The sequence below is a fragment of the Pagrus major genome, chromosome 22, assembly GCF_040436345.1.
Source record: "Pagrus major chromosome 22, Pma_NU_1.0".
Taxonomy (NCBI): Eukaryota; Metazoa; Chordata; class Actinopteri; order Spariformes; family Sparidae; genus Pagrus; species Pagrus major.
The window spans coordinates 10,928,335-11,072,513 of NC_133236.1; the positions used below are offsets into that span (position 1 = coordinate 10,928,335).

Consider the following 144,179-nt stretch of genomic DNA (forward strand, 5'->3'; position numbering starts at 1 on the left):
TCCGACTTCTGCGGGAGAGAGGCCTGGGGAACAGCCCTACGCGGGTTTTGAAACAACTCAGGGAGAACCACACGGAGGAATGGCTTCACCGTGTGGCACGGTACACCACAGAGTGCGTGGACTTCCTCCAGCGGCCCGGACTGTTGCCCATGGCGTTCCCTGAGCCTCCAGAGCCTGCTGTGGTGCCGAGCTGTAAATGGCTCCTCTCCGTTTACAGCCAGGACATTCTGACGAGGCTGGAGGACATCAAGGCCAGAATCACTTCCATCTATGGTGACATACTAAAGATGGATTCCACTAAAAAGGTTAAACAATCTTCTTTGCTTCAAAAAATAGGCTACATATTTATATATATAACATACATGCCTGTTTTTCAGTATTTCTGAATCATGTTGACAGAGACCCTATACATTTTGTGTGCTTCAGATCACCAAGAAGCTTGCCGGAACTGCCAAGGGCACAGCACTCTGGCTCACTTCAGTGGGAAATGAGTATGGTCAGATACTAATAAGTGTGCTGACTGCTCAGGAAGGAGCTGGCCTGGACATGATGGCAGCGGATCTGGTCAAGCGATACCAGCAGGCAGGTGTGGATCCCCCTGTCATCCTGTATGTGGACTGTGGCTGCTGTGCTGAGGCGACGGAGACCAAGTTGAAGGTCAGATTCAGGGGGTGGCCAGACCTGACAGTAAGGCTGGATATCTGGCACTTCATGCGCCGACTTGCCCTGGGATGCACAACAGATGCTCATCAGCTGTACCCAGTTTTCATGTCGCGCCTATCAGCGTGCCTGTTTGAGTGGGATGCAGCTGATTTAGCTCTGTTGTGTGAAGCAAAGAAACAGCAGCTTCAGTCACAGGGCCTGCCTTGTCTCACCGATGGTGACATCAGTAGACACCTGTCTAGGGAGGAGCTGGCTCTCCACTGCCGGAGGAGGACCCGTGGTGAGGAGACCACCACTAAGCTGCTGGAGGAGCTGCTGCAGGGGCTGATGGGTAGCAGTGGGAACGACTCCCTTGGAGTTCCGCTGTTTGACAGGGAGAGGATGCAGCACATCTGGCATGTCCAGAAAAAGCACATCAAGTGCATCCAGGACCTGCCAGGTGTTGCTCTATACACCAAAACAGGGGAGCTCACAAAGGGAGGTTTGTGTCTACCAACATACAGATGTGCCAGAGGCTCGACATCTTTGGAGTCCTTTCATCTCCACCTGAACCGCTTCATACCAGGTTTGTGTCTTTCAGACATGTTGGTTCATGTCCTGTATAATCCAAGAATATTTCATAATTTAATATTTGATAATGTCCTTCTAGGGACCAGTGCCAACAGCCTGAATTTTCAGGCATACCTGCTGGAGGGACTCCATAGGTGGAACCAGGACCGTGGTAGTGCTGCCCTGTCTACTGCACCATCAACTTTACGCAGCTACTCGGGTGACCTGCTTCACTGCGTGAACAAGCACTACATGAAGCTGTTTGGCAAGAAGGTGGCACCAGAGTTCTGTCCACCCTCACGTTACACTGGTAAGCATTTTTGAACACAGTGGTATTCAACTTGGTTTTAAAATTCTTTATTAACACTGTAAATTATCCACTTTACTTCAATTATTTCAGGAGAGCTCATAGGGCTGCAGTATCTGTTCCGGCAGACTGGTCAGGCACTGCAGGATATGCACCCTGACTCAGAGGATACTGCTGAGTTAATTGAACAGCATGAGGATGACGTGGAAACAGATGAGGGCTTCGCTGACGTCCCAGACGACCCCACAGTGGCTGACCTGGAGGTCCCTCAGGTTGCAGCGTTGCTCACTCCTGGTCCCTCATCCAGTCTGGTGTCCACCGTCTCCACCCTGGCGATCACCACATCTGGCATGGCTCCTGGCACATCCACCCTGAGTGTGGGCACATCCTCAGCGGTTTTCAGCACATCCACCATAGCTACTGGTATGGTTGAACTATTCAAAATACTAGTGAAATTGCAATATGACCAAGTGCATTGACAAAACAGCATTAAAATGATGTAGCGTAGTGCTGCAAAGATGCCTGGCCTACAAATCATGTTCCCCAGATGTAAGAGAACATGTTCATTTGGTACAGACCCCAACAAATGTCACATCATCATTATTATAATAGTTTTTTGCAGTGAAAATTAAAACTGTGATGCTGTAATATCTATACAAAATAATCTTGTTGTGATTTTTCTTACCATTTCCTGCAGCCCTACCTCCTGGAACATCAGTCCTGGCTCCTGGAACATCAGCCCTACCTCCTGGCACGTCTTCCATGGCCTCTGGTGCATCCATCATGCCCTCTACTTTGTCCGCTGAGGCTGGAGGGGATATGCAGGCTGAAGATGAAGATATGGTAAGTGTGTGTGTGTGTTTGATTTCGAATATGTAGGTGTATAGATATGAGCCCAACTCTTACATATACACACTTACACACAGTACATATGCTCTGGATGATGTGTACTTTAAATAAACTGTGAAGGTTGTAAGGTTTGCTATTTTCTTATTTGCACAGGCTGTTGATGACCAAAATGTTCCTGGATACCAGCACGTGGACAGACTGGCTGAGTATCTGGTGAAGCTTCGGGAGCAGACCTCTCTCTGTCTCACCAAACAGCAGACCAGTGCAATCATAGCACTATGGGAGAAGCTGGACAAAGGTGACAAGCAGCGGGTGATTTATGCAGCACGACACCAGGTGAGACTTTTGAGTGGACGGTTCAGGACACCGAAGAAGCCCTCACAAACTCCTGGTGTGGAGAGCACCACCCGTTGCATGTTAGGTGCAAGTAGTGCACCTGCTCAGTGGCCTAACTGCTGTCGATTGGTGGAGAACATTTTTATTAGACTCTGCAATCTCCACCAAGGCCCAGTGAGGAAAGGCAAGGGGGCCGACTCAAGGTGGTCCTTAATTCTGAGGGACTACCACAAAATCAGGCAGCTTGTTGTTGGCAACTCCCTGGTGATGCAGGGATCAGAGATTCAGCTGGTAGAGGTGAACCAGAACACCCTCATCCAGTGGCACAACAGCAGGCAGAAGAGGCAGGAGCTCTCTGTGCTGCTTCAGGGTACTGCGTTGCCTTCAGCCCTCCCTGAGTCTGAGGAGCCAAGAGCACTCCCTGCTGAGCCCAGGTCAGCTCGACAGGAAACTGTGAACTGTTGCTCTGTCCGTTTCATGTACGGTCATGAAAAGGTTACTGTCAGAAGTGGGATTCGAACCCACGCCTCCAGGGGAGACTGCGACCTGAACGCAGCGCCTTAGACCGCTCGGCCATCCTGACGTTGTAAATAATTATCACAATTTATAATTTTAACGATCAAAGCTTGATCAAACAATTTCTGTTGTATCTAAACAGGTTTGACCTAGATTCTTGTTTTATAGCGGTCGATCGACTGAAATGGCCAAACGTCAGACGGCTTTGAGGGTGACGTAACAGTCCAATCGCTCCAACGTGGCAGAAGTCTGAGGAGGACGTTGAAGCGTGAGACAGTATTCATTTTAATACGGTGTCGCACATGTCACAACATTAACGCTACGCTTCTGCCGCCAGGTCCATTATTTTACAGATACAGATAGATGTCGGTGGCTGCATTAAAAACGAACATTAGAACTATTAGGTTTAACTGATGTTGGACATATTTTAATGTATTAAAAACGTGAGCGCAACATGCGGTTGTTCACTTCCGGGTCAATGGTAAAAACGCTCATTCTTAGAGACGCTTTTAAAAAAATGATACATCCAACGATAAGTCAGACAAATTCTCTTATAAGAGAAGGAATTCGCTTAAAAACGCTGATGGTAGATACTCCCGCCTTCGAAATGTTATCTTTAGTGATGTTTGTTTGTTACTAAATGTGTCAAATGTCCCGTTTTACCGCAGTGGCGCGGGTTCGAGTCCAGCCCAGGGCAAGTCTTCTCCAGCTGTCATTCACGAATAAGACATAAAATGAAGCGAAGAGAATGCCCCCATCGAGTTGTTATATTGATGCTTTACATATATATATCTTCAGCATGAGTATGGATATTGACAAGTCACTTGGATATAGGAAGTACCGGATACTTGTTTCAGCAGAGTACTTGCTCAACCCTAGTTTTGATCAACCTAAAGCGCCACAGCTTGATTTGGAAAATTGCAGGCAGGTATGTACAGTACAGTTGTTTGACTTTGTTTTCTTCTCTTCTGTCACAGGTTTTCTGATGTGAAGACAGTCTGGTTGAATCTCTAAAATGAGCAGCGCAGCACTGCTGTAAGTTTGCATCGAAGTCAGCAGTACAATGTCATTTTTTAGTTAGAGCACAGAAATGTGCATTCATGAACAGTTAAATACTTTCAGTCTTCGCTTCTGATTTAAATGAGGTGTTCAGCTCAGACAGGGTCCTAACAATAAGTTACATGTGTTGATGGATGTTCAATTCATTTTGTGTATCTGTTTTAAACAGTTCAGAGTGCTTTATGTTAAAGTTAAGTCGGACACTAAGACCTGCATTTTTTGTTATGACCAAGTGAACTAAATATAAAGTTGCCAAGCGGACATTTTAATTAATCTTAAAATATTACGCTTTTAAAGGACATTTGTAAATAGGTCTTTGTTAATTTTAAGTTTTTGTGAAAGATATTCTTTTCTAGATGAATAACAAAAACAAGTTAATACCTGTTTAGTGCTTCTGACAGTTTAGTTTGAACCTTTTACATTAAGTACCTTAATTGTGTTGAATACATTTTAAGTGAAATGAAGCCTTTCCAGGTGCAAATTTAAATATTTTTTGATACTTGTTTTTCTCTCATATGATTTGTTCTCTTAACTGCTAGGTTCATCATGGGTGCTATAAAACTGAAATACATTATAGTATTATTCCTTGTGGGTGCATAAAAAGTGACATTAGCGCAGGTTAATGCAAAATCTACATCAAGTCCTGATGTGACCCCTACAGATTTGTGTTTCACCTCTGGAGGGCGCTGTTGAGCCAGGTTCGTTTCATAGGAAGTGTTGCGCCTGGCTCTGCCATTGGACGCTTATCATCAGAAATTTAATGTAACCTAACTAATGTCGAGAAGTGTAACAACATCTCTCTTGATGTGTTGTTTCTGTGAATGGAGGGATCACATACCAAACTCCTAAAGATAATCTTAACAACAGAAACTCTTCATTTTATTTCAGCTTTCCAGAGAACAAAGTTGTACATTTTTGCATAAATTACTAAAATGTTGCCAGAAAATAAATGTTCGATCCAAGTTATCAGTTGTGCAAAAGAGCAAAGAGAAACGACATGTGCCAAATCTATTCAGGGGATTAGTTCAGCCTGAAGTGTGTAGTTGAGTCTCAGTAAGTCAAAGTGAACTGCTGCTCTGTCCGTTTCATGTATGGTCATGAAAAGGTTACTGTCAGAAGTGGGATTCGAACCCACGCCTCCAGGGGAGACTGCGACCTGAACGCAGCGCCTTAGACCGCTCGGCCATCCTGACATTGTAAATCGCTATCACAATTTATAATTTTAACGATCAAAGCTTGATCAAACAATTTCTGTTGTATCTAAACAGGTTTGACCTAGATTCTTGTTTTATAGCGGTCGATCGACTGAAATGGCCAAACGTCAGACGACTTTGAGGGTGACGTAACAGTCCATCGCTCTAACGTGGCAGAAGTCTGAGGAGGACGTTGAAGCGTGAGACAGTATTCATTTTAATACGGTGTCGCACATGTCACAACATTAACGCTACGCGACTCCAACATTTTGCGACCAATTGTCTTGATGAATTCTCCCCAGCTCCCAACATTTGATCAATCACGGAGGAGATATGTTGGAGCTTCCAATATGGGTGTACATGTGGTTGTTCACTTCCGGGTCAATGGTAAACACGCTCATTCTTAGAGACGCGTTTAAAAAATGAAACATCCGACGATGTTTGTTTGTTACTAAATGTGTCAAATGTCCCGTTTTACCGCAGTTGCGCGGGTTCGAGTCCAGCCCAGGGCAAGTCTTCTCCAGCTGTCACTTACGCGAATAAGACATAAAATGAGGCAAGGAAAATGCCCCCATTGGATTGTTATTATTGATGCTTTACATATGTAAAGTGAAATTACTTCTGTAGTAGAGCTAAATTGTAGCTTCATACACTGCAGGGTAGTTTAATTTTAAAGTGTTTTGTAGATTAAAATCAAAAACAGAGAAGTAAACTGACTAAAATGCAACTGTCAGAAAATAAATGCAGCGGTGTAAGAGGTAAATGTGGAAGTACAAACTAAATGGAAATACTCAAGTACAAGAAAATCACAGTTAAAGATCAGAGCGTCTGCATGAAATCACCAATGCACAGATCAAATCAACATACATTTTTATTGCAGTGACAAAAGACCACACTTCCAGCCTGCACTGTTGAAAAATCTGTATTTATTAATGATTTACAAAAGGCTAAACATGAAACCATTTAAATGATTCAGTTCATTTTGAAACCTAGAAAGGAGTAGTAGTAGTAGTTGTCGTTGTGGGGGGAGAGGAGACACGTCTGTAGTGTTTTTACAGGTCAGTTATTATAACAGCATCTTATCTTGTAGATTCAGTTTTAGTGGAGGCTCCTGGAGAGAAAAATAAAATAAATCCACACACAGGATGGAGTCACTCAAACAAACTGCAGAAGAGAGATACATTTGAAACGTCACTAGTTTTAAATCGTTTTTTTTCACACCGGGGGTTTGAAGTGCGTTCCTTTTTCTACATCAGCACAGCAGCAGTGGTGGTGAATGTGATTATGTGTGTATATATATTTGTACAATCACAATTCTGTCACCCTGAATCCAGTCCTAAAAAACATCTGGATCGCCCCGAACCACAGCTGGTGTTAAAACAGAACACTTTTCTGTCTCTAATGCAGAAAAACACAGATTATCACCACAGTATGAGTGGTCCCAAATGTAATCCACTCCTCAGAACAGTTTGCAGATACATATTTTAATATTAAAAACAAGTTTTTGTGCAAGTATGTTTTTTCCACAAGGTTTGAAATAAATATCTGAGAAGCAAACAAGGACTCAAGGAGTAGTTTTAATTTATTTTTTCTATTGTGAAAACCAACATTGATCACATTGTGAGTGAAAGAAATCCTTTTTCCGGCTTGAATTTAGCAAACAATCAATCAAATTAATCTCACACAACCTCTTCAAAAAATGACTATTAGATTTAAAACAAAGTAAAATTAAAGATACCTCAGATTGGGGCGAAACATTTAAAAACTTGACTCCACTGACAGTGAGGGGCAGCGGGGACACAGTCCAGTTTTAGCAGAACTTCCTGTTGGATTATCTGTTAAATCACATTAGTTTTGCAGTTTTTAGTAGCCTGGCAGGTTTCTACAGTAGTAAAAGAGTGAGACAGTTGTGGACCCGAATATTTACAGTAATGTTGTGCACTTAAAGATCCTTCTCTGGACTGTTCGGTCCTCCTCTGGAGAACCTTTCAGAGTTTATCTAAAACATCACAAAAAAAAGAAAGAAAAATCCCATGCTTTCTTGCTACGGAATGAAATAACAGTGTTTCCACTCACTGAGAATTGAATTTTAAAAAAACAAGAAAATAAAAATTGGTCTGGAGCTCAAACGTGGGCATTTCTGCTGGCGAGAAAGAATTAAAAGTGTGAAAACAACAGGATGCACAAAAAAGCATAAAATAACACCATAAAATTGTTCATATTTCAGTGAGCTATTTAAAAAAAAAAAAAAAAATTAAAATGACAACAAACTTCTCTCCATCCCTCGCCCCAAGAACCATTTTATAAACAAAAATATATCCCCCTTTGTCCTGTGATTCTCAATTTCTCACTAGATACAATTAAAACTTTTTTACAGTGCTTTATCATTATATATCTTTGACAGACCTTAACGAGGGGAAGAAAGTTTTAAGCCATAAATGTCTCTCCTATTGCAACGATATAGCTACGTCAAAAAGTGAATGGTCCAGTTATTCAATGATTAAAATAAAAAAAGGGGAAAAAACACAAACAGGAGGAGACGGTCAGTGGTAGGGAAGCGAGCGCCGGCTATCTCCGCCCGATTTTTCCCCCAGGAGCACCTTAACTTTACTGCGGTGATGTCGTCGGGAGGCAACATCACCGCAAAAAGGTGGCACTGGGAGGCGAACGGCTCGGGTCTACTTGGTGTTGAGCTCGTTCTCCAGCTCCATGAGTTTGCGTGAAGCTTTGACCTTGTTGGAAACCTCCTTCCCCTGAGAGAAGAGACGCTGGCGCTCCTTGAAGGTCAGACTCTCCGGAGCGCCGCTGGGGATCGAGTTCTCCTGCTCCTGACTGCAACACACACACACACACACACACACAATGTAGGTTACACACATATACAGAGTGTACAGTGACATTAATTTACAGGGCGTCTACAGGTAGCACACACTTTAACAAGAACTTCACAAATTATTTTTAACCAAATTTTTGATTGATTTTTTGTCAAATCATATTTTCTCTTATTCAAGCATTGTAGGTAAGTGCTAAGGTATTCAGTATATATATTTGGTCATGTGCAGAGGAAGGTTTTATGTAGGAATGTAATTATTACAGTGAGTTAATCTACATTTTGCCAACAGGTAAGATCAATTTTTGAGGTAGGTTTAAAGATGTGTAACATCAGAAATGTGAACTCTAACACAGATAAGCTTGACTCATTTTGACCAAAAGAAATTAAAAGGTGGATAAATTAAATTACATAAAATGTTTGTGGCAATTAAGACCTCAAGTATTCAATATTACAACACTTAAATGACTTAAAGGCTTTAAAAAAAAAAAAGAATTAAGTGCATTTTAAGATTTTTGAAGGACCTGCAAAAAACATGTACTTATATTTCTATTTTAATACTATGTTTACTATACAAGAAATGAATTTGTTCTATTATTTTGTACCCAGTGTTCAATTCAATAAAACTTTCAAGTGCCAGCTCGTCACCTGGGTCTATAAATACCCTCACAATGGAAAGAGAAACATATGTGGAATTAATAGTAAATACATAAATAAATCAATATAAATATCCTGAGCAGGTGACTTTGAAAGTATTTTTGGTGAAATGGAAGTTATCACTACATTGACATATATGATTCCACAGAGAGCTTCGTCACATGGAAACACGACAGTCAACTGAAGATCAATATCAGCATATCAATCAATTAACTTGTGTTTGACTGCTACTGTATGTCTGTTCATGTGTAAGTTAGTTAAGTGTTCACGTTTTGCAAACAATTCTGATCGAACATGGATATGCTACAAATTCAAAAACGTGAATGCTTCACACACATGTGGCAGCAAAGAAGATCCCAAGATTAGTGTTGCAAATTCAGTGTCCGACCAAATGTGAAATATGTTCACAATCTCCCCTTCTGTCCCTGAGTTATGTTGTATAATGACCAGAATGTTGTTTTTGCAGATCATTACATAGACATTTGTCATCATTAGCGGATGAATTCTTGGGTTAGGGCTGAAAACACATTTTTGAGGTCACAGTGACCTTTGACCACTAAAATCTAATCAGTTCATCCTTGAGTCCAAGGGGACGATATTGCCAGATTTGAAGTAATTCCCTCAACGCGTTCCTGAGATATCACGTTGGTAATTGGGATTCACCTTTCTCTATAAAGCCAGGTGAGGGACACCTTACATCAGGAGCTCCTGGCTACACAGGCTTAGTCTTCTATCACAGAAACTGGCATTTTGTGGGAATTTTTTGAAACCAGAGAACAGAAATATAAAGAGCGCTCACCTCTTCGTCCATTTGTCTCGCGGGTCCTTGTAGACCTCTCCTGATCCTACAACTCCTGCTGAGTTTCCAGTGTACGAGTTAAATCCTGTCCGACGTTTAGAAGCCACACAGCAGACAGACAGAGCAGTGAGATATGAGTCAGCATCGTTCATGTACAGCTTTTGTTATCTGAAAATATCTGAGATAGAAGCTGCTGGGTGACGGCTGTAGTGATCTCTGGTCCGTCTCCCTTTACTCCCATAACTTAGAGGGAATTACAGGCATTTTAAATCACAGAGAAACCTTTAAAAACTCTATCATCTCCCGTAACAGTATCGATTATTGACCAGAGACCTCGGTCGCCTTTAACCAGCAGCTTCTCCACTCGACATCACTTCATTTCCCACAGACCAGCCTGAGCAGAAGGAGGGAAGAGAGGAAACGAGTTCTGGAGAAGCGTTAGGCAGAAAATATCAGATCTCATTAAAGTAGAGCAGCGAGCCGAGAAAAGAGAGGGAGGAAGCGTTAAAAAGCTGTTAAAGGGCCATTCCAAAGCAGCATAATGGTCTGTGGAAGTGTGGGTGGGGTCTGAGGCCGAGGTCACCATCAAACATGTCTGACGTTTCTTAACACCTATCACTATTTTACTTCTGACAGATTTACTTTTTGCCCTTTAAATAGAATATTGAAGGCAGGTTGTGAAGATAAAAGTATAAAGTATAAATAAAAAAAAAAACTCTTATCCTGTGTGATACAGAGCTCGGTTAAAGCCCGTGGAACTAACATCAGGAGGGTGACCCCGACCTTTGACTCCCAAAGTGGACGTTAAACAGTTGGCACGTGTCCCTGTGTCTTTCCAAACTCCAGCAACGTCCAGGTTTAAGTGAGACTCTTCACTAATATGTGACTCTGAAGTCTGCAGGTTTTTATTGCAGCAGGAAAGAACCATTATTATTTCTACCTGCTGATTCAAGACTGGAGATAATCTTTGTCTCTCAACAAATCCAATGAACAGACCAAAACCTACAACAGCTGCTTCTATCTAATTGTCGGGTCAATTTGAAGTGAACTGTTGAAATGTCACAAAAAAGAAAATGTAAGTTTGGTGCGTTTCCATCATCTGGTTTGGAGCAAATAAACTTGGCAGTATATGCTACAGTGTGCGTGGATGTAATAAACAGAGTAGAAGAAGAAGAAGAGATTGCCAACCGCCAATAAACCTCAAGAAAGAAGAAGGCATTACACTTGCTAATACACCTTCAACCAGTGTGGAGGCACTAATCAGAATTGTGTGTTTAGATTTAGAGAATAAAACCCTGCAGACTCTCTTTGTGGCGCTACAGTAAAGTAGAGTTCCTCTCTCTAATTGAAAACGGGTTGAATCCTACCAGACGGCAGGTATTGACCCAGAAACAACCCTGGACTGAGACGTTAAACATCCAGTCGTAACTCTACTTTGCATTCCAAATGCATGTTGGTCTTTTGTTTCAGATGAAATGGCAAGGTGGTGGTGGTGGTGGTGGTGGGGGGGGGGTTGGTACAGTTCAGATGCAGACACAGTGACAGGGTGTGAACCCAGTTGGATCCATCCAGCTGGCAGCTCCGAGGCCCCTCTCTTTGGGATTTACAGCACTAAAGCAGAGAGACGAGATCTGAAGTGTAGTTTGGGCCGGGATCAAGCCGGGTCCCCACTTCAGCCTCAAACCACATGAACACAAACTGGCAGAGAACAAAGTAACCACAGGGAAACAACCCTTGTTGAAGGCCAGTAACATTCCTCTGTGGAGCCAAAAGAGATGAAAATTATACTTCTGGCGCTGCGATAGAAAATTCTCCAGATTTACTAAGAAGTCATCCACTGGCTTTTCAAGGATTCTCAAAGATTGTGAATGTTTTTCTTCCACTCTGGTTCAGTTATCTTGGAGGCCAGTGGAGGCTAAAAAACTCACTGTTTTTGTTTTTCTGTACCAATACACAGTTTTGTTAGAACATCCGTCTCTGGGGATGATTGAATTTGTAGCTTTCTCTGGCGTCAGTCGTGTTTTTCTTGTAGTTTCTTTCTGATAAAAAAGATATCTGAGGACACATTTTTCATCGAAAGCCTGACTCGGGGCTTTTGGAGCTGCCAGCTGATCAGATCATCCAATACATTTGTAGACTCGTATGTCAGGGACGCCAGAGACTCAGGTGCTGCTTGGGGTCACCTGAACCTGCCGCAATGCCCTGTGGGAGTTGTAGTCAGGTTTAGTAAAGCAGCAGCGTTAGACAGCAGAGACACAGACTGACAGGCGAGATGAAGGATCAGCTGAGAGAGCCGAAACAAGGCAGACGACACAGCACGTACAGGGAGGCAAATTAAGCACTTTGGGAAATTAACAGACAGACGAACAGAGACAGGCAGAGTGAGGAGGAGGAAGCAAAGAATAAGAGACCAATAAAGAGCACGGAGCAGCCTGGTGGAAGCTACGCACAGGCAGTAAAAAGCAATAGACATCAAGCCGGTTACTGGGTGAGCTGCTGGCAGCCAGAGTGCAGTGTGTGTGTGTGTCTGTGTGTGTGTTTATGATGCATGTGTGTGTGTGAGAACATGCAGATTTTATTTATTTCATGAGGGAGGTGGGGGAGGTGGGTGGAGGGGGAGGTGGGTGGGGTAGGTAGATAGGTAGTGGGACGTTAGTGGGATGTTTTTATCTGATTGGAGTAAAAAATGCAACACAAAGTTCTCCGTGAGGTCCTGGATGAGTTTTCAATAAGCAGCAGAGGTGGTGGAGGTTTATTTTGAAGGTGCAGGCAGCTGTTTCCTGGACCTCAGGTAGTGATGACGTTCAGACTGTGCTGCACTCGTAGCTCTGTTTGTCTGTGGCTGTTCAAACTGTTCACATTAAGAGCTTCATGATGGACAGTGAAGGTGCTGCGGACACCTCGACATTAAGTCTGGTGGCAGCACTGAAATTTTGTTCTTGGGTTTTTATTAATAGTTTTTCATACTTTTGGACATATTTCAGTCGATATAAAAAGAGTGTAGAGGTTCAATACTTGGCCCTAATTAACACAGACTGCATATTTATCTATTGTAAGCTGGATATTTAAATAGTGATCGTTTCATTTGAGTAATTTTTTTAGAGGCCTGAAGGAGTAAAGCAGTAATATATTTCACAAGAAAAAATAAAACATGAGAGAAATTCTGTGCAGTATAATGTATTTTTTAAAATTGTTTTCTAGCTTGTTGTTTTCTAGATCTTACTCTTGTTTTTATCTTTGTATTTGATGTTATTTCCTTTATTGTTTTTAAATTTCACTTGATCTTGTCCTTTACTCTAGTTCTTTCATTTTAACTTAAATGTCTGGTTTTATTTTCTTTGTAAAGCACTTTGTTAAATGCTATATAAATAAAGTTTATTATTATTATTATTAGTAGTAGTATTATTAAATTAATCTTGGGAACTGTGTTGATAACCAATAAGTTAGACATAAAACATTAATCTTCTTCATAATTGACAGTCCAGTGTTTTTTGGCTTATACCTCAAAAAACAGCCGAACAAAGTCATACAGGATGAATTTCATCACTTTTATCTCCGAGAGTAGTTTTGAACAAAGGCAGTGTGTCAGGGTTATAAATCATGGAGGGATATTTTGGGAGCAAAAATTTCTTGCCAGCTGCCAAATGACTGCAGTTTGACCCGTCTACTGTTGGATATCTTTCCAACAATGAGGCCTTTTAGAGAAAAGCTGTGATGCTTATCTTGACATAATATTTGAGATGGATAAACCAAGAAAAGCGGCTGTTTAATATCTGATCCAAGTTAAGAAAGACTTCTTTTAACTTTGTGATAAATACATTTCTTTAAGAAGGAACTATGGCCTGAACGTGACCTTTAATATCCTGAACATAAGCAGCTGTAATGGATGACTTCTACCAGGAGCAGACTGAGTAACAGAAGCTTGAAACGTTTGATCCATGAGAAGCTTTTGAAACATCCACAGACAGACGAGGCCTCTCACTCAACACACTGTTTCTGTGTGCATTTTTGCATGTTGATGAAATGAGAGCTGATTGGTTTTTAATCGAGTGATTGATGAGGTGTGTAAAGCCAATGGTGTGTCTCCTTCCCTTTAAAGCCAACACCGCTAAGCAGAGCCACGGCGCAGGAAGGGGGCGGGCGGGCAGACTGACGGCTGGCCACGCCCCCCGATCCCAAGCAGCAACAAACCAGACACAAAGGAGGCGGCGAGCGACAACACCAACAGTACTATGATTGGCTCTGATGGGTCTCAATCTGCAGCAAAAAGTGGTGGCGTGATTATCGATTGCTTTTTCTGTTCGTTTGTGCTGATCGAAGGTGTGTGTGTGGGGGGGGGGAGTTGTGATTGGAGGAAGACGAGGAGGAGAAAAATTACCGGGGACAGGAGGAGGTGTTTTAACAAACCAACATAAATAAAAATACAAAACAAGTACAGTCTGATTCGTTTTGAGGAGAGGGAGGAAAATTTCCACATGTAAAAACATAAAGTGATGAACGGAGGGACTGATTGACGACAAAAAAATTGGGACAAACATGTAAAAGAAGGAAAAAGTAGACGGTGGAAAATGAAAAGGCAGAACACCTCTCTACTGAAAAACAAGTCAAAATAAAGACAAACTAAACTATGAAGGTCAAAATGAAGAATGAGTGAGTGAGAGGGAGGTACGGGAGCTGTGGAGGGCGCTGTGGCGAGCCTGACTCCTCTCTCCTCTCTCTCTCTGGGTCTACCTTTATAGCCTCCGGGGGGGATGGAGCTGGGTTTGGCAGGAAGGGGGGGGCCTGTACTGTTGGAGTTGTTGAATGGCGGCTGGAACGAGCCAGACAGGAAGATGCCGTCAGAAACGGGGCGGGGCTTGCGCGCAGTGGGCGGCGGCTGAGGCCTGTGATTAGACGAGGCGGAGGCCGGGAGGTCGCCATACGACTTCCGGGTCGCCGACAGCTTCACCTGACCTGATTGGCTGCCGCCGCCGCCACTCCCTGCGTCCTCGTCTTCGTCCTCGTCGCCCGCATAGGAGACAAACTTGGCGGTGTAGAGCGTGTCGGGGGAGGTGACCTGGGTTTTGAGGTAGGAGGTGTTTCTCTGTGGGGGGGGCGGGGGGGTGTTAGTAGGGTTGTGGGGGGCAGGGGGTTGGTAATCCCGGGGCAGCGGGGGCCGATACAGACCGGCCGGGTCATCAGGCGTCAGCAGCTTTCTCTCGGCCTCCTCGTGCTGCCGGCGCCGCTCGGCTTCCAGGCGAGTGTAGTACTCCTCCTCCTGTCTCCTCTAGGGGAGGGACAACCTGTTAGTAAGCTCCACTCTCATTGGCTCGCACCTCAGTAATGGACATTAACTGGCTAATCAGCTACAGATACAACTGGGGACCTATTCACCTACAACAACTCTTCTTCTACTACAAGTAAAACCACATCATTCTCCTGGGACGAACCACACCTGCTCTAACTGGGCTGCCTAAATATACAGCACCAAGTCCACCATGTCTACCAAGTGACAGACCTGCAGCACATCACTAATGATTCATACTGGTCCTAGATCAGGGGCTTCATTTATAAAAAGGGTCTAGGAGTCAAATTCCATCTTAAAGCTGCAACTTTCAACTTATTGATTCTGGCGCCCCCTGTGGGCAAAAGTGGTATGAACACCAGCACCTCCTCTGCATTTGTTATTTTAGAGTGAAAGATGCAACTTTTCTTAAGAAATACTTTTCTTTTTTAAACACAGCTGTTTGCAGGATGAGCTAATGTATCTCTTTGTGGCTATGTAAGCTTAATAACTGTAAAATGGGGATTTTTACATTCAGGTTAGCCTACATGTGTAATATTCCAAAGTAATGTTTTGTGTTCATAATAATAAGCTTGGTACCAAGGCTAACGTAAGCAGTTGTTCCGCTGCCGTACCACCAGATAACAGAGCCGTTTCTTTCCTCAATTTTTGAGCCTCCTAAATTCATCCTCAGCACCCAGCCATGACAAAAACTTTTAATTTCCGGTATCAGAACTGGTGGCAGGCATTAAGAATAACTATAATAAATACATACAAGTAGCCAATCTTCTCTCAGATGGTCTTGTTTTCTTATGCAGGTCATAATAGGCCATCAGTAAGACAATTAGACTGTCTCATACCCAGTTAAATAGCCCTTGAAGTGTGTTTAAGTAATGACTTAAATGACTTTCCCCCTTTGGGAAAAGATTTCTGTATTTGTGTTTTGTCTTCGCTTTTCTTAATGGTCTGAATGGAGGTGATTCGATGTGCAATACAATGTGTGCACAGCTACTTTTGCAATATTACAAGATTATTTTCAGGGCTGCATTATTTTATTTAAAGATAAATCTGTTGATTTTTCACTTAAATTAACTCAAACCATCAAAGAAAAACAGCAAATCCTCACATTTGACCTACTTGACAAATTATTATTATAATTTTTTGTAGTTCTACTCTTTGATTAATCAGTAAACTATTTCAAATATTATCAAATACAATGAATCAAGTCACTTTCATCTTTTTATCTTCATGATTGATTCAACTTGTGTTCTCTGATTTGGAAGAGGAGGCTGCTCTGAAAATCGCACCAGAACCACATCTGCTTTTGCCTCTTAAAACAACTCTTTACTGCCAAGTGTAAGGTTGTGAAACTATTTAAACATGCCATTTGAAATCTTATGATTATGCTTCAGAATAAATCCAATAACAAGTTATAAGTTTTAGAAATGTTGCCCCTGAGCTGGACTAAACCCTACTGGTTTGCCGCATCCACCAGTTGTCTGGTTCTCCTAAACTGGCTCTGACCCTGTATAAACAGCAGAAATAAGTCCAGGACTTTGTTGTTCTATCGCTGCCAAAGTCAAAACTGTTGTTTTTCTAAAATAATCTACTCTGACTGGTCCAAAAATCTGGAAGAAGAACCTGCTCCAACTGATCCACACCACCTAAAAACTTGGCTGCAAATGGTAAACCAGTGCTGCTTCCTGGACCACCCTGTCTACCACCATCTCCCCTCCCCCTCACCGTGGATTTGTGTGCATGTGTGCACTAACTGTGTGTCCATATGTGCCTCGGTTCTCTCTGTGTACACTAGATGGTTTTGTGGGCAGTTTTTTGTCTCCAGTGGCTGAGCTCCAGTATCTACACTTTCAGGGAGGGCCTGTGATGTTACACATGAATCTACACTGGAGGAATGTGTTTAGATTTCTGGGTTTGGAGCTCGACCAGCCGCTCCGGGTCACATGTGCTCAATCTGGATGCTTCTGATGTCAGATTATCTTCGCGTTTTTTTGGGTCCATTTCATGTGTCGGAGGCTGAGTGTAGTCGAGATCGAGTGGTCTGTAGTGCTGTGGATGTATCCGAGCTGCTTTTGATGGTTGAATCTGAAGAAACTGGGAGGGATTAGTGGGTGTGTGGGTTCTGAATGAGTGGGTTTCTGAATATGTGCGGTATGGATGGCTGAGGGTGGAAATGAGGCAGGTGGGTGGGTATAGATTTCTGAGTGTGTCTGCGTGTGTGTGTGCATGAACTGATCGTAAAGCATGTGATTTGTTGGGAAAAGTGGGAGGGTGGGCGGCATTCCCTAAACACAGTGTTCTAGAGCGATGCTGGATGGAAATGGTAACAAAGAAATAAAATAAATAAAATAAAATAGAAATAAAAAACCTCACAAAATCATAACCGCTTCCCCAAAAAACTGAAATAACTTCCTGACACAACAACAACAACGACAACACGATGGGAGTCCCATGCTTGAGGTGGGTGGGAGCAGATAACATGACAACAGCAACACATCACATAGGGTGGGGGTGCACAGGATGAGGACATGCAGTTGGACATCTTTATAATAAACAAACAGCATCCGATTAACAGTCAGAACATCTTAAAAACAAAATGTATATCACTACCAACTGTCTTAACGACTAAACTAATTAAACAAAGTTTGACTTTCTCTGTGACATACTTTACTCTGAGTTTTAAACAACCAGTGGTGTGATCGGTGCTCGACACTTCACAGGACAAATGCACCAGAATAATGTAACCATGGTGATGTCAGTGGACACAACACAATGATAAAAACACTGAGTATGTTTGATTTAACACACAAGACAGAGATGGACGGGTGGACACCGGATTAGACTACTGGTCGTTTAAAACCTCCAAAGAACAAGATTATGTCAAATTTGAATATTTTAACACAACATGCAGCCGCTCCAAATTAGCGGAGTTCTTTATAAGAATTAAGTATCCTGGACAAAAGAAAAAAGAAACACAAATCAAGTCGGATCAAAGAATCGGATATACAGTGGCTTCAGAGTGTATTAAGATCCGTTCACTTGTTGGACACTTTACTGTATTACCACATTTTTGGGGGGCATTTAATTCTTCTAATTTGGGGCTAATTTTCAGTATTTTATTGTTATTAATTCCATATGAGCCAGAAAATGTAGTCTGTCACTGACATAATGTAGGTGTTTTATACTGCGTTAATTACAACCTTGTTATAAAAGTGAGGATGAAAGCCTAACATAGTAATTTATACATTTTATCATACTATTTAAACTGATAAAACCGCTGTCATTTTAAAGTAATTTGAATCTTTTGGAAATACACTTACTCACTTTCTCGCAAAGAATCGGATGAGAAGATCAATGCCACTCTCATCTCTACTGTAAATATGAAGTTACAGCCAGCTAGCGTAACTTAGCACAAAAACAGGGGAAATGCTTGGCTCTGTCCAATGGCTACAAAATCCACCTACCAACACCTTTAAGGATTAATCATTAACGCATTAATGTTATACCAGAGGTGCTCAGTCTTTTTTCTCTCGGAGGAACAAAACAGAAACTTTGGTTGCTCAGTTGGAGCCATCATTGTTTATTGTTTACTCTCTTTCTCAGGTCGTCAAATACAAGCAACCTTGGAAGGAGACTCAATGAACGGGCTTCAAGCAAACACCTATTGTATGTTTAGTGAAGAAGTAAAATAGTGCTAGTTTAGAAAAATAATCATTAATTGGGGATATTACATATTTTAAAAAACAATTTTACCTACAAAAATTGGCATAAACAGCAATTTATCTTATAATTTCTTAAAATGGCGGGCCGCCTTTGGCCCGTTAGCCCCACTTTGGACAGCCTGCTCACAAGTTGTGGTTTTAAGTGGCTGTTTCTTCTAAGTGAGTAAGTGTATTTCGTACAATTCTGAACTATTCCGTGTAACTCAATTTTCTAGTTATTTTAACTTCATACAAACTCTGTGGGAGTTAATCTACTTTGTTTGTGGCACATAATTTGATATTCAGTTTGTGCCACCAGTAAAAACAGATTTGGCTTTCAGATGATCACACTGTAGTGTTGAATGATGGTCGAAAAATACCATTTTAGGGGCTTTTCCAGCCTCAAATATAAAGGAAACAAATTAAGAGGATATTTTGAAAAACTGATGTCTTATCCTATGAACAGACTGGCTCAGATCTACATTATCATAACAGAACATCCTACAATACTTTCTCTTTATTAACTCATGAATTAGCCACACATAATTTCTCCTCTAACGTCACGGACAGACAAACCGACCTTCTCCTCGGCCTCTCGTTTGGCTCTCTCCTCCTCCCTCCACCTCCTGTCCTCCTCCTGCTTTTGCCGCTCCTCAGCCTCCCGCTTACGAATCTCCTCCAGCTGCTGCTTACGCCGTCGCTCCTCGTCCTGCAACTGATCACACACACGCAGACACACACACACGCACACAGAACAACATGCCAAACGGCACACATGCAAACAAGAAAACAGTTAGTACGACATGAATTAATTCATACACAAACTCTGACAACATCTCCACATCCAGTGATGCTGTTTAACTGCTTGGACACTAATGTTCACTAACATGTTGTGTAGTCGTTTGTTTTGTTTCACAGGACTGCTCCAGAGGGAAGGAGCAGTGTGCACTGCAAACACACAGCACAGGCAGGCACACACACTGCTGAACATGCAGACACCAACAACAACGACAGCAACCAGAACAAGGCAAAAGAAACAAAGACAGACCCTCCTGCAGCTACTTCAGGTGTGTTTGACTTTGTTTGTGTACAGAACAATGAAAAGTCCCGCTGAGCAGGAGAAGAAGAATAAATCAAGCACACCTTAAGTGGCTGTAAGCTCAGTGGGCTGCTGCAGAAATGGACTGATAACAAAGCATCCCAACATAAACCCAGTGGGATTTGGTGACGAACAAAACAAACAGACCCTTTCTCTGGGCTGGATGGTTGTTAAAGTGTCAGTTCAACCAAATTTCAAAACTACATATTTTGACACAGTTATGATTTCTCTGTCTCCACTCCAGTGGGTGGAAACAAAATGTTATGGTGCTTAAATAAGAAACATTTTTCACTCTTAACAGTTTTCATGGGGAGGAATGGAGACACGTGGACATCGAGACAGTCATTTGGAAAATATGTTGAGAGATGATTTTTATTTCGAATTTATAATAAAATATAATATCATAATGGTTTAGTGTATGTAATTTAAATGCTTTGTTTAAGTTTGTTTTATTTTTTATATTAATATAATTACTTGGATTTTGGGTAAAATATCAAAATCACTTAAGAATAATAGGATAAGATTAAGATTAATGTTACATTTTATTATTTAAATAATTTTAATTCATTTTGTAAACGTTCTTATTTAGTTATTCCGTGTACTTTTATATTGATTTTAATCATTTTATTTTGTTTGTATTTTTTCTTTTTTTATACATTTTTTAATTTCTAAATTTTGGTTTTGTTTTAATTCTATTGTTTTTATTTTCCATCATTTTTTGAAATTTTATTTCTTTTCTTTTCTTTATATATGTTATTTTATTCTATTTTGTTATTTATTTGATTTCATTTTAACTTTAACTAATTTTTTAAAATCTAATTTAATCTTTCAATATTAATTTTTGGGTTGTGGTTGTTGTATACAATGTTGAATAATTATAATCATTTTCTTACAAGAAAAATGAAATAAGGACATTTGTTTGTGTTCGCTTTGTGTGATTTTGCTCCTGGTTGGTAGCACGCAAATGTATGTCAACAGATTTAAAATCAAGACAACAAGTAGAGTCCGCTCGTTCTTTTGTTTAACTTCAGATACTTTTTTTGAATGGAAACATTTCTGCCTGTAACACAGTACATGTTACAGGCAGAAATGTCAGAGATTGATACCTAAAACCTGGACTAATAAAATGAAATCTGTCTAACAGACAGATAACAAGAGGAACTAAGTGAGAAAATAAGTATTTTGTTTTGGTTGAAAAGACCCTTTAAAAAGACAAAATAAAGAGGCTCAGCTGGTCACACACAGATGGATGGATGGATGGATGGATGGATGGATAGATGGATGGATGGATGGATGGATACCACAACATGATGGCGTGGCCCAGTGCAGGCAGCGCTGGGGGCTCACAGGACTGTCATGCATGGATGTTGACCTGGACGCCCCCTGTGATGCATTCAGCCATGCAGGCGCCACCTCGATATGCACTCAAAACATCACTGCTGACAAGAAGCACACCGACCTCAGCTCTGCTACTCTAGAAGCACGTAAACGTTTGGTTTTCTGTTGGCTTTATAATTTGGAAACACCAGGATTTCACCATATCTAAGCAGCAGCTTCACTCACCGCCCCCCCCAGCAGTTGTTTTGAGTGGACAAAGAGATGGACAGCTTCCCCAGCCAATCAACATCAAGCATCCCAGGACGCCCCCTCCATGACCGGCTGCTCTTAAGCTAATCATGGCCCGGCCCTGCCTCCAACCCCGACCCCTCCCCCAATGAAACGACGACAGTAGTCCAGATGGGTGGGGAGAGACAGATAGGAAACAGGTGGGCAGCCCAGACAGAAAACAGGAAGTGATGTAAGGGCAGGGAGAGGATACTCGTCATTAACAGGAAGAACATACCAAGTCTAGAACAGAGATAGCTGGGACAGCATTCTGCTGCTGAAGAAGAAGAAGAAGAGAATAGAGAGTGAGAGAGGGGAAGATAGGGAGGTAGGAAAAGGAAAATACCCATATACTGAACAGGAAGTCGTGGAGAAGATATCAATAAAACTAAGTTAGCAAAAAGAGGAGGGGAGGTGGGAGGAGGAGGGAGAAACTGAGGAGTCAAATAGAAATAAAAGAAGGGAAAGGACGACAAACAGTAAAGTAAAAACATTGCTAAAGTTTAGTTTTTTGGCCTTTTAAGAGCTCCGTTATCCACCACATCCAAATCCACACAACCACTACACCACCTAACCACATCTTTAAATATAGCTCACTATTTTGGCACTATTTGGTTTTCTAACAAAATTTGGAATAAATATACTTTGATTTTGAAGTTGAAATAGAAATCAATAGATTCAAAAATCCAACGTTTGCAGCCAATCGCTATAAAGAAAAACAAAAACAAAACAAAAACAAGTTTCTGGCAGCTCCTTTATTCCACATTTTTCTCTCCACTACTTCATAATTTACTTTTTTATTTAATTGTTTTGTTTTCCAAAATAAGTTCCATAATAAATGTTTTGACTTGAGTAACTGCTGGGTCGATTTTGGCCCCTTTTTACTCTCACTTTAATCACATTTATTCAGAAAAGAAAAGGGGCCACAAAAAAGACGAAAACTCTCAAGGTCTCGATTAAAGTTCCATTGTAAGGGATTTAAGGAGGTTTGGGAGGATTTATTAGCAAAAATATTCCTAATTTATAATCAAATATATATTATTATGTTTTCATTAGTGTATAATCGCCTGAAACTAAGATTCGTTGTGTTTTTGTTACCTTACAATGAGCCTTATATCTACCTCTTCCCACTTTTAGCAGCCACCGTAAGGGAGGACGAGACGAGGTGAGGGGTATTTAGTTGGTTGCAATCTGCAGCCTTACCACTAGATCCCAATAAATCCTACACACTGGATGTTTACGGTTCAAATTTGTATTAATCAAATCACATAAAATAACAATGATTTGGTCAAAGATTGGATCGTTTACAGATGGTACAGCTGTATGGGAAATGTTGTGATTTTGAACTACCTACTATAAGAGAAACTTGACCTTCTTGTCTGATCTGTCATTATAATCTTGCAGCCAGAAAGAGTTTCATAACAGGAGGACATAAATTTCAGAAGATCAGATTAAAAGTACACACTCAGTCACAGGCTGACAGATTCAACACCTTCCATCCATGTCTCCACTTCATCCAACCACATCCATCACACAGCAGCATCCATCATCCAGCACAACCACATGCTGCTTCATCCAGTCATACGGCAGAAATTCTGAAAATAATGCTGCATAAAAATTTGAAAGTATGTCTACTGATTTCAGGAAGCAACAGCTTCAGGAACCATTTTCGTGCCAATACATTGAATAAAGGCTGTGAAGTATCATCAGCCTGTGGAGAAGTTCTGTGGCTTGGTTGCTCTGCAACATTAGTTCTCAACTATGGAACAGTTTGTGCCACTGACTACATTTACATGCAAAAAATATTCCAGTTTTTTGCCCTATTCCGGAAAAGATATTATTTCCAAAGATTCCCAATATTCCCATTTACATGCTGCTGTGCATATTCTGTTTACAGAACGTAGCCTCCCTCTTTCATTCCCTCAACCAACCCCTTGAAATGGTTGCCGTTGTGATATTTGCACGTATCTAAAAACCTGATGTTATCCAAGTTGTTTGCAATGTTTCAATTAAACTGAATAATTTGGGGTTTGGACTGACAACAGAATATTTGAGAACCTCATCACTGAATTGAGAGATTGGGATAAACATTTCTTTCACTTCTTTCGTCTTCACCATGGATTAATCTCCCAATCATTTTCTAACTTAATCGATGAGTCCATTGGCCTAGAAAATGCCAGTTGGTGGCTTCAAACCCAGTGGTGATTGGAAAGCGTCTTAGTATCATTATTTCCAACGCTAACCTGTAATATATAGTCTGTATGTGCTGTATATTTACATGTCCAAAGAATGCTCCTAAAACTCGGATGATATCCCACATGTCTTAATTACAAAATGCTACAATCTGACTAAGGCCTAGTTTGGAATATGTCATTAAAGTGAGCCATTTAAAAAAATTCTAAGTATTGTCATATTCTGAATAATGGTGGAATATTAATGTGCATGTAAACATCATATCACGTCACTTTAAAAACAGTATAAATCAGGATGGGATGTTAAAATCATCCAGTTCTACTGTGCATTATCCAGAATTATTTAACTAAATGTATATCCACTCAGGTTGCAGAAGACACTGTGGTCATGGTTCATTCTTGTTAAGCAGCACAGCACATATGCTACATTTGCATTATATAGGAAAGACGCCAAATACAAAGAGGACCAGTTCTGACTTCATTTAACGAAGAGCAAGAACAGATGTTGTCATTTCACTTTAAACTAGTAGTGACACAAGTTGTTGTGTCTTAACAGCAGGACGCAGCTGCTTGCTGTAAATCATGAACTCCTCCATCTCAGTGGGCAGGAAACTGAAATCTGCAGGAAACGTAAATCACCACATGTACCATTTGCCTTAAAGTCACACAGTTCGATCCATACGATGTGAACGCAGCAGTAACAACATCGTCACCTGCTCTGTCCCAAAACCCACCCATCCACCCCTCCAGCCAATCAGATTTAAGCAGCTCAGCATGGCAAAGCGATGACAGAAGCATGTTGCAGATGCACATTGCAGGACATTCATAGTGGGAGCGCTGCCACACAGGAATTCATTTCCCCTTCTAGCATTTAAAAGCTGGTTCTGTTTTTCCCTCCTCATCAGCATGATTTCCTGTGACTCGCCCTTGCAGGTCAACTCAACCACTGATTTGTTTCTGACTGTGAGATGATGGGCATTCTTACTTGAAAAGTCAGATTCTCTTTTTTACATCTCCCCTTCTTCCTTCAGCACTTCCTGTAAATGTTTAATTTACTCTCTCCACTTTTCTCGTCTCGTCTTGGTCTCTAAGCCTCATCACCTCTCCTCGCCATCATTTTCTTTGATTTCTCTACTGTCTTCCAGTCTTTCTATCATCTTCCCGCCCCTGTCTTACCCTGGCTCTCTTCTCAGCCTCCAGCCTCTGCATGATCATCATGGTGTCCACATCCTCGTCCTCTTCGTCCTCCTCGTCTTCATCGCTCTGCTTTGACTCCTGCAGTCGTTTCTGGAACTGCCACTCCAGCATCAACTTCCTGAGGCGGTCGCTCTCCTCTGCTGTTCGCTCCGGCTTCGCCTGGAAAATAAAGTACGCTCAGAGTTGGAACTGGTTGTAAATCCTTTACTAAAATAAAAATAAAATACACATTTTTCCTCTTACCTGAGGAGCCATTAATCCATCTCTATTGTTTAAGCGTGAGTTGTTGAGTTTTAGAGATATCAGCCATAGAGATTTCTGCCTTCTCTTGAATATAAATGAATTGGATGGCACTCGATTTGTGATCCTCAAAGTGCCAAAAAAGTATATTTGGAAAACATTTGAAAAAGCAATGTCTCTACAGAAATCATGACCCGGTTCCTCAAGATATCAAGATCAACAGACCTTGTTGTGAACAGTTTCATGTACTGTAAGGGACTATTTTCTTTCAACCAAACTACACCCGCAAACTGTATCAACACTAGACCTGCAACAGTTAGTGGATCAAACGAAAAGGAGTTGCTAACTATTTTGTTGAAAAATTAATCGTTTCAATCATTTTTCAAGTAAATATGTGAAAAAAAGCTTTTTCCAGCTTCTTAAATGTGAGTATTCGCTTACTCTGCTTTTACAGTGCATCATTGGGAAAACTTAATGCTTTAAAGAGGAAGCAACTCTTAATTTCCTCCACCTTGAATACCAAGATAGAATTGACATGGTAAAGGCCATCTTGAAGCTGCGCTGCAAAAAGCTGACAAAAACACTGAAGTAAAGGGTAATTTTGCTATGATAGGAACGCTACACTACGTTTTATACATATTGCAGACTCCATTAATGTTTTCATCCAGCGTTCTCTCTCGTTCATTAGTAGATGCACGCATCATTCTGTTTTAGGAACTTTGAGCACCACAAGATGACTGCCATTTAGTCCATTATATTAAAACGAAGGCCGATATGTCTAAAACTCACACCAAAACAAACATGGATAAACAGCACTTTAGGTAAGAGGAAAAATATACACTTGATTTAAGGCTGAACTGACCCTTTAAGCTAAAAACAAATCCCTCTAAACGGAGCTTTAACTGTGCCTACCTGGAGCTCCTGGATCTCCTTGTCCAGAAGGTCAACGATGTGAAGCTGCTGCTGTTTCTCAGCCTTCTCACGGGCGTCTCGTTTCCAGGGGTCTGGAGACAGACTGTCACTGGACGTTAGCTCCTCCTTACTGATGGTGATGTACTGCAGGTCTCGCCTCTCGATGGTCCGTGGCTGCTGCTGTGGTAACAGCTCCCTGATCACCGTGTCCATACCTACAGGTACATCATATTGTATTTAATATTCAAATGTGGCAGTTTGTATATAAAGGAAACATTAAATATAAGAAATGTTTTCTTACCAGGGTTGGGGCCACTGGCAGGGGGAGGGACGGCTGACCGCGGCAGGCTAGCCAGCTTCTCTGGTCTGGATGGGGGAGGCTGGGGCTGAGGCTGTGGGGGGAGGTAGGGCTGGGGCGCAGCCACAGATGCCAGAGGGGGCTGGTGGTGAGGAGGAGGCATGGATCCTCCGTTGTTGTGAGGTTGGACGGGCATGACAGGGTTGGCCCGGATCTGACCCAGTTTCCTCTCCTGCTCTCTCCTCTTCCTCTCCCTGGGAAACCATCATCATCAACATCATTACTACAGTTTTTAAGCTTAGCTGGAACACAGAGGACATTTTGTAAAATAAAAAGATCTTACCTCTCTTCCTCCAGCCGAGCTTTCTCCTTCTCATACCAGCGTTGCTGCTCCTCACGCTTTTTGCGGTCGGCAGCCTGCTGGGCTGTGACAGGAGTGACAGCAGTGGGAGGCGGCGGGAGTGGTAAGTCTGGTTGGGGGTCGTAGGGGTCGTAGGCATCAGGGTAAGGGGCCGGCGGTGGAGGTGGAGGAGGGGGCAGGTCAGAGCGGGATGGCGTCTGGGCAGAATGTGGCGGCACAGTGTGAGGGGCGTTTGGTGTCTTCCATCGGCCCGGCCCCGTCTTCTGGTTCTGGGTCTTGTTGGAGGAGGAGGAAGAGGCGGAGAAATTGAGGTGCTCCTGGCTGGATGTGGATGACTCCAATGAGGAGGAGACCTGTGGCTGTGGGGCCCAGTGGTCAGGACCTACACCTACAGACACAGAGGCAGCCATTTTATCCTTTTCTTCAGATCTATTTATGAAGGTCTATTGATCTCAACATTCTCACATTTTTTGTTCTGAATAAAACATTGTAAATAGTGATTAGCTGATATTATGTAATCGAAAGTAATATCATCAAATTTGATTACGTTTAAGAGAACATCTGGAATCTGAAACCCACTAAGCTGTTACATAATCTGACAGTAAATAACACCATCAGGCCCTTTTTTTGTCCTCCTCTCTCTGGTTCTCTTTCTTTATACCTGGCGGACCTCTCTGGTAGTCCAGATCTCTGTGTTGGTAGTCCAGGTCCCTGTGCTGGTAGTCCTGCTGGTAGTGCGGCTGCATGTCTGGCCTCAGACTTCCTGGAGGAGGGTACAAGTCCTCCTGGGAGTGGTTCACCCGCTGGGAAAAGACAAAAACACTGATTAGAGATGAGAGAAAGGGGATAAACAATGAAAGTATGGCTGGGTAATATCATGTTGTTTTTTTACTGGTTTTAAAGGCTGTATTACAGTAAAGTGACGTGTTTATCTGAACTTAGGGCTGTTCTATTTGTTTTAATATTTGCATTTACCCACGATTCCCCAAATCTTTGATTCATTTTGACTTTTGATTTAAAAAATTTCAGCACTGACAGCTATGCTCAAATAATATTCATCAAAATATAAAGAGAAAAAATACCATCCTTAATTGATTTAACAATAAACAACAAAAGACAGAAATTCTATTTGTTACGACGTGGCATCTCAAACTTGTCCAGAGTAAACCATCTTCTCAAGTAAATCAATCAAGGATCTTTGGAAATGTTTAGTTTAGCTGAGTTGAGTTTTTCCTCTACGAGTGACCCTCTTCACATCACTAAGGATCTCTGAAACATGACTTGCTGCTCTACCTGCATGCTGTTGTGGATGTTGTCGACCACAGGGAGGCGTTCTCTGTCCTCCATGCCCTGCCAGTGCTGCGAGGGCGCCTGTCCAGGACCGACGACACGATCCTGGCTCTTCGAGGCCGGGATGGTGAAGTACTCCCTGGGGTAGGTCTGGGTGGGGATGGGGTAGGCCTCTGGACGGGGAGGGGAGGGCTCGTCCTGGTCGGTGAAAACAGAAATTGTGAGTGTGTCCTTCGAGTGTTGGTGTCACTTTAGTCTCATTTGGTCTGCGGGAGCATTCCACACAAAGACGCCACCTGCTTCAATCGTACTGCTACTTACGTCAGCACACAGGTTGCCGGTGGAGACGGAGGTGATCTTAGTGCCGGGTCCTCCGGGGTAAACCGCCTTGCCTGCAGGACTCTGGCCCTGATCTGATGATGAGGAGAGAAAGTTACAGTTCAAGAGCTTTGCTAAAAAATACAACTACATTGAGGAATAAGCAATGAATTAAAGAAACAAATGAGTCACAAATAAATCCCCAATTATAATAAATAGTTGCTGTAAGAGATTATTTTTTTAAGATTATTGCAGACAGTGTTATTGCCAAACATTACTGTGGAACTGTTTCCATATCAGGGTGGAGTACGTTAAGAATAACAGTGTAGTTTCAATGTGTGAATGTGTGATAACACATTATGTGTGTTGTTCATGACTCATGTAACAATCTTATCCTTGTGATTAATGGATCAGTATTGGCTTATTATGTGTGGTCAAATTCACTAAACAGGCATGATTAAAAAAGAGTAACTGGTTGCTACAATAAAAATTTAGCTGATTTAGCTGAAAATTTGGCATGTAGGTCAAGTGTCTCAATGCAGGTATGTGAGGGCCTTACTGGCAACGTTGGGGCTGGAGCGGTGGTCAGCTCGGTTCTTGAGGAGTCGATCTTCGCTGGTCATCTTCTTTGGTTCGGGGTAAGAGTCCCAGCCGGCCTGCGGACTCTCCGGGGAGCCGTTCTGCACTGAGCTGTTGTACAACTCGAAGCCTTCGCTCTTTGGTCGCAGTTTCCCGTTCTTGTCACGGCCTCGGTCGGATGCTGATGGAAGAGAGAGAATGAGTTTTTTAGACAAAAAAAGTACCACAAAATCATTTTAATACTTGTTTTGGTTATTGTGAAAATATGAAAGTGTGTCATCGTAGTTTGTCTTTAGTTTTGTTTTCATGATTTTCTAGATGACGCCTCCTCAAATGCAGTTTGGGCAGATGATTAGGTGACACTGCACTGAGACTGCAGACCAATTCCTTTTTGCTCACATGATGTATGTTAAGGATTTTGCCAGATGTTCATAACTTTATCAATGGCATGGATAAAAATGTAATATCTAGAGGGTGCTCCACTGAGTGGCAACAAGTAATCAATTAGTTGTAACTATTAAATTTAATGGCAACTATTTTGACAATCAAATAATTGGTTTGAGCATTTTTTTTTAAAGCAAAAATGTCAAACATGGTTCCAGTTTCTTAAATGTGAGGATTTGCTGCTTTGCTTTTTCATTTATGACAGTAAACTGAATATCTTTGGGTTGCAGACAAAACAAGACTTTTTTTTTTTACATTTTAATTACTGGCATTTTTATACGACTGTGTCATCTTTTTAAAAGGCTATCAAGTGTTGTGGAAAATGATGAAATTATTTTTAAGTTCTAATTCCTTTTAAGTCTTTTTTCATAAGGTTACATTAATCTTAAGCCATTTAAGACAATAATCTAAGTCAATTGCAAATGTAGGTTTATCTAGTCTCAAGTGTTTCTCTGTTGTTTTCCTTCTGTGTGTCTAGGTTTTCTTCAGTACAGTCACACCCTCAGTCTGTGAGAATCTACACTTGGACTTGTCCAGTTTCCAAACATTAGGTTCACTCAAGAATGACCAGCGTCCTTCACTGCCTGGCGGTTAAATTTCTCTGTCTGAACTGGAAAAAACACGCTGCGGTCGAGGGAATTTGGGAGAAACACCCCTTTATCGTCATCCTGGACCACAGACCGGCCCGGCCAGAAGACTTCCTTAATGAATCTCGGGTCACATTCCAGCAGACAAAGACCAGCACACAGCCAGACAACCCAGTAAACTCAATGCCATGTATGTGTGTGTGTGTGTGCGCAGCTCGTCTCACACACATATCTGGCTGTGGCCACAAACACTCATTATATCCTTCAGTCTGCAGGCTGGTTTTTTACTGCACTATAGAGAAGACAACAAGGACACACTGTCTGGACAAGTCTGCTTCTCTTCTTTCATCCACAACACAAAAATTACTGGCATTAACTAATGGTGGAACTCACAATAGTCCATTCATCACAGCTATTAAACAGCAAGAATCTGCAGGGTTTAGGAAGCCAAATATACGACTGTGTGTCATCTTTTTAAATGGCTCTTAATTTAAGACTTACACTGTAGTATTTAGTGGAAAAACAGCTGAAAGGCATACTGCAGTTCACTGTTCTTCATTAGAAGTAGACCTGCAGTTTCATTATGGATTATTCTGACTATGATTTTAATAATCAATTAGTTCATTGTTTGGCCTATTAAATATCTAAAAATACAGAAAAAGCACCTTGCAATATTTAGAGCACACGTTGACATATCTAAATGAATTCTGTTAGAGCAACAGTCCCAAACCTACAGTAAATATTACATTTATAATGATATCAAAAAGAGAAAATTAGCATTCTATATTCTATAGCATGCTATAGCCTGAGAATGATTTGAGATTTTTGCTTGAAAAATGCCAAAAACAATTGCTTGATTGCAGATTCTTGGGGAAATGACCCTTCACCTCAACAAAATACGGTACTTTCTGAAGAACAGAGGGTCACAATTTATTTCAGCAAGATCTGGATGTGCCCCTCATCTGTTACCAATAAACACAACGCATAATGGACGCTCTTCATGTAGCATTATGCTCGTGTACCACTGCAACCGTTGTTATTTCATAATACGCTCTGAGCAGATATGAGGGAGGGAGGGCGGGTGTCTTACGAGTGCTTTTTCTTGTATATGTTGGATACCAGTTTCCCTTTTGTATTTGCCTGCTGGGTTTCCTTATATGAAAATGTAGACTGCATTCTCATGTCCTACATCTTGAAACTTTTCCTGAATAAAACATACTCACTAAAAAATGCATTGCAGATTCTTTTTTCTGTCCATCATTCGATTAATCAACAAAAGGTGTGCAAATGATCATTTACCGCTATTTACAACAACACAAAGATCTTCAAAATCATGAGGAAAAACAGACAAATTAATAATAATTAAAAAAAATGGACATTTAAAACAATAACTTTGTCAGTCCATCTGTTGTATATTCAGTCTTAATAAGGACTCAAGGGAACCATGAACATATGAAACAATACGTCCGATATGAGTTTGGAGTCTGAAATAAATTGCAAAACTATAAACCTATCGCTCTGACATCGTTCGATACTAGTGGCATGTGAATAGGTTTCTTTGTGTGTCCAGACCTGTGAGTATGAGTGTGGCACAAAAAAGTAATTATAATCTTATTAAAATAAGAAGATACTAATGTAAACTCATTACAAGCTGCTCTGAGGGTATCTATCTGTTAAATGGGTGTATGCTCACCTCTGGGCATCATGGGGCTTGGCTGGTTGAGGAGTGTGGCCAGTCCGTGGTAAATGGCTCCCTGCTTGGCGACCTCCAGAGTTACAACTGAGCCCGTCCTCGTCATCAGCTCTGCTGCCCTGAAAACACAGAGAGAGAGAGAGAGCGGGGGAGAGAAAGAGAGAGAGAGGATGAATATAAAACTTTCAACACATCTTCAAAGGATCTGACACACTTATTCTATTCTCTGTGGTGTACGCATTAAACTGATATAATACACATTAATATTTGAACGTCCCATTTAGCTGCAATGAGCTGTTTAAAGATCAATGTTTTTAGTGATCAAAGCACAGCATGAATTCAGTTAAATGTTCAATGGTGACACCGTGCTGAAGATGTATCACAACACACACATAAAAATGTAATTAACAGGATGGCTGGTGGTTCAGTCTGATACAAAATCTCATCTTAAATACAAACCACTATCTAAAGATGGTGGGTGATATGAAAAACATATAACTGAAGTGGAATACTGTATGAAGAGATTACAGATCAGGCCCCGAATCTATTATACATACATGTTCACACTACACTGAACGACAAGACGGAGTCCATTTTGGTGGAATTCCAGACTGTGAAATCTATCTAGGATGTTGGTGTTATGTTCACTATGAGGTTTCTTCCTTTGTTTGCCCATTTAAGAGTTTGTTTGGGGGGAACTGAACCTCTAAGGAGGGTGTTGTAACACTGGTGCTGGAAACATTTTTAACATACTACAAAGAACTTTTAACTTGTTATGAAAAAGTCTCAGTTTATTCCAGATGTCTTTATTTGACCTGCATGAGCAAATAAGACCATCAGCGAGAAAATTGGCTCTTTCTGTACAGTTATTACAGTTATTCTTAATGCATATCCATCCAGGTTGGATAAGTCATCAAATTAAAACTATTTTTTATAATGGAGTGCTGAGGATGAATTGTAGAGTCCTACAGCCTGAGGAAAGAAGCTGCTCTTTAGTCTGGTGGTACGGCATCAAAACAAAGTTGACTTTTAAAGTACCCCGTAGTAACTATAAAATACTACATCTGATTCCAACTTGAAGCCTTGAAATCAACATTAAATCTAGAGGTTGATACTCTGAGTAATGGCTGGCTTATTGTCACAGCTGTAGAATGACATGAAAAAAAAACAGTTACATCAATGTGGGTAAGAATACTGTAGACTATTTTAAACATAAGACTCAAATATAATGAACATTTCACTCAATAGAACTTGATTCACTGACCAGAAGAAATTAAAAGAGGGATAATTGAAAAAGAAAACAGATCTCACAAATTCAAATGTATTTCTAGGTAATAACTTTTAAGGCTAATACTTATAAGATTGAATTTTAGACATTTTAATACTTTAAAAATAATTGTAGAGACCCTTTTGATTCTTTTCTGTTGATCATCTCCTCATTTCAGCCCTACTACAGATGGATTTCTAACCAAATTACAACTTTTAGTCATTATGAGAAAACACTAGTAAAGTTGCTGTCTACGTGCATCCAAACAGGCAGAAAAATAAACTGGAATACTTTTATTATGAACTAGAGGCGGCAGGGATTATATTTGTCACTGCCAGCGACTCACTTCACTTTAATTTGAGTACAATCCTGCTGGTTCAACCACATGCACACAGACACATGCACGCACATGCACAGACGCACGCACGCACACACGCACATGCACAGACGCACGCACGCACACACACACACACACACACACACACACACACACACACACACACACACACACACACACACACACACACACACACACACACACACACACACACACACACACACACACACACAGTACCCATGTTCTTTAACAGCCACATGTGCGCAGGGCTTTAACCAAATCCTATAAAAAGCTAGGGGGCAGATCACACAAGGTAATGAGCCATGTGTGTTGGATTGGATGGAACTCGGGGAATGCAACGTCAACTGCTTGATGCTGAGCAGAGAACGGGCTGTAAATCCACATTTGGAAATATCGCAGGATTTAGTAGCTTTTATGCAAACATACACCAGACCTAAAGGCTGCAAATCAAACTTTATCTTAAACCTGTCAGAGGAGGAGGAGATGACCACAGGATGATACCATGACCAAAAAAGGTTCAGAAAATCATAGGGTAATTATCTGATTAACTCTTAGTTGACATGCTCTGAAATGTCATGATGTAATGAGCCTCTCCCACCTGCTACCTACACACCAAAGCACTTAAACAATTGATTTGTAAATCCAGTTTGACAGCTGTCAACATCGAGCCTGTGCATGCAGAGGGAGAGGAATAACTGGATTAATCTGAGCGGGTGTTAGCCACCGAGTGCTGTTTCTAAAACATACACACCCTCGCTCTGCTTGTGCTGTGCGCTCCAAACAGACATGCAGGAAATTTTCTCTTTTTACGAGGATGCAACTGCCTCAATGTCTCAAGACTCTCAACCCTGAGGTTGTGGTCATCTGATGTCAAGTAAACATGATACTTCAGTTTTAGATGTTTTCAGTTCTCAAAAAAGAAATTCAAATTGAGTTTCATCATAGCTTAACCATAAATACATCAAAACTGTGCGGTAGGTGGTTGACTAAAGAAAAAAAATAATACCATGTGCATCCACATTTACACCCTGGTGTTTCTTAGAGATAGATCACTGAAGCTTTAATCATAATTTACACGTGTCAGCCGGGAATTTCCCAATTGGAAATCAGTGTAAGAGGACATTTAGCTGGCATCAAATCACATTATTTCTGGGAGCTGAGGTATTCAAATTTGTCTTCCAAAACCAAATCGAGGCTGCCAAAAAACATCTTTTTAAATATCAGTGCTAATTGTGCGAGAACTGTGTTTACCTTTCTTGTGATAGGCCGACCAGACTGCGCCCGTCAACGCTCAACAACTGGTCACCTGCCGCCAAACGACCGTCCTGTAAAAACAAAAACACACACACCGCAGAGTGAGTCACTGTGTGTGTTTACCCTCAAATTTTCTGTCATGGTTCCACTTTCTGTGTGTGCTTACCACATCAGCTGCTCCGCCTTTGACGACAGACTTGATGTAGATGCCCAGCTTCTCCTGACCAGCACCCTACAGAGACAGAGACAGATAAACAAACTGTATGTGAGCCAATGAACCAACAAAAAACATTTCAAAACACGTTTCACATTTTGTTTCAAGTCATTTCAGCAGGGTAAAGCAATTAAAACATACACAAACAACACACAAACACGCAGACCTCAATAAAACACTCAAGTTTCAATCTAATTATCATTAAACAACCAGGATTGTAAAATGAAATGATGAAGTCTCATAAAAAAAACATAATTATGTATATTAATGAATAAATGATTTAACATAAAACTATTTTAGGTGGGGTGCTGAGGATGAGTTAAAGAGTCTCAAAGCTTGTGGAAAGAAGCTGTTCTGTAGCGTAGTGAAACAGCAGTGGATAATTCTGTATCGCTTGGCAGATAGCAGCATTTAAGACAAAATAAAAACATACAAACAGCTAAAGTGTGGTTTGTGAGTGTAAACGAGTCAGGATGCTTTCTGTGTCAAGTTTGAATCTTAATGTGCTGCGGTTTGTGTGCAGCCAACACAATTTGAAAGAGGGAATGTCGACTAGTAATGAAAAGATCATAATCAAGTGGCGTTCTTGTATTGTTAGCAAGTAAACATCAAGAATATAAATAACATTTAAACTGAAACTATTCTTTTTTACGAATGGTGTACTGACGTCTTTGTGGCCTATAAAGTCGTCACACTGGTTTTACTTATACACATGTGGCTTAGGCTGCTCGTATTTTTTCTCCATTTTCACTTTAAATGTGCATTGTAAGGGGTATAAACGTGCTTTCAAACTGGAAAGTAACATGATGTGAAACCAGTGACATTCTCTCCAAGAGGCCAGTAAAGCTGGTCTGTAGAGAGTAAATCTCAATGATGGATCAGTGCTAAAATGGTGTTGGAGAAAGTTGTCTCCTTTACATGGAAGCCCATTCAACCACGCATTATCCTGACATGCTTTCGCAGAATCACACTAAGTTATAATAGATGATAGCTGCAAAGATGAATTGTTTAGTTGTTAACTATTAAATTCTTTGCCAACTATTCTGTTAATCAATTATTTTGTTTGAGTAATTTCTTTAATTAAATCCTTCTTCAGTGCATTATAAAAAGAAGCATCATCAGGTCATTCAGGGCAGAAATGGGCTTCCATACCTTCTTCAACAAGTGCTTTAGCAAGGCATTGTAACCATGGTAACACTGGATATAAAAACAACTTTTGCTGGGATCTGACTGCACTAATATCAACTAAAAGATGCCCAAACTAACAGATGTAGAACACCGGGAGCAGAAATGAGGATCATGCACTGTGCCATACTAAAAGACAATCATTTCTGCTTCTACGGATGTTTATAAAAGATCCTACAGAAAAATGTAAATGTCTACAAAGTCTAAAATGCGCTCCATAATGTTTCAGACCACACGGATATACTTGATGCTAAAACTCTGTCTCTGGCTGTTCCTGCTTGATCACAATATGCCATTCACAGTTATGGTTCAATAAGAACATGTCTCTAAGCCTGACAGTGAGAATTTCAAGACATATCTGGTTGAGACTGAAACACCAGTAACATCCAGCAGCACTGACTGGAAGTGGAGCACCAGGAATGTAAAAACACACATTTATACCCAGCTATTAAATAGTGTTGACACTGAACAGAGCAAGTTTGGATTGGAAACCTTTGTCATATCCTGAACACCAGGCCTCTTTTATCTGAGGTAACAAGTTCACCAACATGTCAAACTGAAAAAGACTTACAGAGGAGAGTGTTTTTATGTTGTGTTTCCCTGCTTATTTTCTACGTTTCTCTGCTGTGTTCTCATCATATTTGCTGCTCAAACAATCAAATACCCCCACAGGAATCTGTAAAGATTCATTTCATGTCATAACATTTACTTTACACCAATGCTTTTTTTACCGAGTAGGAACAGAGCAACAAAAAACAGAAGTACAGATAAAACTGGAGCAGACACACACACACACCAACCAGAGCTCCTGTGTGTGTGGGGAGGTGGTTTACAGAGCAGCAAAGTATTGGCATGCCATCAGACGTATCACACGATTCCTTTGTCATCTTGACATGTTTACCCTCAGAGTTTGCGCAACCTTAAAACCAGAAACCAGGGAAATATTTCTGTATAGAGACACTCACTGAGCTAAATATGAAACTACTAATGGACTTACTTGAATACAGAAGACATCTTTTGATTCAGACTTTCTAACTTTTAAACAGAGACAAAAGCTTACACAGAAAACATCTCAGGAAGGGTTCAGATGGCACAAACGCTACCTTGACATTAAGAATCGCAGCATGTCTATAAACTCACTCATAAAACTGTGGACTGGATTAAAAAGACTCCTAATTGCTGCCATCCGTCAGACCTGGCAACGTCGCAGAGAGAGAGAGAGAGAGAGAGAGAGAGAGAGAGAGAGAGAGAGAGAGAGAGTGTGTGTGTGTGTGTGTGTGTGTAAGAGTGTGTGTGTGTGTGTGTGTGGCTGCCTCTTGTAAAGCAGAGACAGGGGTTACACTCAGGTTAATAGCTCTCCCTGTTTGCAGGTCACATGTATTCACTGTTTCATCAGCTGTAGTGCAGAAGATAAAGACACAAGAGCAAACTGCAGGGTTTCTGCAGTGTTCACTAAATTACATTCAAGTTTTAAACTGTATTCTATGTGCTATTAAACAGGTCCTTAAAACCGATCAAAGAATGACAGGTAACTATAATTGGACTTACAACTGTTTGGCAATAGACACATTTTTTTCTTTAACGTATCATTATAAATTAAATGTTGATTGCTCAGTGTAATGGCAAAAGAATAAGGACACCATCAGCGTTCAGACTGGTTTTCTATAAACCTTTCTTTGACTATAATATTTTGTCTGCCACCAGGTATGAACTGTGATACAAAATGGAGGCTGGTGATCCAGACTAAATTAATGAATAAAAACTCACATTTTCTGTGATCCCATTCCCTGTGATCTCTCTAAGCTGTACCATTCAATAATGCCATAAAAGAGCAAAAAGGAATAAATACATTTTAAAAAAGTATTAAAAATACAATTTCTAGCTTTAACCAGTTGAACCGATTCTTGTTTTGTATTACATAATCACCCTGACCCAAAATTAGCTGATAATTTGTGTTTTCCAAACATTTTACCACACTGCTGATTTCTGGCTCGTTGCAGAAGGACTTTGTGTTCTGTAAATTGTGTTGATCAGTGACTTCCTGCAGCAGGAAACAACTTTTGAATATGGGGAGACATAAAAATCCAACTTCAAATCAATCAGTTTGTTATAAAAAACAATGAGCTTTGTGTTGCCTTTTCATCTGCATGAAATAAATACATTCCTGAGCTTTCACTTTGTGGCACTTTTTTTTTTTTTTTTTGCAAAATGTGTTTATGAAAGCCTGTTATTTAAAGTCGGATTCAGGAATCATTTCTCCAATTACTGCATTCTTATTGGTGGTGCATCCATAGAGGTAAACTCAAAAGATCCTTGAAAGTCTTATTTTCCAAATCCACTTTTCTTCTTCTATTTATTAGCTATGTGAATGAATACAGATACATTCTGTATTTGCCATGCCCTCCGTCTTCCACAGATCTGTGTCCCAGTTTCCCAGCACAAAGAGACAGCAGAGACAGCAGCCCTTCAAACTATTTCACCCACAATGTTTCAACTCTCTCCGTCTGTCTGTCTGTCTGTGTTTTTGTGTGCGTGTATATGCAATAATGAGGCTGGATTCATGCAGGCACGAATTTCCTGTGAGTGACATTAAGATGAGAGAAGAGCATTGAATCATTCTGACTGTTTTATGTCTGTTGTACATTACAGAAGACATTAAAGAGCCTCTTTTTCAGATGGAGCCACAGCTTCATGCACTTATCCAAAATGGGGATTGGGGCGCCAAATCAGGCTCCACAGACACTTGTGGGAATTCCCTGAATCCCCCAGAGGATGTTCGGAGGGACTTTTAGCTCCCAGAAGGGATTCAGAAGGGGCGACAAGTTCTAGCCTTTAAGATATCCTGTCTGCAAATGTGCATGTTGGCATGTCTGCTGCATCGATTTGATGGAGTTTGTAAAGCTGTGTTCAGTACAACACTTATCAGCTGCATCACAGAGCCTCGCCTCATGTCCTTTAATGCCTATTAAATGACTCACGTAGCACACGTTGGACAGAGACAGACAGAGGAAGAAGCTGCGGTAGAGTAGCCAAGATGTGCCTATCTGAGAGTGAATGAGAAAAGAAATCTGCTTTTCTGGGGAACTGGTGTGTGCATCAATACTGAGAAATAGGATAGTGATATCATGCCAAGATGTTTCACAATAACAAAACTTTCACAAGATTTTCTTTAAAGATTAAAGACTATTTTGTACTCATTTTTGATGATGTTGTGAAGTAGCGTGGGATCATGGGAGTTGCTGTCTTCACTGCAGAAAAACCACTGCTGCCAATGAAAATCTATCTCATGTGATTCAGACAGAAATCAGGTTGCTTCCACACTCTCTGACGTAGAATTTGTTGTTTTCCTGGAAGTTATAGTGACAGGCGACCAAATGATACGCACTGTTACTTTGAATAAAATTTCGGATGAACATCTGGAACAGTCGGGATAATACAAGAACCCAACTAAATCAAATATACAACAGTTGTTTTAGACATTTTAATGCGGAAATGTTACATATTATAACTTTAAAGTAGCTTTTAAAAAATATAAATAATCAGGTTGTATTGAAAACAAACACGGTGATATGTCAGAGTGAGAAGGTTGGTGAACTAGCTAGCTAGCCACCATTTACTTTTGTTAGTATTGCTTACTTGTGATGCAGCACTATTATTCCTTCCCATTTGCTGCTTGTTCTGTTTAACAATGAAGACAGCAACTCCCATGATCCCACGCTACTTCACAATCTCATCAAACTACGTACTTTGTTTTGATTAAAAGACACCACGCAGCAGAAATTGCATACTGTGTGTTTTAGCCCAGCGTGTTTCACTAGAAATGGATGTGGAGCTCTGAAAATGATGCAGTATCACACAATACATTCATGAATAGCAATCAAACCAATACGTCAAACTAAAACTATATGTTGAGCTATTTACCCTGATTAGCAGCTACAAGCTGCAAAGACACAGCTTCACATAATCATGAGGGACTGGCAACACACAAAATGTAATTCTCTATATGTAAAATCAGTTTTACTGCCATGTAAACACAGAAGAGAACATATAGGCATGCAAGATAAGATAACATGTAAGCATGTTGAAACGTGTGCACGCACACAGCAGGTTTGTTGGGCTAATGAAGCCATAAAACTGGTAGCTGATGTTTGAGTCTGGGTCAGAGTGAAACCAGATGTGTCGCTTGGCATAAACATCAACTGATCGACGTATAGACACACCTTTCTTCAGTAAATCATACCACCACTTTAAGACAATACAAAACATGTAGGACAAACTGTTTCCTGTGAGTGTGTATTATACTCTGTTTATTGAAATAAATCTATAAGAATTGATGGAAAACCTGAGAAGGCTTTAACGTTTGATTCACTGTGTTTTAATGGACAGCTCTTGTTCTTTAAGTGCCCTGACCCAACAAATCAAGCGCACTTTGCAGCTGCCAGGCCTCTATTAGAGGGGAACAGCCTGAAGGAGTCGGCTACTTTAAACATGCTCCCCACCAAAGCCTTGAAGGAAACTCAGAGTTTTAAAAACAGAAAGGCTCCATGACAGCGGTTACACTCAAGTTCTCTGTTAAATGCAAACTCTGTCATCCTGTCATCAGTATACACACACTGTCAGACCTTTGTGCTCTCTGATCAAATCTTGGTGACGCTTGAACTGTATTCGGATACAGGTTTGGTTTGGAAGGCAACGTGGCCATAATTCTGTCAATTTCCTGAGGTAAGCCTTACTGGCTGCACACTCAAAATCTCTCTCCAAGCACAAGCCTGAAAAAGAACCATTGAGTAAAACGGCTGCATAACTCTCTTGAAGCTCATCAGGAGCCATTTTGGGTTCAGTATCTTGCCCAAGGACTCCTCAGTGTGTAGCTTGGGGATCTGGGGATCAAACCACCAACCTTCCGAACGGTGGATGACCCGCTCTACATCCTGAGCCAAAGCCTGCTATTTTTTGGTTCCACCTAGGAACCAACATTTCAGGTTCCAAACCAATTTATTTTTGGTCAAAATGTTTTAAACGGTTCAAAATTAGGTGCACCAACTGGAACGAAACCCATTCCACGCTGGTTTCAACTGTGCATCAGTGTTATGTTTCTTGAAATTCTGTGATGTGTAGGGCTCCAATTTAAGATAATCTTCATTTCATTCAGAAAGTGAAGAAAAATGTCCATCAGTTTGACGTCTTCAAAAGCCTTGTTTTGTCAAATTGTCAATCAACAGTCCAAAATCCAAAGATATTTATTTTGAAATTCTATAAAATCCACATGTTCGAGATGCATTTTTGCTCCATAAATGAATCAAATGATTAACCGATAGTTCTAGAATAGTTGCAAATCAATCTCCTGTTGATAAACTCATCAATTAATCAACAATTTTGACATATTTTATAAATCAAATCATAATCGCAAATGAACTCTGAACAAGCGAGAAACGCTGTAGTCTTTCTGCAAAGTCCCTGGGACACATGTCATATAAATAAATGAACCAGAATTTTAAGTAAATGTAAATTATACAACGAGGCTTAGGGTGTTTCTCTCTGGACACCAGAGTCAGAGTGATGTGACATTTCTCTGCAGCTGACTCACACTGAGAAACATCTACAGCAGCACATAGAAATGAGAAGGAACGGCTGTCTGATACACCGCTGACAAAAACCACTGCTAATGCAGGCTGGAGACTCACCAAGATTACAGCTTACATTGTTAAAACAAGTCAACCTGCTTTCTGGAGCCTTTCTGAGGTTATAAACCACTTCTCCATGAGAGGCAGTTTGAAGCCGGTGATGTTCAAAGGCCACGCACACCCACACAGCTACCTTCAGTTATTTTAGCAGATTAGAGTTCTTCTCTCTGCATGTACAGACTGTGGTTAATTGACATCTTAATTCTTCTGTTTTAGTTTTGTTGCACCTGTTAGGACAGGACTCTTTTTGTGATTCTTTAGTTAATGCAATTTCATGACTTCAGCAAATTTTATGTGTAAAACTGCACCCAACTTAACCCTGAGAAGAGGTCTGATCAGCCAAAATAACTGACAACACCTCGTCTATCAAGTGATTAGTCGATCGTTATTTGCAGCCCTACTGCAGAAGATTTACTTTTACTCCTTTTCTTGCTGCGGCAAAACAAAAACAAATCCAAAATGGAGAAGGTTCATTGGTCCTTTAAAACATTACTGTTTTTACTTCTTACTTGTTCATTTCCTTTACTCTCATTTTATTGCCAATATCTGGTTTTCTTTTCTTTTGTAAAGCAATTTGTAACTTTTTTAACAAAGATGTGATATAAATAAAGTTTATTATTGTTATTATTATTTAAACAGACTGAGAATAGAAGATTGTTTTGTACACACAGATACAAGATGTTACATGTCAGTCAGTATGATAGTGGCTAGAATACTTTTACACCACTTCTTACTACTTGTTAATTTGTAAATGCTCATTTAAGCACAAATTAAAGTTATCCATCTCAACCGACTGCATGACATTGCAAGAAGCATTAATATCATGTTGCAAACAATATCATATGAACTGCCTTAGTAGAGAACATTTTTGGCTCCTTTTTCCATCAAATCTGAAAACAGTTAAACACAGTACTGCTTGTAAATGTGTGTATTCTTGCAAGGATTCTGCACAGCATGTTTACGCTCCATGCCAGTGAGTGTGCATGGAAATAGAAAGAGGGAACTATAATCTAGGAAAATACGATTTTTCCCACAGGTCAAAAATACACTTAGGGAGGTTTCCTCCATCTGTAAACCCATTTTCATCAGAAACCAACAAGTCTCTGAATCATAGAGAGACACAGAAGTTTAGATTCAGGGGATAAAGATAAATCCATTGTTAGCTAAGTGATTCCTTGACAAGCGGACCTCAAGGTCCCTCAACCGTTTCATCAGACATGAAGTATCAGTGTACTCTGATAACCTCAGACCACCAGAGATGATCTGTTTGCTTTTCATCATGACAAAGCAACTGGTGACATACTTTTGGACGATGTGGAAGCTGCTCCTAAAGACAGGAAATGGTTCAGCTACTAAGCACAGAAGAAGACAATGACATGCACCACTCTTTCCTGCAAGTATGTCTCAGTTTTTCTTTAAAAATCTTTGATTCCAACACAGGTATACAGTTATAATGAACCCCGAGATGTAGAAACTTGTAAACACCTCCTGCATAAAGCGTTACAGGAAAGTGAGTGCATGTGTGTGTGCGGTACATCCTCCCATTGTTTCAGCCCTCACAGGGGGTAACCCTCTCATACTATTGTTCCACTTGTAGTTCCATTCGCTCAGCTAACAAACAAACACACACACAATCAATACTTCAAACACGCTGTGGAAACAAACAGACCAAATGCAGCTTTTTGGGTTCGGACAGGATGAAAACTTCATTCATGTCTCTGTACTTCAAGCTCAAAACTCTGGCTCCTATTATGGCCATGATTGCATAAGCAACACAAAACTCCCTTTAAAATTTCAGGAATCTCACACAGCTGCACAAAACAAGTCAGAACAATTACTTTGGACCTTTACAAAACAATTAGGGTCTACTGGTAAATTCTCCACAACAATCTAACATCCACAAGGCAAAACTTTGTTTTAATAAAAGTTTATTTTCTTGTTTTAATTCACACAGTGCACTAATGTCCTCCTTTCCTCCTCCTGGTGCTATTGTGAAAGAACTGTTGTAATAATAATTTTAATCAATCAAGTACTATTTGGTGTTTTGAATATACTATAAATATCATATATACTCTAAGTGCTGCTCTATGAAGTGAGATAATTTCCCAGTAACCAAAGCAGACTAAGAAAAATAAAAGTTTTCTAAATGGAGTTTGGTATTAACTTAACTCTTGGATGAAACATTGTCATGTCACTCTGAAAGCTGGATTGCAACATACTGCAAATTTAACTTAGTTTTATTTAATCTGTACAGAGAATGTTCTGTTCTTTACGGTGACAGATAAATGAGTGAACACACCAACACAGGAGGAGGAGGAGGAGGAGGAGGAGGAGGAGGAGGAGAAGGAGGAGGAGGAGGATTGTTTCCCAGCTGTGCGGAGAGAAGTTGGGAGTTGAGGAACACATCGCCATGAACCACACACATGGGTTTGACTAATGGTATTTTTAAGGACCCAAATCTGGCAAAACACACATCAAACTCCTCCACAGAGAGATTCAAAGGACTTGGAACGATATGAGGTAATATATTAAGTCATGGGTGTTTGCATTGTTAATCTGATCTTATTATTATGAAAGGGGCAGGTGATAAAAGATTTTTTTCTTCTTTCTGCTTCTTTTTCATTCAAGCGAAAACTAAATATATGAGGAAATATTTAACATGATGTAACAGACCAATCACTCCAACAGTTGCTTGACGAACTGGTTTTACTCGTGTGGATTAAAATCGTCAAACACTATTTTCATTGAGTTTTTGTTCCTTAATTATGATCAACGTCATTCCAGATCAGATGTTAGCTAAAATGTTTATAACTAAGCCTCGAGTCTAAGAAAATAGAGTGAACACAAAAAAATACTATTTGTTCTAGGCATATTTTCAGTCTCACTAGATTTAATTCACATTAAAAAGGTGCAATATTTAAGAATTTTAGTTGAAAACATTAGAAAATTAACTAAAATTATCGACACAACAGGAAAAAAACAACAGTTTTGAAATCATGGTGTCTATGTTTTGTGTTGAAGAGATCTCTACTGTAGTGAGCATGCTAAAACATACAACACACAGTTTAAAATGGATCAATTCTACAGCAATGTGACAAAAAGCCTAGTTTACATCTGATTTTCCTTAAAAAGATGATTCCAGTAACATATAATGAAATGGCTTGACCTTACTGAGCACTTTGCCCAAAATGTACGTGTCTTTTTACCATCTGTATCTCATGTGTGTACCTTAGTTTAACCATTAGCAGAACAGCCCTGAAAGCAAATAAGTGGCCAACCAGGAGGCCATCACACTGCAGGGCACACGATAAATCCACACTGGTCAACTATCATTCACGACATGTGTTCAATATTCAACCTGCTGCTGATAACTTCACTGTGCACCCTCAAAGTGTGTGTTAGGAGTCACAGCGCTAAATAATCTGGTCTTTTGAGAAACGAGTGAACAGAACAAACAAACTTTTTATCTCGCTTGCCTGTGCACACACATTTCAAATCACTCTTCATATAAAGCTCATTCAAAAACAACACCAAAAAGAGCAGATGATCGACAAACTTGTGACAAGAAAATGCAAAATAATAAGACTTTCTTTGTCTTCAACACATTCAACTGTCCACACAATTATTAAAGCACTCTACCTGTTCTTTCCTGCCCACCACAGAGAACCACATGTTGCAGCCGCTTCCTCAGCGTTATCCAGACCAGTTCACACTGGGACGTCCAGACTGGAACACGCCAGGCTAAAATGCACACACCTCTTTTTATCCCAGAGAACGCTTCAACCTGCTAACATGCACTGACAAGTCCAAAACCTCCCAGTTACACCTGCAGGGAGTAATCCATCCAGCTGAACGTTTAAAATCACTATTTACGGCTGGAAATGTGGGACAAAAATGTAGTGTGAATTCTTATGTGTGTGGCAAAAAGGAACGCAGGTCATTTTAAAAAAGTTGTAATTAATAAAAACCTCCCATACAATTTTAAAAAGGCTGTTTAAATTCCAGTGTAAGTGATCAAAAAGAAGCTGTTCCCAAGTGCAGAAAAATTCCTCCACGAGTTCCTAATTGCAGCATGTTTGTTAAGAAACAGAGAATCCAGGCGGCCATCCAGAGGTGAAGTGTTGGCTGGGACGCCGGCTGGCCAGACTGAGGTGGAGCGCTGCTGCTGCTCCACCACCAGGCAAATAACACACATACAAACACACACACACTCACACCGAGTTATATAACAGGACAGAGCTCAGCCCAGTTTACCGAGAACTCAAGCAGCTGTTTGACAAAATTCTCTCTACCTGCCTTCCCATCCCACACATACACACACACTCCTCTCTACTCCTCATTCGTCCACATAGCTTTGAAAATAAACAGAGCGAGGAGGTTTCCTCACTTAGTTCTTCCTTCCCGCTCTTCCTCCACACACACACACACACACTCACACACACTCACACTCACACACACACACACACACACACACACACACACACACACACACACACACACACACACACACACACACACACACACAGGAAAGCTCTCGCCTTCGGCAGGAAACTCACTCTACTCTAAAGAAGGAGAGAAAGAGTCCTCATGTTTCACCAAGAGAGCAAATTCAAAGCTTACTTAATTCATCATCATCATTAAAAAAGTCACATTCAAAACGGGTTTAAAAACAATCATCTTTATCCAATAATAATAATACAATCAGTTGGACCCAAATCTATTCATTCATTGATGAAAAGCAGAAGTGTTGCACATCAAGGAAAAGAAGAGTGTTCATGATAAGCGAGGGTGAATTTGTTGATAGAGAGGCCTTATTCAAAATTACACAACCATCTGCCTTGTAAGTGCAGGGTTTCCCCCGAACAGGAAATTTGTGAGTCAAAGAGGATGTCCAACTGTGCTGCACTTTTCTTTACCATTTTAAAATCCAAGAAATACAAGACATCATGGTGTCTCTGAGGTGCATAACATAACATGTCCCTGCTCTGGGTTTGTTTTGAATAAAATATACCAGGTAGTCTGTATTAGCAGCTGGAGCTTTTGTGGTTGTTTTGGGAAGATACAGGGTAATTATGAATTATCTTTCATGATGTAATTAAACTGTTAAATGCTCAGGATGAGTAAGCTAATGATCAGCCTTTCATATAAAATTGGAGGGTGACGATGGAAATACTGTTTAAACAACTGGTGAATGTGTTGGACGATGACGGCTGAATTTATCAGGGTTTTATGTTTTTCTCTCACATGATGGACACTGTCTTTTTTTTAAATGTGAATGGATTTTGTTATGTTTTATGTATCTAATATAGAACTGTCGAGAAGGTTGAGAAATCAAGCAATTTGAAGTCACCTTGAGAATTTTTTCTGGATTTTATAGAAAAAAAATACTTGATTGAGAAAATAAATGACATATTAAAGGTGCATTAAGTAACTTTTCAGAAATAGTTTTGGTTATATAGTCCTATATACTTTAATTTCATTTCATAACCCTGTAAACAAGACGCAATGTGCACCTTTAATTGATGATGAAAGTAGTAATTGGTTGCCAAGGCCTATCTTGTATTAAATTTTATGACTTCTTAAATGTTTAGCTTGTTAGCCATTTCTGTACATCATAACAGACATCGATTTGGTTTTTAATGCCTTGAAAATTTAAATTTTTGCAGTTCTGTCTGTCTGTAGTCCATAAATCTGTGTCCAGCAATTCTGATTTTACCCAGCAGATGCCTCCACCGTTTACGTGTCAACTTCTTGGACACTAATAAGTACTAAGTCGTTTTCATCAATAAGTTGTGACTTCTGATTTAACAACACTTTTAGTGTCTTGGAATTTAAGAAGTAAAAGATGAAACAAAAAACAGCTTGCGCATCAGTCTGGTAAAGATATTGGATCCCAGTGTGCGAAATGTTCCTTTTTCGGTTCGTGTTTTGCTCACTTTCGACTCAGCACCTGCCCGTTTTGTAAACTCCTAATCTAATTGCATCTAAATCCTATTGATCTCTAATTCTTTGGGCCATTCAGTTAATCCACTACCATAAGCATAAAAAATTAGTTTGTTTTTTTTTGTTTTGTTTTTTACAGCAAAACCAGTTGGGTATGTTTGCCAAGTCTGCAGCCAACGTGGGCAGCTATGATATAATTTTTCCCTTTTGGCGACTCTGTGTACTTTTGTTTAACACTGTAACAAATTGGTGAGACGTATCATACATCAGAGGTGTGTGATCAAATAAACATGGACAGAGTGACCCACAGCCCCACCCTCCACACCCACTCCCCTCTAACAGCAAACTACAACGACCGCGTTTTTGTCCCGGAGTCATCCAGAGCTTTCTGTGCAGTGTCACTGTTTAGTCTCTGCGCTGCTGTCAGACTCAACAATGAAAGCAGTCTATTTAAAACAGCAGCCTTTACTGTCAGCACTGTGTCGCTCAGCCTCACACACACACGCACACACACACACACGCACGCACGCACGCACGCAGGCAGGCACGCACGCACATGCACACAAATCCAACAAACTCCGTCTCGACAGCTGAGATAAAAAACATGACAAGTTATTTTTGGATTTCCTGTCAAATTCGTGCCAATCCTTCCCTCGAAAATCTTTAAAAAATATATGACTTCTGCCTTGAAAGAGAAGTTTTCTTACTGAAAAAAACTTTCTTGAGAAGCTCAGAGAAATCTGAGATCTGCCACAGATTGGATTTAACTCCTCGCACACTCACACTTCCATCCAGGTGACATTTCCTACCTTGGCAGCCACGATGCTGAGGCCCATGCCATTGTGCTTCTTCAGGGTTACCGTGACAACCTCCGGCTCTTTCCTCATTGGCTGAAAAGAGAGATGGACAGGAAGAACAAACTGTGAGTGAGGATGAAACCTCTTCGATATGTCTTTGACAGCGAACGTCCTCTGGTGTGTTTCCCTCTGAGCGCCTCTGAGACTTTACGGAGGAAAACGAGACGCAGGAGTAAAAAGAGGGAGGGATGAGAAAAGGGAGGGAAGGAATGAAGGAGGAATAAAGGGGAAAGGGGAAGACCACAGAGGAACCTGTGGTCGCTGGAATCGAGTCAAGAATGAAAACCACATCATGGCTCCCACACACACACACACACACACACACATATATACATACAGAGAGCAGGCCTCATTTGAGCAGGGCTGGGTGACTGGGTGGGGAGACGGACAGAAACAAAGAAAGAGAGAGAGCTACCGAGGTTTCCCACAGCATGAAAAAATATTCTGACAAAAGGAAACTCCAAAATAAATAAGCTTGTGTCAGACTTAGACAAAAGTATGTCTGCACCGTAATGTGTATTTTTGTGCGTGTGCATCTGAGCTGAGTGTGTGTAGCTGTGTGTGGCTGGACTGGGCAGCAGTCTTTTGTAAATGCAGAGGGAGTGAGTTGATTATTCTGTAATGTGTAGGAACACCCAGAACCAAACAAAACGACCGCACAACAACTGCAATACAACTGTAATGACAACGCTACAGCTACATGACAAAGACATCTCAGCTCTAACTTTGACAACCAGAATACAAAAGTACAAATGTGCTAAACGTTGGCACCCAATGCTTGACCAGATTCTTCCAGTTTCTGTACGGTTGGTTTGATCAGATGCTCTCATTTTTAGATGTTTCTTCTGTATGCTATTTAGGCTGAATTCTTGTGTGGCTAGGCCCGCAACTAAGGATTAGTTGATCTATATTGGCCTATCACAGAAATATCGGTATATATGGTGTCCGATATTTGCCGATATGAAAACTTTGTTTTAGAGGTAATGCAGAAAAAGATGCTTGGGTTAACTAATAATTACTTCTCACACTTTTGACCTTTTTCTTTCTTTTCTTACTTTTAAACGAGTCTTCAAGTCTAAGTTTAAACTTCCATTTATACTTTAGGGAAATAAGTCAGTAGAAACATCTCTTGCTGAGATGTAGTTAAATGACATGTTCACATTTTTCAAGTCTATGTCAAAACAACATTAAAAGTGTCCATACTGGCCACAAAGAAATCTCTTCCTAAATCCATCTCTTTGTAAGTGATAGGGAGCAAAATTGAAGGTCCTACTGCAAACAATAACCGTCTTACTGTCCATATGGGAATTTCGGTACTGTTTTAGGAAACTTGAAAAAATGTGAACTTCTCCTTTAAGCTTTTGTTAAAGCTTTCTACAGGCCAACTTACGTAAGGCTATTACTGTATGGTAAAGCAGATTTATGCCTTCAGCGACATCTTATTTTTTGTTGCATTAAAGTAGATCTACTTACGGATTTGGACATTTTTAGACTTTTTTATGTCTGCAAGTCAGTTTTAACTCTGCAGGGGGGTGGTACAAGAAAAGACAACCACCATGAGCTGGTTAGATTAAAGAACTTAGTTCAAAGATCAAATCTTTGACATATCGTTTAGGTTAATATGACAACCTTTACGTTTATAGACATATGAAAATATAGTAAATGAGGGTTGTGTGTTTTGAAAAAAAATAACTAAAATAACACCAGCAAGTTGTCCAAATAGCAAATACATACATTTCCACCTCCCTCACTCAGTGTCAATAACCACCCAGCTTGAGGGGTTGTTTAAAAATGTATATAATTACAGGATTTAAACGGTAGTTAACCTAAATAGCTGTGAGAAAGCTGTCAGAGCCGTAACGACTGACAACTGTGTTTCTTCTCCAAAACTACATAGTGCCCCTTTAACATTATTATAGATGTGTTTGTATGTGCTCTTTTGTCTTGTGCCTTTTTAAAAAAAAGAAGAAAACATTACCCCATTTTGTGTGTCTGGAACTTTTTTCTTTGCTGTTGTATTAAAAGAGGTACTATACTTGTATTGTATTGACAGTTATAAATTCTGGCATTGTGCCAACTTTATTTTGATGATGATCTTGTGAAGTGTGTAAATTTAGATGCCAAGAAAAAAACAAATATGACCATGGTTGTTTCATTTCAAATATTAAAAGATTTTTGATTTACTAATGCACATAAACTAAACCATTGAAACCTGCAGAATGCTTCTATTTGAAGTATTTCATAAGTCAATAAGACTTCTCCAAAACTATCATATACCTCCTGCACAAACATGGCTGGGTGACGTTTAGCTAGAATGCCAACTTTCTTTTTGAAACAAAGAATGTGTTTAAGATAATTTCAGTAAATAATGCAAAAATTCTTAATGTTCTGTATGTGATATTAATCACGTGAAAAACATGTAAACCAACTCCATCACATCCACTGTGCTGAAGAGGAAACAGAGCAGAACTGTAGCTGCCAGACTTCAATCAGCTCCATGAGCCCCGCCCCCTCCAGCCTGCATGAACACACACCACTAATCAGAGTGTGTGTTTGTATATGTGTGTGTGAGTGTGTGAGTGTGTGTGGTCTCCCAGTATGAAGGCAGTGATTACAGTGACTTCAGAAGGGGCAATTTACTTTTCATAACAACAGTCACATACACACAGCAACACACACACACACACACACACACACAATTTAATCAACACCAATCACACTGCAGAAGTTAGTTAGTGAGCCTGGAGCAGTAAATGACAGACCTCTTTTCATTGCAATACACACACACACAAACACACACACACAGCCACTTCCTCTGTAATTGGTCTGTTTATCTCTGCTCTACTATTACATGACTGAAGCCTCGACATAATGCAGGCGTCTCTCTTACACACACACACACACACACACACACACACACACACACACACACACACACACACACACACACACACACACACACACACACACACACACACACACACACACACACACACACACACACACACAAATCAAAGCTTCTTCCAGGTTTAAACTTTTCTAAAAATAGTCAAACTATGTCAGCGGTGTCGTCACATCGTCACAGCTCAGCTTCTGTTCAGGAATTTTACCTTTTTTAGTTGTAAATTCACCTGAAAACTGATTCATGTTTTCTGGAGTTCCTGTACAATCTCCCTTAAACCCAGTAAATCCAGTATAATTTACACCTGAATTATCCAGTACACAGGGGAGACGAGCTCAGCCAGAAAAGGGTCAACAGGAGCAACTGAAAGGATCTTATATAATGTTGATGGAGACCATTAGTTTATGTAATCCATATTATACTGGCTACTTCAGGTAGTAACTTGGGCTATATTTTAAAACATTACCAGTACCTTTCTTCTTTAATATACTAGTAATGTGCTCGTCATTCTTATTGATATTTCTTGTTATATTGTTAATTTTTGTCTTAAATGCAACAATAAAAAAAAAAAAAAACGCTACCTCACTTCCAGGTTTCAGGCCTCATTTCTGTAGGATTTTATATAGAGGTATTCGTAGACCACCAGTTGTTTCCTTTCATCAATTCAAAGGTATTTTAATGCATTCATTAACAACATCAAACATCAATCCCAAACACAGTCGAATTAACTGTATTCAGATTTGGAATGTGAAGGTAAGTTTATCTTTATTCCTCAGCTGGGAACATTTTAGAGCAGTTTGAACATAACTTTGGCTAAAATGGTCGCAACAGACATCAATCAAAGATCTCATTGCAGCATGGAGGATAAAGCAAGGCGTGCCCTCAAGTTACTCTGCTGCGTTCAAAGACTCTGCGGCCTCTTTTGTGGCTCCAAGAATTTGTGTCCTTGTTCTCTGCTGTCTCATCTGTCAGATCTATTGTACACTTTAGTCTCCACAGCTTCTGTGAGTCAGCATTTCTTAACCTGCACACGCGCACACACACACACACACGGGTCTAGACAGTTAGAGTGTGTCTGTGTGTTAATGTCCTACCATCTCAGTATTGTCAGCAGCAGAGAAGTGGCTGTCACAGTCGGCTCCTTCAAAGTGGACGGTCCAGGTACCAGGCGAGCGGGGGTGGGGTACCAGCCTACAAAAACCTGGTGGAGCAAAAGCACACACAGTCACTTTACAGTACATTTTTACTGAGTCATAAATCTAAATTCTGTGCATAAAAACACAAACTTCTGAAGAAAGGGAGCTTCTCTTTCATTTCCCCTGAAATAATCATGTGGTAAACTAAACATTAAGTCTACAAACAACTCTTCACGTCCACTTTTTTGGAAATAAAAGTGGGAAATTTGTAAAGAACTAAATGCTGATGGAGCTCAGATGAGACAGAAGCTTCAGTCATGAAATCTTTATATATTTGCAACCATTTAGAAGTGCTAAGGAACCCCTCTGTTTTAAGACAAATACTGCTATCAATAATACTTTTACAACAAAAAGCTTAAAAATAATCACAATGAATCTGTTCCTTCCTTCCTTGCTAGTGTCAAACTCTGAATATAAACCATCCTGCACAGGAAAGATCAAACATCTAAGTTATGTGACAATTAGAAAACTATTTTTGAATGGAGGAACTCCAAACATTGTTAACTTGACCCCAAAAATAGTAAAAAACAAAAAACAGTCAATCATATTTTTATTAATATTAAGGATGAAAAGATACTGCACAGGCTCCAGGCTCACTAATTAAGCCACTAAATTGCATTTATAAAAATTAAAAAAAGCAAATTCCTTTTCAACATAATGTCTTGTAATTTCAAAATGTTGGTCTTGGTCCTGGTGTCTTTACCTCTCTGCAGCAGTGGCTCCAGGAAGTCCTGCAGGCCATTGGGGAGGCTGCGCACCACGTCGCAGGAGTAGCCGTCCTCAGGAAGGAGGAAGGGCAGCTGCAGGTCTGGATCCTCCTCCAGCTGGACCTCTCTGCCATCACTCCTCGCCAGCTCATCTGCTGTGTTCTCTGCCACTGCCACCACATGGTCTATCAGCTCCTGTACACACACAGCACGCGTCAGACGACATGGACAGGCTCACAGGCTATGTTAGAAATTAAGTTACAGATGTTAAATATTCTGTATTTTGTTTGTCTTTTTGTGCATTCGTCTTACAGGCGGGATGTAAGGCTCGTCCGGAGCACAATGGTAGTTGGTCATGAGTGCGTGGAGCTGCAGGGAGTTGAGCTTAAAGCAGGTGTTGTGAATGTTTTGCACATCCTGCATGGAGTATTTGTCCATGGTCAGCAGGGTGGTGGCCTGGAAGAGACACACAGAAAACGTGTCAATGAGCATCATATCTTGCATAGCTTATACATATTACATTTCTATCCTTGTATCCTGCCGTTATCCTGTATGCATTTAACTATATGTAGAGCTGCAACGATTCATTAGTTAATGGAAAGAAAATCAATTAATCATTTCAGTTATTTTTCAAGCAAAATTGTCAAACAATTGCTGGGTTCAGCTTTTTAGATGTAAAGATTTGCTGCTTTTGATGAAGAATCTTTAGGTTTTGGACAGTTGGTTCGACAAAAGAAGCAATTTGAAGACATCAATTTGACATTTTGCAGACCAAATGATGCATCATGAAAATAATAAGCAGATTCAGAAAGAAAACATCTAGGGCAGTGGTTACTCAAAGACTGGGCCACGGCCCACTAGTGCACTATGAAGGTACTGACTAAATAAATGAATAGATGTTTTTAAATTTCAGTTTTGTAATCAAGTTTAAAATGAACATGCAAAGGTGTTAAATCAGGCGTTATTCTTCACTTACTTTTAGAGAAATACCTCATCTGAGTCTCAAGCGTTTTGAGATTTTCTAATTTCAAATTGGGCTGCATGATTCTTAAGTTTGGGAATGGCTGATCGAGAGTGCTCAGGAAGGTCAAACTAAATGAGATGATGTGATGCTCTTTGGTCAGGAACAGTGAATTAAAAAAAATAGCAAAAAAAAATCCAAGGTACTCTTGTACTCACTGTTGTACTCACTGTTAATAAGGTTAAAAGCCTTTATTTAGATTACTTTTTCATACTGAAATTCTTGACGATGCATGTTAAAAACAAGCTGAGTAGCAACCCACACGTAGCGGCACAAACAGCCTTCTTCAGCAGATTACTCAATCAGTTGCAATCCTGCTTGTGTTACAGTACACACAAACCTTTGAACCCCTTTGATCCAACAAAGACTATTTGAAAACTGGTTTCTAAATGTTCTTTAACATGCGAGATATAGCTTGGTGAGAGCTCCTTATGTAATCAACAGGATCCCACATGATCACATTATTATCTGCCAAAGCAAGAACGAGACTTTTCTGCATTTCACACATAGACAGACTGTCTTCTTCTCACTGGTTTGAAAGGGCGAGGCTGTGTTATGTTTCCACGCATCATTTCCAATTTTACAATACACAAATCAGAATCTGATGACAGATGTTGGGCTGTTTGTTTATATTTCCAGGGAGACATCTGTATCAGTTAAATGTGATCAAACAACACTCACACAGTCCAGACGCAGAAGATGAGATGAGAATTTGAGTGTTAAATTAAGGATTTTTTCAGACTTTAACTGTGAATTGTGTAGTCACAAATATTGAATGCTACAAGGAAATAAAGTGAATACCACTTAGAGCACGTTTTCACGTGGTTTCTAAGGTTTCTGCTCAACAAACCCCACTGTATCTGCTTTTATATTGAGACAAAATCTAGATGTGACAACCTGTATACTGCTGGTGGGTTGTGTGGTCAATTTATTATTTCCCTCCATCCTCTTACCTGCACAATTCGACTGAGGTGGCAGTCGGCGGCGAGCTCAAGTCCCTGTTTCTCTGCCCAGGCCTCGATGTGGCTGAGCTGCTGTCGGAGGATGGCCCCCCAGTAGTGACAGCACAGGCCCGACTCCGTGTCCGTCACCAGCTTGTTGAAGAGCCACATGTTGATGAAGTGGAAGAGCTGCGAGAAGAGCTGGATAGTCAGAGCGGCATTGACCCGACACCGCCGCAGTAAGGACATCGCCCCAGTCAGAGTGTGCAGGACATCCTCTGCAAAGAGAAGGAGCAAGAGACACATGAGGTTCATGTGACATCCTCCTTCCTATGGCATTATTAATTTAAAGCAGCTAAAAGTGCACTTCTGGAAAAAAGACAGAAGCAACGATACTTTGGATCCAGGATTGGATATATGCTCATTGACAGGCTGAAAGAAAATCTGCCAACCATTAATTTCACTTTATGAGTGAACAAACAGACCTGCGAATAGAAAACTTAAGTGGCATTGTTATGTGTTACTGGCACAAGGTTTCTTCACATAATAAAATCATCTAAAACAGAGAGACCAATGCATGTGTCTTCACACCTGGGTTTTTGCCAGTTCACAAAGCAGGAAGCCAAATTTTAAACCATAAGTAACGCCGTTGACAAAGGTCTTAGTTTCACAGAGGTTTGGCCAGATAATACGCATTTAGCCTCAAATGAAGGTAATGGAAAGGACCGGTTTCACACCGTGAGGGCTGGGACCTCAAATTCAAAGGATCTTGAAATGATTACTTCAGTAGGATAGAACAAAAAGATCAGCCTTTTCTCAAATATTTTCTTATTTTATTCATTAGTCCACTAAAACATACCCAAATGCCAACATTTGAGGAGGAAAAATCACAGATACTGCATGTAGGACCTGACGAGGGTCGCAGGTGGACACAACATAATTTAAAGGGGTCAGAAACCAAAACGGGTGGGAACCACTGCTCTAGCTCGTCACTTGGACACTGCATGTGTTTGTGTTTATATCTTACCGATCTTGGGTCTCTGTGGATTATGCTCCTCGGGGTCGTCCAGGAAAGCAGGCATGTAGTTGTTCAGATCAGCCTGGAGACAGTGGACCAGGTACCTGCACCCAACCAATATAGCTTGTTACTGACAACAGACGTCACCATCAAACAACGGAGAAACTCTTGTATAAACTACTGTCTTTCAGGAAACTTAAAAGAATCTTTTTATCCTGTTTGATAACTTTTCAAAGTCTGTAAACTTTCTCCAGTAATCATCAGGACGCTTCAACCATGATAATGTTTCTGATATTCCCTTTCCATGTTGGAAAGGGGTTCCGTTCCAGTTCGGCAGCTGAGTTTTGTACCATTCTGAGCACTTTGACCAAAATAAATTGGTTTGGAGCCTGAAATTTTGGTTCCCAGCTGGAGCCACAAAAAAAAAATGTTTTCTTTGACTTGAAGTGTGAACCATAGTGTGTGTGTCATATTCTACAAGTTGGAAAGAGGACGGAGAAGTCAAATGAGAACTTGCTTGTTTTTTGGATAAAAACAGCTTGTGCTGACCGACCTTGAAGTTCAGCCCTTTGATCGATGTAACAGTATGAAAATTTCATATAGTGATGATTGCGACCAAAATTATCACGGTTGTCGATATTATTGTGATATTGTTTAAATGTGCTGGAAAATGTTCATAAAGTACAGATACACACACTGAAATCATTTCACCAAATTTTGTATTAAACACAAATAAAATAAGCAGCATCACTATGCACTTTTTGTAAACATTACATCCCTACTTGCTACTACTGTTTTTTTTTTCTGGTCTGCATTGTGCAACACCCTCCACTGATGACACAGCTGTGATTTTAATTTTTTCAACCCAAACTGGTGGAAACGTGGGCTGGTTTGCTGGATAGGTTAAAAGAATCCTGAATGGAACCAGTTCAAGAACCAGAGCCAACTAGTTTTAGTAAGATCAGAACAAATAAATTTGCAATTACAGCAAAGCATTGTTAGAATAAATGTACATATTTTTCTACGTCTGTCTGCAACTAGTCTAACTGTGTTAAAATGTATATGGTTGAAATGTTGGCGTGTTGAATAAAAGAGGAAGAAAAAAGATAAAAATGTGCAGGTTCTTTTTTTTGGTAAAACTACAGATGGGCTGGAAAACCCTTTTTGGTTCCAGTGTGTTTAATTACACGTATTTCCTCCCTTCCAAAGAGGTTGGGACAAATTCCCAGACTTTTCCTGTATGGATCTCTAAAACTTCCATGATATTCCAGATTCTAACACCAGCCCCACATCTCCTCACACAACCACACACAGACTGACTTGAAAGCCATCTGAACCAGATGAGCGAGGATGTCCTGGGCGTCCAGCGTGATTCGATTCAGGTCTCGGTCCTGCTTGATGAAGTTGAGTAGCTCTGAGGCGTTGGCCATCCAGAAAGCCAGCGCTCCTGCGATGTTCTTCTGCTTCTGTAACGTACCAACCACAACCACACACACAAAGAAGAGAAGACATAAGGAGGAACATGTTAGAGCAATGGGTTGAATGAGAGACTAGAGAGTTAAAAAGAAGGTAGGAGGAGGGGTTTCTGTTTGAGTGGCAGCCAGAAGGAGCAGTTGTTACTTCAGGGATAGACTCATGCCCCGCCCACCCCTCCCTCTGAGCCAGTGCCGAGAGAAGGAGTGGTCACTACTGTCTCATTCAAAGTGTCTTCATTTCTTGTTTTCCTCTCATCCTCAACAGTTTTACACAATGGGCAGAGAGACACTAATGACAACTCCTGTTTCTTCCCAGGCACACCTCCATTTACCAGGTCACCAGACACCAGCCTCCTCCACTAACTAGTGTTCTTTTTAGACTGTAGACTTACACTATGGACTGTGTGTATTCAAACTGCAAACAACAGGATCAACAAGTAACAAGTTTCTTTCTTGTGACAAATGTACTTATTTTAAGTCCCTTTGAACAAAAGCATCTGCTAAATGCCCTGAATGCCCCTAAATGACTCGAACTGAGTCATGGTAAAATTCATACAGGATAAAAAATGTATTTGTCTCTCATCACTGACTACCGAACAAAATTCTTCTGAAATAAGGTTCTGTGTTGGTCTTCTGGAAGGGCAGCAGCTGGTTAGCTTAGCATAAAGACTGTTGGAGTTGTTGGAACTACAAAAATGCTCAGACCATTAAGCTAAGCTAACTAACCAGCTTAGCTTAGCCTTCTTCACTGCTGACTCCAGCTACGTTTTTATCCCACAGACATGATAGTGGTATCGATTATCTCCTCTAACTCTTGACAAGAATGTGTATAAGCACACTTCCAAAAGGAACAAAATCCCCTTTAAAATGTTGTATTTTAGTAACTGCATAGCTGCACATTGCTGCATCAATGCAATCATAGCCTCTCACAGAGTTAAGTTATCGATCAACCAAATAGCTTGCAGAGTGAACAAACATCAACAACGAGGATAATAATATCAGAGAAGAATTAATGACATAATTATCTCAAATGGCCGACACTGAGTGGAGGCTGTAAGACTTTTAATAACGCTCAGTTTCTGCTCCATATGTCAGTCTGCAGTCTAAAGGACAGTATTCTGGTCCTGAGATCAACAGGGAGGACAGAGCTCAGTGTCTGAGGAGCTGATTGGTTAATATCCCCACCAGTCAGAGAGGGAGGAGTGTGTGATGCTCGCTCTCCTGCACTCATCTATCCCCGCCTTGAAAAACACAAATCAAACTAAACAAAGGAAAAAAACCCTTCATTCAGAACAGCCAGAGAATGAGAGATGGAGCCATCCAAAATGAAACATGACGATAAAACACTGAGGGAACATTAAAAACACAGACTGATGGTTGAACATATTAAACTCCAAACAGACAAATGAAGCGGAGGAGGTGGAGGAGGTCGGAGGGACGCGACTTGTCTCTCATCCACACTGTTGAGCAGGAGAAAGCAAGACGTGATGTCACACAAAATGGATGCCAGAATTAAAGATGGAGCAATGACGGAAAAGAGTGGTTGCTTTGGTTTCGCTCAGTTTTTGTTTTTTGGATATTGGTTTTAGTACCAGGCAGGTCCAGGAAGCTGAATGGAATTAGTTGGGTTGATGTTGCTGTTGTTGCTTAGTTTTCCAGCTGTGGGAGGACGCATTGTCATGGCTTTATTTTACATTTCTGTTAGAATGGAGAAAAAGAAGCAGCAGCAACAATGAAGGGCTGGTCAAAAAAGCAGACAGAGAGCAGTAAAGAGAGAAGAGGAGGAGGTAGAGATGAGGTCTGAGATTTTAAAAGGAGGTAGCCGAGAGGTTGAGCGACATGATTTTATACCTTTTTAAATCATTAAAATGGTTCTTATTTGCCTTCAAAAGGACCATTGTGACAGATTGCAACTTTCTGCCAATCCGAGCTAGTATTTTTACATTTCTATCTAGCATTATGTCAAGTATTTATTCTAATTGTTGATTCAACTACTTATTTTTTTGTTTACTGATGATTTTTTTCCTTTGTAAAATGTGAGAATAAGGCGACACCTTAAAATCGCTTGTTTTGTTCAACCAAAAGTACAAAACTTTCAGTAATTCAGTTTACAATAAAAAGTAGAGAAAAGCAGCAAATCATCACATTAAGAAGCAAAACAGTTAATAAATGAGCAATATTGCAAATTAATCTTCTGTCAATGAGTGAATTGTTTCAGGTGTAACTGTACGCCATGAAATTTTCCAACACTAATTTGTTTTTTTTCATCTTCTTCAAAATACAAATTTGGCGGATTCAAATTCAATTATTCCTTATTTATTAAGGTGGTCAACCCTTTTGACATATTCCACTGGAACAAAGAAAAGGAAAGCTTAAATTATCATTTCATAACTGTAATGAGTAGCCGGTAATTTCTCTTCACAATGAGCAATGGTGTAATGCTATTTCTTATTATGTAGTGAAAACACAATTCCTCAAAGTAGGCACGACATTTTTTAAGTTTGAGCTTCTTTAAAAGGCAGAAAATTGAGTCACAAGTGCGATTATTTTTGACCGATATTGCAAGTGCAATATGTCTCTGCAGCACCACAATACTTAATCCAGAATAGTATTTTGACACATATTTTGCCTTTAACATATATTGTGCCTTGTACAGGAAAATTCAATCAAATTCCAAGTAATTGTTTAGTCTTAGTAAATAGCAGGAAAGATATTGAGATGTATCGTCAAACTTGTGATATTTTATCCATGTCGCCCACGCCAAGACAGAGAGAGAGAGAGATAAAGAGAGAGAGTGAGTGAGTGAGGGAGGTAGACAAGTCTGTAGCAGCCGTATCATGGTGTGCTATTGTGCTATCCTACCTGATCCCCTTCAGGAATCTCCTGGATGGAAGGAGGAGGGGGAGGAAGAGGAGGAGGAGGAGGAGGAAGAGGAGGAGGAGGACACGTTCACAGGACAGAGAGAAAACACGTCAACAGCTACAGTATGGACACAGCCATGTAACACACACACATACACATAAATTTTGACACACACATGGTCATGGTTTACAATGTAAAGCCATCTTGAATCAGTTAAGGAACATAAGTGAAGGAGGTCAGCTGAGGTCAAGAAAACATCACAGTGTCTGCAACATTTATCAAGTTTACTTTAAGGCTTTAAGTGATTTCTTTAATGCTGGTTTGAAGGAAATTTATCACCAAAAAACATTTTGCAGGAAAAAGGTAGGTTCAAGAATCACCTGAGATGTAAATTTATTCCAACCCACACATTGCAACGACTAGCTGGGTGCACTCTGATTAATTCTGACCGAGCCGCACAGTTAGCACTAGAGGTTATCATTTCAATTTCGGTTCTATTCTCCATTTCAATGCCTAAAATTTAGGTTATTGAACATTTAAAGTTTTCAGCTATGTATAGAGCAGGAAATAAAACAGTAATATATGAGCTTTCTTGTAAACAGGAATTAAACAAGTGTGAATAATTGTGAGCATGGAGCCCTTAAAAAAGCAAAAATGGAAAATACATTCTTAATTAAACTAAGTTTAAACATCCACATTTTATCAGTGTAAATTTGGAGAAAACTGCATAAAATGTGTCCAATAGAGATTAAATTCAGTCTCTGCACTCAATTAAACACAGCGTGCAATGAGGTAATGTTTGTGAGAAAATCTCTTAGACTGGTTCACAGCAGAAACCATCCATGTTTTGGGAACATTCGGCCAAACTTTCCAGTTTTCAAAAGAGTAACACCCTCATTGTGAAAACACGCAACGTAGTTTATGGGAAATGTGGTCTCAGTATAGAAAACAACTGGGACTAACACAAGTGGCGCAAAATGAAAGCTATCAGATAATGTTGACCCTGTTCTTGAGTTGTAACACTTAATTTGACAATCACCTATTGAGGTTTAAAAACACAACATGTCTAGGGAAACAGTAATAAAGTACTGCAGTTGATACATTTAATGTGCAGTATGCAAACCATTGGATAAGGATGAGTCTCTCTCTCTACAACTCAACACAGTAAGGCTGGTCTAAATCATGCAGAATCAAGATTTAGTTTTTAAGTTCTCAACAACTCAGACATGCTCAAACAACACTTTTATTAGTGTATTTATTAATTATCACAGGACACAACTGGTGCAGATTTTAAGCCTATTGAAGTAGGAAGGTTCCCAAATTCCTCAGAGGCTGAAGATATTTTCCTGAAACTCTATAAAACTGAAATCACACACAGGCTGATATAGCTTCCAGTCCATTGAGTGTGTTTGTGTGTTTTCTTTCATAACTTCTCTGCATACCAGCGGCAATGAATAGTTGGCTGCGAGCTAAACAAATAAAAGTCAATGAAACTAATAAAAGAAGAAATGGAATTTGGGTTTTATTGAGCCTAAGTTAGGAGGGCCTTCAAGAAAAATTTAAAGAGTGTATGTGACTTGTTTCCCACAATCCTCCAGTCCGTTGCTTTAATTTTTTAAACACACGCATGATGTCGAGTCATATTAGACTTCATGCTAACACTTTTAGCCAACACTACGTTAAATGGGGCTGGGTATCGAGCTTCAACTCTTATAAATAAAAAAATAAATGTGTCAGTAAAGTTGGTGATGGATAAGATTTTAATACATTTAAATCAAAACTTTGTTAATCATATTGCATTTTTTCAGAGTTCTGTTTTTGGGAATGCAACCTTAGTTTTATTTTCTTCTGTAAGGTTTATGGATTTATACTTACATTTATAATATGTGGTTTAACATTAGTAGAGTTTCCATCCAAATACATCACAAGTTTAACTGAATTTCGAGGAAATCTTTAAAAGGAAAATGTGAATGAATGCTTGTTTCCACCCACTATTGTTATGCTATTATTAGGAGAAGGTTCATCGAGTTAAGTACTAGGTGGTGCTATTAATAAAACCATTATACCATTGTAGAAGAAAGTGCACCAAGATGCCATACTTTAATGAGCGCCAGTTGAACCTCAAACAGTGAAAAACAATATAAAGCACAATGGAAATACTTTTGTTTCAGGATTCATCAGATGAGTGTGGAACGATGAGAAGAGTGCTCTAATTTTTGTCTTTTCTCTCGGAGCAGAAACAGCTGATGAGTCATGCAAGTTAAATGGATCGCTACGTTACAATTTATTCAAAAAAGTTGTCAAAAATGCATTTCAAAAAGGTGTCTCCATCTCCGATGCAGCGCATTAACTCCTTTTTCAATAAAAGGCAGAAATCTCCACAAGCAAGCATTTTATGAAATTGAGGAAGATTTTTCAAAACGTTTCGGAAGGCGATACTTCAAAATGGCCATAAAAATAGATTGATGGAAACACTCTTATTGCTGCTTAAAACTCAGCCAACATATCAGCACCAGTAATGAAACTTTGCTAATGATTTCCAGCTCTAACGATCAATGATAGCGCCATGCTAGCTCATGTTTAGTGAACACTATATGTTGTGCCACAGCAGGCTTCACACCACGAGCATTTAACACTGACAGACAAACATCAGACAAAAGCACAGACTGGTTCAACAGAGGTGACTGCAGAGAGAAAGCTGCAAGAAAAACACATACACAAACACGTATACACACCTTACAACAACTACAAGTGTAGAAGTGTGTAAGAATACAGTGAACGGGGGAATTAAACAAAACACAATTCAAACATTTCACAAGCAGCATGTCAGTATGAAATAACAGCATTATGAAGGAGCAAAGCCAAACTAATGGCAGCCGAACACACTGGGATAAAAATCAGTCAGTGACATTATGTTCAATATGACAGCCCACACACATAAAAAAAAAGATCTAAATGAAAGTGTTACTGACCTGGATCACGCCCTCCATCATGCTCACCATCTTGTTCACGATGGCGATGACCTTGTGCGTCCTCTCAGACGGCGACATGTCAGGGCGGTAAGTAGGTGACAGGATGTAGCGGCAGGCCATGTACAGGACATAAGTGGGCGAGAGTTTGAAGTGCACCGTGGAGCTGTTGGTGTAGTTGATGATGGCTGACAGGAAGGTGTCTTCAGCTAGATGGAAAAACACAGAAGCAGATAATTAGACCACACATACACACTGAGAATGTTTTGAAGAGGGGTGGAATGGATCACAAAACTCACGGTAGAGAGTTAAGGATCAGATCAAAAAAGGGAACAAATATAATTTTTGTAAAACACTTCAGAGGGGATTTTTTTCTATGGAAAACAAGATTCAGGATACTAAGCTAACGAGCAGCAAGCTAAGAACAAGGTCTGGTGGTCTGGCTACCTGGTTTATAACCCAGACATCATTGACAAATCTGGATGTTTTATATTGTGCTTACCGGCTGAATGAATGTACTGTGGATTGATTTTAGATGATTAAGATGGTTTAATTTTGAGATTAATCCATGCTTCACATGCTCTATGTGTCTATTTGCATAAGAATAAACCTGCTTGAGTATCCTCTGAATTTGGTCAAAGTAAAGCATGTTTCATGTTGAAACAAAGTATGACCTCTCTAGCAGCTTCAGCTAAAAAAAACTCAACATTTCTCATTTCTGCTGACTTAAAAAAAAAACTATTAAAAACTATTCCTTTAGTGGGCTTGTATGAGGTATTTATCCATAGTCAGTGTTGTGTGACTTTGGTGAAAATGAACTAAGCCTTTAAAACACCAAAGTCCCCCATTAACACACCAGAAGGGAACTCAACTCCTGTGTTTTGCGAGGTAAAATAACTGTTTTCGTCAAAGGAGTCTGGTGCCTGGTTTCAGTTCTCCGTTGAAAGGTGCTGTCTGATGGCAACATAAAGGTGAAAGTACGCTAAATATAGCGTGCAGTCAAACAGATATTGAAGTTTGTTTGTTTTTAGGTGGGACATTTTTAGGTCTCCATCAGTTCTCATACTGGTTCTGCACATACAGGGTGTGCAGACCGCCATCTTCTGTAGGTAATACACAAACTATGGATAAGTACCCCACTTCAGAGGAGTCAAACTTTCCCTTTAATGTTGAGGACTTCTCACAGACAACCAGTGAAGCAATGAGCAGTTTTATAATATCTATGAAATCAGGCTGCGTCAAGCTTTATGTATCATACCAAAGATGGATGACACTGACTGGAATAGATCTCTTTTGAGCTGCAACCAGCAGTTTGTTTAAGTCACTTTAGTGGTTCATTGGTCTCAGAACTTGGCTCCACATGTGTCATGTCAGATACACCAATAGAACCACTCTGAGCCAGACTGTGGTGTCAGTTTCTTATAGTTGAGCTCGGTTGGTGAAGTATTTGATGTCAAACTGGTTGCAGCTGCACTACAACAACTCTCCTTATAAAAACCTGAAGATGACAGCAGCACAGTGAGCATCCAGACTTCAACGCTGCATGTGCGTCACTGTCTGCTTCTGAGAGCATATGGTTTCCCCCAGTGCATTGTGGGTATGGGACTCTCCAACCACTCTGACCAATCAAAAGCCTCCTTTTGCTGGTAAAACAGATGATCTCACACTATGCCAAATATATACTCAGTGCACACATAGACGCACCAAGGCCCAGAGCATGAGGAGAGTCAATAAACAGGAGTGTTAGAAAGACGGTGAGAAAAGTTCTGAGGTGCAAAGAGTGTGGGAAACATCAGCTGTCAGAAAACCAAACTTAGGAGACTTTTAAGACATTTCAAGGCTGTCTGGAACTCATTTAAAACGTTTGAACAACTGAAACCAACTATTTTGTGATCATATTAATCTAATTAAAGGGAAAAGACATAGTTAAGATCAGAAGTTCAACTAAAACCAACTTACTGGCTGCTACTGAGGTATACTTTTTACATTTCTGACTCCATTTGGTCCATTTAAGGATGTCATCTTGAGCTTTAGGAAACACTGACCTGACATTTTTCACCATTTTCTCACATTTTAAAAGACCAAACAATTTATTGACAATTCAAGAAAATGATCGACAGATTAATCAACAATTAAAAATCCACGAAGTCCTAACAGTGAGTAAGCATGCACAATGCCAGAGCACTGGAAATGGCTCTATTAATACCTCTTTTCCACCAACATGGAACCCGGTCTGTTAAGATATGTGCAACCAATTTTGATCTATTCAACCAACAATGAATTGGCTCAGAAGAGTTGGTTCCCAGCTGTGACCAAAACATAGAGTTTCCTTGCTCTGACAAGTCTAAATGTCTGATGAAATGCACAGCTGAACTCCCACTGCTCCATCTTGAACAGTTTAACACCAACATAGCTCTTCTGAAAACAGCCTTTAATAAAAACAGAACCTAATTTAAGTGCTCCATTTTATCACCTTTAAATTATGTCAAATTAACTGTTATCTTGATGCAATTACAGGAAACAAAGTTTAAAGGCTTTAGGCTAATCCAGCTGATTTTCTGCCAAATAGGACTGGCACTCGATATAAAATGTGATGTAGAGGCCGACACAAGAGGCTCTTTCTCTCTGTCTCTTAATGGAAGTCATACTGAATGTAATGTGATAAGTCATGTTTCCGAAGTCATCTGTAAACTGGCGCAATATCCTCAAATCTGGACTGGAGCTGTAGACAGCAGGAAGAGAGGAAATGTTACCCTGATCTTATATCACCCAAATATCTACTATGACATACTGTTGCATGCAACTCCTGTTAGAGCAGTTAGTTCAGTAGAATCAGCCCAGTGCTTTGTAAAGTGAACAAGTAGGGTTCAATAGATTCCAGCTATTGACTGTTTCACATTGAATGGAGAGACACACTCATACTCACAGTTGTCTCTGAACTCGATGCCGGCTGGCAGCATCAACTCTGCTCTGTCGGCTGAAATGTCCTGAGACCTGATAAGACAAAATAAAACCATGAGAAGGGAAGATAACACGAAATACAGAGAGGAGACTGAGGAGAAGGACGAGTCTGAAGAGCAGAGAGGATAAAGATGACAGACAAAGAAGAAGAGGAAGCAAGAGGAGAAGAGTGTCTGACCTGCTGTCCTGCTGCTCTCCTCTGATCATGGGTTTGACCATCCCTCTCTCCATCTCCAGCTTTCCTGAGCTCTGAACACACAGAACACACAGTGTTCAGCTACAAAATTTAATTTCACTGTGATTTAATCCACTAAAGATGAACCCAATTTGTGACTGTACAAATATTTTAATACAGAAAAAACGACGACTGTAAGATGAGGCTTCAGTCAGAACTTCATCTACTCAAAGATAATGTAGACAATTACACACTTAACATTATTAAACATACATGCAACTAAAATCAGTCGGTATGGGTGCTTTGCATTCATTCTGATCAAGGCAGTGGCCTCATGTTTGACGTGACGTTCTGTGTTAGATTTGCTTGCAGGACTTTCAAAACTACGAACAGCAGCAAACACAGCATGCAACAGTTTTACAGTTTTGTGGTTCTTCAACAGATCAAACATTTGTATTTGTTCTATAGGATCATAAAATAGCTTGTAACATATTCGAACATACATAGATGTGATTTTGTTTTACATATACTGTATATGTCTACAGCTTTGGGTTGTTCTACCGTAGTATGAAAATTAACCATTATCCTAAATTTCAGCTACACAAATATAAGGATATGCCATTTTTAACTGTTTTATATAATTACAAATTCATTTCTTGGTGTTTTTAACTGTTGATTGGATAAAATTAGCATTTGACATATTACAGACTAAACAATGAATTGTATTGAACTGTAAATAACAGTTATTTTTAACCCTACTTTAACCATTGAGCATCTTGGAAACAAGACAAGATGCATCGTTCCAACCTTTTGTCTCCTGGTTCAGATACCTCAAACTAAGGTAATATGCTGATACAGTGCAAAGATCCAATACCACTGCTCTCTTTTTCCCAAAATTTTAAATCTTAACTTCACTCACTAACTTCACCTCACTTCTTAACTATTAGTGGAGCCTTTCATACATACACATCATCTTCTACCATATCAAGGCCAATCCGCTTAGTAAGGTCACTATTGGCACCAATAACAGCCCAGCAGATTGAATCAGTATGTCCCAACAATAAAACCTCTGTTAAAAATGCCTCTGGATGGCATGAAAATGTAGGTGATCCTGTTTGTAATACAAACTTAATAAACATCAAGTTAAAGAAATGCATTTGGGAAATAATATATTGGTTTTTTTTTACACCTACAAGATATAAATACAGCAACAATTCAAATGCTCTTTGTGTCTGAGTGTGTGTTACCTTGCTGGTGGGCAGAGCGGCTCCACTGTGGACGTCTCCGTGAAGGTCGAAGGTGGTTTCGGGTACACTCCTGCAGCAGAGACACAGACATGCAGCGGTTCAGATTTAGGAACTGTTCCCCCCACAGCTGACTTTTCATTACTGACGACAAGAGTGCAGACTTAATCCAGACACACACACACTCACTTATCTAACCCATCGTCGGGGAGAGAGAGAGAGACAGAGCTGGATCAGAGATGCAGTATATGAATGACTCACTAATACATGCAGACAGATAGTTTGCTGTACACACATGCGCACACACTTGCATAAGAGTCTAATTAGATATAGAGAAGCCATGGCACAGCACTGCTCACACTGGTACGCTGTGTCTGTGTGTCTATGTGGGTGTGTGTGTGTGTGTGTGTGTGTGTGTGTGTGTGTCTATGTGGGTGTGTGTGAGTGACAGTAATTGAGTGTGACAGCAGTCAGGTTTAAAAGACAGGCTTCTGCTTTTCACGCCCCACATGACAGGAGGGCATCGGTGTCAAATAAACGGCAGCACACGAACAGAAACACACAAAGCATCCGTGCTCTGTGTATTGACAGGGAGGTTTTTGTTGTGTACACATTAGCCACCAGCAGCCAAAGTAGGTTAAACTATTCACAGCATGACTTCTCTCAATCTGATGGAGAAACTGGACTGATTTTTTGTTGTAAACCACGTCTCCAGGATTGATTTACTGGGTCGTTTTTAATTTTTAAAAAATCTTTTTATGTTGATCACGACACAGATATGGCTCATAATCAAACTCATAGTTTCAGCCACTTTATTAAAATACTTTACCAAATCCCACAGAAATATTACATAAGATGTTTCTAAGGTCTGCATAAAGTCAAAACTAGACCATGAAAAACCAACAGATTATCATTTTTCCACATTATGTGTCTATCAAATATTATGAAGATACGTAATTCGTGAGCTATTGTTCTAGTGTCAAGTGTTTCTGGGGGAAAATCAAAAACCAGCATCCCCTTGTGACTAACAACAAAAAAACTGTGCCATGTCCTCATACTTTGACCAATCTGAAAAGTTTCAATGGATTTGTGTTCATCTCACCTTGTACTTTAAAGGGTATCGTCACCAATTTCATACATTATAGTGTGTTTACAGGTGAAAAAAGTCGGATAAAGCTTTTGTGGCACCAAAAGAAGCTGTCTCACTCAGAGGCTAAGTTGCATTGTGGGTAATGTAGGCACCAAGTTTTGAAAAGCAGTCCACTGGTCTAGCATTGCACTCCCATGACACTGTTGGACTCCTTACAGCAGAACCAGAGATATCACCTTTTTTATTCCACACATTTTTCTTCCTTTTTCAAAACCTTGTGCCTACATTACCCACCATGCACCTTAGCCACTGAGTGACATCAGTGGAGGCAATTTATTAGATGTCATGCTGCTTCCTCTGGAGCTACAAAGGGCTTTATAATACTTTAGCATATGAAGTAGACAGGGGCGTGTAACCCTAACCCATAAACATTAGAATGTTTGGATGGTATCTAAGTTGTCATATCCAAGATAAGGGGAAGCTAGCAACACGAAACCAAAACAAACATGGTGGCGGATTACGTTTCTTCAGACTTCCGGTATGTTTGATGCGCTTCTGTCACTGACTAATGTGAAATACTTGTTGAGAGGCAGGAGATTAAATATGCTGCAAGATCATCTGTTCAACTGCCAGAACCTGGTGCCAAATATCTCTGATGTTAAAAATCAGCCGTCCTGCCAAACTGCTGCTGTAATCGTGTTAAACATCATGATGCTTCTCCAGCTCAAATGAACGAGGTATCCTTGTAAGTGTGTACAGCAGAAATTTGGAAAGCAGCCCGGAAAACCAAAGGGATCCACATCCACAACATCAGGCTTGTGTTCCAAACTGAGATGACACTGAGCTGCAAAATGACAGCTGGTGTTAATGTAACTCGCCAGACAGAACAGAGACTTTTATGGGGAAATTTACTATCCCATCACTTTCTGTTATACTTCTCTCTGTTGCAATGGACGGTACTAACGGTATGTTAGAGCACTGCTTCCTAACCTAGGGCTCACCAAAGCTTCACAATGGGGTTGTTAGTTCTTTTGATTTTAAAGGGCTATATCTAAGCATTTTATTCATTTCTGTAAAGAAAAACTAATTAAAAGTTTTATTTATTAAAGTTTATTATTATATGATAACATTATTTTTAACAAATCTCACAGGAAAAGGGCGCAGTAAAGACCTGAGCACAACTGACAAGCATCAGGAAAAAGAACATTTTTCAAAAACTAAGCCTGTGCTGGTGAGTTGTATTTAGTTATTGTTGAGTTTGAATTAAGTGATTTTTTATGCCGAGTTAACAAGTCAATTAAGCTCGTCTTTCAGGTAAAAGAGAGTAACTTGAATTCAGGAGGTGAAACGAAACAGAAATAAGAGTATTTCATTTCTTGACATTTTGTGAGTTTATTTTGTTTATCTATTATGCTAACAGCCGGTATACATCTGCCAGCTGAAACTACGGGGGCTATCAGACTATCACCTCTTGTCTGTGCAAAGTGGCATTATGAGACAAGACGAGCCAGGACGAGGCTGGCTGGTTAGCATGCTCGCTTCTGGCCATATCTTAGAAATTGCTCCTTTAACTATGTATGATTGTTAAGAATAAAAAAAAAAACAACTTAATTCTGAGAGTGTATAAAAAGTTCTTAAAAAATCTCATCTCTGATGTAAAATTCACAGGAAATAATTGGCTCAAAATTCATCCATTCATCCTCATTCTGCATCAACTTTTTGCAGTTTCTGCGTTCACTATTAATTAATTGTACAGTTTGTCATCTGTTCTGTACTGGTATTGTTATACATTAAATATAATATGAAACATCCCTAAATTATGTCACTTAGTTGGGGGTCGTCAGTTTACGCAATGATTGAAAAGGGGTCCCTTAATGGAGCTCTGTGGAATTTCTGCGTCGTGCTGGAAGTCATTTGTTTCTAACTTCTAAACTAACGTTAGCTACTGTTGTTCTCCGTTAGCAAAGTGGAGAGAGGCACAGAGACGTGTGCATAAAAGTCACATCCTTTAGACTGTCGCGCAAAATCTGACCCAAGTCCTTCATAAAAGAAATCCACAGTCCAGCAGCATTAAACCACTTAAACAAATCGTCCACAGGCTTGTACAGGCAATTGAGAGAGACACAAAAGGTCTGATTTTTTATGTCACGTTACAATCCGCTCACATACAGCCATTAAAAAAGTGATTAATTCACGTAATTTGCTAGAAATTGTTACACACAGCAGTTTTAAGGAAAAAGGTTGGGAACCACTAGGTCAGAGCATTATGCCCCTACAGGAAAGAGTGTCAATAATTAATTTAAAATGTTATAGATAGACATTAAAATTTTAGTAGTAATCCATTTGATTTTATTTTGAGTTGACTCAGATGTTGAGGGCACGTTACGGTGCCTCCTATGGGCCAATCAGCACTTTTCTTAGACTACAAAAAAAAGGTGATGGTATATCAATAAATTCCTGAGTCAATGGATTGAAAATAAAGTATTAGTGATCATCTTTCCCAAACAAAAGTAAAAAAAGTAACAAAACAAGACACAAACCAAACACAGAGTGGGTTTAGAGGACAATTATATCTTCCTCTCTGGTTGAAGGTGCTTATCAAAATCACGTGATGGAGTCTTTGGAATGCGAACCTGCACCGAAGACTCTCAGACCTTCAGAGGATTGACAGCCTCCATACAGACCACATCTAAATAGGATTAACCTAATGTCATTGTTCAATCTGTGACTTAAAAATAAGTCAAATGTGAAAAATCTCTTATTTTGAATGCTAAACTGTACGTTACATGTCATTTTGTCATTTTTGTCTTCAAGGACAACTATTTTGCTCTTATTCTTCATATATTTCTTAAAAATGCTCCTTTCTGATGCAGCATTTATAAAGACAAATCTCACACTATACCACTGACTTTAACTAACTTTAAAGGAGCTCTATATTACAGTATAAACACTTCAGAAAGTTATAAAGAAGACTCACAAGACAAGCTGAACAAGAGAAAGCAGAATGTGTAACTTCTAGTCTTGAATCATTTGAAAGAACTAATTCATGCAGAGACTCACACACAGCTTTGTTACTTACACACCTCTCTCTTTCTCGCAGTGTTAGTCATCCATTGACTCATTAAAGGGCCATTCAATTCAAATTCAAAGCCTCTTTTTCTTATCCTTCACTCATCCCAAACTAGCTTCTTATCTGCTGAGCTCCCTCTTTCTTTCGTTCTGCCTCCTGTTAGTGTGTGAAACGACAGCGAGCAGGAGGCCACACCCAACACCATGTTGATCAGATTAGAGGGCAGCCTGCCTGCCATAACCCTAGACCTCCGCTCTTCCCCTCCTCTCATTTCCCCACTCACTCCAGCCGTCCAATCCCACACTTCCCTCCTCCTTCTTTTTTCCTTCCCTTCATCTCTAACTCTGCCTGCCAACTCCAAACCTCATCATCTCTTCCCTTCATCTGCAACAACACCCTCTTCTTTCTTTCTGCTCACAAACTTAAAAAAAAAAAAAAAAAAAACTTGATAAAGAAGAAAAGAGGTGCATGGGTTTCTATTCATTCACACACTTTCACAACCTTCTCCTTTCTCTCACCCAGACTTGTGCCGGCTCCTCATCATAGCTGCCGGTTCTCTCTTCCCTCCCTGGTCGAACATCGGGTCCACAAACTTAAAGACGTGTGCTGAACCAAACTGGAGGGTGGAGCCCGAGCGTAGCACCGTTGTCTCGTTGACTCGTTGCCCGTCCACAAAGGTGTCGGCGTCGGGGCCATGCGGCGTCACAGTTACCATACCTTCACTGTGCATGAGGTTGCAGTGGTGGGGTAGAATCCCCGGTCCTAGCAGCTGGAGACAAACAACAGCAGGAACATTAGAAACTAAACACACACATCATAGCTGCTACAGCAGGAGATCCACTCAAAGTCAAACTTGTTTAAAGTTTGTTTATGGCAATAAATCAGTTTACATCTCCCTGGTGCTTGTTTTGACTTGTGTACTTACTCGGTTGAAGTTTTTATTACCAAAAAGAGTATTCCTTTTCAAAAGTCAGAGTATGTCTGGCATGCACTAATTGGCTTTCATGTTATTAGTTATACACAGATGCACCAATTCCATGCTTACAGCACATCTCTTTTTATCTTGTTTTCTCACTTTAAATCTCATTTTCTCTTGTTTTTGATCCATTTTATTTTTGTTTTAATTTTTTTTAAAATTTGTTTTCATCTTGTTTTTCTTGTTCTTGATCTCTTATCTCATTTTATCTCGCTTTTAAACTTGTTTCCTCTGGATTTTGATCTTGTTTTCTTGTCTTTATCTTGTTTTATATTGTTTTTCTCTTGTTTACCTCTCATTTTATCTTCCTTTTGAACTTGTTTCCTCATGTTTTCTCTTCCTTTGTCTTGTTTTTCTCTTGTTTTCCCATTGTTGCTGGTCTCTGACAGCTACCAAAAATTATTTTGTTTAAGTGTCTTACTAAAATAAAATGTTATTTATATTTCTCCAGTGACAGCAGCCCCTACATCAGAGTTCTCTGGCAAGCATTAATTTTTGGTACAGACCGATAATCTCCGTACTATAAATTGACTGGTGCAATGTCTTCGATATGACATTTGACAAACTTTGCATATCCATGGAACTTGGCTCCATAAGTGGCAGATGGAAGCTATTTCCTCCATTATACTGTAATATCAGGCCTCTTAAGTGGAAATGCTGACTTTGTGGGAAAAGAAAAAAAACTCTTTATGCAACACACAGATTTTTGTAGGGTTAGTTCAGTCAGTTCCAGATTTATTTATAATTACTTTGAGTTTGATGTTCGGTAACCCAGATTCATCGGCTCTGTCCTGTTCCAAACTATCTTTACTACATTGGCCTTTAAAATCCATTATCAGTTGACCTCTAGTTGCAAGTATTGATTTTGTTTCTATTAGTGAAACGTGACAAAATGAATAGAAAAAACAAAAAATTTCATGTTGCAAATTGCTGCTATTTAGCAGTCTGTTCTCGACCACCATCTCCACAAATATGTGCAAAAACTTTATTCTCTTTGAAAAAACAGGAAGTTTATACAGTTTAAATTTCCTTAAACTTCCTTGAATTCAGATTTCAGTTTGAACAGCTGTGAGTGTTTATGTGATGTGGTTACCTGGATGGCTCCATCCTCTGTGCAGTCTGAGCCGACCTCAGTGATGCTGTGCTGAAGCCGGTACAGCTTTGGTTTGTCTCTTGAGTCAGACCCGTCTAGACACACAAACACTCACATTTAGCCCTGAGCAGGGTGGTCCTCTCATCACATTTAAAACAGGAAGTACTGTAGTATACACTTTCAACCCCACACACTCATTGACTGTCCATACAAAACTGACAACATAAAATCCATCCATCAGTAAGAATGTGTCAATACGAATTAGGGTACACTGGAATATGTGCTGCTAATGTGGCAAATAATGTGGGTGGCTGGTGGGGCTGCAGAGCAATTATTATTATTAGTGAACAGCAGTTTAGTAGAAGCAAAGCATATTAGTTCACTGAAGAAAAAGGGGGAAACATTCGCTGCTCTGGAAAATAAAATTCTGGGACAAATTAATGGGTATCAGAAAAACCTCAGAACCACCTTCTAAAAATAATACCGAAAAAAATCAACAGAAGCTAATATAACAAGACAACCAGGACAGCTTGGCCCTTTACAGTCATATAATGAGGTTTGAGAGGACATTTTCACAAGAAACTTCCCAGATTTCACATCTGCAGGTGGTGAATTTAAAAGGCCTAAATGAGTAATTTAGCAGGCAATAAAAATGCATATCAAGCTACAAAATGTTACCCTAGACTACTTTAAAGTCTTTGAGACATAAAAAGGTGCTTTGTTGCACAGGTGTTTCTTTGGAAACTTCAGCTGTTCTTTTGTTAAAAGTGTAATAATAGCTAAATTGTCTTTAATGGGATATTTCGACAGTTTGGGAAATAAACTGATTTGCTTTCTTGCTGAGAGTTTGATGAGAAGATTGATAAGACTTTCATGTCTGTACGGTAAGGATTATTTATTTTCCTAGGATGGTAAAGGAACAAACCATCCTACTCTGCCTGTGATTGGCTTGGTCTGATATTCTCACCCTAACCGATCACAGGCAGTTCATTCCCTCGCAATCCTAGGGGGAAAAAATGGGCTTACAATAAACATGAAGCTAAAGCTAGCAGCCTGTTGGATTATTTTAGTTTAGCGTAGGTGGAGTTTATAACCAGACAAAACCAGTCCAGCTGATGCTGCATTCACGTGCTCCTGGAATGGTCCCATTTTTCGAGTTGGGAAGTTGTTTTGCATTTTATCGCTCAGAGCGTTTAAACACATTGAAAGCTGTTTTCAGCTTTGTGCCAAGCTAAGCTAACTGGCTGCAGCTTAATTTTCAACATCCAGACATGAGTAATATGACACTTCACATTGAACTTTCAGATTCGAGTCAAACTATTCTTTCAAACTGTGATACTAAAGGAAGTGAAGTCTTAAATCTAAACTGTTAACAGCCGTATACAGTGTCACATAAAGAGGGTAGTGAATGGACGCTAAATTACTATGTGACAAATTTCTGATTAGAATTAAAGGAATAGTTCACCCAGAAATGAAATCTCAGTCTCATTATCTACTCACGCTCATGCCAATGGAAAGTTGGGTGAAGTTTTGCAGTCAACAAAACATTTCTGGAGCGTCACAGCAATCCCCCTCAAGTCCCCATCTACTTTAGTTGTTTAGGAGAATGCTGCAACACGGTTTTGCCTTGAAGCTCCAGAAATGTTTTGTGGACCATAAAACTAGAATTTCCATTGGCATGGTGAGTGAGAATGAATGAATGTTAATTTTTGGGTGAACTGTTCCTTTAACATGTGTTTATTGGGGAACCTATGCAGTAATCTTACTAAGGACTACAAATACAACACAGGCAACACCAACAGGGGGGTGTGTTCGGTCGTTATTGGGAGTCGGGGGTCACCAACAATCCCATTAGCCATTGCAACAGAAACAGAGGAGGTGTGGTGGATTTTTACCTTCGTGGTGCCGATAGGCGTAGTAGGCATAGTGATTCCCTCGCCCTAGGCAAACAGGCAGGCAGGTGCGGAGGTAGAAGGACACATGCACAAGGCCCCACACGCACACACAAACACACACCATGCCATAAAGAAGGTGGGGAAGAAAACAGACACATAGCAGAGGGTGAAAATGCAGCAAGGAGGAAAAATGCAGCATTACCTTGTTAACCCATTAATTGCATGGACAGAAACACACTCACTCACTCACTCACACTTGTACATATGGAATATTTCCGAGGGCCTTTTATTGTCTACATTTATGAAACAAAGCTATACTATTGCCGTACAGTCATTTACTATACTAACAATGTGATTGTCTGGATTTTAAGGAATTTTATATCCACCTCTTCTGGCTAACACATGGACGGACAGACTTAATGGGTTTTAACAGACATGAGGACAAGTGCATCTCTCCTTTTGTCATTAAGCTTTATACACACTAGAGATGCAACAATAAGTCAAATAATCAATTAGTTGTCAACTACTAAATCAATCGCCAACTATTATGATAATCTCTTAATTAGTTTGAGTAATTTTATTCAAGGAAAAAAAGCCAAGTTTTCTGATTTCAGCTTCTTAAATGTGAACATTTTCTGGTTTCTTTAGTCCTCAATGACAGTAAACTGAATATATTTGGATTGTGGAGAAAAAAAACAAGACATCTGAAGATGTCATCTTGGTCTTTGGGGGAAACACTGATCGACATTTCTGACCATTATCTGACATTTTATAGACCAAACAACTGACTGATTAATCGAGAAAATAACCAAAAAACTGCACTGATCGAAATCAGTTATCAGGGATAAAAGTACAGGAACAAACACACACACACACACTCTTTCCTACAAACACACAAACAGACCCAGCACCCATTATTTAGAGCCACCAAATCAATCCCCCATCTTGGTTGTTTTCCACAGACAGTGACCCGTCAACCTGACAGTGGATGAAGTAGATGTGTTAGTATATTCCTGGAGAAGTGTTTGGGTTAACACGGGACTAGATAAGTTAATGGCATGAGGCATGTGACAGACAAAGAGGAAGCTAAAGAAAGAGGGATCAGTGGTAAGAATCAAGCTGTTAGGGCTGGATAACGTCACATTAAGCAAGACTCAGGTGGGGTTCATTTTTCAATGCTCCTGTAGGTTTGGGTGTATTTTAGTATCACAGTAATGTCTCCGTACAGGGTTTTTTACTGCATTCCAGGAGTTTAGTGGTAGTGACTTACCTTTCATTGTATTCGGAGTGCTTCAACCTGCTCAATCTACTTCTAATTCAGATATGAATCCACCATAAAACAGTCTGATGTCTGTCAACTGTAGTCTGTGTTAAACATTTACACTTGTTCTGATGCAAGATTTGTTGCAGAGATAGCTTGAAGTCAGTTGAAGCATTGGATTGTTGAAACAGATATTTCTCTACATCAGAACACATGAATTCCCAAAAATAAATCTGCATATAACATGATGCACATCACTTTCCTTACATCATTTAATTTTAATCTTGAAGAACTGCCAAATATTCACCTCACAATTCACTGCCTGAAGGGAAAACAGTGTCTCTAAAAGTAAGAACATGCTCCCATAAATAGGTATTACTTAAGAAGAGCTAAAAGGTAAATGATGCATTGACTAAGTGCTTCCTTTGCAGCTAAGAATACTGCATAACATATGGTCTGGCAGCTTCAAGGATTCAGAATAAAGCTGTAGTGCAGGCAGAGGTAGCATACACTATACACCCATCCATCTCCAGTACAGATTTCAGTGATTCTTGACCTCCTGCTGTGGCTCTTATATACTGAGGAAAGCCTGTGCTGGTAGGAACAGAAAGCACAGACAGCTGGGATCCATAATGTGGCCACATGTGTTTCACTCACCTTCGCAGGGAGAGAACGACCACTTCACCTTGGAGTAACCCTAAATGTTATCAATATATATCTTGCTCACCACCACTACTACCGCTACAAATACAACTGATGGATACTAGAGCTAACTCTGTGGTGCTGTGTGTAGATGTGAGTGCTGTGGTTGTACCTGGGCTTAGCTCCACCAAGTAAGGCAGTTTCTCAGGCGGCAGGGAGCTGCTGCTGCCATCCTTCCCTCGCAGGCCCTTGTCGTCCACTTTCCTTCCCTTCCTCCCCTGGTAGTCGGGGGGTCTCTTCTTCAGCTGGAACACGAGCGCTCCTGAAACATGATACAATTACATTTTAAGATCTTTTTTTCTAACTTTGTATTTGTTGACTTACTTTAAAATATAATAACGGTACATTAAACTGTCGTATTACTTTTCAAAAAGCTTATTTGGTTAATGACAGATCATTCAGAATTAAATCAGGTGATATGTCTTTGTGTATTGTCGTCTTCAAATTGAGGAGAATAAGCCCAATCTGTGTGCTCATGCTAACAACCCAACTCCTCTTTGATGCTGAAAAACAAAGAACACCACAAAATCAAGAGGTGAAGAGCTGCTGACAAAGTTGTAATGACTGTTAGACAGCAGGAGGGGGCGATAGTAACCAAGAAAAGAGGAACTGAGTGAGCGAGAGGCATGTAGATCTATAGAAGACAGATTGTGTACGTGTGAGCATGAGTGTAAAATTCACATCTAAATTGTGATTATAATTGCATTTGGGAAAATACAATTCACAGAATGCATCTATGCCCACAGCAATCAATGATTATAGTCACTTATTTTTTTACAAGCTGCTCATTTTAACTTTGATTATATGTTATGATCCTGAGTAATATAATTGAAAATAAAGCATTTTTCAAAGAGTATCTTCAAATTCAATCATATTCCCAAGCTTAAAAATATAACTGTTACAATTAATTAATTCTACACACTTTCAAATCTCTGGACAAGCCCTAATGTTTCTATGTGAGTTACCTCTGTCAGCAGGCCAGTCTCTGAAGATCTGCAATGGACACTCAGCATCGTCCAGAATCACATCCTTGCTGGACTTCTCTTCTTGCTGCACAAAAAACAAGAAAGACAAACATCAGTCAGTTAAGCAACTAAAGATATCAAAGCCCAACAATGACAGGGCCACAATTTATAAGACCTTTTTCATGGCAGCCATATTGACATGAAATAGAAGGTAAATACTGGTTTAATTAATGACAATCAATGAAGGTTCCGTTCCATTAAGTGTAGCGGAGACTTTCTAGTGAGCCAACATGCACAATAGCAGCACCTTGGCTCTGTTTGACCTAAATGGAACAGAATCTTAATAAGTATCATTGGTAACACCTGTGTTTACCCTACTGTTTGATGTCAAAATGGCTGCTGTGGAAAAGGTCTATTAGCGTGTTTCACATATTTTGGGAGATTATATGATTGAAAAGATTCTTAGTTGAAAGGTTTGTTTCATGTGTTCTGATTTGCTAAAAATGTGACTAATCTTAATTTATCACATTAAATTGTCTGGAATACGTATTTGATTTTAATCTTTTGCCTCTGTTGCTGCAGAACATTACTTTATAAGGCATTGACGTGAGCTAATAACCAGTATATGAACTGTATATGACCCAGTTACGAGAACAAAGAACGGTGCTGAATTAAACGATGTTCTCCGGCTTCATAAATATTGCAGTTTGTTGTATTTCTTTATAGGATATCACAGCTGCCCTACATATCTACATCCTGTTCAGTCTCATCTCTGTTAACGTCCCCTCCCCCCGAACATAAACACACTAGCTGACATGCTACTAGCTACTACACCAGTGCTTATTCCTCATGCTCACTAACCTAATGGACTTTCCCTGTGCTTTAGTCTCATCAGCAAATTGCTACTGACTATCAGCAGTGTGTGTGTGTGTGTGTGTGTGTGTGTGTGTGTGTGTGTGTGTGTGTGTGTGTGGTCTCTGGAGATTCCACTGTACTGGCTGTGGGAGCAGCGGTTATTTCATATGACTGTCCGTAGCCAATGTCCATCTGAGAGGATAGATATGGGAGAGGCTGTGGGGAGGGCAGCCAAGTTCACCATCACAGCAACACACACGCGCACAAACACACACACAATGAAAGACACACACTTACACATACACACACAGACGTGGAGCATCTGCTGCTGCTATAGCACTCAGTCTGAAAGCAATTGAATTGCATTCCTCCCAAAGGTTTTAGTGCCAAGTAGCGTTTTGTTTCAATCTGCCGGGGCAATGAAGAGTGTGTGCATTCATACGTGTGTGTGTGTGTGTTCCTGTGCATGTGACCACGACCTTGGCTGTCCTCTGCACAGCGTCTCAAAAGGATGATGGAGGTGTTTACAGATGAGATAGGAAGATAGCGGTTGGAAAGATGTAGGTGTCGAGCAGTTAACAATAAATTCACTGTATATCAAATTATGACAAATGAAGTGCTGCAGTCAAATATGAGTGTACTCAGTGTGACAAGTTATCTTCAAATGGTATCTACTGCAGCTGGAGAGACTTGCAAGTCAAAGAAAAAGAGGACAAAACCATCATGTTCCACAAAAATAGACTCAACTTTGATGGAAAAAGATCAAATTTGATGTTTTTGGTATGTTGTGTCTATCTGAGAAGATGTTAAACAGCGGAGGAGGTATTTTATACTGTTTAGCATGAGATTAGAGGATTAGGTTCAAGGTGAAGAAGTTGTAGTAAGGTGAGTATTGTTACCCGGGCAATGCAGTACTCTCTGGGGTTCTCCTTCTCCAGCCCATACTTCTCCAGCGCCTCCACCACAGCAAAGTCGGCCGTATCTCTTGTGGAGAGCAGGATGGTTTTATACGGGATGTTGGGCTTCAGACTGTCAGCGTATATCCGCAAAGTGCCTCCTGCAGGAAGGTGCAAGACACATTTTGTTAGCCATTCAAGCCTGCTAACAATTTTCTACTTGGTATTTGAACATTATTTGCTCCAACACTTTCAAATTTCATCAATCCATCAAAATACAGCGAGCTCGACTGACCCATCAGTGTGTTCAGACTCAGAGATAATTGAACAGTTGCATTGACACTAACAACCCGTTTGCACTACCACTGTTCCACAGAGAACATTTTTCAGGAATCAATAAAGGAATTGATTTTAAAAAATCTGACTGATAAGAAGAATCGATGATTGTATTGGTATCAAAAAAATCTTATCAATTCCCATCCCCACTTTTGGTCCAAATATTAAAAAAAATAAATAAAAATATTCAGCTGTTTCCCCTAAAGCTTTTTGAAAAGTAAAAGCCTCTACAACATTTGTACAACATGATAGAAAACATTGACCAAACTCTTCTTTTCTTACGTGTGTCTTAAAATCACACTATGTAACTCAATTTACCGATCCAACATGATCTAAACAAAATACAAATCTAAGATAAGTCTTCCTTAGCTCCAGCCCAATCCAAGCCAGTCAATAAATGGTTATGACAATTCTCAAGATAACAGGAAACCCTTTAATACCTGTCCTACCTGGATATGAATCCCAACATTATTCTGTATGGGGTTACTGACTTGAATGTGCTACATGTACACAGATGTTAGTTTTGTTTGTATTTTATTTTTATGTGTTTCAATTCAGTTTCCTTGAAAAAAAATAACTAGCAGCAGGAGACTGGAACATATACCACACTTGTAATCTTGTGACTGTGAAGTGTCATCTAGAGACGATCACTTTCACAAACCCAAAAGGAGTCTTCTGCAAAGCAAACAGGATTTTTCAGAAGCATTACATAAAATGAGCTTGTCTAAAATAGCACTTTCTTCTGGGAGAACGTCATTGTCTAACCACAAGCCGTCTTGTCCCACCGTGTGTGTGTGTGTGTGTGTGTGTGTGTGTGTGTGTGTGTGTGTGTGTGTGTGTGTGTGTGTGTGTGTGTGTGTGTGTGTGTGTGTGAGTCTGCCGTATGTGGACAGTGGTTAAAGCTGTTTTTAGAGTCGGTTCAGTGGTCCATCTGTCTGTCTGGCAGAGTGATTAGGTAATGCCTGAGTCACACACCGAAACCAGCCAGTGTGTTTGATTCATATACTGAAACGTGTACATATTTCTGTGTTTGTAAACATGTCAGCGTGAGATTTTCCCACAACATATGGTCTTCTGATGACCAGCTGATGTAAACATGATGCAGAGTGGTCAGTGAATGAAGCGTGAAAATACATGTTAACTAGTTTATTATAAGTCAAAAATGTGAATATCGAATTTTTAGCGTGTATTCATTTATGTATGGGTTGTGATTACAGCTGCAGAACACCTCCACCAGCTGTTTCTTCCTGCCCTCCCTGCAGATTTCTTGAGCTCTGTCACACGGGATAAGAAGCAGCAGTGAACTGTGATTTTCAGGTCACTCTGCAGATTTTCTCAGGGGTTCACGTCAGGTTTGCCTTAAGCCACACAAGGACATTCAGTCTCGTTCTGAAGCCAATCCAGCTCCGTCTCTGGCTGCTTTGGGTCGTCCTCATTCGGAAAGGTGATTATTTTCACGATGTCGTATTCACTCTCAGGGCAGGTTTTTGGCTCCATTTATCGACAGCCCAGATCAGTTTTTAAGCTCCTACTGCTGTGAGGTGTCCCTTTATATTCCACTGATGCTGTGCTACACAGAATGTCTTAGCCAGGAGGAGTGGTCCTTGTTTAAGCCAGGTTCAGGAATTAGCCATTAGAGGTTTGGTTTTGTTTTGCACCAGTCTTGCATAGCCAGAGAAAAGGTTTGGCTGCACCAATTATAATTCTAGTATTGGGGGGAAACCCCAGTTTTTTTTCATACTCAAATCATCTGTGTTTGATAATTTTCTCCACTCATTAATTCAGTTTTTCCTTTATTCCCCCCCATTTGTAAATGTCCAAGTTCAACTGGAGATGTGGCAATTCAGAGGTCTGGAACCAGGCGAGTCCATCAGGCCAAAGACTTAGATTTTCGCTTCATCTATCAAAATAATCTTGCTGCTACTTATCTGAGACTGCTTGAGTGAGCTTTGCCATGATCTTGGAAGAGCCATTACATGTCTTTTACTCAGCAGCTGCTTCTGTCTCACTACTACTTAAGCTCCTGGGATTGTTTCTTCCTACACTCATCTGGATTATGTAACACTACACTACCTCAGAGGTCTATAGTGAAATCACTGACTTAGGGTTTTGCTCTGACAACCACTGTGAACTATGAGACCTACAATACTGAACTCTATATGGTGGGATGATCAGAGTTCAAGCTGGGTTTGGCAGATAAGGGTCTGGATTTAAGAGGAATGTGCTTTTTTTCTTTGTTTTGTTTTTATTTGTATATTGTTTATACATTTGTAATGTATGTTCAAAAACTGAAAATAGATTAGGAGTCTGGACATACGAGTAAACAGAACGTGTGGAATTAATTAGAAGTTTGAGCAAACAGCTGAAGTACCTGAGTCGGGCCTCCCATCACTGCTCATGAACTCCTGCATGCGTTTCTCCAGTTTCTGCTGGCGTCTCCTCTTCATCACCACCTCTGGGTTGGAGATTGTCCTGGTGAAGCTGGTCTCCGGCATGTCCTTGTAAACTTCAGCCGCCAGACGACTGTTTTCCCTACAAATGAGGGAGACGAATGACACAATATGTTGAAATAAAAGATAGATGGAGGAACAGAAAGGTCAAAGTTTAAATCACTCTTTCCTCTTCTGTGCTTTTCTTGGCATTAAAAGAAAACAAAAAAAAACAAGATCCTCTCCAAGGACTGAGAGGATGTAAGAGCAGGACAGTAAGATGGATGACTGTGAGTGTGTGTGTTACCCGTCCTCCCGGTTGAGCGCCTGCTCGTCTCCGTCAGGGATCCGGGCGAACTCCTTCTCCCTCTTCTTTTCCTTCTTCTTCTCCTTCTTGGACAAAGTCCTCTTGAAGTTCTGGATCACTCCGTCCTTCTCCTTCTCTGGGCCATTACTCTGACTCTTCTGGGAGAGAGGGGAAGAAGAGTCAACGAGGTCCTTAAAGGGACGTGCTAAAATTTGTAATCATAACAGTTAAAATTAAGTGCTTTCCAAACTATCAAGACTTTTTATGAACCCTGTATACACAGTCTATTGGTCTCCTGTTTTCTACAATTGATTTCTCATGAAGGAACAGTATTGCAAAATCTGAAACTGTTTTCTTTCACAGGCAATGACTGAATAACCGAATGGATGAGTCAGCTCAGTAGTAAACCGACTGGTTGACAGTCAAACAGGTTATAAGAAAACATCAGACAGAGCGGCTGACCTTGGGAAGGATGTCGTTCTCGTTCTTCAGGACGAAGCGTCCTTCTCTGTCGTCTTTGTTCCAGTTGAGCTGAACAACAAGAGGCTTCTCGTCCAGATCTAGCTGACGCTCTTCTAACACACAGACACATAAACCAGTTCATCTTACAGGCAACTAGTCAAATTATTATCATTCCTAAGAGGGAAACATTAGTTAAATTGTCAACCCCTTTACTCTACTTCTTATCTTCAGTTTATGAGACTCACCGCCACTGACGTGGACCTCATACAGGGAGTATTTTGGCGAGGAAAGCATCCTCATGTCTGGTCTGAACTTCTCTGCTAGTGTCTCGATGACATCCTGTGTTGTCGCTGTGCTCGACACTCTGATGCACTTGGTGGCGAAGTTACCGGCAACCCGGTCCTGGAAGTAGAACCGCATCACGCCATGGAACTCCAAGTCCTGTTCAAGAGACAGAGAGAGAGATTGAGAGTCAATAATTTGTTTATCATACAAACCTTTTATGGAGGTGGACGGTTTTACTGCAGGAATATACACTACACTCAAAATGCTTACATGCAAACTATAACCCATTTAATGTGAATATGGTTCAGTTTATTCAAAGTCAGCTGATTCAAACTCTGAATATTAAAGCAGGACTGTGCAGTAATGTGACTGTTCAGCAGCTTTGACTGTCACGAGAGGAGAGAAGTAGCACTGGCTGAGAGCCAGCAGGCTGTTCAGTCATTCACTGACCTGACTGTCAACCTCTGCGCACTGTAACCAACTTCAGTAACACTAAGTGTAATGCCAAGAATTCTATATTTAGCATTAATTTAAAAATTCCATTTTTATAAATAGACTTTTGTCTATAATGTCAGTGGATACAATTAATATGAATATTTTCTGGTAACTTCACACTTCTGTGACAGTAAACAGAATAACTTGGGGTTATGGCCATTTGACAATGTTATCATTAGCTGCAGCCCTACAAACAACATAGTTTTCTTTCCAAAAAAGTTTCTAACTTCCTGACCCATAAAGTAAAGCATCACCATTTATTGTGTTTTAGCTTTTTCATTTATTTTATCACATCTCACTGCACTGGTCGCAGGAAACGTCTCTCTTGCACATCCTCACACACGCACACACACACAGGCTCCAACAGAGTCAGAGTCAATGCTGGATGTGGAAGCAGCAGGCTCAAACAGGCACCCTGGGCTATCTGCACTGTATGTGTGTACAGCTACAAATTTATAACCTACATATTGACATTCCCCTCTGCACAGAGTCTACTATAGAACAAGAATGTCTTAAAGATACACAACCGGTCGTGATATAGTTGTATGTAACAGAGCTGACACAGCAATAAAACTGGCCGTTATATTTCATTTTTACTGCCACTGAAAAGGTCTGAGAACGCCTTAGATCTACATGGGAGATTGCAGACATTAGAGAGCAGAATGTGCTATTCCTCTTATGTTCTAATGAATAGAGGACATGATCTCGCACTCAGCACAAACAAATCTGAAGCAGGACAGAAACAGTCCTGGACCACCCCAGTGAGGTCAAACTGGATGTTTAATTATCACAGTAATATGGAAGCAACCATGTACAAAATAACTGAAGCACAGTGACAATATGAGGCAATAGAACACCATAATCTAATTAATCGATAAGTTGTCAACTATTAAATTAATCACCAACTATATTGATAAACTACTCAAATCAGTTATTTTTTGAGGAAAAATTATATAAATTCTTAAATTCTTAAATGTGAATATTTTCCAGTTTCTTCACTCCTCCATGACAGTAAACTAAAATCTTTGGGTTGTTGAAAAAATTGAAGATGTCATCTTCAGCTTTTGGAAAACACTGATTTTTCACCATTTTCTGACAGTTAAGAGACCAAACAACAAACTGATTAATCAATAAATTAAACAAACAAATCCCTAAAATAAATGCAACAAAACTTTAAGCTTTAAAGTAGCGTACACAAGCGGGTTATTGTATTGATTGTGTTCATGTTATTGTGTCCATATGCTAAAGGGATTTTAAAGTAAAACTATGACTGTAACTGAGTTCTCTAAGGTTTTAATTCATCAAAATATCTTCTAGTTCGTGATGTTACAACAGGATGTTGTGCTGCAGGAAATCCCTGACTGTGGTTCTTCTTTCTACGACACCGGTGTCTTTCCTGTCAGGAGGCCAACAAAAGCAGATTTGAATTTTAAAAGGAACCCTTGCAAGCTTTAGATAAGCGTAGATAACTGGCCCAACGACTTTCTAAGGTGACAGATTGAGTGTGTATTTGTTTGTAAGGTACAGCTGAGACTGAGGAGTGTGCGCAGGGTGATCTGAGTCAAAGATTTAAACTAGATTTAACTCGATCAATTCTACACTGGTGAAAGTCTATTTGTGGCCTCCGTCAGATGGTAAGAGGAGGTGAAGACTGACTAAGTGGACAGAAATAGTAAGAAAAAAAAAAAAAGAAAAATCACTCCCTCTTCCCATGTTTGATAGAGACACAGTGAGGCAGAGTAAAAACATTGAGCATAGTTCGATAGGCGAAGGGTGGAGCCAGGAATGTGTGTGTGTTGTGATTTACTGCTGGTATGTGGGTCATTGAGGATTGCCGTTGTTGAGCTTGCATAAGCGTTGGTAACTGTTACTGTGGAGATACTCGTCCACTTTGGGTTCAAACAAAGCCCAGCTAAGAGCCAGCAGTGGATAATTAACACACTGCCCGGTACAACCACAGTCTCCTTTTGGCCACTGGGAATGGACAAGTACAACCACATGGAGTTCAAGTCCTGCTCCCACATTCCTCCAGGGTAATGGTACAGTCCAACAGATCTCCAGGTTATGGTCCATAACAACATCCCCATGTGTGTGGCAATGGTCCAGTCTTGCACTCACTGATTTACAGCCCATGTCCAATGCCTGAAACTTCACACCTGAACACCATGGTTCAGTCCTACACACCTATACCTCAAGATAATGGAACAGTCCAACTTAAACCACCACGTATCAAGGCCATGGTCCAATCCTACAGTCCTGCCCTCCAGATCATGCTCAAGTTGTATAAACCCATTAGAGCTGCAACTAATGATTATTTCAATTGCTGATTAATATGCAGATAATATTCTCCATTAATTGATTGTTTGGTGAAAAATAATGATCAGTGATTAGTCCAAGATGATGTCCTTAAATGTCTCGTTTTGTCCTCAACCCAAAGATATTCAGTTTACTGTCATAAAAGGAGTAAAGGAACCAGAAAATATTCACATTTAAGATGTTGGAATTAGAGAGTTTTGACTTTTGAGTCAAACTGATTTTTTAAATTGTTGCAGCTCTATTACAAACTCTTGACATTCCACACCTGAAGGCCACAGTCCAACAAATTTACTTAAGCTCAAGTCTAGCACAACAGCCATATTTCCTTATACCTCTAAGACATGGTCCCCTCCTTCAACCCACTATCTCAAGACCACTGCCCAGTCCTGAATCTCCTTACTTACTAAGGCCATGGTGCAGTCCAACACTTTTAATGTCCAGGCCATACTCCAATGATAAGCCTCCATATATCCAGACCATACTGTCAGACCTACAAACACATTCATCAAGGCCACTAAGGAGTTCTAATAAAAACACAGACAAGGCTTTGAGATTAAAAGGTCAATACTAATGCATATTATTAAAAATTAGTTCTCGGCAACCTCAAGTTTGGTCACATGTACAATTAAAACGGCATCGATTCTTTTGCATCCACTCATTCACAAGATGAGAACTTTTAATCGGTGCGGATAAACGGAGCATTCAAAGCAGTTCAGCATTTGATGAAGTTATTGTACTCAGATTATTCTTGTAATTTTTTGGTTGTATCCAGTTGGTTTAATGCACTTCCCGTAAGTTGCTTTGGATAAGCATCAGTTGAATAAATCTAATGTAGATTGCATCTCTAAGATTTCTTTTAATTACAGTACCCTTCTTGAAGAGGTATGTTAGACTAGTAAATCTGTTATTGATTATCTTTGTGAGGCCTTTTGCTTCACTTACACTGATTAAGTCAAACCTCAAAGTCTCCATGAGTGAATCATGGGAAGTGTTGTTTGCTGTTTTGCAATTGCAGTTTTGTATTACTGAAGTGGGAAGGATAGTTTATGGTTTAACAATTAACTGCAACAACCGCTAGCATGAGGACTCCACAGTATATTTGGATCAATGCCACACACAGACACAGACCAACATAACAACAGATGTGATTGTGAAGGTGTATATTTTGGCTTTAAGGCTAAGGGTTGTTTTCAAAAACTTATGTTAGCTTTATTTCAACAAAATAAAAGCAGTGAAAAATCTTTCAGTAGAAAAGGGACCAGAAAAGGGACAAAAGTCAAATGACTGTAAGGACACAAGCCTGAGCTTGGACTTCTTGCATATTTACATTACATTACATTGCATTACAACTTATTTAAGCATGCAGGCTAAAAGCTCAAAACTGCAAAATGTAAAAATGTGAGAGCAAAACAAGAACAAACTGTTCAGTTTATCCTTTCGGCAGCTTTCATTCTAATAATCCCTAACAGCTTTTTATTTCGCAAACGGGCACGAAATGCTACTGCAGCAGTATGTCTCCAAACAACAGCCCGGATAAGGCCTGCTACACGCTGTCTGTCAAACACACATATCACACACATAAAGTATACAGACAAGTCGAAGCAGAGAGGCATCAACTTAGGTTTAGTGACGTCTTTGATGTTGGACCACTTCTGTCACTGTGTATGTGTGTTTATATAACGAGTTGACATGTAGTGGATGTGCACACCTCTGCCTCTAAGTTTAGGGCTAATTAACTCATGTGAGCAGTTACTGTGTGCATATTAGGCATACAGTATATTGTACCATCTGTCATACTGTACCAGGCAGAGGCATCAGTGAAGGAATGCAAAGAGAGAGCAAAGGTATGCAAGTGATACCTGTGAACCTCCTAAAATTGTGAGGCACACACTCACAAAGTAGGGCAAAACTGTAGATAGTGGTTATCAGTTAGATAACCCCTGGTGGAGACCAGGGAGGGAGAAAGTGTGTGAGAATGTATGTGTGTGTGTGTGTGTGTGTGTGTGTGTGTGTGCGCGCGCGCTTCTTAAGTGTATGTGTTCAAGCTGGTGGGTGACACACCGTACATATTAGCGGTAAACCCATTAAACGATATTTAAAGGTCAATTTGATAACATTTTTACGTAGACAAATCTTTTTTTTTTAAATAATACATCTACAAAGTTGTAGAAAGGTACAGAATAAAAGTATCTATCTTCTCGTCTTCTATGTGCCCAGCATACTGTACTGTCCTGACGTTAGCCAGCTAGCATTAGCAATATTAATGTTTGCTAGCTTTAGCAAACACTTTTTATATTACCTAGTTAGCGTAAGAAACGTTAGCTGGTCCTCAATCGAAAACGAGACTTAAAATAAATTTGAAATGTATACATTTTTGATAACACTATTATGATAGAATTCAATACCATAGATGAGCAAATGTACACGGTACAGTAGCCATCAGCTTTCATACCACAGTATTACTTGAAAGCAGTATATTGCTGCAACCCTAATCTGTGTAAACACTGATAACAAGAAACTGCAGTACAGAAATGCAACTCTTTAAAACAGAACGTTTGGAATAAAGAGGACTATTGGCTGATATATCGTTAAAGTCAAAGTTTTAGACTTAATATCATTATAAGTATCAAAATCGAGCATCTTTCAGATCAGTTAGCCCAAAGTACATCCACTTAATAAGTAACTACACACAATAGCTCATTGGTGCATGTGAATGCATGTGAGACTCTTGTTAAAGTGAGACAGTGTAGAGAAAGCCGACAGCTTGAAAGATAACCCTGAGCCATCCCGCTCTCTGACTAACGCCTCAGAGTCAAAGGTCTCCCAGGAGGGAGGTCGAAGGTCACGTCTGTGTTCCTATGAGAAAGTGACTTCACTTCAGCAACTTCACTCTATGGCTGTAAAAAAAACCAGATCCCACCTGGTGCCTGTCTCTCAAGAGTGTGCGTGCGTGCGTGCGTGCGTGCGTGCGTGCGTGCGTGCGTGCGAGCGAGAGCGAGAGCGAGAGCGAGAGCGAGAGCGAGAGCGAGAGCGAGAGAGAGAGAGAGGGGTGGGAGTGGTGGATTAAACTTTAAGCAGGCTGTAGTTTTCCTGCTTGTAAACCAGCAAATTCATGTCAGCCTGGATTGAATTTGAGGTGTGTTTTACTGCACCAAACATGAGAACTATGATCAAACCCTGACTTATTTGTTTAAATATTTACTCTTTCATCATCAGCTCTTTATGGCTTTGACTGGGTAAAGTCATGCTTCTTAACCATGGAACGTTAGTATATAAACAATCTATGGTATTGGTCAGTTTATCTTTGGTTGTATTAGGTTGTATTAAGGGCTGCCTGCAACTAAAGATTATTTTCATTGCCGATACACTGTACAGATTAATTCAATGTTGATTAATCTGTTGATTCATTTCTCATAATCAATTCAAAAAATCAAAAAGTTGTTTGATGTATAACATGTCAGAAATGGGGGGAAAAAACAGTGTCAAACAGTGTTTCCAAAAGCTCAAGATGACGTCAAATGTCTTGTCCGCAACAAAGACATTCAGTTTACTGTCCTAAAGGAGGAAAGAAACCAGAAAATAATAACATTTAAGAAGTCAGAGTCAGGGATTTTTTTTTTTTTAAGAATTACTCAAACACATTAATTGATGGTCAAAATAGTAGGTGATTAACCCAATAATTAATAACTAATTGATCAATCAGCTAAAAGATTCATTTTTGCAGCTCTACATGCATCTCAAGTATATTGATCTCACAAGTATTTCAAAAATAAAATAATAAAAAGAAGAGGCACAAGATTGATGGAGTAGTTAATGGATACAACATCCAAAGTAAATGTATAAATATCATGTTATATATTACATGCACTGACTGTGAAGATTGTGTTTATATTGTTCATCCTAAACCTGCATTATATCACTTTAATACAGCAACTTTAATTCAGTGACAAAAGTCACTATTTCTGAATGTTGAGTCAAGGGTATCCAGAGAGGTAAAAGTGGATCCAGCCAGGCTGGTAGAAAGAACATAAAGACCACTGGAAGCTGCTTGCTTGCTGAACAGGAAAATATTTATTAAAGCTTCAGGTGTGCAGACAAGACAAATAAAAAGGTGCCCGAGGAGGAGCACTGAGCTCACAACACTATCAGTACGTTATGTAACAGCCTTTCTAATGTTTATCTTTTGCTCTGTGTGCACCTTTGTTGATGGATACTTATCAGAAGCTTTGAGAAATACTTTCACTTTTTGCAAGCAGGGAGTTTTCAATTGTGTGTTGTCTAAGTTGGTGAAGGCCATTTCTAAAATGCAGAAGTACAGTCTGCTAAATTCTGCTCATTTACAAACATAATATAGTCAGTTTTCTGATTCAAAAGGAGCAATTCATCAGTCACCACTTCACAGTTATCCATCACCATCTCTACACGTCTCTCTCGCTCTTTATCATTCTCCCACATCTCCTTTTCACTCTAGTAACAGCAGCAGGCCTACAGAGCCTTTTTTAAACCAAAGCCACACACACACACACACACACACACACACACACACACACACACACACACACACACACACACACACACACACACACACACACACACACACACACACACACACACACACACACACACACACAGAGCTTGGGTATGTTTGTGTGTGTGAGAGAGAAAGTGGGCGAGTGGTGGGTAGGGGGTTATCAGGTGTTCAGGAAACTAACCAGAGCTCCATTTCCGAGCACGTAAACCACTTTTGGTCTCCAGTATGACACTTCAGTGCTGAGGCTGAACATAGCTGCATGTCTGAGTGAATTCGGGTACGAAGGTAAGGATAAGATTTAAGGATACGGTTGATGTTTGCGGTTTATTTATACTACAATGAATCAAACTTTACACAAATCTAATGGACGATCAAGTATAAGATCTCAATTAGATTTCTGAGAAGTTCCAGTGAATTATATAAATCAAAACAAACTTCATCAATCAAGTAAAGTTGCTAAAAATATCATTCAATTAGCTGATTCATCCAGCAGTTACACAGAAATTCAAGTGTTATGCTTCATGAGATGTTCTGTAGCAAATTCCTGAATGTTTAATTCTAATGTACAAAGCTATATGTGCAGAGCTTCAATAGTCCACGCCTGCTGTGCATGTAATGAAACCAAATTGGATTACTTTCTGTGTGTTCCAGCTTTAACAACACTGTTTGTTTCCTCCTGTAGAGAAGAAAATGCAGTAATCAAAATGCCCCGAAGTAGCAGTATGATGTAGCTCTGCTCTGACTAACACATCAAGTGCATATTCAGCGTCTTTTTTAGAGATATATAGAGATTGACAGGAAATGAGGAGATAGAGAGACATGCAGCAAAGATACCCAGCTGGACTTATACCATGGATGTATATAGTATCTGTCTTAACCACTAGGCCTCTAGGACAGTCACTTTAAACTCACATGCAACCTAGTCACACCCGGAAGGCATCAACATTTCATACCGGCCATCTCAGCTCTAGAATACAATACAATACAATAAAGTAGTTATTGAAGAAGATACCAATGATAAAATTGTTACCAAAATAAAATAGGCATGAATGATGAAAGTTGCTCAACTAGAATGGCACTTAGTAGAGCGCATACCTCCACCAAGGCCCTCCAACTCTAACCCAATGTCCTATTTGTTATCGTATAGTGGCTGAAAAAAAAGACTACTTTGGTAGATCCAGATTTACATTAGGATCAAGTTCTCCAATAAAAACAATCATATCTCAGTGGGGATAAAGCTCACTGGGATGTAATGGCAATGCAATATGAAAACAATTAAAGGCAATAAAATGTTTCCTATTACATAAACCACCAATCTTGAGGCAGGGTGTCTCACTCTCTTAACTTTTTGAATCTAGTTTTGGACAGGTTTTTTCTCTTTAGAGAATGCAGCCTATCACTATGTGTAAATGAGGCATTGCAGTCCCAACCTCCTCCTGAGCAACATGTGGCAGTTTGGCTAGTTTAAAGCTAAGCTGCTGGTTTGCTTGATAACAAAACCATAGCTCTTAATACTGCAGCTCTGTGTTTAATTAAACACCAGTACTGGCAAACCAAAAAAAGGTTAAACCCTAGTTTCCATGGAGACACCGAATACTTGAATTTGGATTTTTTTTTTTTTTTTGGCATTGAAAAGATGAATTTAAAGAGAAGGGAGGAGATGAGCTTTGTGGATGATGGCTGTTTGAGAACAGATTCCAGCTGCTGTGCGTCATCTCAGTCTCCACACACACACACATGAACATGAGCCTAATAAAATGAACTGAGTTCCTGAGTCAATATTGTTGCAGCCCCACCTGAAGTAACACAGGGGGATTCCTCCCTAAGCCTGTGTCTAAGGTCAGCTGGACCGAGGTTTTCAACTCAGGAGTGGGGAGGGGAAACTCATCCTACATCGGATCCCAGCAGAGACATTTCAAAGACATCAGACACGCCGACAGAGCGAGGAAAAGAAAGGAGAGGAGTAGAAGACAGAGAATCCCATCACATGAAGCAGGAGAATTACTTTCCTCTTGCTTTAAATAGCCAAAGGAAGCGAGGCCCACAGCACATTATCCACAATATCAAATATCTCGCTGGTACTTGCGGTTGCAGATGTATCACCAGAAAGTCCACCTCCTGCTTTACTGTTTTTAGATTTTAAAAAAGGTTCTTGACTCGGCCTCAAGCAAAACTAAAGGTCTAAAACATGAGCTAGAAAAAAGCATGGAAGTGTAGTTCAGTCTATCCACGGGTTTAAAAATAAACATTTCAGGCAGCACAGATTGAATTTAAGGTACAGCTTTCTTAAGTTTTGAAAAATCCAGGCAGGAGGATGAGGCTTCTATTAATTTGTTTCAATGCATCTGATGCTAAAGCTGACCTTGACTATGAATTTTAATAAGACTGTTTTCAAATTTGCTAATAGTCTGCATATATATTTACATTTTACTAACACAAACAACTTTTCTTTTAGCAGCGGGGCAGTAGAAAAAGGACAAATGGTCAAATGACTCTGCAGTGGTCACAGACGGACACTAGAATTTTTGGCTCTTTTACAGATGCGATACTATGACATGAGTTGACATTATGGGTACTGGCATGTAAATAGTTTTCCATCCGTCTCACCATGTTCACGCAGTGCTTGAACATTGCTCGGTTGGTGCTGAAATTGAAGGAGACACTCAAATAAAATATATTAAAAGTAACCACTGTAACGTTGTCGCTGGCTTTCTACTGCTCCCTCAGTGTTTTCTCTAAACCACAGCAAGAACATTTCCATCACAGCCAGATAAAATGGGAAATTGAATACTATAATCTAAAACACAAAGAAAAACAAGCATAAATATAAATTCAAGTAATAGTGCTTGAATCCCCTATAACACTAGAACCGAAACAAAGACCCACCGGGATGGACGCAGGATAAAAATTGCCCCCCCAACACCACTGCCACAAAAAAACTGGCCTACTGGCAATGGGAAATGAGTCTATTTTTATCATTTTTAGCAGGTTTACCTACGTTAAAAAAAACAAACTGCACAAATGCACTTATTTTACTGTAAAATGGTTTTAGTATTGGCTTTAATACCGACCTGGCAACTTTGGATTCTTTATTAAATTAACTGGGTATCAGCCAGTTGGGACACATCCACAATAAACACATTTTCTTTGTTGATGTTCTTAAACAGTAGAAATCAGTGTTTCTGCTCTGGGTTAGGGTTAGCGTTACATTCATTCGGGAAGAGCAGAGCTCTAGTTCATTTTTTTTTAATGCCGCAACAATCTCTGGCCTCATGTCACCTTACATCGAAGTTATCCCTCAGAGTCCATGGCAGTAAGGTTTACAGATTTAAAATTTCTGAAAATGGGAGGACTGGAAACTAATTAGTTTTTGGTATCAGCAAAAAACTGAATTTAGGTGTTGGAACCAATGATGGTAAAGGAAAAGGAAAACAGTGCATTCCTAATTCTTACTCATTTTTCAATGATTATTGACAATAATTGGATTCAACACAATGGCATTAAACCAAAAATGTGAGACACATTCTTCCAATCGCATAGTATTAAGGTTATTTAGGTTATTTTATATGAGCGCAGTTTGATCAGTTATTGTCACTGGAACAGATGGAGGAAACCTTGAGCTGTCGTTGATTTATTGCTGACCTTTTTGACTGTCTATGGGGAGACACATAGTTAGAATGAAACCTATGATAATATCAAGGTCACTCACAACTTTTGACCATAGAAATAAGCCGAATGTTGAAATAATACAAAAAAGCAGTACGCCTCCTGTCATTACATGTTAACGTTAAAACTAAATCAAAGTCAAAATCTAATATGGTGACAGAACCAATCTGGAATTTCACTGAATTTCCTGCAGAGCAAACCCAACCTGAACCACCAGGACAAAGACAGAGAGGCCACCGAGGCCTGTTGTTCGACTGAATGAAAAGACTACATGCACACATTTCCTCTGTGGCTGCAAAGAAAAGCCTCTTTGTTTCAGGTGAGTTTCTGCTTCGGTATCGAGCCGTCCAGCCTCCAACCCCCTCCACCCGGATCACCCTGTCATCCTGACAGAGTGAGGCATTGTAGGAAGGTATGGTATAAATCGTCCGGACCCAGCGGTGACGCCTGGCCACAAATCAGACCTGCTCACTGCCTCAGCGCCTCCATGAGCAGCCGACAAGGATCAAGGCTGGCAGATAACTGCACGGCCACTGGAAGGAAATCACTGCATCCGAGTGAGTGTGTGTGTGTGTGAAAGGTAATTGCCCACCACAAGGCCGTTAAGGGCTGATGAGTTTGTGTCCGGTCTCAGACACATACCCAGACGCAGAGTAAACATAGGAGACATGATGTATGGCTGATATGGCTGTCAACACTACCTACAGACCTGTCTACTTACACACGCATTTTTCATCACCTGCAAATCTGACCACTCTGAAGTCATAACTTCTCTACATTTGGACTGTGCTTACCCACAAAATGGCAAAAAAAAAATACTCTTAAACATAATTTACACCATAAGAAACAAAATGAAACTAAATCTCAACGAGGCACCCAGTTTTTTCACTGATAATGCCACATTATGAAAAATAAATCTGTTAGCTGTTAACTTGTTAACTGTAACTGTGTTTGGCTAACAGAGTTAACAGCTAATGAAGTTAACGGCTTACAAATGACAGAGCTGACATGTTTTTGGACGCTTGACCAGCACTGGCTACACCCTCGCAAACTCTCCTTGGCTGCACCTGACTGGACAGGCACCACTTGTGGTATGTCTGCTCCAGGATTTCAAACCAAAGCAATTTGGCGGCTCGTTTGGAGACTCTCTCTTACATTATAAAAATAGTTCAATCAAATGTGTTGCTGAAGATATTTTAAGGCAAGAAACAAGCCATGCATTTGCCAAATCTGTCTTCATTTTAGCCTGACAATGTTTTTTATGGTTTTTCAGAAGTTTCCCAGGGCCGTGAGTCACACTGGACGTCCCTGATTTGCATAAAGTAGCCTAGAAGTAAACTAAATGAGAAGTAACGATTATTAGTCCAAAGTTACATCTTCCAATTTCTTACTTTATCCAACAGTCCAAAAACCTTAAGTTATTCAATTGAAAATGAAATAAACAGAAAAAACAAATCTTTATATGCTGTTTTTGCTTGATAATAATAAACATTTCTACCAATTAATTTAACTTAATTCAACTTTGACATAATTTAACTACTACACTTTGTTGGGTAAGTGCAGGCCTACCAGATCTTTATTTTGCAAATGTATGATGGGGATTTGTCCAACTATCTTTGAGCTCTGACTGGTCACACAAACACACAAAAACACACTGTTAATATGTAGAGGTCCAGGGTGCTGACCATTACAGAAGAGCCATTGTTTTCCAATGAACATCACCGGTTCAGCTCAAAGTTGAAGCACAAAAAAAAACACAGCATGATTCTACAAGTCCAAGCGGGGTGAACAAAAATACAGAATGATTTGTTCCCAGAATCTGAGTGCTGTTAGCAGAATCTAGACTGATGCAGGTCTGATGTTAAAATAAGTAAATATGGAGGAAGTTAAGTTCGCACATACATTTTTTTTTTTTTTTTTTTTTTTTTTTTTTTAAAATGGGACTGGGCCACAAAACAGGGAGAAGGGGCAAGTTAGGAAAAAAGGCATGTCTCTAATATAAGCTTTATGTCTGTTTCTAGAGCCCGACCGATACTCGATTTTTGGGGCCCTGCCGAAACCTTTCTTAGGATACATATTATATTAGATATTTGAGTAAAATGAGTTTAAAAAAAATCCTGAATTGATATATATTGACTGGTATATCAATATATTGGCTGATACACTTTTTTGTAATGATCCCTCAAATGTCGTGATCTAACACTTGTGACAAAGATATGTGACATATTCATATCATAACACTGGGACAGTAAACTTCACTGGGCATTTAATAATTATAAATTACCGCAACGTCTTCTGCATTATAAGCTCCATAAAGAAGTTTTCATATCGGTGCATGTTGGACAGCATTTAAGCTGATACAGATGTTATCTGTGATAGTCCAATATCAGCCAATCAGGATTCTGTAGCAGCAATTACACAAATTTGTGCATTGATCAAATAACACATAATTTATTTATTATAAATGGGATGCTGCTACTTCCCAGTGTCAGTATATCCATAAATGGCAAGCGACTTGTGTGACTTCACAAACATCCATACAGGGTTAGCGTTGTACAGCTGCTGAAAATTCTAATTTTTTTTTATTTATTTTATTTTTATTTTTTTTAAAACAGACTGGTATCGGATTGGCAGTTGGTATGGGCCAATACGCTACATTCAAGCATCTGTATAGGGAAGGAAGAAACCGTATCAGTACATCCGTAATAAGCTTATTATAAAAATTCAGGCCAGATTCTTTCAGCCGTTTTAAATATAGAGATCACTATCTGACATTTCACAGTACTTTCATTTCCTTTTGGTTGGTCAAATCTAAATATAGTGAATGTTGGACCTAAGTAAAGGCAATCCAAAAATATCAGCTTAGGTACATGCAACAGCCGTGAAAAAGTCATATCAGTCCAACTCCAGTGGAAACGTTCAAAGCGAGAGTCAGAAACTAACTGGATAATGAGAGGAAGCATTCACTTCTGCTCCATTTACTGATATTTTCGCTCTCATTCTCAGTAACTATAAAGGAAAAGGGGGGAAGAGACTTCGAAAAAAGCCAGAAAGGTCACACATGCTTCTGTGCGTGTTTGTGTGTGTGTGTATCTGTGCCTGTGTGTATGTACAAGAAAGATCAATAACAGTCTGCAGTGGTTTACAGGGGGGCTGGTTAAACACGCCGGCTTGTGATCAGGGCTGTGGAGTTACACACAAACATGCGTGCGCACACACGAACGTGATCACAAGCGTGACCTTACCAGGCGTTTCTGAAGGTCCAAACGTGCAGAGAATAGAGAAGCACTCCTAAGAATGCAGTGTGCACACATGCCAACACACACACACACACACACACACACACACACACACACACACACACACACACACACACACACACACACACACACACACACACACACACACACACACACACACACACACACACACACACACACACACACACTCTCGGGATGAGGTGTTGAATTATGCAGGTCCGCCCACATCTCTCTTTCTCTCTCTCAGCCTTCGAGTGACTTTGGTGCAAAAACAGGGGGGAGGAAGTTATGACAAACTATCATACTGACCAACAGACCAAAACAGTCAAACAGTAAACACACCTGATAAGCTACCTGAGGCAGATAACAGGATGTTTGCAGGTCAAGAAGTCTAAATTTGTCTCTCTTACTGTAGATCCAAGGCATCAACAGTAATTAACTGCTGGGTAATGTAGCCTTTAAAGCCCTATTCACACAAGACAAGTATTATCTGGGGTCCTTTTATGATTTTAATATCCACAGAGGTCATCCGTGTGCTTAATCCTGCATGAATCCTGAATGACTAAAACTTCTTTCACCACAAATTAGCTGGAAATTCAGAGGTCATCTGATAAAACTGGATTTGTTTGGGTTTTTCTGCGCTTTTCTTCCCTCGCTCTATGATGCTGAGAGTTACTGAGGCTACAGTGAACATTGTTAATGAGAGCTTTGGTAACATATCGGGTGCAAATTCTGCAGAATCATTAAGCTACTCAGCATGAAGACCAATTTGGAACAGGGGAAATCTGAAATCAGTAGACTGGAATGGAACAGAGTTTGCTGTTGTTGACAAAACAGTCTCAACTCAAGGTCGACTTACTCGCTTGTTCTTGGGATTTTCCTCATATATTTTGGTCTTCATCAGCAGACAAAGTATGCTTAGCGGCCATGGAACTGCATGTTTACAATTTACATTATTCTAGGAGACTTTTGTCGGAAGTAAATTCTCATGACTGTAGATGTTCCAAAATCAACAAGGCAAGCTCCATCTGCTGAAGACTGTGTGATAGGGTTGAAAGCCCTGGAAGAAATGAGTAAATGGACCCAATTGAGAATATATTGTTACCTGCTGTTTTTAAAGTCAAGGAAAGATTAGGGACTTAACTAGCAAATTATTTTATTACCGACTAATCTGATGATTATCTTCTTGCTTAATCATTACATTTTCAGACTAGAATGGCACCCAGTAGAGCACATACCTTCGCCAAGGCCCAAAAGTCCCCTTGTGCACTTACTCATAGTTACCAGCATCCTTAAATAGGCCAATACGCAATGTTAAAGAAGAGTGAGAAAAAATTCCTTGATCTCTCCTTCTATTTTGATCCGCGCCAAAAGATTTGTGGAAATCCGTTCAATAGTTTTTCGTAGTTTTGCTGACAAACCAACCAACCAACAAACGGACACAAGTAAAAACATTAGCTCCTTGGCGGAGATAAAAAATTACGCAAAATAGTCATCACAACGTTCTGGAAATCCAAGGTGACACATTCAAAATGGTTGTTTGTCTCACAAACGGTCCAAAATTCAAATATATTAAATTTGGAAACACTTAAGGCACCAGAAAGCAACATATGCACACATTTCAAAAGCTTTATTTTCTGACCATTGACTAATCAACTCATTGAAATGTAATGGTTAGTTGTAGAGATGCAACAAAGCTAATCAATTGGTTACTCGTGTGTCTTAATGGCCTGCAGCTTCTTGTGCTGTTAGCTGACAGATAAAAGCAGCCACTAACTGGTTAACTTAGTGGAGCGTTTAGAAGCTAAAGAGCAGGAAATGGAGGAGACCAAAACCAAGCTAAAAGGAGAGTGAACATTGGACTGTTGGGTGACTAAAAAACATGACTCAAAAAGACTTTCAATGTGGTCTTGTGTCAGCAAGAGCTGTAAAGATTAGTCAGTTAATCGAATGAAAGAAAAGCAATTGCCAACTGTTTTGATAATTTATTAATCTTTTCTGTCATTGTACAAGCAAAAATGTTAAACACTTGAGGGGTAAAAGTCAGAATTTGCTTCTTTTCTCTGTCAGTGATGACAGTAAATGAAGAGACTTTGGGTTTTTCACTGTTGGTTGGACAAAACAAGCATTCTGAAGATGTCACTTTGGCATCTGGAAAATTGTCTGAAAATAATCGGCAGCTTCCTCAATAATGAAAATTACGGTTTGTTCCAGCAATAATAGTCACTTACATTCGTCATACATTTTTTTGACCAAAGAAACGAGCCAAATACTGAAATATTGAAAAATTGCATGAAAGTGCAAGTGGGCCTGAGGTACAAATCCTGTGACACCAATGGGTGCTTGTCCACTTCCACACAGGGCTGACAAACAGCTGACACTCCCGTGTACAGTAGCCACCAATGCAACTCAACACCGACAAGCTACTGAACACTGCTATGGCAACCACTTCACAGCTGGGTGTCATGTTGCCATGGCGCTGGTATGCTGGCCATGCCCAGTTCTCAGGTGTCAGGTGGACAAACAAAGAAAGGAAGGAGGGAGCTAAATATGCTACTGCAGCAAAAGTGGTCTGAGTCTAGCAAATAAACCAAGATCCTCAAAAATAAGGCTTTGTTTAATCCAAACTAATTATTCCAAATAAGAGCAGAGAGACGCTTGATGTTCAGTTCCGTAGATCAAGACTGAAAATCCCCACTTACACTGGAAAACATTTCAAACAGCATCTCAAGGATAGAAGCAAAGTAAGCGTGCCAGACTGCAATGTCACTCCTCCTTCTCCTGACTGATCCCCAGCTCCTCTTTATCTTCCAACTCCTTCTCCTCCTCGCTGACCTGAATCTCACAACCCTGATGATAAAAACTGGATCTGAACGAGGAGCTCAGAGCTTCAACAGTGGCTGGCTCTGACATCACATCCTCACTATTTTCATTGATGGGTTTCAACCTTTTCCTTGTTGTGTCAACACAATCTGTAGTGCTTAAGTCTCTATTTGCCCCACTGGGGTCAAACTACATTTGGAGGATTATCACAAGGCTTTTCTATACTGAAAAATACAGTATGACAGTCATGAACAGTTTGACCTTGACAACTTGCTACATTGCTGCCAACAAGTGAAACTATAAATGTAATTTGTATGATGGACAGACTTTAACCCTAAACATATGAAATCAGACGAATTCCCCACCAATCTGCCCCTTAAAGCAAGCACCCTAAGGGAAACACTGTAGATCTTACAAAAGTTTTTGATCTTTGCAATACTCCTTGTGTCCTAAAGCATTTTGTAACAAATAAGGGTTTTAGCAGTGTCTGAAAATGTGTCTGAGTGGATTCAAGAACTTCTGTAGCACACCAAAAAGACAATTTATTGGTCTTAAAACCTGACTGTCATCATAATGTCTGGGGCGGATTTCTAACTAGCATTCAGAAAACCTTGAAATGTCTTGATGAAAGTCGCAGATGTACTTAAACTGATGCAATTGATGCCACAAGTATCCAAATTAGCAGGTGACATCATCTGGCCTTCCCCAAAAACCCAGAAACTCAGAGCAGGAGAAGCCCTGGACTGACTGAGCCTCATTTCCACATGTGCAGGATTTACTCCAGCAGTCCGTCACAGAAGTTTCAAATACTTTCCACTGGTTGGCTAAATTGCCTGGTATCAACAGCATTTTGTGGTGAATTCTGCCACTTACAACACTGATGGATAATATAGTGCATTTGCAGCAGGCGCTGCCTCCTTGGACAAACAACTGACCAGGAACAGTAGCTTGGACTGCAGCCTATCCCGTTCTACACACACCTACAAACACACACTCAGGTCACACACAATAACATCAGGGAAACTGGCAGACCTTTTGGCCTTAAACTGCTAATGAATGCACCGACACTAGCTCTGTTATTGTCAAGCAAATCTGAAGCAAACTTTTGAAACAGTGTCCAGAATTTATGACTCACCAGCCAAGTTAAAAGATAGATGAAGAAACAACCATGCATATTTTTTACCAGCAAAAATAATATGTTGCTTTTGTGTGTCAAACGTGCATTTATATCAGCACATTTCATGGACATAATGAGGCATAATGTTGAACAAAAACTTTGATTAGTGGTTAAACAATTCAAGCCTGGCTAAAACTCAAAGACTTCTTTGCTATCACAAATGTACAAAACAATCAAATATAAGAGTAACTTTGAAGGTTCAGAATGCTTAATTAATCAACTTAAAAATTAATAAAAGGGTTAGGATTAAATATATTTTAAAAAATAGCTACTTTGGCTGTGATCTCGCTCCTTCTCTCTGAAGTCACCACTCTGTAGTCTTGCTCAATGTCCTGCCCACATCACTATCTGATTGGTTACGCCTTACAAGAAATAGCTTATCAACAGTGATGGCTACGGTGTCAAAGAAAGAAGAAGTAGCAGATTTAGCTGCGAGTATTCCTCCGTGTTTTACTCGCCAAACAGAAAATCCTTGGCAGGTGTTTATTTCGGACCCCATTTTAAAATAACACGAAAAAGAAAAACAATAATTACATGTTTCCAACAACTGGCTTGGGGGGCCACACAAAGTGTAGTTTCGTCAGAAGATGGCAGAATATGCTATGCTATACATGGCTGTAATCAAGTACAGTTTGCCAACCACCAATAAACCTAAAAGAAGAAAAAGAAAAAAGAAGAAACAAAACCAGTTTCCTTAACCATCTACAAGGGACGTTGATTTTGGACTGGGAATCTAAAGGTAACACTCAGAAAGACCCTGACAGCAGTAACAACTTCCTCTTTTTCTCCTTGCAAAAACCACCTCTGGCAAGTATAAAAACATTTTTGTGAAATTGTGGACGTTTAATGGAACTATGCCTTTTCCATCAACCTTTTAAAAGTGATACTGCAAAAAAGCACACAAAAATACGCTAGTGGAAACACAGTTTATGAGAGACAATTCCAAACTAATTATTTTTCTTTCTATTCCTTGAGAGAGATTCTCTCTCTCTCTCTCTCTCCCTCCCTCTCCCTCTCCCTCCCTCCCTCCCGTGATGTCAGCCCCAGTCACACATCACCACTGCACTGCTGTGTGTTTGTGAGTGTAACTGTCCGAGTGTCTGTGTGTGCGTGTCAGAGCCATTCTTATGAAATGGGGTGGACAGCTAAGATCAACAAATATGAGCGGGTGGAGCAGTGAGGAGGGAAGTCCCCGGCGCACTGAGGTCTCACAATGTATTATATTATTGTATTTTTTTGGTTTGAATTCTCCACCAGGCCCTTCCAGTCGGGTGGGGCTGAGCCGAGACAGGGCGAGGCCGGGGTGCAGCTCCACTGGGGGGTCTTGTAACAACTAGCAGATGAGAGGAGTGGAGTCAGGACAAACACACAGCCCTTTTCATGTTACTTTAGGCTGCAGCAGTGATTCTCTGACAAACACTGACAGTGTCTCAAAAATATGTGCCAAGCTACTTTACTGCTAAACAGTAAATAAAAGATTAGATTTTCTCCCAGTGGCTGTTTATGTTAGCTATAGATTGTTCACTTTAGTAAAACTACATGACTCTGACTCTGTTGTACTACTTTGCCAACTTGGGAGTAAAAGGGGCTACAAAATGATGTACATTCAGATTGGGTAATAATATCAAATAACACTTTATCTTAAAATGCATTTTGGATAAGACACAAAACGTTAAGTGCTTGCTTGGAAACATGCCGTGATGGTGTACATTTGCTTGCAAGTAAAAGTGGCGGCAATTGATTTTTATGGCCAGACAAGAACAAGAACAAGACACCATCTAACATATTATCAACCAATAGTTGTTATGATGTCAATTACTATGATAAAAGATTAAGACAAGCAGCAAATCTTCACATTTAAGAAGCTAGACCCAGCAAATGTTTGAGCTGTTTACTTCAATGATTAATCAATTAAATGACTAATCATTAATCACAAAGCACCAGGAGACAGAACAGCATTAAAATTCTGGTGTTTTGTTTTGGTCTCCTCCATCTCCTGGCTCTTTAGCTGCTAAACGCTCCACTATGTTCACCAGCTAGTCTCCAACTTAAACTATCTGCTCTTTGGTGCTACAAAGGTAGTGTACAGTGAGTTTATCAGAGCAGTCACAGCTAGAAGCTAAGCGATAAGACTGAAAATCAACAGTAAACTTGAATGGCTATTAAAACAAAAAGATGAGCTGAAACATACTGAAACACAGCATGGAAACTTTACAATTTGATGATAATTCTCTGTAGATTCATCACTATACGACACCTCTCTCAAGAGCTAAAGGATAGCATGCATCATTTAAAAATCTCACATACGTACATGTACACTTGACAGTGTAGTGTGCATTAATTTCATCAACAAAAGCAGAACAAAATGTTGCTGTGAATACAGTTAAGCTTTAACAAATTCCTTTTTTCCCAAAGAAATCATGAGAAAGTGAAGTCCAGTGAGTCCAGTTGAGTCCATCTGCACATCTGCTGTCACACGTTTGGTATGTTGATTCTTTTCACAGACCAACGACACCAAACCAGCAAACATTTCAACACACACACATACTGAGCCAAACATTCTGTGGTCCCAGTCTTAAAAACTGTGGAATGTCACTTGTGTGCTCTGTTGTTGTTTAGTACAGCTCAGTGTGTGTGCGTGTGATTTGCGGAGGGCTTGTTCTGCTGGTAATTAGGTTTAACCAATCAAGAATATATTACACCCGACAGCAGTTTATCGAGGCAGATATCACAATGCAATCCAATGTTCCACACTGGCCTCATTCAACCTGACCCAATAACTGGTGGGAAAACACTGACTGTGTGGATGTGCTAATAAATCTCACTTAAGGAAGCTATAGTTTGTGCACTTTTTTCAAGTTTCATGTTTTCATCTTCTCTTGGTCCAACACCTGCCTTAAACTGTTTCTGGATGTACATGACTGCTATGTATTGATTGGAAAACATCAGATCATCGCAATTTTTGATCCTGACATGTGATCTTAGTTCAACCCTAATGGTTCATTTGTAAAATGCTGCAAAGACAGACACGCTGTGGTCTGAAGGTATATTACTGGTAGTTTGTCGAAATCTGACCACTGGTGTCTGAAAACAGAGGGCATCACATTATCTTCATGTCTTTACAAGTTCCTGTTCAGATCATCTTACCGGGACTGGATCAGATTATTTTCATTATGACTACTATCAATGACTTGATTTATCATATGCTCTATAAAAAGTCAGAAACTCTTCATATTTCTTGTCAAAAGATCCAAAAGCTATAGCGTTTACTACAAATTATGTAAAGAAAAGCAGTAAATCATCAAAACTTGGCATTTTTGTTTTAAAAATTGCTTAAATGATTGATTGATTGATTGATTGATTGATTGATTGATATAAAAGCTGTCATAACTTCATTTTCTCCGAGTCCACTACTGGACATAGTTTCTGTTCTAACATTAATGACAGTGCCAGATTTAATCCATTTAGGTTGTTCATTCAATTCGGGAGATTTTATGAAGTTTTTTAATGCATTTTTTCTTTTTTTACTTGTGCCTACCATTTCCAGTAGGGCTTCAACTGTTATTTTCAATGGCAATAAATCTGCTGATTATTTTCTAGTTCAATTAAATCATTTAGTTTATAAAATGTCATAAAATAGGGAAAAACGTCCATCCCTGGTTAATTTTAATAAGATTTTCAGTTTAATATGATATAAAAAAGAGAAAAGCATCTATCTCTAAAGTCTGTGTTTGAGAGGCTGACAACAGCATTTTCGCATGAAAAATTACAATTAATTGACTATTGAAATAGTTGCTTTTTCTGTCAATAGACTAATCAATAAGTCGACTTATCATTGCAGCTCAAGTTTCCATAATGTCTTTAGGCCAAAAAAAGCATCAATTTTTTTTCCTCCAGTCAAATCTGAGTTTGTTGACATAAATGCACTCCAACTAGTAATTCAGAAGGTTTGTAAACATTTTGTTTATACTTCGTCTTTTATGATGAATTCTCCTTGTGCGACTGTTGCACATGCCCTTTAATTTTTAAAGGCCATGACAATCTAGCACTAACAATTTAAACAGCTGAAACACTTTCTTGCAGTAAACTTTATTGAAAAGAAAACGCAAATAAAACAAGAAATGCAACCGTACAATTAAGTTGTTTTTAATGTGGATTTTTATTTACAAGCCACCCAAATCTAATATTTTGGTTGTGGCCCTCCTGCAGCCCCCCTCTGACCACAAGCAAACTGCCAACATGTGGCAAACAATAGGTTCTACTCCCAGTAATGACACAGACACATCCCTCCTTGTTTTCCCTCCTTGTGGGCCACGACTTAGACATTGATCTGCCGCAAAGCATCATGGGAGCCGGCAGCGAGCGCTGCTAAACACTCACAGTCATTGGTTCCTGATTGCTGTCTGATCCTGCGAGGTCAACGGGGGGTTACCTCCAGTGTTATTGGCCCGCAGGGAGGCGAGTGGGCACTGACTGACAGGTAGGAGAGCATATCAGCTGCCTGAGAGGACGACGCAAACCAATGGAGGCCGGAGGAGAGAGAAAAGGGGCAAGGCAGGGAGGAGGTGAGCCAGGCCTCTGAGGGATTAACACGGTCTGACAGGCTGGCCGGGACAAACACACACACACATACACACACAGCTTTTAGGGCGGGCTGCTCTGCTGAGCACACACAATACACTGCTTGTTTTAGAACAAGAGGAAAGAGAGAAAAGATAGATAAGAGAGAGGCCAAATCACAGAGAAGGAATGTGTGTTTGACAGAGGCAGAGTGAGCAATGAGAGAGCGAGATTATGAACCACAGGTGCTTCCACGGAGAGAGAAACTCCCACTGGGGCCTTGATGTGAATTCCATGAGTCTTCCGCGACTTTCCCAATTGTCTTTCTTTCCTAAACATCTCAACTCCAAGTTTCACTGAAAGCTCTCTACTGTTTAAAACTTGCTGGAAAATACACTCACAAATACATATCGCACTTTGTTAAATTTCCCTACATTTCCACAGAGTCTATCGAGTTACTTGACCTTCTCCGTCTGGAATCCACTTCCCAAAACTCCATTTGCATTCCAGGAATTCCATGACCAGTAGGATCCCTGAAAACTGTGACATATTACCCAGTTGGATCCTCACAAGATCCTCAAACGCACACACCCACACACACACACTCAAACAGAGACCATGCTGATGTGTTATTCTGGACTGCTTAGGGAGGCTTCTTTAAAGGAGCACTTATATGCATATATTGATCAGATTTCGGCGGCCCATCTAAGAAAATTAACTGCCTGCAGCCAAAGCAGAGCGAGGTTTCTGCAAGATTGACCAAGTTTAATTTAAGGCTTAAAGAACCTGTAAATTAAAGTGAGCATTGATTATCTGATAAAGTTTGCAACATAAACAAATGTAAATAAAAAGTGTGGAATGTAGTTCTGTGTAACTGGGATCAATTCTCATACTCAACTCTGCACTGAGAAACCACAACACTGAGAGACTGTATAAGTTGATTTTAAAGGTTTTTCAGAAGCTTTTATTTGTGTTTGGTATATGCTTCAGTTGCTGTTTTGCATTACCTGGATAAATCTTCTGTTGTTGTTTTCTCTGATCTCTGTGTATAAATACCAAGTAACTGAGGTAACTAATGTTGGGCTTGATGGCACATGCTGAAAAATGAACACCACCTGCAATTAGCTGTGTATTTGCCTCCTAGTAATCAGCGTGTACTGCTACTAAACTAAAAGCAAGCCTGTGGGGACTTCAGGAAATACTAAAGCTAATACTACCAATTAATCTTTTGTCCAACCAACAGTCCAAAACCCATTTAAGAAGCTGAAACCAGCAAATGTTTCACATTTGTGTTAGATTCATTAACTTTCTTTCTGCCTACTAATCAATTAATTGACTAATTGTTGGAGTTTTATAACTGACAATGACATTACAAAAAAAAAAAAAATATCAAGCTTTTGAAATGTGTGCATATGGTGCTTTATGGTGCCTTGTGTGACAGCCAATTGAATATTATTGGATTGTGTGTGAGACAAAACAACCATTGTGAATGCATTTCCAGGATTACACTATTTTTGGACATTTTTATCAACTCAACAATAAATCAAGAAAACAGTTGTCATTTTTCTTACTATTTCATCAAATTATTAAGTCAAATCATGTTCACTATCTGATTACTAACAAAAGTTGTCGAAATTATTTAAAAAAAAACATTTTTTTACTTCAGTAATTAGATTACATTTTTATGAGCACATCTTGAACAAAACTCTCAGGAAAGAGATCTTAAAAATACAGACTTTAATAATAATAACAAGTAATTAAGCTAAACTGCTAGTCTTGCTATCTTGTCCTGTCTTATTGTGTTACAGCCATCTCACTGCACAGTCCTTAAATGCTTTTAGTTAATGGTGGCTATCAAGACCTTCAAGCTAAAATCAAAGATGGACAGAATGTGCCAACCCTACCCCACCTCTGTGCGGAGCATTCGCAGCTCCGAAGAAGTCAAGTCAACCTTGGGGGAACAATGCTAACACTTATTTTTGTTGCCTTAACCTGAACAAATTTTGACAGATAACTAAAAAAATTTGTTCCACACAGGACACCAACTCCAATCTCGACCCAATCAACCACCACGACTCGCTCCGTCTGCTGACTTAATCGCTTTTGGGTCGGTTGCAATGACTATCCTGGAGTAACATTAGCCCCATTCACACTGCCCTTTGCATGTGGGGATCCTGCGCCAATTCGCCAAAAATACCGCAGTTATTTGTGGAGAAGTGTCTGTCAACCAACTCTTTGTCACATTTCTGCCCGAAAAACAGCGTCTGTCCCCGGCAAAAAACTAACTCACCAACTGTTTGTCGCGGTGAAAAAAATCACCGCGACAGTCAGCCCTCCCGACCAAGACTTCAGTGAACTTTCCCCCATAAAACAGCCTCCCTCCCCACGAGTGAAAGAGTCAGACAGCGTCCTGTTGACTGATGGTGATTATGTAATTATGTAATTTAGAGAAAAACGTAACTTTGTCATTTTCAAGGATGTTTGGTGGGTCAGGATCCCAATCACAACACATTATAACTGCATCCATATGATTATAAACAGTCAGCGGGTACATGTTTAGATTAACAGGAGGACACCGGGGGAAACACGTTGAAAAAAAACACACAAACGTCATCATCATGACGTGGACCATCATGCCTCTTTTGAAGCCGCGGCACCGGCTTGCTGTGTGAATTACACTCTGGTTCATCTTTTACGCCGGAGCTGCTTGGCTCAAGTGTGAACAACCAACGGCGGAGATCTGGCGGTCAAGCATGACCCCATCCTTCTTTTTAACAGGCAGCAGCCAATAGAGCGAGGCCAGCTGCATTAATTACAGCTGCTTCAGTGAGATTAGATACTGAACTCACCAGCAGAAACATAAAGTGGATCCTGATTTACAAAAATGTGGATTTAAGAACAAAGAACATCACCGCCTCCCATCCATGCTGTCAAACTGGTGGAAACTGTCAGAATTAACAACAATCAAGACTGAGAGAATATGACAACTGAGCAAGCAGTGAAATTACAGCCAACTCAGTGTTTAAACCACAAACAGCCAACCAGTGACAAAAACTACAGCTTCTTTGAAAGAGCTGAATCGAAGATGACTGAGCAGTGGTTAGCTGATGGAAATGAGCTGCAAGGTTACTCACCCAATCATGTCAGTCCACCAGCCTATGTATTTATGTGTGTACCTGTTCATGTGTGTGTGATAGAGATGGGTCATAACTCTGCTGGACAGGCTATAAGACGTGTGGTTGTGATCTTTCACCCTGCTTTGTAATGAACCGCTGTGGAGAAATTACTCACATGCACACACATACACACACACACAGGTTGGCCATGAAATGTGACATCTCAGACACATGCAGAGCTCAAATTATCTCAGGACTACAGAGTGTGCAGTCAAACTAGGACTAGAGCATCCATGTGTCTGCAAGGTTGAATCCAGAGTGACTACATCTGCAGTGGCAGCTTAAATTAAAAATTAACAACTAAAATGAACAAAATAAACTTCTGACCTGTCCTCTCAAGAGCCCTGAGCTGATTTCTGATTAAAGAAGCAAAGTACTTCAGTAAAACGTAGGCAGTTAATCAAAGGGACTGGAGGGCTTAACACATAAGTGTATAAGAGAATAATAGAAATGCAAGAGAAATATGGGCTGTACACCTGCTAGTGTGTGTGTTTACATTTCTCCAGATAACACTTCAAGCTCCTTTCCATTAACATCCGACTCAGCCTTCACCCATTTTCACACAGTGAGTTATTCATGCAACCTTTGATTAATCACTCTGTCCAGAAATTCTACTCTAAAAGCAAACAAGGAAACATGTAAAAGATAAAACAGGGCAGCATGAGCAGACTAATCAGGGTGTATGTGGTCTCCACAAAGCCACATTTTCAGGGGGTTCATGTTAGACCCCATTTGTAAATCAGCACGTGGTCTGAGATGCATTCTAGCAAGATGTTACAGGGGGGAAAAGGAATGATCTCAACAACTGACATACATCATTTTTACTCCTTCCAAGGGGAACTACATCAATAAGCCTCTGGTAATAGCCATAATCATTGGGTCTGTCCATTGATAAGGCAGCAAACTCTGAACATTGACCCGCACATGCGCGCGCATGCGCACACACACATTAATCGTTGTCCTTGTGTCTCCTGTATTTGATGTGTTATGTATTCTTATTTGTGTTTAACTTTTAGTAAAGGCCTAACCAGGGACAGGGGTTGCAAATTAGTCTTGACTAGAAACCTGTATGCATGGCATCCATTTTATATTTTATATGAAACAATGTACAATGTATTTGTCCCTGCTCAATAAACTTCTAAAATAAAAAAATAAAAAATAAAAGCAATAGTGACACTGAACTCAAAAGCCAGTCAAAAACAGGGCATTTATTTATCTCGGTTCGAATCATGACTCATTTTAGTGGGTCATAACACATCGGCTGTGAAGTTTATTTGCCATACTGTACAGTGGGTGTCACTTGGGTCATGACAATGCCCCAAATGTTCCCTGCAACGGACTGGGTAAGCCTTGTTTTGGGCCTAGCCCCTTGCTGTAAACGCCTGTCTGTCTTACTTGACATTGCACTTCCTGCGTGACTATTGTCCATGTGCAGACTGTAATGTCGATGCTGAAATGATATGTTGTGTAGCCCTAATCTACCTTGTTGAGGGAGAAACGTGAGTAAGATGATAAAACTTTTGTCTGGCTGGTAGACCAGGGAGCCAAGTGTGGCCAGCTACACTATCGCCAAGATGCTGCTGATAGGCAAAACCAGCTTAACTTTGATTTGTAGTGCGTCATGTGCACATTTTTGCGAATAAACAAAGAACGTCCAGTCCATTACCACCACCCTCAGGACTGGAATGGGGCCGAATGTACTTTGCATGTAGCTTGGGAGGACCACGTCTGAAGAAGGGCCTGAGTCCGAAACATCACACAAGGAGGTAGCAAATGTTATAGTCATAGTTTAGCCACACTCGGCCGACTCAAGAGCAGCAAACTGAGCAAATCACTGGATCCAGTTCACTTCAGGTCCAGAGCTGCATCACAATAAATCCAGCACACTATAATCATACACACACAGTCTTCTTTTACAAGCCTGTCAACTACCGGGTATGTGTGTGTGTTAGTGAGAGGCCTCTTTTGCAGAGCTCTTGTAGTCTGTGCTCATCACAGCTACAGTGTTACCATGGTGACGCAGCCAGCTAGTGGCCACATGACATGATGAGAGAGAGACAGAAAGGGAGGGAGGGCATGTCCGATGAACACAGAGGGACAATGCAAACAGAGATAAATGCACCAAGCGGCCGGTCAGCTACTGTGTGTGTGTGTTTGTGTGTGTGTTTGTGTGTGTGTGTGTGTGTGTGACCTCACGGTATTGTAAGTTGTGGCTGAGGCCAGCAAATCTGTTAACCAGGCCTCTACTGTGCTGCTGCCAAACACGCTGCTACTATCGCCAGCTGCTACTGAAAACAGGTACACACACCAGGCCGACACTGACCTTTTAGTCAAAGTCACACCCCAGACAGTCAACAGTCTTTCCCCTCAGCAGTGACAGCGTTACTTCTTAGAGGTACATAACATCTCGTCATTGAGCATTTTGACCTTTCATGAAGGTCCAATGCCATTTCACAAAGAGCAAAAAACACATAATTCCCTTCATCTGAATAGCACTTAACTGCACGATGTGTTTTTTTGTCATTTCTTAGCATGTTCAATAAAAAGGTAATCTTTGTTTATAGACAGGCGTGTAGAAGAACAGGTGAGAAGTAAATAGGGGTGAGCAACATGCCAATATCTACCATGTGATAATATAAGGGTTGCTTCTCACAATTTCTCTTGAGTCTTCAGTTGACTCTTTATTTACTACCACAAATAACAAAGAAAAGCAGAAAATCCTGACATTCAATGAGCTAGAACCAGCAAATGTTTGACATTTTTGTTTGAAAAATGACAGACACAATTAATCGATTATCAAAGAACTTGGTAATTAATTTTCTTTCGATCTAATATTCAAATGGTTGCAGCTCTAGACTAAATACAGGCAATTTATAGCTGAAACAAACAACAGTCAATTAACCAGTTAGTAGATAGAAAATTAAGTCATTTTTAAAGCAAAACTTCCAAACATCTGAAGTTCCAGCTTCCAGCCAGCCTAGGAAATGATCAAAGCAGGGGACGTGACTGGTAGATTAACTGATAATGAAAATAGTCAGATATTGCAGCATGGCAATATAAACTTGTCTACTGTCAAATATTCAGCAATGCTGTTTAAACTGAGGCATCCATCTCCTTGCAGTTGAGGGGAATGCTGCAAATCAATGTGCAGGTTGGCATTATATCAATATTAGATTTTTGTATTGATTTTACATCAATGAGATGGAGTACCTCAAATTGCCAGGTATTTAAATTTGTACATCAGACAAAAACTAACAGGCTGTCTGGTTATTTTATCCACAGAGTTTGTCAAGAGATTTTTCTGGAAGTTTGTAACAATATAATGCTCTATAAAATTATATATTGTCATACAGGATTTCATCCATATCACCCACTCCTAGTCCCAAAAAGAAATATAAGAAATTAGCTCCTGCACACTGTCAACTGGTGTTACAGTTTTCATTAACCAGGCAAGTGACAAAAAGCATGTATATTCATAATTTAAAAAGCTAACAACCCAACGAAGAGACCGTGATATTAATTATGCAGAAGATGAAAACAGAACAAATATCTGAGAAAAAGTGGGAATGAATATGAGGGCTTTGAGGGCCTTACCCTATTTAAGTTTCAAGATAAAACTTTATGGGTAATGTCAATAAAAACATGAACAAAATATAATTAATAATGTAAAAAAATATCTAGAATCAAGACAAGAGTTGCTGCACCAAAACAAATCTTAGTATACCAACAACAATACCATTGAAAAGGGTTTTTCCAGGAAACATGAATCTGGTGAAATAAAAATCTGACCAAACATCACCCTGAAAACAACCCAATCATTCCACCTAGACCACAGGAAACACACTATCTCCACACAACACACACTTCCTTTTTCCTGCTTCCCGTGCGGCAGGGAAACAGAGGGAGTGGCCGCTGATGTCACAGTCAGTCTGCTTGCATGTTGGATTCAGGTCCCGTAGGAAGTTGGTAAGAAGGTGGATATGAGCTTCCTGGTAGTAAGTACCTTTCACACCAAATTCAGCCTGTCAGAAAATAAATAATTGCTGTGTTTGTGGTTGAGTATATTATGACTACAGTGAGAGGGGGAACCTGAAATGCACACTGGGTTTCTTCAGGTTTCAATAAATTAATAAAAAATATAAAACAATAAGATTTTCAAAAGACCTTTATAAGACCAGATTGAGTGAAACTGAATGCCTTTTTCATGCCCATACTGGCAAAAGTATGAAGGATATGAATGAAAACCAAAATCTGAGATTTACTTTACACATTTTTTCACATTCAACGCCATGTTAGCATCACAACCCACTAACTGGTTGTGCTCCGATCATTTCTGGCCGGGCTGCACAGTTTGCAATATGTTGGTTTGGTTTTGCAGTTTTGCTACAGAGTGATCAATACAATTTTTTTCCAAAAACACATTTAGAAGAGAGGCTTAAGTTAATCCAATTTTATAAAAGTAACATTGACTTCGAGACCATTCAAAACACACATTTTAAGGCCTAAAATTTTGATTATTCTTAAGACTTTCTAAGGCTTTGAGGACCTGCAAAACCCATGAAAAAAGAAAAATAACTGCTTTCATTGTCTGCCATCCTACTGGGTTTGCCCCCCTCATATGGAGTGAAGGAAACAATCCAGTACTGCTACTCTACTGGGTTACAAACCAACCCTGTCTCTCAGTCTTTCCACCTCCCAGGGCCACAGTAAAGATGCCCAACTGAAAATGTCACAATACATCAACACACTGTCATCCTATACAGCCATGCAAGACATAATGGAGCTGAGGAATGTATTGAGACATGCTGGTTGTATTTCTAACCGAAGAGTTCTCCACCTATAAACTACATCCTGTCCTGAATTCCCCTTATATTCAGCCTTTTCATTGTAGGTTTAGTCCATTCAACTAAGGCAAAAGGTGTGGGAGATCTTCCTCCTATTCAGTTTGTTGTGCAGCAATGTGCACTGCAGTTGCACATTTCCCTCTCACATGTGACTCGTGTCATTTTGTCACGCCATACACTAATTTTCTTTACTATGTGACCTGCAGGTTACAGTGACACAAATTCAAGACATTTTAAGACCTGGGTTAAAGCTGCTAGCATTTCAACAACCAGAAAAAACAGAACTGAAGTGAGAAAAACAGAACCAAGAACATGCCTGACAATCAAAAGTTGTGAATCTATAAATAAGCAACACAAGGTTGAGGAAGTATCAGGACAGAGTACATTTAAAGACAAGATGTTTGGGTCTGTTCAGCTGAGCAGAGTCGATAAAAAGAAAATATCTGTCAGGCTGAGTCAACCTGGTTCTGTCTTCCAAGCGTGGGAGTCTAACTGTGGACAACTGGAAGTGAAACTATATAACAGGACATATTATTAATGCAACTTAAAAGCTTTAAAGTCTATTTAAAGTATTCATTCTTTTTCTCTTATATTTAGATCCAAAACATCGTTCATCGTTTAAAGCTCCTGCAGACACTTTGCTACTGGTTTCTCTATCTACAAACTGACACGCAAACCACATTGTAAATGTAAGTAAAGTTAACAACGTCATGTATAACCTCATATGATAATATTTGGCAGCCTGCAGAGATTTTGCAGGGTCGGTGTTCAGTGGGATTGATTTCGTGGTGGTGAAGACCTTGTGCACGGCAGGATCAATCGAGAACTGGATGGACAAAAACTCTGCTGATCCCATTTTAAAACAGAAGCAGCTATTGAGGTGCTAAGAAGAAAAGTGGAATAAAGATAACTTCAATTAGCGCCAGGCATACTCTCACCGTCATGCCACCCTTTGGTTTGCAGACTCACGTTTTGTAGACTCGAGTTCAGCATTACGACGACACCATCTTGGTTCATTTAAGCCAGAAGTGACCATATTTGGAAAAGAGGATGGAGCTGGGGAGGATATCCTGATTGGATCACAAAGTAGCCCTAAATCATACCCTGCTTTATCATCTATTTTAGTCTAAATCGGACTATAACTTACAAAATCACGCTTTATTGAAGACAACTTGAAAGGAATGATTGAGACCATAAACTCAATAGGAAACTGTTTACTGATGTAATAAATCAAGTAAGAAGTAGCGTCATTTTCTCATAAGCTTACATACAATTGGACTTCTTTTTGAAACCAGTCGATTTTGCCCTGCTGGCAATTAGAAATGCCCTTCGGGTGAAGGGCATTTCTATGCCGGCTTCACTTCACTAATCCAAGAAAAGTCACACTTCTACAGGAAGTGACCTCATTATTTAACTACACTTCAAACGGCTTCTGCCAGGGAAAGTGTTCACATAATATACGTCAGACCTGTCTGATTAAGGACAATGTTACATGTAATTACTGTATGAAACAGTCCTACCTGCTTATCACAACACTATCTCAGTCACTTCCTTATGCCTAATTGTATCTCTAGATAGTGCACAGTGAGTGAATGTAAGGTGATACGAATCATCTATTCTCCATCATTTATCTTGCACTGTATACAAGATCTACTTGTCCTGGACAATGTGTGTCAGTATGTACTGCTAATGTTCAGATATGTTCCCCACTCACATATCACACATATACTCACAGTTGGGTATCAAAAACAAGATTTCCCTCGGAAACTCGATTTTGAATTCTGCCCACCGGTTCCTGAAATGTCACTTTGGATCTACTGTGTTCTATATTTAAAGTTATATTCAGGAGAATCTTGACAACAACTTTTCTGTTATGCACAAGGAACTGCTGGATAACAGCTGTCAAAATTCAAAGTCTTATATACATGAAACCTTGTGTTTTGGGGAAGATTCCTGCGGATGCTGCAGACTGTGCTCACAATCCTAAAAAAGCTCAGTGCTTCTCCTCAAACGGGACTGAGACTATTATTTTTAGGTGACATGTAGCTATGCCACCATATTCTGAAAAGCAATTGTCTGACCTGGATGCAGGAATTAAATGCTGATTGTGTGTGATCACAACTGTTAAAACACACAAAGACAACTATTAAACCAACCTCACCTAAATGATCCAATCTCTAATAATCTTTTCTGCCCTCTTTCTGGAGCAGTATGAACAGAGACAACCTAATACAAAAGTGAAGCAAAGTAAACTTTCCCACAACCTTTTAATCCAAATAAAACAAACTGTTGGTGTGATTGCATCCGAATTCCACTACATCTATTGTGCCACATCTTTCAAGCCTACTGTTTATTGAATTCTACAAAAAAAATAAACCCCCACATCTCTGCCTACAGCGAGTCCCCACGTGACACAAGTACCTGTTATGTTATAATGAGCCCCTCTGTAAGTCCCACAGCAGGACTTATTCAGTTTGGGTTGCAAGATTAAAAAGTTTGAGAACCTTTGCTCCAGACTAATCAGTCATCCACGGCTAATCTAATCACACGAATGATCTCACTGGTCTCAGTAGCAGTTTGGTCAGAAATTACAAAATTAAACATATCAAATAAATTATCAAACATGCTGGTTGTTTGTGGCAAATCAAATCTAAAATCAGTGTGAATCACAGATCGTACTGTAGTTTAATTACAAATGCAGCATATTTCATGCACATGCTACACTGGCGCAGTCCAGACAGTGTGAAGGACACTTGTGCAGCTTGGGGGCTCTACCAGCTGACATATGGGGAGGGTGTGGTGTGGCGTGGCAAGGATGGCCATGCATCTGCTTACATTTAATCATGTTCAACTGGACTAAACTCTGAGCAGTCTCCAGCAGCACTGCTCCTTGTACAGTGACAGAATTACGGGCTTGAGAACTTCTGGACTGGGTTAATCATTCCTCTCTGAATGGAGAGGTTGTGTGAGCAGTACACAACCCTGGCCAACGGCTGGCCAGCTTCAATCCTGATAAATTAATCGGCTCAAGACGAGGAGAGGGGACCCTGTGGCCCCCCTACACCCTTATCCAAGGAGAGGTGGGGGGTGGGCTACCCGCCTAAAAACACTGCAGCTGACGCAATCAGACACACAGCAATAAATCAAAACTACTTAAGCATGAGATGCACCAGTTAAGGGTTAAGGTTAGATGGATATTGACTAACTCCTTAAGGACTAGATTCATCACCCAGCCCTTGCAGTTCTCTAGTAGCTAGCTAGCTTCATGAAGCCTGCAGGGAGGAGTTCCTTATCCTGTCACGTTGTTAGTAAACAACCACAACCTGGGTCCAGACGGTAGATTTAATTACAGCACAGCTCCTCAATATGTTGCAGGGTCAAATTATTGCTGGTCAAACAGGCAGCAAGCATCAAGCTAGCTCCTGTGAGGACAATGCAGGACGACATGACATAGTGTGTGTATGGCACTGACAGGGACACTGACTGTGTTGTGTTGGCTGGTAGCATCCGAGCTTTGAGCGCCCTACCTGGTGTTAGCATTTACACCCAGCTTGTTGCTAATACTTTAAGCTTTTATCTATTTGCCCTGCGTATCAAACAACCTCACCGTGTTACTGGGTTTGTCAGCCATTGCAGCCAGGCACTGCTGCAAGTCCGCTTCACGACCAATACACACCGCTAACACTGGCATAGCTGGATTTATTACAACTTTGGTTCCTCATTCAAAAACCAATAGTATGTATTAAACAGGGATGCTGCTTATGGGACTTGCAAGCTGCTTCTGTGTAACACAATGTCAGGGTTCATGTTTGCTCTACAGGTAATGTGCTTGCTAACTAGCTAGCTAACCCCGATACGTGCCGTTCCCTCTTGTATTGGAGACAACACGCCAAACTCCATTCAAAATCTGGCAATTCAGTGCTGCCTCTCTTATCGCACACGTACACATTTCACCTCAAGATATTCATAAATCATTGATTTTCACTTGAAATTCGGCATACTTATTATACACAAAGCACAAGTTGGTTTTGTAAACTGTCAACTTTGATAATTATTCCTTCTATAAATCTAGCTACTTCCCAAATATACAGTTGTGGGCGGTAGCTAGCAGCTAGCTAACGTTACGTTTGTGTGAAATGCCTCTGGAATAAATTATTTAACCCAAACATGGTGTAGATATGTGGACACGTATTTAATTAGCTTGTTGAGAAGCATAAAAGCTCTAAGATGTATTTGATTTAAAGGCATTGTGTTGTGTATATTACGACAAAGTAAAATCGCAAGATTTTTCAATGGAGTTTGGCATTCATTCTCTCCATGCACGTACGGGGACTTGCCACCGAGTAAACCAAGTAAACCACGCTGCCCACAACAGCTTGGCTTTCAACGTTTCTTAGCCAAGTGTCAGCCGGTGGTAGCTTTACGGTCTCCCATTCACCCAGGAGAGGCCCGGCGGGACCGCGGCCTCTCCTGCTACTCCGGGGTGGTCTCCTACCTCTGTGGGCCGGCTGATCTCGAACAGGTCGAGCCGGTTGGCGTTCCAGTGGTTGATGATGTCGGCCAGTTTCCTCCTCTCCTCCTCCCTGCTCCCCGACATTGTGGACAGCCTTTGTGACCCTCTCGGTCCGTCCGTGCTGTTGAATAAAACTTCCCGTAAGGTTAGTCCACAGGAGAAGAAGGCGAAGGTTCAGGTCTGCTGTTTTATCGCCAGTACTCGGTGCGGTCTGTCTCTCTGCTCACCGACCGACCTGCTGTCTGCCTGATCTGTTTCTGCTTCGCGTTCCCGGTGCGCCTCTGCGCGCTCCCGATGCACTCTGGATGGATGCGTGTGCACGCGCAAACCTGTTAACCGTTTGAGGGCCAATAAATGTGATTCATGACGCTGCTTTTCTCAGCAGGGATAAAAATAGTCATCAAGTAGCCCAGTAAGCAGCATTACGTCAATATGTGTTAATTATGACTCCAGTTACTCTAATTTAAACTTCCAACCTGTTTTTTTCACTAACATGTGGATACAATTGACTTTACTTGACTATTAAAGTCAAGTAAACCAAGGATTTTATTCTGAGAAAATTCTGAAAAAAATCTACAAGTTGTGTATTTATTTTTTCACTTTTTTTTGATAACATACAATACAATTATTGTAAAAGATGTCGCATGTTCACAAAGACACTTTTACCAACTTTTAATCAGATGAATTTAAAGTGAACAAAAGCTTATCCAAGAGAGGTAGGAGCTATAAGCTTATACAAAACTTACTAGAAATACTTCTAAAATCTCAAGGAATGTTTTTTACATTCACTTAAATAATATTAGAAAGACTACAACAAAATAAAGAAAAAGAAAAGGAAGTTCGGGAATCTACCAGTTATTATTTGTTTGTTTTTCATTTATCTAATGATGATATTCTTGTATTTTAATATGTTGTCAGACAGATTTGTTAGAAAGGTCAGGGCATATTAACTTGTTTTGGTCTATATGGTCTGAAATAGTGCAATTACAGTTTATTCTCTTCTTTAGATAGGCATCATTTTTTTTATAACTTCATACTATATGATAAATATCATACTAATCTCAGGTGCCCCAGTAGCTCAGTTGGTAGAGTATGCAACCCTGTCATCTCTCAAGCTGCCCAGTTAATAAAGCCATTAAAAGTAAAAACATTTTTAAAATTTATATCATACTAATCTAAGTTATACATGTCCATGGTGGTTGTTAGCTTGAGGATTATCATTCTAAAAACAATATAAGTAATAATTTTCCTATTCATAGCCTATAATCATGGCATCATGCATGTATTTCTGAAACCATTTTGCTCAGTATGTTTCAATTAATCAGACATCCATTTCTTTAATATATTACTATTTATTGGCTGGTTTTTGTTTCTCATCTGTCTTATAAATGTTGTTTCTCTTTAATCTTTAATTTTGGTTTTGTTTCTTTTAAATGCAATTTCAATGTTCTCTAAATGTCTTGTTTTTAATGAAATTTCTATGGCTTTGTAAAGCACGTTCAATTGTCTTATGTCTAAATTGGTGCTATGTAATTATATAAATAAACCTGCCTTGCCTCGCACAACTATAAACTCACTAGAATCAACGTTTAATCAATCATTTATGACAGAAAGTGTAACTTTATATATAAAATATTTGTTTCTCACACAGTGAGAGAGAGAGAGGAGGATTATTTGTGTTTTCTGTTGTCACATTGTCTCTTAAATCAGTTCTAGCCAGCAGGTGCTGAATGCCACGCAGCACTGCCAAGTCCACACACACACACACACACACACACACACACACACACACACACACACACACACACACACACACACACACACACACACAGTGTGTACAAAAGTCTGTTGTTCTATTTCCCTCTTACACCAACACATTTCAAAAAGCAGCACCATAACCGGTCATTAAATCTATCCTAAAATCTGTATTTCTTTCTTAAAAACAAGCAAAACAAATCTGTCAATGGGATAACTTTAACCATTGTCTAATACAAACCAACTTACTGTATATGATGATATTTGAATTCAAACAAGATCTTCTGCAGGACAAAATTTGGAAAATACAGGAAAGTCTGTTCTCGCCCCCCCAAAAAAAGAAAAACAGGCAAATCTGAAACTAAATTACTGTGATTTTTAATTACTTTTTAAGGCAGTATTTCTTACTTACCTCAGTTCAAACACACACACACACAAGCCTGAACACACACATCCTATCTATATGTGCGGGATGGATGAGCCATTGTCTGCAGTCCTACGTGACTGATAACGTGCGTCCTTCCTGTGGACACACAAAAACATAAATCAGCAAATACTGGTTTCCTTTCTGTGTGTGTGTTTGTGTTGACTATGTGTCGCTCGGGGTAATGATGTGTCTGTATAAATGAGCTGCGGAGTGCTCCATCTATGTAAACACCATCTCTTTATTAACACACGACTGTCAGTGACTCTGAAAGGTCACCAAATATCAGGCAGATACATGTGAAATGTCAGGAATACAGTGGGGGTGATCACAGCTACAGAAATAGCAGTGATACAGCAGCGTGGTTAGTCATGTCGGCCTCCCACCTCCTCTCCCAGACAGGGTGTACAACAGGAGCCCTCGCTTCTTATAAACACATTAGTCACTGTTTCTGAATTTGTGGGTGTGAGTGCTGTGCTGACATCATGTGTGAGTAATGAATAAAAGGCTTTAATCAGTCAGCTCATCTAACTGTACACAGAGGATTATGGAAACATGTAAACAACAACAAACAAACTGAAATAATCCTAAATAGGCACCTTCAAACAAAAGTCCAGAGTCAAGTCCCAAATGAAGACAGGCAAGTTCTGAGTCAAATCCAGAGTTAAGACAGGCAAGTCTCAAGTCAAGATTTACAAGTCCCACGTGAAGTCTCGAGTCAAGACAGGCAAGTCCTGAGTCAAGTCTCAAATCAATACAGGTAAATGCTGAGTCAAGTCTTTTATTTAAAAAGCACTTATACTTTTAATCCATTAAGTACATTTTGCTGCTAATACCTCTGCTCTTTTTTGAACAAAGGACCTCTACTTATAATTAAATATTATTCCATTGTTGTATTTGTTCTCTCACTTACACCAAAGAAACTTTCAGCACTGGTGAGAAGATGTGTAAGTCTTTGTCTTCACTGAACCGAAATCAACAGCAGAAGTGAGAAACCACAACAGGAAACCAACTTCACCAGATAACCCTACCACTTCCTGTATCTGTGACTGTGATATTATCACTGTCAGTCACACACTCAGAGGTCACAGCCAGAAGCCACACTGATTGTTACAAATCTGTACTGACAAAGAACCGCGCCAGTTTCCCTGCTGCCAGTGTCTTAATTTAGACATTTTTTATTTACTGGTCATTACTGGTAACTGGAAGCTTCATTTCCTCTGTCATGTTCTGATAAACAGCCACTGAGGTCATCGTCTTTCATCATTTGCTTCTTTGCATTTCACACAGTCAGAGATGAGAATCACAGGCGGGTTTGATGTCCTCGTCCGCCTACGTACTTATCAAGTATTTTGTCTCTTACTCCGACCACAACAATCCCCTCTCATCTGTCAGTTTTTAAAATAAATGATGATAACATTCAGGAAGTCAATGTGATTCACTCCTTATCTTACTTACAGTAACAGTTTGAAGCAGATTACTAAATCTCTAAGTTTGTGAAAAGCAAAAAAGTCAGACCGATGCAAACAAAGTGTAAAGACAAAACACTGGGAACTACTAAGGCAAACAAACGTGATAACGGACATCTGAAGAGGCAGCTCGGCACACTCAGGACTTAATCACAAAGACAATACGTTCATGAGCCTTAGTTTAGTACAAACCTGCACAGAATGAAACGATTTGGAAAAAGGAAGCTGACTGCGGTCTGAATTCATCAAAAAGAGGAAGCGGTGAGGTGAAAACATGTACAGGGAAATGATTTGTTCTCAAGGACTTAACTTGAGTCAAACACTCTCAATAACCCCAGAACTAATCCTGTAATAAAGGGAAGACATATTTTTCTATCTGGGCTGACAGCAAGAGGTGCTGCCGTCTTGCTCTGGGTTTCTGACCCTTTCTAATGGGAGAAAATGATAGAATTTGATGTTGCTTTTGGATGTTCTAACAAAAGAAATGCTAGAATCAAGCAACAGGGAATAACATTTTAAAGCTGATAAGTTGTTTTTTTTGGGGGGAGGCCTGGCTTCCCTGCGCCAATATGGCAGCCGCATTGACGCACCGCTCCAATAGCTTTGGTCCAGGCTGAAATATCTCAACAACCTTTGGCTGGATTGCCGGTAAATTTTGTACAGACATATCGTGGTGCTCAGAGGAAGAATCTGAATGACTTTTATCAGCCTCTGACTTTTCCTCTTGTGCCACCATGGGGTTGACTTTTGTAGTTTTGAGTGAAATATCTCAACAACTACTGGATAGATTGTCATGAAATGTGGTACACACATTCATGTTTGCCAAAGGATGGAATGTAATCACTTTTGTTGATTTTTTTTAACCTCAAACTTTTAATTTGGCCACAGTAATTAGCAAGTGTTAGCAAGCCAACACAGTGAACATACCTTTGAAACATCAGCGTGTTGCCATTGCAATTGTGAGCATGTTAGCAAACATTAACATGTAGCCTAAAGCACAGAGCCGCTAGTATAGACATTAACTATCTTAGCATGTGTGTCAAATGCTAACTGTCTGTTGCTTTAATCTTCCCTGTGTTTCTACAAAGAGATTCTCCACTGAAATGTTAATTACGTCAACGAGCTGAGAGGAGCGAGAAGTGACCTCTTGACTTTGTATTTTATCACATGTTCATGAGCAGGAGTGCTGCTCAGCCTCAGGCCACTCACCATGATTTATCATCATCTGTGTGTGCGTCTAAAGGGCGTGGAATTTATTGTCGTCATTGGTGGATGGCCACCTTTTTAATCATCAAATCTATACTCAGCTGGAGCCAGGCTTCAAAATACTATTTGTTTCAAGAGAGGGACATACAGAAAGAGAGACGGAGGCCTGAGATGGTGGTGGTGAATAGTAATCAACATGAACGTACAGTACAGCGGGTGTGCCAGATAATAAAAATGGATGGATCACGATGGAGACGAAGCAAAGATATAGCAAAGATATAGAACGAAAAGCTGATGAAAAGATAGAAAATGTACAAAAAAAGGGGATAAAGGGGGCAGAGGAGATGAAGGAAGAATGTGACCTTATGTGATGTTATGTGATGATCTACTGTATGTTTGACCTGCGGCTCGAGGTCAGCACCTGCTCTCTGTCTCCATTCATTCACTCACTTTTAATCTTAAACACAAAAGCACAGACGATTCTCCCAGTGTCAGAGTGTATCAGACCCTCCTAATCTTTATCCCACTGATTTCTCAGGGAAGTGAAAATATCTTCGAGCAAGGAAGATTTAAGTAGCTCAGATTATCATCAGTGGACCACGCTTCTTAGTAAGATAAGTGAGTAAAACTTTTAACGTCATAAGTGCTGAGAAAGTTAGTGCATGGGGAGAAAGGAGGTTCTGGATGGAATGAAAAATCAGCTTTTCCTTGCTAAGACACGTGTGGCATACTAAATTAGGCAGGGGGATAAAGTAAACTACAGTAGGGGGTAATATAGAGAGAAGGAGAAAAAGCATTGTCTTGTCTTACGTTTGGTTGAAGACATGCAAATAGTTTTGTCTCCCTTCACTCCAATACAGTGGAGGTGAGATGAATTTAATGTGTTTTGCTCATTGCGTAAAAAATGGTAACTCTGGTCGATCTGGAAACAGTTTTCAATATGATTTTTTCTTTGCTACTAGCTTTCATATCAAGCCAACCCCATTTGAAACAAAGTGAAATGCAATATTGTGAAGCATAATTACTTCTCTCATACCTACACAGTAAAAATGAAGCTATAGCCAGAAGCCAATTAGCTTAGCGTAGAGACTGGAAGCAGTCTTGCTAAGCTAAGCTAACTGTTTCCTGGCCGGGTAACATTCAGACTATACACAGGAAAAAAAGTAGAATGAAAGTACCTTAATTCAGCTAACAGATGTGATTAATCAATGCGTTAAGTATAAACTATAAGTCTCATTAGTAATAGTGACCAAACTAACTGAAACTAGCAAGCTTGGAGAGTTAGTGTAAGCATATTTACGGCTAGCTAGCAGCTAGCTCGCCAGCTACAGTAGTTCAATAACTGTGCGTTCTATTTAACTGGAGGTCAGAAGTCAAAAGTTGGAGCTGGGAATTGTGTCATACCCAAGTTGACCGCCTTCAAGTATTCAAGTCGCAAAACCAGTTCTAGTCTGTATAGTATATACTATATGTCTCATTAGCAACCAAACTAGCTGACACTTAGCAAGCTAGTAAGCTTGGACGTGTGTGTGTGTGTGTGTGTAGTCTAGCAGCTAGCTCACTAGCTACAGTGGTTCTTTAACCAGCCATACAGTTTGTCAATAAGACCAAAGCTTACCCAGTAGTTCACATTAAAACACAATCATGTTGCATCCGGCTAACGAATGTTATTGATAAATAGGTGACTACAACACTGACAGAATAGTGAAAAGTAGTTAATTATATAAATATACTAAACACAAAATATATTACCCACACTGAATAAAATGTAATATCTGAATGAATAAAATTGTACATTCCAGGTTAAAAGCTGAACAAGGTAAAAAAGATAAGCTCTTAGCATTATAATAAGTCAGTGAGTCACCATAGATATTATTAAGTTCTCATCACTCCACTCCCTCAGAAAAACCTCTCAAAAACACTCAAAGTCTCCGCTCTGTGGGATCCCTTTATATGTCTTAAGTATCAAAGACATGTGATCAGACAGGCAGCTCAAAAATGCACCCCTCTCTCTGCGTGACGGCGTGACTCAGTCTGTTATCTATCAACCCACCTTTCTTTTTTCCTGTTCTGCTCTCACCATCTGTTGCTCATATTCCAAGAGAAACATGTATTTCACCCACACAGTGAAACAGGAAACATCTGCCGCAGTGTGAAATGTGGCCATACAGGATACGTGCAGAGGTGGAGAGAATATTGTACCAGTTTAAAGGTGTGAACAAATGACCGTACGCTCTTATAACAGAAATAACACAGCCATAGAGTGTACAGTTGTATTGAATCACTCCAATACATCTCCCCCTCTCGTGTGCAAACTGCTCATTTCTATACAAGCTGACGGGGTCATGTGCCACAAATACTCTGGACTTAAGCCAAGTCTGCTTAGGGAGACATCATGTATACCGTCAGCATGAGCAACAATGTGATGTTTTATTCATCACGTTCATCACACCGACACAGAAAACCTGTCTATCTAATTGACGACGTCTTGTGTGTCGCGTATTTGCTGATCGGGGTCATTCATATTCATCTCAGGGATCAATACAAAGCTTTAAGAATGGCAGGATCAGCTCCAGCTCAAATCCTGACTTTACAAAAACAAAATCTGATTGATCACGTGCGAGCTAAATAACAAGGTTACATTTATTCATCTTTTAACGCCAGTGCTGCAAAACAAAATTGAGTTTGAGTCTTTTTTAGCTACATCATAGAAAAAGAAACGGTTGATCCTGATGTAACTGTTATTGTGTTTCTGAGGTGTGTGAAGACTGAGTGGAGGGCAGTGGATATGGCATGGATTACTCACAGAGAATAGTTCATATGACTAACAGGATTAAAATGAAGCAGAACAGATCAGCACAATCAAGATTCTTATTTCTTCACACTCTAAAATTCTTACATGCAGCACCTGCGAGGTGTCCCTGTAGCTCTTTCACCAAAGACAGTGTAGATCTGAGGAATGACGCGCATGACTTGTGCTGTAGTTCTGCACAACGACCACCAAAAATAGCTGTTAAAGACACGGAAAGCACATTTTATTCATTTTATGAACATTGGCTTAAATTATAATTAAAAATAAATGTATTAACAGGCATGTTTTAAGCACAATATACTACTGTTTACATAAAATATATAAACTTGCATGTGAACTAAACAGTAAAATTAAATCAAAAACTAGCAAAACAAAATATGTCAGTGGAAAATCATTGATCTACTACTGTACACTGTATCGTCTGTCCCTCCTCTGACTCAGCGTTCCTGATGCTGCTCCTTCTACATGAAAACAAATCAATAAATGAACCACACCAACGTGCAACAACATACAGCCCAACACTGCGTTTGTTCTGCAATCTGCAACATCCTCGTACTGTGTTGAGTGGGAGCTGCACATGTTGTGCGTGCACAAGACTGTGACTTATTGTTTTATCCTCCTGTTTTGTCAAAGTGACAAGTGACAAATATCCTGTCCTGTTAACGGTGACACATTAGTTTCTTTTGTTCATCAGACAAACCAGCTATTGTTGGTCTGACACACTTAATCATATGTTGTTAAGCCTTAATGAATGGCTGTGTTTATGGTTTGAATGAATTACGATATAAAGACATTTCCTGTTCAGCTCATATTAGTGTAATAACAAAGTAGTTCAGTGTTATCCTCCCTCTTCAAGGCCGGAGCGTGACATTTCACTTGTAGTGGATAATTTCAGGTGAAAATCATTTACTGTGTCTTGGTCATGTAACACAGGATGAATAGGGATCGTCCCTGTAAGCTGCTTAATTCACTTTAACTGCATTTTTTCAGTGTGCAGGAGCAGCAGCTTGAAGATCTCTGCTTTCACAACTAGACTTGGTGCTGAATATTAATTTTAGTCAATATTCAGATAAAACTAAGTATCATATCTGGTGATGCAGAAATCTGATACTGTTGGAGAACCTTGCAGATGAAAGCAGGCATAAGTATCAATATACAGAAGGATGTTTAAGGTCATTTCGACATCCATTTATCAGAAATTGAGGCTGTAGAAATGGAGTTCATATTTCTTTATTCGTGCGAACACAGATTCAGATGTAAATCTACAGAGTTTTATGCATCTGGCCCGAGGTTAAGAAGAGGTGGTGTGTATTTTTGTTGTCTTGGAAATAGATAAAACCCAGGAGCAATGATGAGCCACAAGACGAAGACAAGAACAGCAAAAAAAAGAAAATATTCTTGTATAGTACAGAACGATACTGCACCTTTTCAGCTGTTTGTGTGTCTTATGGATGGATGGCAGAGCTGTATGTACTGTAAGTGCTACAGGGGCTTTGCAGCATCTGTTGATCTGTCCTGTTGACTGAACATCATGAAACACACAGCTGATAGATTTCCCTTCTTATTTTTTATTCACAATGTTATAATTTTACTCATACTGATGCAACAAATGTATACATCATACTGTTACTGTCGGGATCCTGACATTTTATTTCTATATTTTATCTATTTGTACGACATACAGTATTCTAGTCTCCAGGTTTTACCTGTATGTATCTTCTTGTTTCTCTTGTTTCTGTATTTGCTTCCATAAAGGCTCAGTTTACAGTGTATTACAATAATGGCTTTGTAAAACACTGTAATGCAATCAGTTTCTCTTCCTGTCTGTTATTAGGTAGCTGGACCTACAGCCTGGCTGCCTATTGTTATTTTGTGTGTTTTGTTTCCTCTCCTTTTCCTCGTTTTACGTCTAAGCCTGCCAAGTTGATCCTGGACAGAAACGCAAACTCAAAAGGAGGAAATTGACTAAATGGTATCAATATACTGGCAATCCCACATTTAAAGGAATACTTACATACGGGAAAATATGCTTTTTCACTTTGTGCTGATAATTTGATACCATGCATATTTGCCCATGAAATACGAAGCTAAAGCCAGGAGGCAGCTAGCTTAGCACAATGACTGCAGGCAGAGGCAAACAGCTAGCCTATCACAGTGACTTCAGGCCTATTGCCCCCCTACATGACTACAACTTGTCGTTTTTACACATTTACACAGGTTTCGATAGTGTCAGACCAATCTGCTACTGCAAATGAGATAAATAAGATTTTGGAGATTTTTCTCCAAATTGAAACACATCAAATTACTTTCCTGACTGTAGGTCCACGTATCATCGGATCTGCCCACGACCATCTTTATGCTGTATTTTCAAACAAATCTTTCTCTCTTAACTTCCTTCATCTGTTCAGTTTCCTTCACTTGATTTTATTTTCTATGCATCCCTCTGTTTGTTCAAGTAATCTTGAGCTAAGCGTCTTGTCAAATGTTCTATCTTTACACAAAAAACTGTATTTTTGCAAAAAGAAAACAAAAAAAGCCACAAAACAACGTAACACGCATCACCATGTTTTAGAAAAGCTGCTGTGAAATCAGCCAACAATCCCTGCTTACAGCTGTTATGTACTTTATTTACTTACTTTCATAAGGACAGCATGTTACTTTTACTTGACAGCACATCTACTCCATTTTATTCTATTCAATTTGATTTGATTCGATTCGATTATATCCAGTATGAGAGTGGGCGTGGGAGCCAGTGTAACGAACAGACCCATTAACTTCCACGCTGTTGAACAAGCAATTAAACGGCAACAGAGTGAAAGTGGAACATCTTTGTTTTGTCTCACTGCACCGACCATCTGCAATCCACCGAGACTTATTAAGTTTCCGTTGCGCTCCCGACACTGATGCAAAGCAGCGGGCGAGAAACGTGCCGGAGACGAGGAGACGGAGCGAAGATAGAAACGCAGAGAGAAGGAGGAGAGGAGGTGACAAACCCACAGAGAGGAGCTGAGTTTCACAGATGTTTGGGGCGCTCGTCTCGGCCGGAGCGGCCATCGACAGGCATCTGGAAAAGGCATCAGCGGCTGCGGTCGCAAGTGTGGAGAATTCTTTTCTAAATGTGGTTTCTTAAAACAGCTGCAGGGCTGCTCTGGGTTGACGCATGTTAACTTTATAACTGAGTTGGAATAATCTGGTGAAGCACATACAGGTCACTGTAGCATAGCAAAATCTTATATCCTTATATACATGTTTCAGATGCTTGACATACCTACTTTTTAATGTATAAATTCATTCTGTTTTCTATCAGTTCAAAGGAAATCTATCTTATTTTTCTTGTTTCTTCTCTGTCTTGTGTTTGTAGAAGAGTCTTTGTAGTATCATGAGTGAAGCCACATTTCAGTCTCAACTGAAGCTGATACTCAACAGTTTGTTGAAGTTCCCATGAAATGGATAATGGACTACTGTTTGCTTTGGCATGTTTATGTGTTTTCTACAAAAACCGAGGGACTTTGAGGGATGTTGATTAGCTTTTACAGTAGCAGACCGCAATGAATGTGTGTTACATCCCAGCTACATTTTAGCAGCAGTTAGGGGTTACTTTAGCAACAAAGTTACAACATCTGTCCATCAGGAAACTCCAAAAATGGTGGTCTTCTGTGTTGACACATCATTATTACAATGAATGATTAATGAAGAAATACAATTATGTATTTGCTTGATTTATTAATTGTGATAAAAAGTGATAGATGCTTTGCTGGATTCTGTATTTTATATCTAGTTTTTATTGGTTATATCCAAATAACAACACTGTATTTTCACATTTCGGTGATGTAATCTGGTTAAGCAGGACTCGTTCAACAGTCGAGGCAGTTCGTCAGCTTATTTTCATATAGAGAAGATATGCTGATGACTCCCACAGTACCTGACTGTGCTCTCTTTATGGCCCTGTTACAGACTAGTTTACTGACATTACATGACGTCAGACAGTGGAGGAGCACTTTGTCTGATTATTGACAGAAAAGATACTTCACAGTGTTTAAGAGTATATAGAGGACATTATGGATTACTTCACGTTTTAACGTGTCAGAGCTCAGCACAGCTAGCTGAGATATAAAGCCTGATCCTCACTTTGTTCATATCTTTGCTGGACGCTCAAGTATTTAAACTAAACAACATGCAAACACTGGACTCCCTTTGCCAGACAGATGGATGGACACGCTGGCTTCTCGGCCAGTTCTCGTGTTTTTCTCCAGAACAACATCATTCCCTGATGGGGAAAGTCCTCATTTGAACCAAGTGCAGCCATCAGTCAGCGCTACAAGCCAGCAGCAAACTGCAGCCCCACCTCTGGTCTCTGGCTCGGTGCCAGCATGTTTTGTAGCTGGAGTGATGGTGTCCAGCCAGACCGAGGTCAGGACCAAGTGTTTCTAAATAAATCCTGGTGGTGTTCTCCCTCACCTTGTTAAAAACATTCAGCCCAGTGGACTCTGAGTAAAACATAAAAATATATATCTGAAAATAAATTCTTGCAAAATGAATCACGTTTCTGTGTTAAAACAACGAGCAGACCACCCAGAGTATGAAGCTCATTACCATTTAAGGGTGAAATGGAGATTACACAGGTCACATCACTCAAAGGCCTTGTTTGGTTGTAAAGGTCATTTCATTGAATGGACCATGGCAACAGTGACCGCGGCAACAGTTCCCACAGTCATTAAAGTGCTGTTACTTCCATACATGCTCTTACACAAGTACTCATTCAGATATTTACACATGTTTGAGATAATATCAGCTCTAGCATTCATAATAGAAAAAAAAAATTAAGTAATTTTTACAAAAGTTTCTAAAAAAGGTTTGCCTTACTTTAAATATTGCTTCTTCTCTTTTTTTTTTCTTTTTTTTTTTTTTTTTTACAATTTTTGAGTGCTATACCAAATTCTAGTCCCTCTGTATTTGTAGAGAAGAGATGGATATAATAAATCGTTGATTTATAAAACCAAAACCACCTTTGTGGCACTGCCTACAAAATGTGCATTTTGTGAATACATGAATTGGCCCTTTAACCATAAGAGAAACAGATTGGTAAATGTTCTTATAGGTTATTTTGGGATATATGGACAAATGACCTTTGGAAATGGAGATCATTGTACAGTGCCTGATGACATTAAAGGGTAACTCCACCAATTTGACACATTAAAGTGTGTTTACAGGTCTTGGGGAGTACGACCGCATATGTGAAAAAATAGTATAAAGCTTTCCGTGACTACACATATGCAACAGTTCTCCACAAGGCCTGAAAACAGTTTACTGTGAGAAATTGGTGGCGATACCCTTTAATGCAGAGTATTCAGATTCCAAAAACCACAATTTTCCATCACTCAGTAATTCGCGAGACCAGAGCTTTCTTATGCTTCCAAATATTCTGTCAATCAACTCCAAGCTTGATAATAACTCAATAACTCATCTACATGTTGTTGATGAAGGTTCTCAGTCATCCAGGTCCAAGAGGCAACCAAGAACTGGTTTAGAACTGAGGAAGCCTCTTGGATGAGAGGTGAAACATCTTCAAGAAACTGAAACAAGTCCAGTTGCCTACGATACAGCGCTTAGATTTATCTACACGTTGTGTGTCTGAGTGTGTGTGTGTGTTTGTATGTGTGTATCAGCCTCCACCACTCAGCACCACTCCATTAAGTCAGCTTTTGTCACGCGCAGACTGCGACAGTAACAAACAAAGGCCCCTATAGAAACCAGTTCTATTAAACCAGTCATGGAGTCAACACACACACACACGGGAGGCCTTGACTGTACTGAAACGTTCACACTTGTGGGGTAAGTGACTGCCAATCATATCAGTTACCCTTCTCTTCCCCCCTTAATTACTGCTGGTACACTGTGTTTACAATGCTGACAGTTAGCAGATTAGCAGATTTACCATCAAAATAAGTACAAATTTTTCAAATAATCTGAACCTTGATTTCAGACAGAGGGACACAAAAGCTGCTTCTCATTTCTATGCATGTGCCCATTGATTTTGCCACCTGAAACAGCAGCTATCACTGGCAGGTTCTATCAGCTGTAGCTAGCTAGCTTATTAAGCTAACATTAGCTACATGAAACAGTTGAAAACACTGTATCCTGTTGACTCTTAATCAGTTCAGCTGACTTCTTTTAGTACAAAAACCTGCTGACTGATGGCTACATACAGTACGTGATATCAAGCAGGAAGACTAAGACTGAAGATGATCAAACTTTTTTGTATTTTCAAAAACTCTGCTTTATGTTCTTTTTTGATGTTACGGGGAAAAAGGCTTTCAGTTTGGGGACTGACCAATGTGTTGTTGTGAAAATGAGTTTGTCTTGGGTGGCTTGAGTCTAATCTTGGCCAAATTCAATATTTAAGCTATTAAGACAGAGTTGCTAATGTTAGCCAAAATTCTGATATAGCAGCATCTAACATGGTCTGTAGATCTTTTTCTCAACACAGACAATCAACATTTGGTGGTCTGTGGAGGGACACAGCACAAGTAGACTTTCCAAAATATAGTACATGGTTGTGTCTTGATGGTAATCCTAAATTTGTGAAATTCTTGTGAGATTTGCATGCGTTGTTTTCTTCATTGTACAATTATGTTCTATAATGTGACAACACTTTATTTAAGATCTGCTTGTGTTTTGGGACAAAAAACCCCATCTGTTTGGGGATAAAGAACGGTCATGGTTTGGTTTAAAATGAAATACTTGTGTAAGTCGCAAGCTAGTTAGCTAGACTTGCTAACATTTGCTGCTTGTGCAGCTGTTTCATGAGTTTTTATACTTTTGTTCTTGCGTTTTAGGTTTGCCAAACACTAAAAAATGTACACCACCCAAGAATTATACCTGCAGGGATGTAACTGTTGACCCAGCTGAGTTGGTCAAACACTCTGAACTGTGTTTGTGTATTACAGGTGAGATAAGGGAGAGACAGAGGGCTGTGCTGCCAGTTAGACAAGTTTCAAATATTCAAACTACCAACAGGCCACACAGTGTAAATGCTGCTATACCTGTCTACAAACTGTGTGACTGTATGACTGTGTGTGCATGTTTTTGTGTGTGTGAGGGTGAGTAAGCAGCAGAAACCAGTTTGTGCAGAATCAGCTGGCCGGCTCGTTCCTGAGAACAATGGGATTAAGAGTTGTTTGGCATCCGTTTGCCGAGGTCATTAAGACTCGCTGAATTAAAATACAGTAAAAGTAACACTGCTGTAAATCTCTTCTCTGTTAATAACATTTCTCATTAGAAAGCTAAAAGTAGAAACATCCTAATCATATGTCATTGCCCCTTATGCCGAACTAAGTTCTTTAACATTATTATTTTCTTTATATTTTTGTTTGTTTTGTTTACATTTCCTACATATTCCTTCCTATCTTGCTGATTGGTTGGTTTGGAGGTGGGGCTTTACAATCTGTGCTGTGCCCATTGGGTCATTGTCTGATACTTGCTCTATGCACGTTTCAGCAAACCACAGATATGCTGACATGTTATGTTTGATATAACAGAAACCTACAAGGTCAATATTTTACTTTCACTGGTGTAACGATCATGGGTGATACTTTGAGGGCTCGGGTTTCCAGGCTTAAGAATGCTAGCTAAGCGGGCTAAGCAACAATAATGGTGGTATTAGTATTTACTCACTAAAGTTGCTAAACTAGATCTTCATAATGAATGATACAATTGCTCTAAGAAAGAGGAACTACATCCTATTGCCATGACAAACACTGGCACTGGTTAAGCACTGGTTCCCCCAAATCTGGTAAAGAAAACATAAGGGATGAACCTATAAAAATGTCATTCTCACTTAATTAATGAGATTGGATGTTCATTTTTAACCTTGGACGAAAAAGTTGACACAACATAGTGTTTGATTCCTCCTCGTGAGGTTTAGTTATACACACATCTGCTCTGAGCAATCCTGCCACCTCTCTAAATGGTTCTGCAGCAACGAGCTAAATTAAAACTGTAAGTCACACCACATTTTGCACAATTCATTACAGTGCTAATACTTCCACACAGGATTAGATTGTCACAGTATGTGTTTTGTTTCAGATACAGATGCAGGCTATAAAAAACAGAAAAACCCACACTTTCTATTAATAACCTGTGTATTTAGAGGACTGTGCAGCTCTGGCGGAGGTGTTTGCACTCTTGATGCTTTCTAGTTTACCAGTAAATCAATAAAAACAAGATATTTTTCAAGCGTTTGTCAAATTCAGTTTTCCCCTCTGTGCCCACAATGCCTTCTGTTTGCAGCATCGTAAAAAAAGGAATTAATCAGCGAGTGTTTCCTCCGCCTCTCTACTTCTTCTAACCAAAATCAAGATGAACTTTGAATCCAGCAGCTTCTCTGATAATCACACTGTCTCCTTTTTCCCTCTGCCTTTAGAAATCCAAAAACACTCCTGGTCCTTTGCCATCCCTGCAATAAAGGAAACACTTAAGCTGCCTACGTTTCCCACAGTCCTCAGCTGCAGGCAGGCAGTAATTTGCCTGTCTAATTAACCAGGCTATTTAAAGCGATGTAATGGTGTGAGTGTGCGTGTGGTGGGGGGGTGGACACAAGGCACTATTGCTCTATTATACAGCACTTAGACAGTATACACACATCGCAAACGCCCTGAGCTTCACACCAACACGAGCATAGAAACACACACGCACGCACACACACACACACACACACACACACATACACTGAGTAGCTCCCAGCAGCTACAATAAAGCTGTCAGAGTCTGTAGCATCTTGGGGATGAGGGGAGAAAAAGAGGATTGAGAGATAAATGGAGAACGCACAAAGGGAGAGTTGAATTATTCATGGAAGTTTTTTTTTTCTGATGGAGCTTTCCTTTGTCATCATCTCTCTCTCTCTCTTTCTGGATTTCTCCTCCTCACATACGGCGCTGAGCGAGGAGGGGATGTTCTCCAACCAAACCCTGATAACAGCTACAGTTTCTATTGACTCAAAGTGTGCCAGAAACTGTGATATGAAGCTGCCTGTACTGCATGTTCTGTGAGCTCGCATTACATGTTCAGTATGTCACGATTTTAATGATCGAAGGTCACGTCAGAAACCGCAGAAACATGGGACGACTTTTTTGTTTGTTCTTGTGTGTATTCCCGTGTGTATTCCAACATCTGGACATCCGTTTTATTTTTGAAATGTGGCACAATATATACCCTTTTTGTGTTTTTTAAAAGACGCAGTTATCAACACAGCAACATCAAGATTTTGTACATTTCATTGTCTTTTCTTATCTTTTTGCTCTTATAAAACATGTTACACATATATGCATACATATCATGTATAAGGTGCAACATACTAAATGTAAATCATTTCAACTTGAAGACCAAATTTTTGGCTTGTATGAATGCAGTTCAAGAAGATTAACTTAAAGGGAAAGTTCAATCAATCAAAAATACAAATTTTTCTCTCTTACCTGTCGTGTTATTTATCCCTCCAGATTGTTATGGTGAGAGTTGGAGGTTTTGGAGATATTGGCCGTAGAGATGTCTGCCTTCTCTTAAATATAATGGAACTAGAGGCGCTCAGCTTGTGGTGCTCAAAGCAGCAAAAAAAAAAAGAAGAAGAAAGATTTGAAAAACTCAACAGCAATGTCTCCAGAAATCATGACCTGGTCACTCAAGATAATCCACAGTCCTTTTTGTGAGCAGTTTCATGTAGGAACTATTTTCTTTCCATAACAACGCTCTAATCATGAACGAGAAGCTAGCTCGCCAAGCCAAGGAGGACTCCATTAAAGCAACGTTATGTAGAAATTTGCATTTTGTGTGATTTGGCTCCCCCGACAGTGCAACACCACTGTCATAAATACAAGTCCCAGGTCTGTAACAATCTGTCAGACGTAATGTAGGTGCTAACTAAAAACACAACTCATTACGTCATAACAATGTTATGTGTTGAAAACTTATTTATAAAAAAAAAAACTTATATATATTGAAGTAAACGTGTAACGCTGTGATCCGACCCTCTCACTGAAGTTACACAGTGCAGAAACAAGTGATAGACACCATTCACCCCTTTACAAGGCACTGTTCCATCAACATGATTCTGAAGCTGTTATTTTTATGTAAAAAACGTACATAATGTTGCTTTAATGTTTACATTGCCCACTGTCATGAGCACAAGCCTCTCGTCCATGAGTAGATGCAAGCTTCGCTCTGTGCAGTGATATAGTAGCAGGTGTAGTTCAGAAGAAAGAAAATGGTTCCTCCATGAGACTGCTCACAACAAGGTCTGTGGATTATTTTGAGTAACCAGGTCATGATCTCTGGGAGGAGACATTGCTGTTGAGTTTTTCAAAGGTATTTTTGGTGCCATCTAAGGCAGACATTTCTTCAGGAGAAAGATGGGAAATTTAGACTTGGAGACACCATCATCCCTCCACGCCTGAGACCTTGAGATGGCAGCGCTTTGATTGACAGCTCATATGAGCAGATAGGAGCTTATATGCCCACCCTAGAGCCTACAACAGCCAATGAGTGATCATATAGACAAGTGACCCACTCTCTCATCTTTCTCCTCTCTCCTGAGTGACTTACACATTAGCCTTTGGATGAGGAATATACAGTTCATAACAGTGTTTAAAGCCTTAACTTGGACATTATGCAAGTTTATGTAGTGTTTTGCTCTTTGAATGGGCTGTTTTTCCACCTAAGCACTTGTTGTTGACTCTTTTATAAGCACATAGTCAATGTAAATAAGGAAATAAAGAACTATAATGTGTTTTTGTCCCTGATACTTTTTTTCCTCCCCAGTGGCTGATTATTTCCTCAGAAAAACATGTGTTAAGTGTCCATATTCAGTGATTTTGTTATCTAATTTGAACTTGGACCATGTAAGATTACATGATAGGGACCCATTGTGTTTTCCAACTAGCAGGAGCAGTTACAGGTCATCTGCAGGCTTATTTTTGTATACAAAATTTAGGTGAAAAATAATAATTCAGTGTGTTCAAACTCCTATAGATCAATGACAGAAGCACTTACAGAGTTTGTGTAACCATTGTGTATTGTATTGTATTGTATTTTGTGGTGTTGAAATTGTCTACTTTGTAACTTTCATAAAAACTTGTTATCTTGCTGTATGGTTCATTAATTTAATCTCATCTATTCCCTCTCAGAAACCAAAACAGAAGATAACAGATATGGAACAATGAAGCTTTTATAATTAATTTTCTACATTTGTCTGTAGTGCAGCCACACCTCCAGAAACTAATCCTCAACCTGTTTGAACAAAAGAAAACAAGCTGTTTTTTTATCAAATCAGATCAGATTTTAAACAGCTCGTTTATGCCCAAAACTATTTTTTCATGCTTCTCACCAGGCTGAAAAAAGTATTTCCTTTACTGTAAAAACTTCTGAACCCGTTTCCTCTCAGTGTTTTTGAGATGCCCCCCCCCCCCACACACACTCACACACGCACACATACATTTCTCTCTCTGTCTGCTGTGTGTGCGTATGTGTGTGTGTGTCATTCAGCTAAATAAAGCCGTGGAGTGTTGGCCTCAGCATCTCTGCGTTGCCTTTTCATTGTGCTGCTGGGAAAGCAACAGTAGCAACCCCGCGCATGATGCACCATGTCAGCAAACACATAACAATAGATCGTCTGGTGTTTCTCTCACACACACACACACACACACTGAGAGTCACAATGGATGTTTTGGGAGTGACTCCCGGCTGTCACTGGTGTAAAACACTAAGCCTGTTTGCAGTATGTAGCCCGGTACAAACAAGACTCATACACACTAACAAACAACCACACACACACACACACACACACACACACACACACACACACACACACGCACACACGCACACACGCACATACACATAAATGCTGCCAGGGATGAAAAACAAACATCCTTCTGAAGCAGAAGTAGCTTTCTAGGATTCTTTAATGCATTTTCCTGGAGTACAACTGAGGCTACTGTGAAGCAAAAATCTGTTTTTAAACATGCTCAGTATGATCATAGTGCCTTACATTCCTGCCATGACATGTCAGGCTACAACAATCAATAATATCTGAACCAATCAGCATGAGCAGCACTGAGGAGATAGGATATGATAAAAAACAACAAGCATGAGACAAGTGTCTCATAACCAGCCCAGTCACCAGGATATTATGTTAGCAGTTAACAGTTCTGCAAACCACAGATACGTCCAAGGTTGACATTTGGACCAAACGTGGCATTATGACATCATATGCATATTAGCTGACTCACACATCAGGAGGGGGAGGAGATGGCGGTGGAATTATTACAGCCAACAAGGCCGCCAAATGGCTGTTCAAGTCACACCAGTAATCTTTTAAAGGACACCTGGGGACATTTCCATCTGTTGCTGTCACGACCAAACTGGCTATTTTTCACAGGAAGCCAGACCATCTCCATCCATGACACCAAAACAGGTATTTTAAGCCAAACCATGATGTTTTTCTAAACCTAACCAAGTGTTTTAAGTGCATAAACCTAACCAGAGAATAAGCACAATGTTGTGACAAGAGATAAATAGAAAATTAAACATAAAGAAACGTTCAGTTTTAACTTATCTGTGGTTTAGCTAACTTAGCAAACATTCAGTCTGGTGATTGGGATACTCATAACACATTGTTGTCAAGAGAAGGCAAAGTTTTTTTGTCTGAGCCTCTTCCATTATAAAACCAGGTGGGTTTCCAGCCACATTTTCATGGATAAAGTCAAGAAGAAAATGCTGAAAATTAGAGGTCGGGGTTGAAAAATTGCAAAAAACTTTTTTACGCTTGGCCAAGGGGTTGAAGAAAAGGTGCGTATTAGATATTAATATTAAACATTTCTTTCTCTAATTAGTGAGGAAGGCTAGTCAGCTATCTGACAGAATAAGTATAGACAAATAACAAGAATGTAGGTGGATTTAGGACTAAGCTAGTCGACATCAAAGATACATTTTAGCCTTTACTGTTAGCATTTCCTCCACTGACTTCATCCACCTACAACTGAAATCCTTGTGATGCATCGAAGGCAACAAAGTCCATAACGGATGTATTATGCCAAAAAGATTAGTAAATGTTTTGACTGGCCAATTAAACAGATGATTATCTGATGCCACTTTTGAAAGATTTCATTTTCCAAGAACAATGCCAAACACTTGCTTGCCCCAGCTACTCAAAATTTGTAACGCTTCACTGCATCTTTGCATTTTTGTAAATTCAATATTTATGGAGATTTTAGACTGGTGTGGAATGAAACAAACAATTTGAAGGTGTTACCTTCAAATGGGCTCATTTTTGACTGTATTTCTGACAATTGAAAGAGGATTAATCAATTATCCTAAAAAGAATTGACAAAATAAAATAAAAAAAACTTGAAAACACTGGAAGAGTTTAAGATAAGGTGCAACTTCCACATACTTGACACATCAAACTACACTCTCAAACATCTGTGTGCTGGTGAGGAGAACATGAGCTCTGAGCCAAACAGCAGCAACAGAGAGATGAGCTCATCTCTGTTTAAGCTGCAGAAAATACTGAAACCGCTAATGACGGCTAACTGCTGAAATACCCACACGTGTCACCGCGGCTGGCAGAGGCTGACACCTAAATACAGTGTGAGAGGCTGCAAGCTAAAAGTGAAGCTCGCCACAGACACCCGCTGCTAAAAGCACAACGCTGGTTTGCTGCCTGCTGTGGGTATTAAGGTTGTGAGCAGCTGCTGTGTGGTGAGCAGTTCTGATTCAGACCGATGTGTATTTCAACACGTCATGATATCTTTGAAAAGGTTGTTTGTACAAGTGTCCTGTTTCTTTCAGTAAGTCTGTTTTTATACTTAAAATTGACAAGAAGGCTGGAAAATTAAGATGAAAAAAAGTATCATTAGGCTCCAATAATGTCTTGAAACAACTTTTTATGTAGCTGCGTCTGTTTGTTAGAGCCTCACTTGGACATCCAGCGTGTTATAGATCAGCGTGTATTTAATTAAGCAAACTGGAACCTCAAATCAGTGGGGGGTCCTAATGACCGGAGCAAATCCATACTTCCTGTTTAGCACACTGGCACAAACAACTGTCAGAGCTTTTCCTCTCTGCAGTTACACTGAGGCAACCCTCTCATTCTCCAGAGAAAACACACTGGAGCAACTGAGCCTCAAAAGTCCCGTCAGGCTTTTGCATTAAGCGTGAGTGTAGACTTGAAGAAATAGTTCAACTTTTAGGGAAATGTCTTTCTTTGCTTTCATTTGGAGCGTTAGATGAGAAGACTGATACCATCCAAATGTCTTTACGGAGCTGGAGGCGGGAGGCAATTAGCTTAGCTTAGCATAAAGTAGCATCTTCTGGCCTAACAATATCACAATTCTGGAATTATACAGAAAAACTAAAAGAAACTGAATTGTAATTGCTGAAATAAGGCAGAGATGACTGACTGGTTCTGTTCAAACGGTTCATTGTTTCAGTAAGAAGGAAATCAGTGACGTCTAAACTGTCTGGTGCCTCTGCTGGTTTTCCTTTCCGCCCCCCCGCCTAACCTATGACCTTTCCCCTCTGACTTCACCTCAGGTCTCTCTTCATTCTTCCCCTCTCAAGGAATGCACTTTTGAAGACGATAAGCTAATACAGACTGTAAACAAACTCTTAACATACTGGCAGTGTTAGTCAGACACACCCAGTGATGTTTGACACATTTTGCCTGAAGCGTCAAAACTACTTCTGATCAAAATGCATCAAACTGTGGTTTTGCAAATATTTTAGCTTCCTAAATGTGAAGTTCTGGATTCACTTTCGAATGATTTGTCTTGTTTTAAAAGGTGGATGTTCACAATTTTCATTCAAAGGATGTGACGTGTCGACCAGTGTCGGTCACCTCTCTGTGTCTAGTTTTTATAAACAGAGTCTTTGTATTTGGTGGGAAAATCAGTCTACAGCCAAACTTCACCCCCTGATGAACCCCTCCTTCACTCCTCTTTGGGTCCAGCGTCTTCAATTCCAAAGTGACCATCGCTGCAGAATTTTATATGTGGAGGGAAATGGATCAGAGACTGGAAAACTGCTGACGTAGAGCTGGAATGACATTTGATGCACAGGTAAGCTATCTATCATTTGAAACAGCTAACAGCCATATGGGCTGGTCAGATAATGTTTGCTGTCGGGTCATTGTATTGTTAGTGATTGTGTTGTTACAGTAATGTGCAGTAAAGTGAGCTACACACAGTAGATGAAACTTTGAATGAACTTTGAACTTTGCTGGGCTGCTTGTGTTGGACCACAGCTGGAGCTGGAAAATGACCTCATGGGTGGCCAGAAAAATGATATCTATAGTCATGTCTCCTCTTAAATACTTTAGTTTGGTCTGGGGTTGTATTTTCAGGAGTACAGCCACGACTGAATGATCAGACAATATTAGAGGAAGATTATAAGAACAGTACAGGCAGCAGTGTCTTTATGATACTAACGTTCTCCCACGACTGTCACTTTCACCATGACACTTCTCTAAAGGCTACAATATAGAATAAAATTTAGTGCCTACTGCCTTTTAGGTTATATCAAAATATTCTTTTGACATTTTTTTGTTGTAATTAAATACCAAATCATTTAATTTTAACAACAAATGAAGGTTTCTTTACTAAAAAACACCATATGATCATGTTTTAACAAGAAAAGGTGACTTGTTTTATGGTATACACTGATTCTGTGATACAACAAGATAAAATTATATGTTGTTATAACAAGAAAAAAGTTTACTGTATTAACTGAATTCTGCTTCAATCCAATTTAGTCTTTTAAATGCATCAGGCCACGCCTCCAAAGTTTTGGCAACCAATTACAGCCAAGCGTTGACTGCTAGCAAGAAACAAACACAAACGTTTTGTCTAGGCTTATCAGATTATGATATGTACCAAATTTGGTGAGAATTGGATGCAATTTGTGGCAAAAGAGGCAAAAAATTTGTTCAAAACAGGTCTGAACAGGTGTGGCCTGTATCAGTCACATTTTGCACATGGTTTGTACAAAGTTTAAAGCGAAAACTACTCAGTTGCCAGTTGAACATTTGGAATAAATTAGAAAAATTGTATTCAGGTGTCAGCACAGTCAAAGCATATTCAGGATAAACTGACCAGAACTTTGTTTGGCATCTATGTTCAGGAGAAAAGAAATCAAAACATGTTATTGTAAATAATAATTGACTATTGTCGGCTACACCCAGTGACATCACTGTCCAATAATCAAAAACTAATTACTGATTACAAACAATGTTTTTGTCTGTCTGGTCGGCTGGATCTCTTTATTATTTATGGCTTAGAAGACTTTACTTTGAGTAATCCTGGCTTATTAAAATCAGATCTTATGTGAGTGTGCTCCACCCCTGATATGATTCATATGATGCAGTTTAATTGATTACATACTTATTGGTTGTCTAAGGAAAGCCTTTAACCTCAGCTGATTCTAATGAGAAACGTTCATCATCTGCAGTTTATCTGTTGTTTAGATGTTTTAATGATCACCATCTTTGCTCCGGAGGCGTTTCCTGCACGGACTGGAGAGGAACACTGGATACTTCAACTTATTTGTCATAAAAGCTGTCAGATTTAAAGATCTGGAGGCTGCCGGCATCTTCAATCCAGCGGGATCAGTATCGGTCTCAGACTTTAAAAACTCATATCAGTCAGAGCGCAGTCTGGTTCACACACAGGTCTGAGATTCCAAGAGGGATTTGGGGTGAG

At 39.9% G+C, this 144,179-nt stretch overlaps 1 protein-coding gene, 1 long non-coding RNA gene and 2 other non-coding genes across 7 annotated transcripts; 1 reads left to right on the plus strand and 3 right to left on the minus strand.

Moving 5' to 3' along the window:
• Positions 1-3,204: 3,204 nt before the first annotated feature.
• trnal-cag (transfer RNA leucine (anticodon CAG)) lies at positions 3,205-3,287 on the minus strand. The gene has a single exon. It is a non-coding gene; the product is annotated as a tRNA-Leu (tRNA).
• A 2,102-nt stretch (positions 3,288-5,389) lies between these two features.
• Positions 5,390-5,472, minus strand: trnal-cag (transfer RNA leucine (anticodon CAG)). Its single transcript has one exon. It is a non-coding gene; the product is annotated as a tRNA-Leu (tRNA).
• Positions 5,473-6,378: 906 nt separating this feature from the next.
• afdna (afadin, adherens junction formation factor a) lies at positions 6,379-119,996 on the minus strand. Of its 4 annotated transcripts, XM_073492719.1 has the most exons (38): positions 119,754-119,996; positions 84,371-84,566; positions 84,126-84,238; positions 83,664-83,821; positions 83,299-83,459; positions 80,595-80,752; positions 78,841-78,925; positions 77,988-78,137; positions 75,913-75,957; positions 74,018-74,112; positions 72,467-72,717; positions 67,792-67,861; positions 66,548-66,618; positions 66,335-66,402; positions 63,412-63,617; positions 60,440-60,460; positions 57,423-57,568; positions 56,112-56,206; positions 55,097-55,362; positions 53,435-53,578; positions 53,119-53,317; positions 52,314-52,420; positions 48,270-48,350; positions 34,601-34,666; positions 34,432-34,505; positions 31,556-31,674; positions 28,812-29,012; positions 28,256-28,347; positions 27,938-28,132; positions 27,306-27,447; positions 26,627-27,032; positions 26,287-26,537; positions 25,986-26,200; positions 24,813-24,992; positions 19,321-19,455; positions 14,490-15,024; positions 9,759-9,843; positions 6,379-8,304 (listed from the first exon to the last, which is right to left on the minus strand). In XM_073492719.1, the coding sequence occupies exons 1-38, from the start codon at positions 119,853-119,855 to the stop codon at positions 8,151-8,153; spliced, it is 5,838 nt and encodes a 1,945-aa protein (XP_073348820.1). In that variant the 5' UTR covers positions 119,856-119,996; the 3' UTR covers positions 6,379-8,150. The 4 variants fall into 4 exon arrangements, with proteins under 4 accessions (XP_073348820.1, XP_073348823.1, XP_073348822.1 ...); XM_073492722.1 differs by lacking the exon at positions 75,913-75,957 and having other exon boundaries at positions 84,126-84,235; XM_073492721.1 differs by lacking the exon at positions 75,913-75,957.
• Positions 43,916-45,505, plus strand: LOC141017913 (uncharacterized). The gene is made up of 2 exons (XR_012180690.1): positions 43,916-44,037; positions 45,180-45,505. It is a non-coding gene; the product is annotated as an uncharacterized lncRNA (long non-coding RNA).
• Positions 119,997-144,179: the final 24,183 nt, after the last annotated feature.

Bases quoted from the DNA above. Each gene is read 5' to 3' on its own strand.
- afdna (XM_073492719.1), bottom strand. From the start codon at position 119,855: ATGTCGGGGAGCAGGGAGGAGGAGAGGAGGAAACTGGCCGACATCATC. The intron at 55,363-56,111 runs GTAAGATATAAA...TTCTCTTTGCAG, and splicing joins TCCACAGAGACCCAAGATCG to AGGATGTCCTGCACACTCTG. The intron at 29,013-31,555 runs GTGAGCATACAC...CTCTTCCATCAG, and splicing joins AAGCCCCATGATGCCCAGAG to CATCCGACCGAGGCCGTGAC.